This window comes from Corvus moneduloides, chromosome 1, assembly GCF_009650955.1.
Source record: "Corvus moneduloides isolate bCorMon1 chromosome 1, bCorMon1.pri, whole genome shotgun sequence".
Classification (NCBI taxonomy): Eukaryota; Metazoa; Chordata; class Aves; order Passeriformes; family Corvidae; genus Corvus; species Corvus moneduloides.
The window spans coordinates 45,929,002-46,073,180 of NC_045476.1; the positions used below are offsets into that span (position 1 = coordinate 45,929,002).

At 39.7% G+C, this 144,179-nt stretch overlaps 2 protein-coding genes across 2 annotated transcripts; one reads left to right on the forward strand and one right to left on the reverse strand.

Annotated features, from left to right (window-relative positions):
- Positions 1–3,537: 3,537 nt before the first annotated feature.
- On the reverse strand, positions 3,538–12,047 carry LOC116441749 (proline-rich protein 36-like). Its single transcript, XM_032104064.1, has 6 exons — positions 11,756–12,047; positions 10,542–10,558; positions 10,312–10,431; positions 9,574–10,224; positions 8,140–9,512; positions 3,538–6,470 (listed from the first exon to the last, which is right to left on the reverse strand). Exons 1-5 carry the CDS (start codon positions 12,045–12,047, stop codon positions 8,430–8,432), a joined length of 2,163 nt encoding a protein of 720 aa, XP_031959955.1. The 3' UTR covers positions 3,538–6,470; positions 8,140–8,429.
- A 15,384-nt stretch (positions 12,048–27,431) lies between these two features.
- SATB1 (SATB homeobox 1) lies at positions 27,432–102,295 on the forward strand. The gene is given in 14 exon segments (XM_032108435.1): positions 27,432–28,333; positions 28,426–28,495; positions 31,189–31,424; positions 35,232–35,284; positions 35,286–35,409; positions 36,215–36,341; positions 37,069–37,192; positions 55,371–55,482; positions 57,804–58,258; positions 66,702–66,914; positions 75,233–75,388; positions 97,173–97,376; positions 97,875–97,970; positions 100,571–102,295. Coding segments are annotated over 12 exon segments (2,358 nt in total). The 5' UTR covers positions 27,432–28,333; positions 28,426–28,495; positions 31,189–31,213; the 3' UTR covers positions 101,054–102,295.
- Positions 102,296–144,179: the final 41,884 nt, after the last annotated feature.

The following is a 144,179-nucleotide window of genomic DNA, read 5'->3' on the forward strand; positions in this document are numbered from 1 at the left end:
CTTTTACAGTTTTAGCTGATTATTTTAGAATTTGGTCATCATGGAGCATCCATCTATCCATGGTTTATTTTTTCTACAAATAAACTGAAAGCATGAGCATCCTGGGAAAAAAAAGCAAATGTTTTCCTAGCTTCACCTTTCACAGAAAGAAGATTTCAAGGCTTTTAAAATGTGATATTCAACAGTAATAAAAATAATTTAATATATATCTGTGATCTCAATTGTTTTGAAAAAAGCTGTCCATAGCACTGGAGAACAATACAAATTTAGCACAGCTGCTGAAAGACAGTCACTACTGAACTAATTTTCAACATATGGTGTGATTTTGCTTAGATCTACAGATTGAGGGAGTTTGATGAAAACTAAACAATCGTTCATAAATCTCAAGCCTCAGTTACCATGGTTCACAGGAAGCCATACACCTAATGCCAGTTAAGAAAACTATTTGTTTAGCAATGACTAGAACAAGATTATAGAACATGAAATGAGAAAAACTGAATTTCAGCCACCTGAAGCAGTGTTAGAAGCTCATGTCTGCTTTTGCTGATTTCTCATTCAGTATTTATGATAGGCTTTGCACAACATTGCTTTCCCTCGTATTGACCAAGACTTAAATTGATACTGGTGTAACACAAAATTTTATCCCTTCAGATTCAACAAAGAAAATTATCCTACATCACAAATGTAGTTTCCGAATTTGAAGTTTTTGAAAAAAAAATACAATACTGAGAGTTTTGTGGGTTTTTTTTAAACATGCTGCACACTGGAAGATGGGAAGGCCCTGACAGTGCAGTAAAGACTGGCCACTATAATCATGGCAAACATAAGCCTTTTTTCTAGGACAGAAACTTCAAGGTATCAAAAGAAACACATCTCCTGGGTCTTCTTTTGTCTTACTGAATCATCATAGTCAATCTAAAAAGAAAAAAAAAAAGAGTAAGGAGCCCTGCAATTCAGAAATGCTCTACATGGACTACATTTTTAGAGGGTGTAAATACATTAGAATATATCAATACATATGATGAAATTAGGGTAAAAAGGTGTGTTCTAGAGGCTTCTCAATGTGTGCACACTATTAAAATCTGTCTGAGATCTGTTTGGCGAAAGCAACAATTATATTTCATACTAAAGAATATGCAATTACAGCCCTCTTAGCACTTCCTGCTTCCTTCAGCAATGAAGACCTGTCTGCACTGAAGATTATAAAGTCCTCCACTGTTTCACTAGGTCACCAGACTAAACAGGCCAATCCACTTTCACAGCAATTTATTCCATATTTTCTCTTTTGGGCCAACTTCTTTTATAATAAAACTGGGCCTAGCTGGAGATTTACAGGACTGTCACCACAGGAGAGCTAGCCCCTGTAAAATGACATAGAATGCTGTTTAAACTTAAGCACCAAAAATCTTTTGTCAAGTCCCTAGTGTATTTATTCTCATATCTATTATCTTTAAATTCTTCATCAGACATTGAAAAATATGATCTTCAGACTTCTCACGCTTCCACAAAAGTTACCACAGCCACAGAGCTGGTGTAAAGGCTTTATATACTAAACCATTATTTTAGTTCATGGTATTTGTCTCTCATCAGAAAAACCAGAAAGTCTACAGTTCAGATTTCTCAGGATCATAAATGGTTTGATTAAACTGCAGATGTTAATTAAGACCCAAATCTGTATCTTCATGCATAGCCAGAATAACCAGCTTGTTAGCTAGGGAAAGCCCAAGATATTTAGAATATTCCATCTTGTAGGATGTAGATCACAAGTGGAAGGGTTCCAGGGCAGCTTTGTAACCTACTCTTCAGCTGTATCAAGCAGGTTTGGGGAAGAAAACACGCATGGAGCAGACTGCCTGAACTGTGCCCATACATCCTATACGTGGCAAAAGCAGTCAGTGATGCCATGGCAGAGGAAAGCGACTGCTGTCATTATCTTTTTTTGGAGGGATATATCATCCCCTGATTTCAGAAGTTTTCAAGTAGACAAAATGAAATTATTTTTGAAGAAGAAATAAGTATCTTTAAATATCATTACACTTTTCCTAGAAAAGGCCAACATTTTAGTGTTTATTTCAATTTTAATTTAGATAAATTCCATAAAAATATAATTCTAACCTTGTGTCCCACAGGACTCAAAACCAATATGAGTGTCTAGCCATGTTAGCCATTAGAGCTTCTAATGGCAACCACTTACAGTGAGAATTTTCATTATAAATAATATGCAATCCAACAGTTTCCTGTGCTGTCCTTTGTGATGCAAAATAAAAATGGACCAGAAACTGTCCTGAGAGAACAGTTCCCAGCAGACACCAAATATTGCTCTTAATATGAAATCATCTGTTAGGAATAATTAGATACTGATTTATATGGTTTAGGGCCTAATCCTATAAAGGATTCCACTGTTCCAGCCCTGAATTTTTTGTCCCATGGCTCCCGACCGGGTATCCAGAATCATGTTTTGAAAGCACAACTTTCCTCTGGAGTACAAGGAGAGACACCTGGGTGGCCTGGAAAACAGCCAGCACAGCATGTCTTGACCTCAACATAAGACAACTGGAGTTAACAAGGGGAAAAATGAGGCTTGTCCCAAATCTACAATCCTGCCTCCTTCTAAAGCCAAGGCTCTACCTGAGAGTTACCTCTAAAGTCAGGGCTCTACCCAGGGCTGTCTGAGAGATGCCTCCATCCACTCAATATCTACACCCTCATTCTTTTTATGAAAATAGGTTCCTGTGATCTTTCCTTCAAAACTTATGTTTTATTAAAACATAGCTGGAGGAGAAGCTGGCTTCCCATCTCCCTCTATATAACAACTCTGTGATTAGAGCACTAATGCAATCATGGGATTCATCTCTGCTGCCCTGAAAGGCCCCAATTTACAACTCCTCTCACCCCGGGGAGGACCCTGACCACCAGGCTGATGGTTATTTTAGAAGAAGCAGTCTCGACCCTTCTGCTGAAACAGTGCCCTTGAGCACAAAAGAATTCAAGATTCCTTAGATCATAATCTTATGTTTAGGTTATTCCCAGGGCTGGGGCACACACTGAGTTTTCCTGGGATTATTTTTGTCTTCACTACGTTAAATTGTTGTGGAATACATACAACATCCCCCTAAAAAAAAATTAAAAACAAAAACAAAAATAAGAGTAAAAATAAAAATAGTCCTGGGAATAAGTCCCACTATTACCACACTGACCCTGCTGCATTTTGTCAAGAATGCAGTCATGTCAGGGAGTCTGGGCACACTCCTGGAGTAACCAGGAGGCCAAGCTGACCAAGACACTCGAGCAGAAGAATATTGTGGGTTGAGAGGACTTGGGTGGGCATGAACAGTCCTGAATGGCCACTTAGGAGTCCCAGGTAGAAGAGGAACTAACTCTAAGGCAAACCTAGTGCTTTGAGGTTTAGGCAACTTCTTAGCAGAGGTTTTCTGAATCACAGCTGTTTGTTCACATGTTTAAATTCCACCCGATTCCCACATTTCACACCATCCAGATCCTCTTAGTGACCGAAACACAAGCATTGAAAGAGACATCTTTGTGCTCACCAAAATATCTTTTTATTTAGGAAAAAACCAGCAGCAGTTACTGAAGACAGTTAACATTGAAAGCATTGAGTGGTTACCTTCGCAGCATAATGCCTGTCATAGCTCATCTGACAGACTGATTATTCAAAGTCTGGTGCACCTACGGTTGGGAATCACATTGCAAGGCTTAGGGCTTGACACTAAAACTGCCCTGTCTGTCCACAGGAAGAATTATGCTAAATTCTGATTTCGCTTCACAATATTCCCGAGGTGAAAAGGTAATTCTGAAGAAGTAAAATGTTTATTTTGACATTGTGACTGATGTCTTCTACTCTGTGACAGAAACATTAATAAAAGGCCTCACTAACTAGATGCTGGAAACTCCAGACCAAAGACATGTTTCTCTGAAACCTCTTTATTCTGGGCACGTTCTGTTTAGGCCCTTACAAAATCTCTACATTTCTAGAAACCAAGTGTATTTTTGTCTCTAAACAGCACAGTGGTGAGGAGTTTATATTATCACCTATAGCAGGAAAAGCTTTTTCACTGGACTTACCAAGAATACAAGAAAAAAGCTGAATTTCTCCTATTTCTTCTGGGTTTGTAGACCTGTTTACTAAGATCTAGTGGCACACCTTGTAACTCCTAGTTAGGTATTCAAAATTGTAGCATGACTACAAGTTAAATATAATTTGTGAAATATATGCCATATTTGATAAAAAATGCATGTAGTCAGAATCATATGATGATTTAATTTGCATAGATGTAAAACCGGAATTTATTATACACAACCTATATTCATAAAAGTAGACAGTCACCTGGTTTCTCTTCAGTGGTTTAATCTGGCAGTCCCTCACTACAGGCAACAGAATTTTTAAAAGCAGCCAAGACAAACCAGACACCAAGTGGAAGGAGAAAAGAACAGACAATGTGCAGGAAAAGTGGTTCACACAAATATTAATATAACTCCTTCAATCCTTTAAAAAATTATACTTTTAGACTGATGGAAGATGCAGACGGCAGTCAGGCAAAAGAGAAGTGAGTCTGACATCACTGATGCACCTGCAAAAAGTTGATCTTCCTTTCCAAAAAGCAAAGTTTTACAAGGAAATCTACAGGATGCACTTTACTTTTTTAGGTCATCCAAAGATCTCCTGTAACAGAGATGCAGAGCAGAAAACAGTTACCATCTTGGAGAGAAGCCAAATGGACTGAGGTACGGTGTAGCATCAGGGCCTGGAAACATGGGCCTTCACGGAACGATTGGAGAGAACTTAAGCCAGTCTGGAGACAGACAGATGAATATGTTATTATTGACATGATGCCCAATTCAGTAAACAAATTTTCAGAAGAGACATTCAAGTAGCAAGGTGATATAGGCCTGAGCTCAAGAGATTGGTGTGTAACCAACAAGCAGTAGAATAACCAAAAGACTGCAGAAAGGCACTGAAGATACATTCAGAAAAAGTCATTTATCTTCCACAGAGCCACTAGCAAGATAAAACATCAGAAAAGGTTGGGGTACTCACATTCAAAATACACACAGAAGGCTACTTCAGCATGGTTGTATCTGTTGACTACCATTTTCATCTACAACAGATAACATTTATAACTGATTGGAAAAACACAGTTACTCAAACCAAGTCTTAACATTTCATCAAGCTGCTGAGACATCCATGTATAGACCATGCCAGTATGCAGGTGTCTTTGCTATGTTCCACAAGCAATAACATATAAATAGTTTTCAAAACGTGGGCTGGAGTTTTTGTACGTTAAGAGGAAAAAAGACCCAAATGTTATTTTCAGTTTCTGACATGCTCAGCTTAAGCAAACCATGAAGAAAGCAAGCAATTATAAGGAATGCTACGTGGCATGTAGGGGTTTTCACTGATATAGCATTATCCATACACTAAAAGCTGGTGATAAGCCATACTTGATAATGTACATATTACTTGAGAAGAACGTAAGTATCTGAGTGCTACTGAGAGTTCTGTTGCTCATCTGTAATTTCAAGCTGAAGATGGCCTTCTCTGTCAACCATGGGTCAACATAACTCTCAAGTAGGCACAGGTTTCGCAGCGTTGCTTCTTGATAATGAACATTTCACTTCAAGCCCCAGGTAATATCAGATACAGAAAAAACCCCCACATATGTATGTATTTGGTTCCTGGGTCTGTGTGGATGCTTTTAACCCCACTCTACTCCTCACTGAACTTCACTTTCCACCCCTCTGTACTCATGTCTAAACATAAAGGTATTTACATGTCTGAAAGGAACTGGAAAGCAACTGTGATAATTCCCAGAGGATTTTAAAGCTCTTCTCACGCAAAAGCAACACATCATTATGTCACAGTAGCACTTCAATAAGAGGCACCTCAGGAAGGGCCTCTGACATAGTTATGATTAGCAGATTCATCATTTTCACTACCTCACTTGTAAAAGAAAGACTGGAACAGAAATATTTTCAGTTAGTATCATCCTACCCTGGAATCAGTTATGTCTGTAGGCCTTATAGAATGTGCCATCAATAACATGATCTTTGGACAAATGTACTTTCATGCATTGTTGGAAGTCCCTAAAACTGACGGGTCTTTGAAATCGCGTGTGTATCTGTTGTTCCTTGGCAGGTTCTAAATCCACAAATTCATGAGTGGCTTATTGTGATTCATATGCCACTTTCATTTTTGGCAGGTAATGCTAATGGTATTGGAGAATGACTATTTGAATGAGATCTGCACCCACTTCCCTCAAATCAGGACTCTAAAAATGCACAGAATGGAGCTGTCAGCATAAATAATAAAAAAAAAATTTAAAAAGAATGCGAACACTTATTCTGTATAGGGTTTCAACTGCACAGTTCCAGGCATCAGGGATGAGCAGGATGAACAGGACTTTCTGTAGTTCCTGTAGAAGGTTGGGCAAGCAAACATCTGGGGGTGGACACTGAGGAAGAGGAAATATCTACGTGTCAGTAATAGGAAAGTTATATTGTACACCTGCTTTTTAGGCATGCCATCTGTGCTCAGTCATACCATATAGCTTTGATGACATGCCACAGCTAAAGGACAGGCAATATATGTCTTGCTTCAGTGACATGAATGACACAACTTGGTAAAACTCACTGCTTAATGACATAAATCATAACTCTCAAGCACAGTATATGGTTGTTCCATATGTTTTTCAGTGTTTAGACCCATATTAGGGATTTTGGCACTAAAAGCACTGAAGGAGCATTATTGTGAAAACCAATTCACACTAGGTAAGCAAGAGCACCTTTTCTATACTAATGCTGGACTTCCCATCATATTTTGTTAGTCTGTAACTATACCATAACATTCAGCTAATATTGTTTACAGTAGCCTAATATCAAGCAATTCTATTCCCATTACTGCTCACAGTCTGATATTAAATATTTGTTTCCAAAGTAAACTGCCCAGTGTAGTTGAAAAGTATTACCACACTTTTTTTTTAAGCTGGATAAATCTTATCTTTTAAAAACAAAATGTGACCTTAAAAAAAACCATGTATATTTTGACTAATACACAAAGTTGATGAAAAATAAGGTTTATGTTACATTTCTATTTTAAGGAAGGATTTTCCATAGTGCATTTGAGGATCTTTAAGAGGGAGCTTGGTCTAAATTCAGTTCCAGTTCTGGATCTGGTCTTAAATCCATGTGTAGCCTCAGGCAAATGTGTTAATTTTCCCTTTTCAGTTTCCCTGCCTTTAAAGTGGGGATAACATGACTAACCCAAATACTTTAGCTGCAATTTGTAGCAATGAGTAACTTGATTATTAGATTTCTGAGACATGAAACATGATTATTATTAGGGTTTACTGACCAGCCAGTCAAAAATGTGATACAGATAAAGGAGATGGGTCTTTGACAATAGAAGGATGTAGGTTAGTCAGTCAGTCAGTTAGAGCAGCCCTGCAAGGAGGCGACTCCAGGGAGGGGAGAGTTGGACCTATAAAAGTGAGAATGTCCCCTCCGTACTGATTTCCTATTTATTTTCCTATTTATTCCCATGGTATCAAAATACCATAAAAAGCTAAGTCCTCTCTGGGAAATGAATAGGTCCAAAGCACTACAACAAATCAGCTGCAGGCAAATAAATTTTTATCTGTGTAAGTGAGCTCAATGTTATTTTCTAGTGGAAATGTCAGAATTGATTAAAGACCTAGCATTTCTATTTAAAATGAGAGAGTAGGGGATGATACATTTTAAACAGAGAAAAAGTCAGCAGACTGATAACATGGAGATAAAGGGGTGGCTTAATTTCTAGTGTTGTTGCAGTAAATTAGTACTCAACATATTGAGTCCAAATTTGCACCACTGTACCTAGTATAAATAGTAGTGCCTTTTAATAACTGTGACAAAAATACTCTCCCCACTGGCAAGGTCAATATTATTAATTGCTATTCCTATTATTAACCTTTGGGCTTGTGTATCCTCCATGGATTAATGATTATTCAATAACTGAGCTACAAGGTTAACCTTTTAATAGCAATTAATAGAAGGACATACTGCTGGCTAACTAGCAAAAGCAATGACGTATCAACTTCTTGGCCTTGGTCTTGTTTCATGCAAAGGTGCCTATGGGAATTGTACCTGTCAGTTCCCAGAGCTGAAAGAGAAAATCTGCCTCAAAGTCGAGACAAATAAAAGACGGAGATTGGGCCGACATCCGAGGTCCCCTCTCCCATCAGTTTCCTAGGGAATAAGAAACAGCCTCAGCTTTCAGGGAAACCTGCACTCATTGCCAGGGTCATTCTCCAGGAAGTCCACTTCCAAATCCTGCATCAGTGAAGAGGGGAAAGAAGGTCTTAAAAACAAAAAAAGGAGAGAAAAGTACTTCCTCTAGGAGAAGTTTCACGAATAAAGGCGATTCTCAAACAGCGTTACGGAGGAGCACGTGGCGCCAGGTGAAACACCGGGCAGAAGCCCCAGAGTGATGCGCGGCGGGGCTCGGCCCCGCTCCCGGCCCGACGGGGCAGCAGAGCTGCCGGCGGGCCGAGGCCTCCGGGGGATGCCTGTCCGCACCCGGGAATCCCCAACCCGCGGAGGCCGCCAGCGCGGTAGCGGAGCTTCTCTCCCTCAGCCACTTCAAATCGCGGGTGGCCGTGGGGCGGCTGCCTGCCCGAAAGGGGCTGCTGCCGGTGCTCTGGGAGTAGCGGCGAGGGGTGGCCAGAGGGCGCGGGGGCAGCTGTGGAAATAAAGGAGCGGGGGAAGAAGCATGGAGAGAAGGGGGGAGAGGGGGGTAGGGGCGCGGTGCCGGGGGAAGGCAATGCGGGGACAGTGGAGGGTTTCGACCCGAGTTGCGGGGGGTAGGGGGTCGCGGCAGGGATGGACACACGCACACCACCATCCCCCGGCACTTCCACCAAGTCAGCCCCACCGCCCCGCGTGGCCGGGAGCCGCTGGAGGGAAGGAGCCGCCGCGCACACACACACAGACACACGCCACCGCTGCGCTCCAGCCGCCGCTCGGTTCTCCCCCCCTCCCACCGCCGCCGTGCAGGCAGGAGGCAGCGGGCGCGGAGCCGAGCGGGCGGCGCAGGGCTCGGAGTCCCCCGGCCCCAGTCGGACCGGCCTCCAGCGGCCGCGCTGCCCCGACGGCACCGCCGCCCCCTCCCCGGGGGCAGCGCGCACCTCCCCGCCCGGAGGAGCCGTGCGAGGCAGCGGGCGGGGGAGCGCGGGCACACACACACACTCACACACATATACACACACACACGCAGGCACACCCGCACAGACACACGCAGGCAGAGGCAGGGCTGCCCCACGCCGGTACCTTGCTGCCCTGGTGTTTTCCGTCCGGGCTCCTCCTTGCTGAGGCAGCTCGGGAGCGGAGTCGAGCGGGCGGGTGCGTGTGCGTGTGTGTGTGTGTGTATGTGCGTGCGTGCATGCGTGTGCCTGTGTGTGTGTGCGAGAGCGAGCGAGCGAGAGAGACTCTCCCCCCTCCTCCTCCTCCTCCTCGCTCTCCTTCCTTTAAACGCCCACTCCTGATGGGTGAAAAGACAACTTGAACTTCAGTGCAATTAACTTCGCCGGCGCCTCGGAAGCCGGAGGTGTCGCCGGCCTCGCCCGCCGCGCTCCCATGAGTGAGTCGGTCCCGCTCCTTCGGCGTCGCTCCTCGGGGACGTGGGGGACGGGGGGGGACGGGGCCGTGCCGGGGGCACCCGCCGCGGCGATTTACCGAGGCCGGCTGTGCCGGCCCGGGAGGGCGGGTGGGAGGGAGGCGCAGGGCGGGTGGCCGCGCTTGGCGCTGCCGCTGCCGGAGCCTCCCGGCCGGCACGGGCTCACACCTGCCGCCGCGCCGCTGCCGGTCGCCGGCCCCGCTCCGGTCCGCTCCCCTGCCCGCTGCCGCCTCACCCGCCACCGGCACGGGGGTAGTGGGGGGAGGTGGGGGTGGGGGCAGAGGGAAAAAACCCAGAAGTTTGGCAAAGTTCTTACCCAGCCCCGCGCGCCTCCCGGCAGCGGCGGGCGCGGGGCGGCGGCGCCCCCGACGGCGCGGGGCGAGGCGGCGGGCCCGGGGGGTCGCGGGCAGGGAGGGGGGGTCTCGGGGTGGCGCTTCCGCGGGGCGCGGGGGTTGCGCGGGCGGCCGAGCGGCGATGGCTGGCCCAGCCGGGGGCGCGCCCGTGGCGGTGGGTGGCACGTCCCCCCCGCCCGCCCGCGGCACGACCCGGCGCTGCCGCTGTCACAGGGAGTAGTGCCAGGAACTCGTCTCTGTGCTCCAGGATTTTATTTTTTGATTTTTCCGCTCCGTCTCCGAACCCGCCACCCGAGGTTTTGCTAAACCCTCGCCCCTTTGTCGCCGTCTCCGCCGGCTGCCGGGGGAGCGCTCCTGACAGGCACCTGCCCGACCCGGAGTTTTCCTCTGCCAGTCTCCAGCTTTCTCTGACTGCGGGAGAAACTTCACTAAAATCTAAGTTTTCTGAAACACTTTGCACCAGCTCCTGAGCTGGAATGAGTTTAAACTGAGGAAAGCTCTCCGCTGGTTTTAGTCCGTACAAATGAGCGCAGCGCTTCTGCGAAAATTCACAAATTCAGATGCAGAGACTCCAGGGCGTGTGATCTGGAGGTGCCCTTTCATTCTGGTCCGTGCTGCTTGGGTGGGAGTTAGCAGCGGCCCCTTATTTCTACTTTGTATTATTTTGGTACAGTGCATTCATATATTTGTCTGCTGTAGTCTGCTGGCAAACATTAGCATTCAAGCTTACATTTTTGACAAATGTGCAGACAGGAATAGCATGAATAGGCATCTTAAATATTAACAACCTAAGCATCTGTTGTGAAACAAATTTAATATATTTACTCTGTTTTTCTCACATTGTTAGAAAAGGTTACAATAAGTGTAAAATTTCAGCTGTAGTTAGCACAAGGAATGCTTGGATATTTCACTATCTCTTCAAGCATTTAACACAATCACCAGATAGAAATGTGTCAAATCAGGCGCACTATTCAAAAACAACTTGAAACTGTAAGCGTAGAGTGTATAGACATGAATATAGGATGTTCTTTGCAATTTCTATCTTCTAATTACTCTTCAGCGCTATTTGTAGAATTTGAGAGTGTTCTTTCCAGTCCCGTACTCCTATATGCTCTTTAATATGTTTATACATACACTCATTTTCTAATTCACTTTCTATTTGAGATTGTTATTGGTATTACCTTGCTTTTCAAATCAAAGCAATGGTTTTGCAAGGAAATGTGAAATAACATAGAGTAGGTAAAAAAATGAGCAGACAGAAAATGCAACGTGTTCACATATAAGCATGCATCAGAACAGATAGGGTACACACATAATAAGGCAATAGAAGAGAAATTAAAATCCTTGGCTAGTATGCTATGTATGCCCACTCTTCAGTACAGCTAGTAGAAAAGAAACAACTGACTCCAAGGAATTCCTCTGTCCCTGTAATAAAACTGTTCAGAGTACAACAAGAGCACAGAAGAGCGAAGCCTCCAAAAAGGCTGTAGAGTTATTTCAGGAATCAGTGCATTCCTTCCCTTTTTCCCACAAGTTCAAATATGTAATAAATAAGTCCTTTGTATGCAAAATAGTTTACTAGAACAAAAAATATTTAAATGAAATGCTTTTTGTGCATGAATTTTGAAAAACTGGCCATTTCCTTTTTATACTCTTTGTTCTTGATACTTTAAATAGCAAAGTAACTCTCGCAGTTTCCCTTCTCTTGCTATTTTAGCGACTCATGAATCCTAACCTGCTGTTGTGCTCCCGAGAAAGCAGTGTGAAGCAGAGTCAATCTGTAACTCACTGATGGGACACAGTGCTTTGGCAGTATCAGAAGCTGAGAGAGGCTGCCACGCCAGCCCCAGCTTGTACGCGAGCAGGGCACCTCTCTGGTTTGCAGCGTAGGCCCAGCAGGTCAGCGGATGAGCACCTGCCCTCTGTGGCTGCGCTTCCCAAGGCAGGGCAGGCAGTGCCAGCCCTGCCTGCACCCCTGCCAGCATCCCACAGGCACCAAGCACCACGTTCAGCTCTGCTGGGGACATGGGCACATCTACCCCTGCAGCACTAAAACCTCTTTAGAGAGGTTTCTCCCATGTTACAGGTTTGGGATAGAGAAGGGTTTACATGTATGCAACTACCTTTTAGAAGATAATCATTGAAGTCTGGTGTTCTTCTTAAAAAAAACCAAAAAACCAAACAAAAAACCCCCCACCAAATCTTTAAAATATATCAACTACTTGATTTTTTCAAAGTATTGTCACCTTTTTAATTTCATCTATTTTTTTAAATCTAAGTATTGTCAGAGGAATTTGTAGTAATTCCTTAGGTATCCAGCTGTATTTGAAAAAAAAAATTAAGGAGCTTACTTTATTAATAAAATATTTTGTAATATATAGGAAAATACATTAAAGTAGATTTCTGAATTAAAACTGGAGGAAATAGGACTTCTGAAATGTTTTAGTCATATTTCTAGGAACTATGGTATTTTAACATAGACTCTAGTGAAGCATTTTATTGCCTTCTTGTATACAACTGCCATTGCTCTCTCTAGATATATTTAATATATATCCAGTGAAGCCACAAACTTTCCTTCTACAACAGTTTAAACACATCTGGAACATTTTACTTTCTTATAATTTATGTTAATAGATGTAGAGTGTATATACAATCTTCTCAGACATCATTGCTTTTTCCAAAGGGGAATTTTTTTACTTTCAGTCAGGGAATATATTTATAAGAACAAAATAACTCAAAGTATAGGCAATTCTATATATCATTTTATTTTCTGTTATATTAGGTTGATTATATAAAGCTTTCATTTAGAGCGATGGGATGGTGAAATTACAGAGGAGTGATTGGCTTTTGTTTTTTCAAATGGCTCGAGTTGAGGGCTGCAAAAATGAATGTTTTTGGTAAAGTTCTTTGAGTACATAATATTTTTCACAGAATTCTGACAAATTAATTTGATAGAAAAGCCACAAGTCTCTTAGCCAGGTAAAATGGAAGTTCTGTTTTTGCCGTTATAGGCATCAGGCTTCAGTAATCTGCTCCTCTTGTGGAATGAACACTTTCTACTTAAAGCTATCATGCACCTACTGTTTATTTACGCTGCATTAAACTGACAGCACGGCAATCAGAGGAAAAAATATGGCTTACTTTCCTGAAGTAAACACTAGTTTATAGGTTAGTGCCTGTATTTATATTCCTGTCGCCACTAAATAATGGCTGTCTCCATTTTAATATCTACCTGTGGTGTTACCCAGGGCAGCTGGCTCTTCCTTGTTTAAAACAAGGGAAAAAGGAAGGGGAGGTTAGGAAGAGAAGAAAGTTTTTTTATCATTCCACTCTACGTGAAACTTAATAGAAAAGTGATTCGGTATTCCTTTCTGTGGCATGCCAAAGCCAGTTTTAAAGACATAGTATTCAGTTTAACTTGGTGTAATTGAATTGCATCTCAAACAGGGAAAACAGAATTCCTTAACAGTATTTGTCTATCCAAGACACTGAAATTGTATATTCAGGCAATGGCAGATTAAGGGCAGAAGCATTTTATTAATAACTGAAAGCACATATGTGTGTGTGATGAAAAATGTTCTGCAAATCTGTCACTATGCAATCAAGTGCATTTTTTAAACTTTAGTTGTCACAAAGTTGCTACTGATTCTAAAAAAAAAAAAAGAAAAAAAGCAAGAAGTAAAACAGTTTGACGGTTAAAGAGTAACTTACAGTTCTTACTGCCTGTTATACGGAAATTTTGCAACTTTATAAAGTCCATGTCAGAAAGCCCTGTTGATGGTACTTTCAATCTTGGACTAATGAGTCCAAGTAGCCAGTGTTTGAACTGAAGATAACAACAGTCAGAATAACCCACAGTTCGCAAAAAGCTTCTCTAAATTCTCTGTTGAAGGCTTCCATTAATAACCTTTACCTGAGAGGTTCATTTCTTCCTCAGCTTCTGAAAGTATTATACTTAACACTAAGTTGGCTTGTTGGTCAGTTCCCTTGGCTGTGGTATCATGAACTCTCAACAGCCCAGACCACAACTTGTAACTGTTACTTCCAACAGGATATAGTCTGATGTTCTCTTCAGAAATGCTGGTGTTTTCGAATATTTGCCATCCTGTGGCATCTGAGCTTACCACAATTATCACCAACACTTCATTTCTTAATGGGTATCCATTCTATAGCTTTGCAAATGTCAACTTTCTAATGGTTTCCGCACGGCATTGCTCTCAGTAGGTGTAAGTCTTGATAGAGATTAATTTTAAGGAGACTTGCCAGCACTGATCTTGTACATATGTTCTGATCTGGTCCTTGTGCCCTGTACCAGTTGTAATCTACTCTTAATCTGTTTTATCTGGTGCAGTGTACTAGGAATGGCATAGTAATAGTAGAGTACAGTAGTAGAGTGTAGTAACATACCTCAGGCACCGTCTGAATTCTAAATATTTCCTTTTAAACTTGCTGAGCCTGACTTTGCTCCCATGCACACTGCTGTGTCACTGCAGAGCTTAGTTTTCACTGTTCTTGTAGAAGATCAACATTAGGTGTTCAGACAGGCTGAGGGGCAAATTAACACTTAGTATTTGTGCCAAGGTCCACCTTGTAGCTATTTATTTAGAACACCAACACACAGCAGTCGCTTTGGAGATTGATTTCCTTGTGAGACCCTGTGCATTTGTGTATGCTGGGATTGGGACTGTAGGACCTGCTCTCAGCAGAGTGTAGGCTAGCTGCTGTCTCTGAGCTGTTGTAAAGCATGGCTGGTGACACCTCTGCACAGCTGTAGGTTCACAAGAGTTAGCTCTCGCCACCTTGTGCTTCGCTGTTGTGAACTGCGGGTTAGAAGAGAGGCAGAGGAGTCTGCTGGCCTGCAGATGGGCCTCAGTCACCCCAGCTGCACCTGGGTGCAGAACATCAGGATGGGCCACGTCTGTCAGCTGTGTTGGCCTTACATAACTTCCAGCCACTATCTGCTCTATCTCTTTCCCGTGGCACATTATGACATGATATGACCTGAGGAGATGAGGGAGGTGCTTTAAACCTCAAGTGCATCTCATCTTCCCAGGATCCTGCTCTGACAGGATTTATTTGGCCAGCAGCAATCGTTTGTGGGTCATTACACTTGCTGTTCACTAGACAAAGTGGTGATGTGCTCAGATCACATATACTTGGGGGACTGTCTCGTACTCTTTTCTGGTGTCTGGACTCCTGGTTCTGGTTTCAGCCCTGAAAAAAAATGTGTGATTTTGGGTTAATAACTGTCCATGCCATGTTTGCCATCCTTAATGCTGTAACCCTGATTTTGAAAATGCTCAGCACACAACTTCATATGAAAGAAAAGGAAGATGCAGCACACTATTCTTTTATAAATGTGGCCTTAATATGCTCCTGGTTTATTTACCCAGCTACAAAATTAGTAATATACGTGTTTCATAGAACACTGAAGGATTAAGTAATTCTTTATATTTGTAAATCAGTCCTAGAGTGGAAAACATTTTCAGCACAAGTGCCAAGAATCGCTGCTCTGAACTCAAACCTACATGCAAAGGTATGAGAAAGGTATTTCCTTTTCAGTAACTGCACTTAGAATGTGTGTCTGGTCATAATAGCCAGGTAATTAAAAACATTTTCAATGAAAAGGAAGAAAGTTCTAAATTTCATACACACCCCATGTTCCTACTTCTATTACATTAAAGACAGAAAAGAGAGGAGGGAAAGAGAGTGGGAGAGAGCGTGCATGCACGCAAGCTCTCAGAAAGACCAAATGCAAAAAATGGAGAGAAATTGCAGACTGAGTTTTAAAATGTTTATAATCAAAGATGAAATTAATAATTTTGTGGAAAGCAGTATTAGAAAGATTTTAAATCATTAGCGCTTTTCATCATAGGTGGGCTTCCTTGATAAATGTAAGGAGTCTCAAGAATAATTAAAGGCATCTTAAAACTTAAAAATGACAGTTCTAGCTTCTAAGGATTCATTGTAATGTAATAATACTGTATGCTTTTTGGTGTTACTTCTGCACTAGACATTTAATTACAGTCTTTGTGAGACATGTTATCTGTATAGTAACCAGTGCATAAAAAGAATGATATTTACTTTTACATACAAGCTCTTGCTTGCCAGCTTTCTTTTTAAGATTATAGATTAAGATCTTCAATCCAGAATGTTCATGACTTCAATGAAAACAACTTAATTTGACACAATTTTGGGGAGGAATGGAGCATTTATTGTAATAGTACTGCTTCTCTAGTCACACTTTTTGCAATAATATTTGACCTGCTGTTTAGCAGTAGGTTTTTTTTCTGTGCAAAAGCGCAAACTCAGCGTTTCTTTGCTTGTTCAAAGGGTAGATTTTAGAATATCAAATGAAAAAGCAGGTTTAATTTTTATATGGAGAAGTAAGATTTTAAAAAGCTTCTAAGAGTAGTTTGGTAGGTTTTTTACAGGTACATGTTATTGCTGAGAGGAAATTTGGAGCTTGCTTTTGCTATGTCAGATATTGACTATTGTCTGAAATTTACACTGGATAATATAAATTCATGGGGTACATAGCTTGGTCCACCCATCGCTGTGGAAAAGTGAGTACATTTGCAAAAAGGTGCATAAAATTAGTTTTTCTCTTGATACACTTCCAGATTCCCCTATTGTGAAAAGTGCTTCTCAACATACTGAACTTCCCACAGTTCCTAGGTTCCGCACTGCCGTCTTTGCAGGATGAGGCACAAGGGAAACCGCATCCAACAGTTTTAAAGCAGAGCTTTTCAATCGATAATATGTATCATACATCTTCTTTTGGGTCTTGCTTTTCATTTCTTATCTAGGAGTTCTGTGCAGGAACTGTACGATATAGGTTTTGAGCCCCTAGTTTCAGTGTGCTTTGTAAGAAAATCTCACAGTAAAGTCAATCAGACAAAATCAATCTCTATCCCATTGACTGTATTTTATTGACTTTCTTTTTCCTTTTTTCTTCACCTGACTCACTGAATACCTTAATCATTTTCACCGTTCCTGATGAATTTCATTATAATCTTCTTAAGGCAATTTTGCAGCATGTTTGTATTTGAAACTTGTGATTCCACTACTTTATTTGGGCTGCAAGCCCTACAAGGAACCGACTTCTGCATTGCTGCTTAAAATGACAATTAGGATACTCATAGGTGTAGTTATTGTTTTCTAAGCATTCCAGAAGAATTTTATAGATACCATGCAAGAGAATTGAACCAGTAGAATTTCTTTATATGTTTGGCAGGATGACAGATACGCCGTAAGAAGCATTATACTGTCTGATAAATTGCATTACCAAGCACTATTTCATATAGGTTCTGTCTCTTTAAAAATGCAGTCTCCTCTATTTGCCCTATTAATTGTTGATATGTTGCCATCCACGAGACAAAAATTAGAGCTGTAATTAAATAATCATGTGATGCTCCTTAGTGCCAGTGAGAGCAAACTCATTTTTCCAGGCCCTGATGGTCACTGATTATTGTATTACTACTGGCTTGCTTTATTTTTTTTTAATGGCTCTATAATGCTGGGTTACCTAACCACTGCCCTTCTTTTCAAAATTAAAGGAATTAAAGAACATTAAGTCTCTTAATTGGCCAGTGGTCTATGGGGGCGCAAAGTAGTCATACCTTCTCTGCTTTTTGGTCACTCAATTGGTTCTACTGGGAGAACTACATCAGTGGTGTGGTTGCATGCCATTTAATTTACACTGGTGTTTTGGCTGGGATGGATGCATATAGGGAATGCCAGGAGAATTACAAAAGGAGCAGGGTATTAAAATTCAGAAATGATTAAAATTGAAATAAAAGGATGCTGCTGCTTTGCCAGTACTCTGGCAGTCATAATGACACATAGAGATTAGTTTCCACCTTCATCTTTTCCTTCTTTCTCATTTCCTCTTGTTTATTGTTGACACATTTTCCTTATGTCTCTGCTTCTCAGCACTTTTTTTCACTGTTATATATTCCTACTTTTTCTCTTTCCTTAAGCATGGAGAAGCTTACTTAACCTTATTATAACAATAACAGAATAGGTTATTAATATTTAATATGCACATGATTAAAATTTCTCTCTTAAACATAGGTCAGCTCTATTATTAACTGACATGTTATTTTTCATTAAAAAATTTTTATTCTGCCCTTACGGTTTCTCAAACACCCTTTACTTTGGTGGTGATTTAACACATAATGTTTAGAAAACTGTGTTAGGCTAGTGAAAAAAAAGAACTTACCAGTCATGGATAATCAATTATGCATGAATTCAGATATAACAGATGGAAACTGGTGAGTTAAAGTTTCTCTTTAGCTTCGTGATTTTTTTGTTTTGTTTTTGTGACACCTGTCTCTTATGTATAGATAAACATCTAACATAGCATACTGCTTTTCATGCGTCTTTGTGTTTTCTGTTTTTTGGGTTTGGGGTTTTTTGGTTTTTTTTGGTTTTGTTGGTGTGGCATAAACTTATTTTCCCCTGTTTATAACTTACTATTTTTAATTTGTTTGTCTATGAGCATTTCTATACTGCCTGCCTTTTCTAGGGCTGGAGTGTCCTGTGATGAAGCCAGCATTTAACCTTCTAATAAACTACACAATGTAATTTGACCTTAAAATTGTGTCAGCATGATATTTTAAATTATAGGAGTTCATTTTTGCCTTCAGCTGCTCATGGACTATAGTGTTATGACATTAAAGCAACAGGGTAGACTGCAGCTGGGCATATGTATTCATATATGCATATACGCACATTCTTGTGATTGTGATACTTATATAGGTGTTCCCTCCAAAGGCATTAATTAAATTTCTTTCAATCATTTGACAGTGAAATAGATTGCTTTATTGCTTTTTGTTAAAAAGTTCAGTATGGACTGAGTGCAATACTTCTTTTGGTCATGGAAAGATTTTTACGGAACCAAATCAAGCAAAAAAGACAGTAACACTTTGTGATATTCCCACAGCAATGACCACTTGGTATTAAGTAAATGAAGAGCTGAATATGTTTTCTTTTTCTTTTTACACAAAAATATCTAAAATTAGAGTTTTAAGCATGGGCTTAGATGTGAGATGAGTTTATGCATAGTTCATTCATGGCAGCATATTGAGCGATTCTTGTATTTGAAGGTGTCCCGTGTTTGAAAAATATGGGGGTGAGTTGACTTGGACATTATTTTTCTATGTCTGCAATAATTTGGAGCATTTCTTCACCTGGCCCCACCCACTTTGGAAGTGGCACATTTGCAGATGCGGTGCAGAGAGATTTTCCATCTGTATACCTATAAAGGAAAAATGAGTTGACAGAATTCACTGCATCTTTCATGAGCATAATATTCCAAAACTTCTCATAAGCATCTTACCAACATTTGTGAAGGAAAAAATCTAATACAGGAAGGAGTTTTTAGTATAATCTGCCAGAAGCAAATTACAGAGAAGAGAGAGACCTTTCCCCACAAATTTTTGTATTTAACGCAGGAACTAACTTTTACACACCTGTTAAAGCATTTTCCTCAAGTGCTTTCATGAGTATAAATTACTATCATAAATATTAACCTAATTTTGCCCTAAAAATACTATATTCTAGTGAGTTTCCAACTGCTGCTCTCCGTCTCAGTTTGTTTCCATTGCAGCCACTTAGCAGGAAATCTAGAAACATAGTTGCTTCAAGCAGATAAATACATCAAATACTCGAATACATTTTTGTTACTTTTTTTTTTTTTTTTTTTTTTTTTTTTAAATCAGAACAAGTATTTTTAACATTTTTGGGGTGCGGAGTAACATTTTGAAGTTATTTGCTTTGTGTTGTTTGCATTAAACTAAGCATACTCTGACACTTACATAAATGACCTTTATCTTAGTGGCACTGCATATGTTAAATCTTTTTTACTAAGCACCTGGAAATATTAACAGGTATCTTGTTCCTTAAAAGAGCTGTGAATATTAACAGCTAATTGCTCCTGAAAAGAACTGTGAAAATCTCATTCATTTTGTCTTTGTAACTGTGAAATCATCTGAGTTTGAGATTGGAAGGAGCCTTAGAAGAAAATGCTAATTTGGCCAAAACCACCAGCTTTCAATGTTTTACACCAAAACCACACATTTTGCATGTATTTTATGTACAATGAATATTGACTCCTGTCAAGTTTGGCTGTAATTAGATGCACAGTTTTACTTAAAAGGTTTTGAACCTTAGCAAAAGTGTAGCAGAACCTGGGCAGAGTTCTGAGTTAATAATGAAACTGGAAACAGGACATTTCATGTGGTTTTGTGTTTCATAATGAAAGTTAGAACATAGTTCAATTCATCAATCAGTTCTAACCATTTCCTTCGACTAAAAACTCTTCCATGTTTTCAGTTTGTGTCAGTAGATTTTTATTTGTACTATCAGGTCAATGACAGAGATGATTCTCCTGTTGATGAAGAATTCCTATGCAAGAACTCACTGTGGTTTGAGCTCAGCAGCAGGAACATCTAAGCTCCAGATAATAATACTTGAATAACCCTCTGCAGGGCCAAGTGCAATGGTTCAGATGCTTTCTACCATAATGCACAGCTTTGCTTGGGCTGTGTGAAATCCATCCTTACCTGAATCATTAGATCAAATTTCTGCATTCCTAAAAGCATACTAACTGGGATAGAAGCACAATGGCTGGAAGTGAGGGAAAATGAGTCACAAAATGGAAAAAAGCAGAACCAGTCAAAAAATTGCAAACAACATTGCAGAACACTTTGGAGATAACTTGGTGTAACTTTCCTTTTAACAAGTAAAAATAACAGGAACTATGGCTTTATATGTCTAGGGATCATCATTTACATACTGTTAAATTAATAGAGCTTCTATTCAGACACATCCCCAAAATAACCACTTATCAACTGACTGTTTTAGGTAAGAATTATATGCCCATCTCATGCCTAGGAGTTATCTAGTGCTGTGATGATGAGGGCTTTAACAGGAACCACTCTTTTTTTCATCTCTCAGTGTCCCACATTAAACATCTTCACATGAAAGACCTAAAAATTATATGTCTGGGGAGAAAGCTGTGAAATTAGTGACCTGCTGAACATACATTTATGACATGGGAAACTTGGCTGATCCTAGGATGCCAACTTTCCTCCTTTCTTCCAGCTGCCTAATTGCATTAAATATTATTATATAAAGCTCTATTGCATTTTTTTTATTTGTTCTTTTTTGTGGAAGTAGTTGCCACATGGAAATTACGAGCATGACTCATCAAGGTCCTGGTCTAGTGTTAAGGATGGAAGAGAATATGATCTTCAAAATGCTTTTTTTAAAGCCGAAGCTTTTTATTTGAAGTGGTTCTGAAATCCACAGTCATAAAACATACTGGCTTGTATTAAATAGCATATATATAGTGTTTGTGGGAGTTGATGTCCTACTATAGATAGCAAAAAAGTGAACTCTGTCCACATAGCAGGCAAGAGGACTGTGCAAACTACAGAGTAAGATTTATGGGATTAAACATTATTATTGATTGCTGTGATCTTTTATGGGAAAGTGGGCACCTCTCTATTACAACTTTAAGAAGCTAAGATTTCTTGTGGCAACTGGGGGTGAAAGACTCGCTATTCTCATTAGTGCTCTTGTTCACCCTTCAGTACATCACGCCAAACAGATTTGTTGGATTTTACTCCATAATTTTCTTCCAGCATTTTGCCTCTCCATGACTCACCAAGGGGTGAACTGAAATAACTGTTGGGGCCACATCTGCAAAGTATGTATTTACTTCAGTTGCACAAGCATCTTAGTCAAAACAGACATACAGCTATGAAATGCCTTGCACAAAATGGTGCAGTAGTTTGACTAAAAGTAACGTGTTTTATCCAAAATCATATTTTGCATATTCTTATTCAACTCTATTTTAAAAAAAGATTCTGTGATTGAAGTACATTGCAGATAATGTTTGCAGGAGTAAACGAGCCTCGTCACAGAGGCAATCAATAGGGAGATGTCTGTTTGTATATGATTTTACATATCTGCAAGCTAGCTGAGACATCCAACTACAAAATGCTGCACCATGGGACACTGTGTAGATATCTGATACTTCCCAGGGGGCTTGGGGTCTATAAACTAATGAATGCACTACATGTAGCCATATATGTAGGTTTTTCACCTCTGACGAATATGGTAAGGATAATTTACTTCACTTAATAACCAATTAAGTGCAGTTCAATACAGCTGACTATCGTAAGTTAAATATTCATTTTACGTAACTGTTTCAGGACATGGTGTGTGAGAGAACACAAACGAGCAGAAATTGCTCATGCAAAATGTGAGAGGGGACGACAGCTTGTGTGCGATGCCTTTCAGTGCTATGAATTTCATTTCATAGCACTTTTGCTTTTTGACAGGCATCCTATCCAGGCTGGGGCAGGTTGCAGTCAAAAAAAATCTAGGTTGGTATGTAACTTTTGAGTTCAGCGTGGGGGATGTCACAGAATGCTTGTGATTCACATTGTGTGGCACTGGATTCTTGGGTCGTATGTAAACTGAGATTGCCGCAGTCAGGTTGGTTGAAGCATTTGAGCGGTGTCAGGCAACTATTGTTGTTCAGGCAAAGCGAAGGGAAAGTTAGTCTGAGGAGACTGAAAAAACAACTTCAGTCAGAGGTACAAAACGTGTAGAGCTGCAGGACCGCATTGGCACAACAGCAGTGACTGTGCGGAGGTTTGCACAGGTGAGAAAAGACTGTAGGGTGCATCCTTCCCCTTCACCCACACTTCTGTCTAACCCACGTGGCTAGTAGGCACAAAACCTCCGGGGAGTCATCCACCTTCCGGCCACAGATGTTTACCTTCAGAAAGCCACAGAATGGTATTGTCATTGCCTTGCTGTCCAGCAGTTACCATTACCCATAGATGTGCACCCATCGCACCTTGCAGTGGAGGAAATGCATTCAAATCCCCACCGAAGGGAGTTTCCCAGCAGTCCCTCTGCTGCTGCACAGCTCTGCATCACCTCCAGCACGGGCTGGTGCTTACGGGTTACCCAAAGGGCTGCAGCATTGTCAGAAGTACATATGAGTAAAAGCCAATCAGTCTGATCTCCCCAAAGAAATCTGATAAAAGAGAATACACAGCCATGCTGGTTTTGCTCTGCTGCCAGGTCATTTCTGTTTGCACTGCACAAGAGCCAAGCCTCAAGATTTGGGCCCATATTTCCTAATTTATTTTGAACAAGAAAATATTGGAATAGAGACCTTAGGAGGCACTGAGGCAGCATGCCACACTGGAGAATTTGTTTTGCTTTGCAGCTACTGAGACTGCTGCTTGAGAGTTAATTCACCATGGGGTTGAAAATATGCAGCCCAACTTTTTAAAATATTTGTCTTATTTCAACATAAGCTAGTGCAAAATGCATTTATATATCATAAAAACAGTGCAACAACTTTATTAAGGATTAATAACCTTTATTAAGCATATATTTGCCTGCTGTATGTTGACTAGAAGCTATGAAAAATGTGATGTTACTATTGCCGCATGTTTAAATGATTGCCTGCATATGTATCCATGACAATATCTATTCATCTTCTGTTCTTTATATATGTTTTTATTATAAATATCTTTATTCTAGCTGAACATTTTAATATCAAAGTTGAGTGCAAATTGGAATAGGTCAAATGAAAATCAGATATCTGTATCTTGAATTATTTCCAAGTAGTTCGGTATTGATAAGAGATATCTGATTGTTGTCTATCTGTCAAGACGTAGCAGCCTTCAGTAATTCGTGCTTTCTAGTCAAAGCAAGGGTTCCACACTCAGCTTTCCAAGTCTGTAGTAAATACTTTACCAGGCATAAGTGGTGTATGGGAGTTAGATTAATCCATGTGGTAGGGAGTTTATAAGGTTTAGTGCATATATGCAATTTCAAGAAGAGTTTCTTTTCCATAATCATTTATTCTCAAGCATAGGAAGCATATGCATGATTATATAATTAACAGAATATTTGTTTGTCAGTGTTTGGTTAGTGTGCGTAATAATATCATTATTAGGCCTTCTGTGCTCCTGTATTATCAGATTGTTATCTCCCTGCTTCTTTAATTCACCATCTCTGCTTTTTAGATTAATCACTTTGTTTTAATCCAAACGTTTTTGTTTGTTTTTTTTTTTTTTTTACCATGAACAGAATGATTTGTGAACACCAAAGCAAAAGTTATTTTAGAAGATTTAATCTTTTGTTATTGTTTTTTGGTTTTGTTATTGTCATATCTGGTAATCATTTTTTATAAGGTGGTATTTTAGTCCCACATCTTGTTCCAGATCATATTTGCTCTATTCTAATCAGCTCTGCATCTCTTAAATTATCTTCAATGTCCTTTTCCTCCATCATGCTGCAGGCAGCATACTGCCAGCTGAAACTCTCACATCCTTCATGATTTTCTTCTTTAGTGGTCAGTCTTGCTTACTGCTGAAGTTTAAGTTTACTTTATCAGGCTTTTCTGAAAAGGTTGGAACAATAATACATTGATATTTTCCGTTTTGCCCAGAAAGTTTGAATTCAACTAGTTAACACAGTTTTTCTCCAAGTATTCAAATGTATTGGAAAATATATATATATATTTAAGAGTGGACTGATTGATACTCTATCTTGTTGAAAAAAGAATAGTTTCTAAACAAACAACCTGCTAGACAGTTACCCCTTGATCATATGTTATGGAAGATGTCATCTACATCTTCCCTTGTTTTTCTTTGTGAAACATGTTTCTTTGGTTTTGGGTTTTGGTTTTTATTTTTCCTTTTCAGCTGTCTCAGTAATGATCTTAGTAACCCTTTTCAAGACACACAACATAGGTACAAATTTTCATGTTTCATACATATGCCACCTCCACTTGCTCTGCTTTGAATAATAGTATTATGTAACACTGTATTCATTTTCCAGCCTTGCATTTCTTTGCTTCTGAGATTATAATCTATTTTATGCACTGCAGAATATGATAAATATTTCATGCATTTCCACCCTATTACCATTTTCTTTTTCCTGCATGCCCCTATATGCTGTTTGTGCTTATTTTAGTAACATCAATGTGATTCCTTACCTAGTCTTGATGTATTCCTCTTCTTTAATAATATGTGCAGTGCAAAAATTTTCTCTTTACAGATTTAAAGATTTGCCCCTTTTGTGTTCAGAGGCCATGCTATTTTGTGTATTACAGAAGTGGTATTAGCCTTCTCACTGACTTACTTTTGCTGCTGCCTCATGTTTGTATTGTTTTTGTTGTCAGTTGTTTTAAAGTTACTGCCCTAAACATTTTGGTTATACCTGTCTATGCAGCAATTCATGTTTTCTTTGGTCGATGATGCAACTTTCCCTTCAGACACAGGCTATTCAAACACTGTGCATTTTATCAATAAAGAAGTTTAATTTTTCTCTTATCTCGCAGCTTGTACAAACTTGTTGCTTTCAAGTTTGGCTAGTTGGGTTACTTTTTTTCCAAGTGCATGATGGGAAAAAGCCATGTCTGTCTCGCAGTTACTTATTTTGTCAATACTTTACCACCTTTAAGCTTTCATCTTTCAGGGATGGCTTTCGGTCCCGCGCTGCGGACTCGACACAGGGACAGTTTTGTGGCGAGGGGATGTGGCATCTCGCCGTCCCGAGCCCGGAGCGATGTATCGCTCTCACCCATGGTGTGTTGCAGCTTGCTCTGGTTGGCCGCGGCGCTCACCAGAGCCACCAGAGCCGCGGTGGATGATGACCTCCGCGGAACGGAGCCGGTTTCACCCAGCCTCCGCCGCCTTTCAGAACCGTGGCTGGCGCTTTTCTTTCACCCCTGTCGGTATCGACAGCAAGGGGAGGGGAAAAGAAACTTCTTTTCCCCCACGTGGGCCGCTGGCTCCCCGGGGTGGCCCCCGCGGCGTGCCCCCACCTGCGGGGCCGCCGCCGTGCACCTGCCCGGCGCGGCCCGCGCAGGCTCCGCGCGGAGGGGCGGGGGCTGCGCTAGCGCGGCGCACCCGGCAGCGCCGGCAGGATATTGTTCAGCCTTCACCCCCGCCCCTCTTCCTCCTCCTCCTCCTCCTGCTGGTGCTGTTGCTGTGCCCCCGTGCCCGTCCCCCCGGCTCGCCCCCTCCGCCGCAGGCCCCATCTGCCGGGTGCGCGCGCGGGGGGCGCGCTGTGGCGCGGAGCGGGGCGGCGCGGAGCGGGCATTGTGCGCGGCGCAGGCAGGGCCGCCTCACCCGCACCCAGCTCGCTGCAAATTCGTGCGCGCCCGGAAGCCGCACGCCCTCTTCCCCCGCCCCCCCCGCCTCACCTACCGCCGCCGGCGGCCGCCCCCCCCCCCGGCCCGGCCCGGCCCGGCCCGGCGCCCCCTCCCCGCTCCTCGCTGCGGTCCCTCCTCTGCCACCGCAATTTCTGCCGACCCCCCTCCCCCTTCCCCGGCCTCCCCTCCCCCACGCCTCTCTCCTTCACCACTACCACCACCACCACCTCCTCCTCATCCTCCTCCTCCTCTGCCACTTTCTCTCTCTCTCCCAGGACGCGTCGGATGATCCGGGGCCGCCGGGGAAGGGCTCCGGGCAGCAGCAGGGAGGCTGCGTCCTCCTCCCGTCTCTGGCTGTGAAAAAAAAAAAAAAAAAAAAAAAAAAAAAGCCGGTGGCCTCGGTGTTATTTTGTATTAAAATGAGGAGGAGGAAAGAAGAAGCAGCGGCAGCAGCGGCAGAGCGAGCGGTAGCGGAGAGGAGGAGAGGAGGGCTGTGAGCAGGGGACGGCGGCGGCAGCAGCAGGAGGAGGAGGAGTAGTGATGAGTCAACTAATAATTTAATGGGGACAGAAACAGAGAGAGGGAGAGAGAGAGGAGGGGGGGGGGAGCAGAGCAGAGCGAGGCAGCTCCGTCCGGGGACACACACACACACATACATACACACACACACACATATATCCATGTAACATCCAGCAACAACCACCAAACCGGCCTAAATAACAACCATACCCAGCCAGCCAGGGGAAACGAGAATAAAAAAAAAAAAAAAAAAAAACAAAGACAAAATACAAAGCCTACCATTATTATTCTTTTTCAATTGTTACTGGGGTTTTTTTGCTGGCTTGGTTTTTGTTGTTGTTGGCTTTTTGCAACCTTTCTATTTAATATTTTTTACCCCTTCTTGCGAGTAACTCTTTTCGGAGTTCCCAGATTTTCTTTTTTTTTCTTTGCAGAAGCAGAACCGGTTTTTTGTCGTTGGTTTTCTTTTTTTCTTTTTTCTTTTTTTTTTTTTTTTTTTTTCCTGGTAGGATTGGGGGTTTTTTAAATTATAATTTCTTCTCCCGGTTTGGACTCGGAGGGAGTGAAACCTCGTCACTTTTTTGTAGTGGTGGTGGTGTGCCTTGTTGTGTGTTTCCTTCCTCCCCTCTGTTCTTTTTCTCTCTCCCCTCCTCTCTCGCTCCCTCTCTCCCCCCCCCCCCCCCCCCCCCCCCCCTCCACTCGCACAACAGCCCCCGGTAAATGAGAGGAGACAGGTCCTCTCTGCCTTTTTTTTTCTTTTTTTTTTTTTCCCCTCCCGGACCGCAAAGGCGAGATTAAAAGTGGCATTTTAGTGCCTTTTCCTGCAATTTTCTCTCCACTTTTTTTTTTTTTTTCTTTTTATCTCCAGTAGCGATCTCTGGGGCTGAGGTTTCCGCAGAAAGTTTGGGGGCTGTTACGGTGTGTATTTTTGCGGAGGGGGAGGGGAGCGGGCTCCTTCTGTGTGTGCTGCTCCTCTGGGTGCCTATTGGAGAATAATAGTGTAAGTGACAACCTAGAAGTAGACTTTCTGCTCTTCACACTGGATAGAAAAGCTGCCTTTTTTTTTCTTTGCCTTTTTTTTTTTTTAATAACCCCCTTTCTCACTTGATCCTTTACGCATTGGTTTTGTTTTTGAAAGGATAGCTAGACTTAAGTCACCCTCCACCTTAATTTAAACCTGCTTACTTATTTTTTTTTATTGTTATTATTATTAATTCCTCATTTTGAGCGTTACACTTTGTCTGATCATTTTGATCTGCAGCTCTGTCTTCCGTTGCTAAACCTCGAAAACTGGCTCTCTCAAAAGATATTTAATCTCTATTTTTTTGTCCATTGCCATTTTTGCTCATGGCTACTCTGTTTCTCGCTATCTGTTTTTGCCCCTCCCCGCCTAGAGGAAAATAGCAACAAGAAAAAAAAAGAAAATAAGAGAATATTAGGGGAAGTAGTCCTCAGGTCTGCTGCCCCCCCCGCCCCCCTTCAGAAAGGGGGGGACCTAAAAAACATCAGTCTTGAACTTCTTCCTCTTCAAGAGCTCGGGCTGCAAAGGAAACCTCCTTTGTTTTTGTTATTTATATGCTGTCAAGTTTTGAAGTGGTGAGTTTCGGGTCGGTTTTGCTAATTTCACTCAGAAAACTGCAGTGTTTCTGTTTCTAGATAAGTACTTTGCTTCTTTGTCTCTTTAAAAGGTCAGAGGGAAAGCTTGGCCTGGATTGTGAGAGCCATATGGAACGGATAAGTGCGGAGCCTCTCTCAAATGTGATTATGGGTTTTTATGGGGGAGGGAGGGAAGAGGAGGGGAAAGGCATGGGGAGGGGGCTGATTCAGGAGGAGAGAAAGAAATAATATAATACCGGCAGCGTTACATCGCGACAAAAGGAGATACCGCACCGACTCTCATTCAGAAATTGCGCGGTGTGCCTGTGTGTTACGCTGGCTCCAGGAAACTGTGCCTTGAAATTGTGCTCTTCTCTCACTGATCTGTGGTGAAAACTTGTAGTTGTGAAAGATGCCTATATGTGAAACCCGGGGAAACTCCTGGCCTGGAACCGGCGGAGATGATAGGTCTTTCCTTCCACCCTCTCCCTGGGCAGCCATGCTGGTTGTTGCTCATCACTATTCCAACTGAGGTTTCAGTGAACTTTAGCCTTGGGCATGGAGTTTAATGAGTAAATTAGGTGTTTTATGTGCATGTAATTTTGCTTTGTAACATAAGCTTTTTACAAGATGACTAAGCGGTGAAAGGATGCCGATGGGTGGGTGTTCTCAGGCCAAGCGAAAATGACCCATTTGATGTTTTGGTTGCAGTCAGTGTATTAACTAAGTGGCGATCTATCACTTTTATTCACTGTACATGATGTAGTGCGATTCTGACTCATGATGACTAGATACTTTTTGTAGCGAAGAACCTCCGTGCCTTAGAGTACTTCTGAAGTTGCCAAAAGTGATGAGGAATTTCTTGTTCGGGGCTTTTTTTTTTGTGTGTGTGTTTTCTTTTACTCTCTCCCCCCCCCCCCACCGCCCCCAAAGCCCCCCCTTTTTTTTCACTTTTTTTTTTGTTAATTCCTCTTTTTCTTGAGATAGACCAGTCTCAGAAAAGCAGCCCTATGGTATGTTAGCATCGTCAGAAACATCGGAAGATGTTAACAGTACGAGTCTGTAATTCTTTGCTTAGGTTACACTTTACACAGTTTAAAAATTCTTTTGAGAAGTGGCTAAAATAGGCATGTTTACTGTTAATGAGACGCATGACCTAAAACAGATGGGATAAAGATGAATGGTGAACCTTAGCCTGTCACCTAACAGCATAAGGAAAAATAACGATTGTCTGAACTTCATCTATTTTGGTTGCATTCTTGAGGTTGCTTTGTAAATGTTCGAATTAATACATTGCATCTCTCTTCACTGTATCAGGAAAAACAGCATGATGTTCAAACAAGAAAAAAATAGTTTACAAAATTGTCATTGGCATGTATACTGGTGACATAGAAGTATATATATAAAGATTCCAAGATATTTAGGCTCTAGTAACTTCGCTTTGAAATGTACAGAAAATGTATTGAATTACTAGGCAACTGAAAGAAAGTAGCAATTATCCGATTCACACCAGTCTTTCTAAATATGACTTCCCCAGTATTAGTATTTGCACTTGCTAATGTAAATACTAGTTCATAGATTAATGTCTGTTGACCTGTCCTTAGTGATTATATTATTTATATATATATATATATATATATATAATTGTCTGTGTAGTCATACCTTTCCGTGTCAGGGAAAGGTGGGTAAAATACCTAACAATCAGAACAGTATTAATTAATGAAATCATAACCAGAAAGATTCCTTTGCTCTCAGCAAGGTCTTTTAATATAGCTGGCAACACAGATTCTGATGAGTGGCAAAAATCCTTAAAACTTACTCTGTTACGTTGTAGGCTTGGGAGATTTTTAGTGATTTAGCTGTAATTGTGTATTCATGGACAGAGGTTTCAAAAGTTTATAAAAAGGGAAGTACAATCATGCTAGCATATATCTTTTCTTAATTTGCTATTGAAATTCTCTTTTTTTGGTTTCAAATAGCTGTGTCAGCATCACCCAGGTTTTAGGGGTTTTTTATATCTAAGGGCTTCAAAAGTACTGTAGAAATTGTGGAGAATTTTTCCCCAGCTTTATATTTGGTGAGAAACTATTCAGTTATTTTTCTTAGTTGAATAAACTGCTCTGTTTAACACTTAAAGCTTAACATCTGAAAAATTGCATATTTTGAACTTTGCAAAAGTTGATAAACTCTTTGTATAGTATTGGTTAGGAAACTCAAAAGCAACCATCTCCCGCCACTGCTTTCTGAAGTTAAATGTCAAATTCTTTTCTAACTTCTGTTTTTAAGGGGGAGAGGAATTGTAAATGGACAATAGCCTACATCTCTAATAAATCTGTTGCTCCTTCAACTAAAGTTTTCACAATCTCTCTATTGTTGTTCATCCATTTTATAATCAAATAGATCAAGAAATTTTCCATTAGAATCTTTCTCTCTCTCTCTACAGTAAAAACATCCGTGATTAATGCCAAACCTTTCTGTGAGATTTGTAACAATAGCTGTCTTGGAGCACACACCTTGACAATCATCATCACTTATATGAGTGTTAGACTCTCAGTTTTAGTAGAATATCTCCAAAGATTTTGTTTGTTTTTTAAAGAGGTACTCTGGTTGGCTTTTTAAAAATAATTCCACTAGATTATGATACAATCTCTCTGTAAAGTGGGGTATGAGGTAATTTTTGAAGAATAAGTTTGTTTCTTTTTAAAAAAGCATTTCTTTCTAGTTAAAATAGTTATCTACTCTTCTTTATGAGCTTATGATACGTATATATCTGTCTCTGTACATGTGCAGGCTGTGTACGTATACATATGCGCACACGTGTACAACATATATATTTTTTTTTTGAATCATGGCAGGTGATCTTTAGAGGCGGGACTGAGTATGGATCATTTGAACGAGGCAACTCAGGGGAAAGAACATTCAGAAATGTCTAACAATGTAAGCGATCCGAAGGGTCCACCAGCCAAAATTGCGCGCTTGGAACAGAATGGGAGCCCATTAGGAAGAGGAAGACTTGGAAGTACAGGAACTAAAATGCAAGGAGTGCCTTTAAAACACTCTGGACACCTGATGAAAACTAATATTAGAAAAGGTAATACTTTTGATAATTCTGCATTAGAGAAATATGATTTATAATATTTGGGGGGGAAGCATACTTTTGCAGACTCTACTTCATTTATATTTCAGGATTAAAATCTCCAGTCTAAAACACTATATATTCCCAATTCTGATATAAATCACATTTGGGAAATGTAAGGTTCATTCTTGGGTGGAGCATCTTGCTTTTCAGGGTGGAGTCTGATTTTTGTTAAGGTAAAGGCTAGCTATTCTGATTAAAGCAAATTCTTGCATTGAAATATAAGTAATTTGGTGCATTAATTCTTCGAGTAAGCGTTGGGCTAAGAAACGCAAAAATACATAACAGTAAATACTGAACCCCCCAAAACAAATTCTCACCTTTCCTTCTGATGATGGTCCTAAGATTGGAAGGGCAGCAGTGTTTCCATAGCAGTTGCAAGTTGGTTTAAAGGAGAGAGTGTAAATCTTTAGGTATCACATTGGAAAAGTCATTTATGATGTCAATCTTTGCAGTTTATTTTCTTAAGTACAATTCATTATTGAACAATGAACAACTTGGGTGTCATATTTTTCAGTGGCTGGTTTGCTGTAATTAGACGTTTACACAAGGAAAAGGCACATTTAGAATCATTGATGTTTGTATATGGATGGCTTTTGTTTGCATTGAAAATACTTTTAATGGACAATAATATACAAATTTTACTTATCAAAATGTGTAAGTCTTTTTGACCATGTCCTGCGGGCTTGCTAATTTAAATCAAAATATGCTGCATGTAATTTGGCATATGTGTTAAAAAAGCCTTTACTTTTCCTAGTATAATCAGTTATGTTTATAATCCAGATTTTTCTTGTATTTGCTAAGCGAAGTGCAAAATGTAACCAAGACTATTAAACGCACAAAGTTAGAAGGCAGAGGAATTTCGTTGTGTCTGCTGCATAACATTTATCGTACAATCATTTATTTTTTCCTCGGTTTGGCGAAAACAAAGAATATATTGATCCTGAAATGAACAGACACAGCAGTCTGTATTGTTAGATCTTTATCTATTAAAAATGGGAAAAAAAACAGCACTCAGCAATTCTTTGGCCTCTGCTCATGATTACCCTATTTATTGATTGTTTGCCAAGAATGTATGCATCTTAAGAAAGCCAGGGTAAGAGCATTAAAAATATAATTTATTACGGCGTTTCAAGCAGAGTGCATTAACATTGTACAGTGAAGCAGTGGGGCTGTATAAAAAGGACTTTCTGACGCCTGCAAACATATAAGTTCCATAAATTCCTAAATAGGAGATTTCAGCTGTCTCTGGTATTATGTGATATTTGCACAGCAAACTTTAATGCCAGGACAGTTTTAGACAAGGATTCTACAGACTTCACTGCTCCTTATGGCAGACGTGCTGTTTACACAGACTCGTAAACCTTCAGCAAAAGCTCTAACACTGCCTTCAGGTTTAAATCATGCTGTATTTTTAGCAGGGAGCACTGACCAATGCTCTCCCCTTTAATACTAGAAGGTTATGAAGTTGCTGCACTTGGAGGTCTTGCCAAGTACTAGCAGGAGTGATCAGCCAGCTGAGATTGTGCTCCCCTGTACAACATTTTTCACATTAACAGAAGGACACTAGTGACAGTTTGCTAAAAGATTTAGTGGCTTGATTTGTAGTCAGATGATACCTGTGTCGCACTACCAGGATCCACCTCTGATAATCTACGCTGTGCCTCAAAATTTGGCCAGGAGGCTCTCCTATGTTGTTTAAAGTACTGCGTTTTCCAAAATGCTGCAACTCAGGAAACCATGTACCTGGCAAAAAGCGTGCTGATAAGCAGCGAAGTACCTGTGTGTTGTGTCTGATCATAGCTTAATTTGTCAGAACTGATAAGGGGAAAAACAAATATGCTTTAGCTGGTTTTGGATGTATCTGCACTGTTTGTTAGAATGAAGCTTTGCTTGCACTTTATCTTCAGGAATTACTGGTGAAACTGCTTAAGAATTTTGAGCCCTTACTCTGAGTCAGACGGTAATAGGTGAAACATCAATTGTGAGAGCCTGAAAGGGATTAAAAAACCAAAAAACAAACCACCACCTTTTTGCAGATGAATCGTGTGTGTCCACAGCTTATTTAAAACCAGTGAAGTAAACACCACTTTGCATGTACTGCTTTTGCTTTGGTCTTCTCTCCCTTCCTGGCCAGTCTCACTCAGATTAAAAAAAAAAAAAAAAAAAAAAAAAAAAAAAGCCAAAAAGAAAAAAAAAAATAAAAGCTCCTTCCTGCACTACATAAATATTGGCAAGCTTTTGCTCTTGTCTTTCAGTCTTTCATGCTGAGCCTATTGGGCAAACTGGAATGAGTTTGTGAGCTTTTTCTTGCAAGCCTGAAGGGGTTTGTTTGCCAGAGATTGGCTCTCTGGTGAACAGATGTAGTTTAAATATACGTGCTTAAGAGGTATCTTTTCTATCATGATTTCTTACTATACGTTAGAGCACAAATCAACAGACATGGTCTTACTCTATTGTCAAGAGTACAACCTTCCTTTCAGACTACAGCATGTCTGGTGCACCTTAGCAGGTTAGGAGGTTTCTGTAAGTCTAGAGGGCAGTGGTTATAGAGGCATTAACATTGTAGGGACTAATTGGAGTTCCTGGGGTGCCCTGTTAAAATAACCCTTGTCATCATTTATGCTAAAGATGATACCCCTCTGGCAGGCTGCCATAAGACAGTTCTGTACATCTCCTTTTAACCCTTTTGCTTTCTGTCATTGAGAGATCCTAACCTGTGCTGCTGGAGAGAGTGGAACAGGATCGGAGCTTAAAATGTCAGGTCATTGTGTCATCCATGTCCGTCTGGGAGGGATTTTCATAAAGTCCAGGAATCTGATTGCTGGAGAGACTTTGTCCCTAAAAGCAGCTTGGGTCATTTGTTACTTCTTTCTTCTGTCATCAAAAGGGAGGAAAAATTAAAATAAAAATAAATTAAAAAAAAAAAGGCAAAAGGAAAGAAAAAAGGTTATTTGCTTAGTATTCTGTGCAGTGTATGGAAGAGTTTGCCATATGATGCTACAAAACTGGAAATCAGTAATTAACTTTCAGGCATGCCAAAATAGCATTGTGGGTGTCAAAGTGCAGGAAGACAACAATAACATACAACAAGAACAACAAAAATAAGCCTGAACTGCAGGTACACTTCTTAAAGTGGCATTGAAATCATGATTTGTTCCTTAAAGATGCGAGTGAAGTAGTGCTCAAGTGCACTCAGTGAATGAAGCATGAATTAGGTGTTAACTTTTGCCTTGTTTCCTTGTGTACTCTTTTCAGAGTGAATATATAACACACAAGGTGATTTGTTGTTGATGTTGAAAGCAATTAAATATTTTTGGCAGGACTAAGAAAGTTTTAATGTTAACGAACAAAATTATGTGGCTGGTACTAAAATGGCTTACAGTGAAGACATCTGCAGTATGTATTTAGGTTCTCATGCTGCCTGCTACTCACAAACAAATCAGGCAGGACAGAGAGAATCAAGTCTCTTCAGTCAACACTTGTTATTTCTGTAGAAGGTAATTCTTTTAAATCTGTATCTCGATCAAGCAAGATAAATTTGCATTTTTGCCTTTCAGGGAGATGTATGTTTTATAGAACTTTCTCTTTTTTGAGGAGGGTGAGGGGAAAGGACTCGGGGAATATGTTGATCAAATATTTGTGATGATTCTTGATGCCTCCTCTGCCTGTTCGTACAGGTTTTATTTACATAACGCTGTATAGACCCACCTACTCTACTATAACTCAAGTTTAATATGTTAAATTTAATTTTTTTAATAGGAAGTATGCTTCCAGTTTTCTGTGTAGTGGAACATTATGAAAATGCCATTGAGCTATGATTCTAAGGAGGAGCATGCAGAATTTGTGTTGGTGAGGAAGGATATGCTTTTCAACCAACTGATTGAAATGGCATTGCTATCTCTTGGATATTCTCACAGCTCTGCTGCCCAAGCAAAAGGTAAATAAGATTATGAAATTGTACAATGAATTGTGTTTGTTTGTGGGGTCTTGGGGGAGGGGCAGGACTTCTTTCAGGAATGCAATGCAGGTTTTACTTCTTAAACTTCTGGCAGATTCTGTCTCTGTATTTTGTTTTTTTTTTCTTAATGTGTTTTTATTTAGTTAGTGCACATTTTGTTCATGGGGAATGTGGAGGTAAATTCCTTTTTTTTTTTCTTTTTTTTTTTTAAAGAAGAAAAAAGACTTCAACTGAATCATTAGTATGCTTATTGACCTTAATAATCTGCTCCACTGAGGATCCACAAGGAAGTGTAAAGCATATTTGAGCAGATGGACTGTTGAGAGTCAACTTGCATTTATGACTGAATATCCAGCTCTGTTTCTTTTATTTTGTTCCTGATGGTTTTATAGACTGCAAAGTAATTTTTTTTGTGCTCAGTTCCTGCATTGCAAAATCCTTTCTAATTTATTAAGAGGAATGCTAACTATTATATCATGTCCTATTGAATTCATGGGAACTTAGGAAAATATACTTCTGTACATATTAAAAAAATCTCTACTGTAAAGCATTTGTATAATTTCATAATATAGATAAAGCCTATCCTTGGTGGTGTGTGGGTGGGGGTTTTTGGAGGGGGGGATGTTCTTTTCTTTTGCCAGATTTAAGAGGTTAGAAACAACGGTGGCTGTCTTGTTAAAATCAGATATTTCTTTTGCCCTTAGGAATAAGGTAATCACTTTCTTCAATTTTTCCTGCCCTTCTTGCCCACTCCCCCTCCCCTCCAAAAATTACAATCCTGCAGGGCTTATCCAGGTTGGGAAGTGGAATCCAGTTCCACTCTCCTATGTGACAGATGCCCCTGATGCTACAGTAGCAGACATGCTGCAAGACGTGTATCATGTGGTCACACTGAAAATCCAGTTACACAGGTAAGTCACAGACCAGTTCTGGGACGTGAACTGTTACTTGTCTGCTCTTACCTGTCAGTATTGCTTGTATTTCATTCCCACTGTGCTTTGTGCTCAAAGTACAAAGGCTTGCCTAAATTCCTTTTTAGTTACTCTAATTCTTCTTTAACTTACAGTATACTATTGCAGCAAACTTTTATAGCTCTGATACATAGATTTTCTTTGGATATCTCATTAAAACTATATTGCATTTTAGTCAATTAAATGATGCATTACAAGAAGGCATTTTACATAAAGTTTACTTAAGAGAAAAATATTTTTGCATATCATGAACAGTACCATCTGTGTGCATTTTGTAAAAGAATGACTTGCTCACACTTATTGTTGCTGTCTAGGTTCTTAAATTTCACGGCAACAAAAAAGAAAAAATGGTTAATATATTAATGCTTTTCATGATCAGTCGTGAGAAAGCATTACACCTTAAATTGTTTTACCAAGCGCATCAGAGCAGGAAGGTAGAAGTAACATGAAAAAATAGTCGCCACATGCAGCTGATGTATAATTCATGCATCAATACAGCAGATGTGTTGTATAAAGTAATTAACTAATCGGAACAATCAGGAGACCGAGAGCAATCTCCAGATGCATCTGCTTGATGCGCAAAATGAAATCTGTCTGTCTTAAAGGAATGTTCTGCAGCAGGATGCAATCTTGTAATAATCCCTTTTCTAATCTGTGTTTCAAATAGTTGCCCTAAACTAGAAGACTTGCCTCCTGAACAATGGTCTCACACAACAGTAAGAAATGCTCTGAAGGACTTACTGAAGGATATGAACCAGAGTTCATTGGCCAAGGAATGTCCCCTTTCGCAGGTACTTAGCATAACATGTAATAAATAATAAAGCACTATAGGCAACGCTGATGTGAGATTTGAGATTTCTACAGACTGTAGCAAGTAGTACCCGTGGAGTGGATCTGCCAAAAATGCAAATGCATTTGACCACTTCATGATCTTTATAAATATGCCTGATTCATTTTGAACATAGCCTTACAACGTTTCCCATGGGATGTTGTGAAAAGTTGTTTACACCACACTGAAATCATCTCACAGTAAACTGGATTTTAACTGGTTTTTGTCTTCAGTCTTTGAACTGCTTTGATGCAACTACTTTTTTCAAGCACATGTGTTCAAAATGTTAAAAGGCTCTTTACTTATTGCTGTCAAAAGTACTATTGAATCTGAATGCTTGTTAGATAACCTACAGTAGTTTTAAATGCTAATTCATAAACTGAGACAGTCTTTGGCATGCTATATGAGACGAGAATAAAGAATAAAGCTCTTTGGGTGATATGTTGTTGTTGCAAAGAACCAAAGGAAAATCAGTCATTTATTAGTTCTAATCAAAATATACCTAAACAAAAATGAAACCTCAATTTATGCATTGCTAAATATTGAACCGATGCGTTCCTCAAGCCTTAGTTGTATTGTTCTATTTTTGCCATTCTTTTTGTTCTTCTCTTGTCAAATTACTGCAAAGGCGCAACTCATTTTTCTACGCAGTATGGTGTCCAATGATGCTGTGGTGGGAACGTGGTATTTTTTTTTACCTTTTAAATTTTAAAATGTATTTCATTGTGGTGCAGTCGAGACAAATTCAGTATACAAATAAATGATACTAACTGTGGCAGGGAGGGGAAAAGAGAAATTAAGGAAGTAAAGGTATTTTTATGGGGATTTTATTTCTCTTGCTTAGAATACTGGAGTCTTTGTCTCTGAAAGACTTCAGTTAATCTACAGAAGACTACTCTCCTCCTCTGTCTATTTTTCATGAAGATAGATTAGCAGACTTGTTTCCCATCACTTTTTTTTTCACTACAATTAGATTGTTTTCAGTGATGTGGCTCCAATATAGGAAGTTTTGAAGTGGAAATAATCAAAATTATCTTCACTGGTTGCAAACCATTCCAGTAATATGTCTACAAAGTTATCTTGTATGTACCTACTGTAAAAGCATGTAAGCTTTTGCACTGGCTTATGGAGGCTGCAGATAACTTGGGATTTTTCTCCATTTTAATCTAATAGGGTTACTTTTTACTTGATACTGATGGAAAGCAAATAATTTCTGTTGAGATGGAATATCTCATTTCTATTTGGACCTTGTGTTTCACGAAGGAGTTTCTGTATATATGTATATATAAAGCAGAAAAAAACTTTTAAAAGGAATGATTTACTATAGACAGTATCATGGTACTGGAGACAATTCAATAGTTACGTTCTTCTAAAAAAATTCTTTCGAACTGTACTAAATTTTTCTGTAATAACTTTAATGGACAAAAACCCAACTTGCTTAATAGCAGCTCTTCAAGTTAATGCTTGAGATGACTAAAACTCCAGACTAGAGAACTCTGATTTGGGACTGTTTGCTTACTGGTTTACATTTCTTTACTTGTAAGGAATACACTTAAAGCTGTGAGTTTCTTACTGTTCTTTAAAGCATGCTTATTACTTTTGCCATCTCTATCTTTACCAGTGCTGCCATAGTTGGGTTGCAAGAATTCAAATAACTTCTGCTTTTCTTTTTTTCTTCAAAAATCAAGTAATATTAAGCTTAAAATACATTTCTTTAATCTTAACTTTTGGAAAATCAAGCTGTTAGAGCAGTTGATCAAGAGCCCATCAGTCAGTCTAAGTCTTCCTGTTAACCTCTGGGAGCTTGAGGGAAGATGTGTTGATCTGACAGTGTCCTTTTCACATGAGTAAATTGATCTGACACTTCCCATGTTTGTCTTACCTCTAACTCCTTGTATATCACTCCTATGGAACGGGCACTGATTTAAGAGTGTCAGTGTTTTATTAAAGGTATTAAAGTTTGTGAATTGCCTGCCGTGGTGTGCTCCTGCAGCAGAGGTGAGAAGTAAGAGCAAGGCAGAGGTCAGGAGACGGTGTTTCCTTAGGGAATCCATCAAAGTGCCAGCATAGGAGATTCTTCTGAGAGCAGGGAGGGGGTCTCTCCCGTTATGTTCTTCCATGGGTATAGGTAATGCCATATGAAGTGCTTCATCACAAATGCAAACTAATGTAGTGACACCATACCGTAACTTATTAACACTGTTATGGATATAATTTATTAACCACAGAAAAATGACTCAAAGTGGAAACGAGAGTAGTTATCGTTTCCTGTCACTGTCATTAGCAATACTCTGTTTTGTGTAGGTATGGAAGGACTTGTTTTAAAGCAATTAAGGCACTGTGCTCAATGCATGGCATCTCTGAAGCCCCATTTTCACTTAGAGTTTACTGTATTTTCTGAAGCAATCTTGCATTTTGTATATTAAAAAATTGCTCATATTTGTTCAGAATACTGGCGTTCTATGTACGGAAAAAAACTAAAAACAAACATTTTGTATTATTTTATAGTGCAGATATACTTAATAGCTTGAAAATATGTGAACAAAACGGAGAACCAGTTGCAGAGTCTTGAAAACTTAACAGCATTATTTGCTTGAGTGGGTTTTTTTTCTTTAAAATGTTTTAGCCATTTATTTTCTTGTCCAACTAAAACCTTGGGGTTTAAAGGTACGAACTTGGGATGTAAAGGTACTCACGCCTTTCTTGGTAAAATACCACTGTGATTCTTGCTCTCATTAGGAGAGTTTAATACATGGTCCTTTTTGAAGCTACTGTAATTCTCACTCTGTGACTGTGTGGCCTGAAGGCCTGAAGGTGAGGTTTATTCTCAGTATATGAGCCCACATCATGGGGAATCCCTGTAAACTTGACCTGCAGTGCTTAGGATGGACTGGAGCAAATGCACGGCTCTGAATTGCTGTGGAATTGCAGACAGCCGTCCAGAGATTTAGACTGCTTGATACCAAAAATTTGAGACAAAGTGAAAGGACACTACAAACTTTGCATGGAAAAGCCAAGCCTGTTCTGAATTATGTGCTGAAGTGCATATTTTCATGCTTTACATCGGGTTTGCAGATTTTATTGCTAGAGACTGGCAGCATGTGCAGATGCCGACTGAAAGACTTTTTGCATATGATACGCACAGCTTGCTTCATTTCTGTTTCCTCTCCAGACCTCTTTTGATGGGGAAGGTAACTTGGAATTTAATCTAGGGCTCAATTTTGGGCCGTCTTGTGCATTCCATTAGATTGGTCTATCTCGCGAGTGGCCTAGATCTCATTTCCCTCCTGTTTTGGCTCTTCAGTCTCCAAAGGGCTGTAAAGAAATTGTTCTACCATCAATTCTTATTTCCAAACCCTTGCACAGAAGCTCTACTCTACCTCAGTCTTATGGGAGCTGCTCTAAAGTGATCAGGCAGGCAGGCAGCTCTGTTGCATTTACTTATTTAATGTTAGTCCTTCAGTGTCTTGCCTTAGTCTTAGCATTTTCATACTTCATTTTCACAGTTTTGCTCTGTTTTGATTTTTAGTGAAGAAGTTTCTTCTTACTTCCACAGTTAATAACTGAAATACCACAGGCTGTATTTATTCTGATATTAATAAGGTCTTTTTTCCTCTTTTGCCCCTACTGAATTACTGCATCCTTCTCTGTTTCTGTGTGTGTATATATATATATATATATATATGAGATACATATGGTTGGATCAACTTTTATGAGGAAGAGGAGAGCAACATGGGGTATTGATCTGAGAAAAGGACGGGAAATTCTTCTGATAATTCTGGAACAAACTCACTGTGTGCTTTTGAACATTTAGATGTACCCCTTATCTTGAGTTCCTGTAACCTTTTCCACTAAAAGAAGATAACAAGTCACCTACCAAATGAAGAGATTGTAGAGATTAATTAGTATCTGGGCACTGCTTTGGAAATATGGCAGTGATCAAATGGCATTGACTTTTCTACTGGTATTATCTTGCCTGATTTTTTTTCTACAAAAAGATTTTCTGAATGATTGCTGTTAGTATTCACAAATGGGCACTTTATCAAAGCACTGCAAAAGCACTTCTGAAGGAAGGTATTCTTTTTCTTACCCCATAGTATCCTGAAATGTGAAGGTGTCTGGGGTTTTTCTTTTTCTTTTTTTTTTTTTTCACCCTTTAGCTTATCCTTTGAGACTGTTTGTATCTAGTCTGACTCTCAGGACAACCATAAGTCAGTGCATTCAAGATGAGAAATTACAGGCCTGATATATAGTAGAATTTTAAATTTCAATGGCTTTTTGTTCAATATTTTGTAGGGGACATGCAATATTTCAAAAAAAATATCCAGAGGCTATGATACTTGGGGACATAGTAATTTACAGACTATTTTAAAATTTTTGGAAGATATTTGTGTGTTCCCCCCCTTCCCCCACCTATAATGTCATTTACATAATTTTGCTCTTGGTGATAAGGGAATAGCGTTATTTCAGTCCGAAGGATATATGCTTGCATTCCATGAAATGTACGCGTACACAGAACAAGTGCTGGTACGATACCCAAGTCTGAATAGTTTTGCACTTGTGACAAATATAACTATCCTGACTGCATTTTTAACAAGCTTTCATGCTGTAGTGAGTGATTCTCTGCATCTGACATGGGCACGGTATAGATCATATACTTTCCTTTCTGTTCAGATATCCTGCCCTGAATTTGTAAGCTGTTATGTGCAGACTTTATATGATCTGGCAGAGACAACAGAAAGAAAGCTTTCTTGGAACATCAATGTTCTCAGTTCACCTGATCTGAAGGCACTTGGCGAATAGGCAGCTCACACCGCTGTTCTGATTCACCCTTCCAAAATCCTCACCAAAAAAGTTGCGTTTGCTAAAATTAAAATTTCTGTACTTAGACTATCAAGGAATGAGCTATTAAGAGTTGCCAAAATGCATACATTTTATGAGCAGTTTTCAATTCATGCTTTACTAAACCAAAAGGCATTTTTTGCCCCCTCCCCTTTTAATTTTACCTGCCTAGACCTGACATCAAGTCTTTGGATTTCTTTGTGGCTCGTAAGTCTCTTCTCTCTTCCTCCCCTCCCCCAATAATTAATAACCTGAGTAAGGAATGCAGCTCTTTTTTCTGCTTTAGAAGTTACTGTACTTTAGATTTTAAAGATGTCATTAATTATTTCAGGGAAGTAAATCCTTGAGGGCCTGGGCTCAGCTTTTGGCAGGCAGGGCTTTTCAACCCACCCCCCACTTGCTCAAGAGCATTCACTGTGACGTCTCTTCAAGCTGACATGGTATCTGGCTTCTTAAAACATTTGCAATTAACTATTAAAATTTGTGCCTATAATTTTTAGTTGTCCAGATAAAATGGGCGGTGCAGAGCCTATTGCTGATGGGATGAGTAAGATGTAATACGTGTTTTGGTAGAGCTGCATGGGGACCTTCTCCGGGTACTCAACCTTTCAATTGATTGATTGTTTGATCATTGATTTATGTTCTTTAGATGCACCTAAACACTCTGTGTTAAAGCTATGCCAGTCTGTCTGCAGCTGTTTAATCTGTGCAGCACCCTATTAAAGGCTAAAATATATAGCTATTTTTTTTCTGCCTTTTCGTTAGAATTAAGTATAACAAGGATGTAAAATCACTTTCAAAAACAGTTATGAGGCCTGAAATTATTGTGAGAGGAGGGGAAAAACATGCTTTGTTCCTCAAATAAAGGCAGTTTCTGACTTCAGGGGAGTCTGTAAGGTGTCAGCATGTCCCTTAGTATTTGTGCTGTAATGAGGTCTTGTTTCTGCTTCTGAAAAGTGGAGGAGTCCAGGAGAGGAATGGTGCTAGTGTTGAACTTGTTGTTGTTGTTGTTTGGGGTTTTTTTGTTGTTTTTACTCTCCTAAAGACAGGAGTTATAAGCACCTGTCCTCCACTAGGCTTTCTTGTGAACAAAGTACAAAACTAATGCATTTTTGGGGCTGTGCGTCCCACTTTGAGTACGAACCATTTTTGATTGTATCTCAGCAATTTTGAGAACTGTCATGTGAATGATTATCTGCATCATATGGACTTCAAGTTTTAGGGAAGTTACAGAATGAAAAAGAAACACAGCACGTTTTCTTCGGATACGTTTTCCTTCTAAACCATGTATGTTTTGTAGAACTGAGCCCTACTTGACTTCTGTTTTCACTCAGTGTTCCTGAAATGGTATATAGAAAAACTTGCGTTCTAAATATTTTTGGTGATGTTCTTCTTTTTTGTAGATACATGTATACACATAACCATGCCTTTTTTTTTCTTCTGGGCACATTTAGTGGGTTAAGAGGCAGTCAAGTAATGCACTACTACAAAATTTTGTATTCATTCATACTCGTTCATTGCATTCGTTTCTTGCATACCTCTTAATACAGTCACAGCCAAGTGCAAACCCTGATTCATTTATTTTTTTCATAACTTTATTAGAGAGTTAACAAACCACTTCTCCAGTGTTCTTTAAAGCAAGATTGCAAATAAATCTTCTTTTTTTTTCCCTCTTATTGGCAAATTTTTGGCTGTGGAGTACTGCACAAGTATAAACAACATGAGAGATCCTTTAACATAACATGAGAGAGCCTTTAGTCGCTTTGCTCCCTAGCTTTGGAACTCATTGCCAATTGAAGTAAGGAAAGCTTGGCTGTTGGGACTTTTAAATCTAGACTTAAAAGTTATTTGTTCTGTTTAGCATTTTTAAAATGATTCTATTAGGAATTGTATGTGCTTCAGTTTTAATTTTAACTCATAATGATTGTAAAGCACCCTGGGATGCTTGCATGAAGGGCGCTACAGAAACCCAAGATTGTATTGTACTGTGTTGTAATGTATTGTATTATTACATGGTACTGGAGTTGGACCACGGACAATTCATATAGAAAGCATTTGAATACTTAGCTAAAGATAAGGAGTGTGTGTGTGGGGGGGGGGTACTGTCTTTTCTTGCTTCTTTTCCCCCTTTTCTGTCAGTTATTTTATTAAACTAAATTAACATGGCAGTTATTCCCTAAGAAATGCCAGCATAATTTACTGCTGCAAAGGGGCTCAAAATGTAAACCAGATGATAAACTAAAAATAAAAAAGTCCACATTAAGATTTAATTGCACTTCCCTTTCTATATTACGTTCTTATGTAAAATACATTACAAAACAGTACATTCTTTATCACTTCCTTCACTTTTAACTGAATTTCATTAACAATAAAGAAATATATTGTCTCTATTTCAGTAATGTCACTTGACAGTTAATCCCTTAACTTGATGTACATGTCTTTAAGATTTTTATTTTTTTTTTTTTTTAATAAAGAACACGATAGCACTGACTGGAGCCAAGTATTGCACAATCATGTGATTTGCAAGTTTCCCAGCTCGCAGCTTTGCCAGTGCAGGTCAATTCACACCTGCCACACTTATGCCATTCTGGTCCTCATGTTGCTTTTCCTCCGTGATTGTCAGAGGTAGAGAGAGTTGTGCATGCGGCTCCTTCCTTCCCCCCCTCCCTCCCCACTCCAAATGTGTGGTAAACTGTGTGCATTGGAAGTGTCTCCTCAGGAATTAAATGGAGTTTAATTTCTGTCCATTAGAAAGCTGCTATCCACATCGCCAATTAAGCCTTCTATTTAAAGGGCGAGGAGATACGTATGTCTACATCTTAATCACTGCTGTGACTGGTTTGCAGAGACCTTCTCTGACTGGTTCAGTTATTACTAGCAGTGGTGGGAGGCACAGGGATCAGCGTGGTTATAAAACCTACCCAAAAGCTGAGCAAATTCTGTAGGTGCTGTAGCGTCACTGTCAGCAGATTTGAAGCTGAGGTACATCTGTGTTAGGGGACGCAGGGGTGTAGGCATAAGGATTCTCCAGGAGAAAATTACTTGAATTGGTAATAATTTTTACCTGGCAGGAGCAAAAGCAAACAGGACCCACTTGTTGAGAGGCAGTACTCAGAGACATGCAACTTTCACCTTGTCAGCCAGGACTCATTGCATGCCTTCACTCTAATCATAACTTAGAAGAAAAGAGATGAGTTTCTCAGACTGAGCAAAACTCTCAAAGCTTGCTCCCCCACCATTGCCACTTTTTTCTTTTTTAATTAGCAATTAAGTTCTTCCTTTTTATATCCAAGATCCATGGTACGAGAACCCTAAGGCAAGGTGGGCTTTGTCTCTCTTTCCTTGGACACTTCCTTAAGAACAGCACAAATGGTATCAGATTCTGCTAGTGCCTTGCAGCAGTGATCAGAGGACAAGTTTTTCAGGACAGTAGCAACCTCAGACGTGCCTCACTCGAAGCCATGGAATAAACTGCTCAAAAGCGAAAAGGTCTGTTCCTCAGAGGTGGGAACACATGAAACGTCCTCATCTACACCTATCTCATTTATTTTTATTTTGTTTTTTAAGTACTAAGATTTCCTACACTCAGAACTGCAGTTCTTCTGTAAGCTTGTGCCATAAGAGGGGGAAAGTGTGCCTGGCTGTCCCAAGGGATTTGATAATTTACAGTAAACTGTGAGGGAGAAGGATGGGTTTTGTAATGATGGAAATCTAAGACACATACAAAAGACGTTGGTATCAATGGCCTCTCTAGAGCCAGAGAGGAGATTTCAGCTCTGTAAGTTTACTTGTTTGTATTTGAATCAGTATATTGGGACTCTCTTAGAATTTTAAGTGTTGTGTTGATGCCTTTTCCTGGTCTTAAAATCAAGAGTCATACACGGTTAGAAGGGGAAAAGGGATTTTACCTTGGTATTTATTTTAAGGATCTTTAGGTGCACACATTCAGGTCATATGCATTGAGATGCGCCCTGCTGAGCGTGTCCCCAAAGATCAGGTATAACATTATAGGTGTTACTAATTAGCATACCTATCAAAGATTCCCCAATGAGAGGCTCGAGTGAGCCCCCCTCCCCAAGGAACCTTCCCCTGGATGGTTCTATCTTAGTTTACAGAATGTGTTCTGGAGAGGACCTTGGGGTCTGGGGCACACTGATCCCTAGCTATGAAGCTTCTAAAATGTTTAGTCTCTTAGCTTGACAAACAAGTCCAAGAATGTAGGCAAAAAGCACTAGGAATACGGAAGTTGTAAACAGGTATAACAGGGGTATAAAAGAAAAGGCAAAAATCTTCATGGCATCAGTGTGTGTATTTATATATTTACGTATATATATCACAATAAAATCCCACCAAAAAAGATGTGCCAGCTAGCACACCCCCGAGCTCCTAAAGGTGTGTTCCTTACTCTGCACTTCTTGTAAGGAGGATCTTTGTGCGCTAAACCTAATTCAGCTATTTTTTTTTCTTTAATTTATATATTTTAATACTTAAGAAAAGTTTAGTAAATAGAACCTTAAAGTGCACATACATATTCCTCATGGAAAACTAGCTGGAACATTTCTCTTTTGAGATACCTTCATTGAATCTTGGATCTTTTTATGAATTCTTCAGAGCATTTATACTTTTCACAAACTCTTGCTAGTGAAAGATAGCAACACAGAGGCAAAACTAGTATCTTGGCTAACATAGCTGCTTCATACTATAAATTAATTATCTCTTGACAAATCTTTATGTTTTTCTCAGTATGGAAAGAAGTTTGTTCATGTGCTTTTAGCAGCATATCCCTCATAGAATTTGGGTCTGTATGATTAAGAATAACCAGATATACATGTGGCTCATAAAGAAGCACATGACCTAAAACAGTAAAACTGAGACTTAACCATTTAAACAAAGGATAGATAAGGGATGTTACATTTGGCACTAGAGGGGTATTTAAGCAAGCAATCAGAGGCATGAGAAATGCACTCACTAGGAGCAGAAATCAATGAAGTTCAAACTAAAAGCTAGTCATACATTTAAAAAAAAAAAGAAAGAAAAAAAGTACATAAAAGATACATTTAGAAGTTACAGAAAGATATTACAATGGATGAACTGAAATATCCAGACCGGGAAGTCTTCAGATAAATACTAGATGATTTCTCTAGCTCGGCCACTGGTAACTTGGCTGAACTCGGGAATTGCTAGATGAAGTTCTAGGATCTCCTTTTCTGTAGATTCCAAAATGGATGCTCAAAATGGCCTCTTTTGACATTAAAAGTCTGCAAAAACTTATGTATAAAATGGAAAAGAGATCAAAGGAAAGGCTTATCCTTAACACCAAAAGAAATTCAGCAAGACAACTGTTAGTGCTACTGCGTCTGATGACTTCTTGTCTGGACATTGTGCCTTAGGGCTCAACTTCATGCCAGACATCTGATGCTTTGCTTAGCAGAACAGTGGAATCCGAGAAGAGACTTGCTGAAAATCATGTCCTATTTCCCAGCAAGGAAATCTTCCTTAACATGGTGGACAATATTAAGCAAAAGCTGTAGTGAAAACAAACATCGTGGCTGGGTGAAGATAGAGCAATATCAACATCTCTATCAGGAGAATGTATATACTGCAGATTTGTAGAAAATTTTAGCGTACACAAAGCTGACTTGAATGCATTAATAGGTCTAAAATGTCTTGTATCACACAAAGCATTTGCATTAGGTTACTATTTGAAAGCACATTCATTAGGACAAACATTCCAGATAGGAAACAAGGCATAAGCACTCTGACCTGGCTGGAACAGAGTGGTTGGAAAGAAAAGCAATCCACCAGAAAGGAATGCTGAAGTTGTCTCAGATTTTCACCAAATCAGTCTGTGTGATTTCCAAGACCCCACCTACCTCTTTATTCCCACACAAGAAATGCTGGTTGGTATCTGGGGTTATTCAGATTGTCCTCTTGGTTCTCGTTTCCTCTAGTCCCATTCATTGCATCCCAAGACGCAACTGCAGGTGCACAGGCTTCATGTAGTACATTGCCTAATGTAGGAACAGCAGCCTCATGGAGACACTGAGGCTGTCACCACATGGAATTGATAAGGAGGGATGGAACTTAGCCTAGAGTGGCCTAAATCAGGTCTTGTGGACTTGAAGTCCAGCCCAGGCTGGAGCATGGCTTCTGGGTTTGTCTTCATCCAGCAGAAATTCTGCCTGTACACCCCAAGATAGTGTTGTGGTGGGCACCAGTGGGGAGAGCCCCTGAAACATGCATTCCTAGTTCAAGCTGAAAGAGCAGTTTAAAGCAATCTAGTCATTTCATAACAACCCTTTCAAATGGATTCCTGGCTGAAATGGATAGCGCTTTTCTTACGCATGCAGCTCTCAAATTTCAGAGCTCTGCTGGCAAAGGCACTCGCATAATCAAAATCTTAGGATGTAATAACTCACCCCTCAATTTCATTTTCATTCTGTGAAGTACACCAAGAATTAACTTATTAAATACTGGTTATTTTGCAATGTATATTTTATCCAGGTTGTTTCTAGGAAGGGTTTAGCCAGGACTTTTACTACTGTCTGCCATTTACAAGTCATGTGCAGTAAAATCAGGATTCTTAAAAAGATTTGTGTTGGACATCTGACAATGAAGACAAAAATGCGTTATATCTCCTTATCTTTTATAGGTTGAGGTTGTGACTTCATTTTCTTTCTTTCTTTCTTTTTTTTTTTTTTTAGTCTAAGGCACTGTGCCATGAAGCTTGTAACGCAGTTATGAAGTTCTTCAAATCTGAATTAACATTTCCCACCTACCTATCTTTCTCTCTTTTAAGCTTTTAACCTTTGTAGATATAAGAGTAGTATCTTGGGAAGCAGCTTTTTATTTGAGCTTTATTTATATCCATCAGTGGGAGATGCTCGGAAAACATCGGGAGAATGCTGCTCTGTCATGCAGCAACTGGGAATTTACATTACAGAATGGTAAAAATAGTGCAAGGATCAGTTCCTTCAGATGCTGAATCCTCATTTCTGATTTTCAAAATCTTCCCGTGTGTGGGTATATTTCTATACATATATAAATATATGCCTATATATGTATATATAATTTGGGTTTAGTTTTATATCTTCCCTCATTATATCAAAGTAGCTTTATGTTTACATTAATACATACATTTATAATGCTTAAAGACAACATAAGGCAGAAAAGGAGGAGGAGATAAATTAAGTTTTTCAAGGATAGGAGAAAGGAGGAAAGACATGCTAATGTATTGTAAGAAAAGCTTGTGCCATCATGGTAAATCTGCCTTTTCTTCAGTTTTAACTTATATGACTAGCATTTGCCATGCAGATCCTTACTTTCCTGACCCTGGCAACAGTATGGAGGTCAGATAGCCATCCAAGTGCAATGCCAAAGGCACAAACAAAAGTTTTTTTCTTCTCTGTCCATCTGTGGGTTTTTCCCTGATCCTACATGTTTATAGGGCATATGACAACAAATTCAGTGGCGTTATTTGCTATAGTTCAAGCTAATGGACCAAGGAATTTAACATAATTCTTCATATGCAGTTAAACTGTCCGTGTCAGGATTTCTTGCCCAAAAAACAGCTAGTGGCTGGATATATTTGGCCTGCTTTTATTCAGAATGGCAGGTATTTCTCTGCCATGACAGAACACTAGGAACAGCATTTTGCCCTGGTTGGGTTTTTGCAGTACGTGGGCTGGTGTAGGCTCAGGCAGGCTAAAATCTTTTGATTTGAGGATAGTCTTGTGTTATCCAGTTGGGGCTTGAATGTTCCCTTCCCGTTTGAAAAATGTTAACGTGGAGCCTCCTGAGAAATAAGCACTCATAAGAGTTCAGCTTGTGTTGGAGCTGATGCTTGCTATTTCCATGCAAACAAAAGCCACTGATAGTGGCTAGAGTAGAGGAAACAAAGTTCCTCTGTCCTTTATGAAAAGATCCTCCCCTCCATATGCCCCCAAATCTTTAAGTTCTGTTCTGCAACTTTATCACTATTCAAACTAGGTCTAGGGACAAAGGCTCGTAGCTTTTCTCTTTTACTTTTTTTAAAGAGCCATGTTAAGTTTGCAGCATTGGAACATGCTCCCCTGCTGGTGTCTAGGAATGTAAAGCAGAGGAATTATGGAAGACAAAATAGAATAGAGCCTTAAAAGTTTGGCTTTAAAAAATGGAGCCAATGGTTTGATAGATTGTTCAGTAAATGTTCATTTTATTGAGAATTATAAAAAAGGTGCTTAGCACCTCTGTACCATTAATATAATACATTAAAAGGGTACTGTCAAGATTAGTGTTTCAGCTCTGAAAATTGACTGTAGGGTTTATGGGCAGCACTGTTCATACTCTGCGTGTAAGATGAGGTATCTTCTACTTATCACTTCACAAAACCATTATGTTGTTACAAGGCTTTATACTGAAAAGCTTGATAAACAGTAAAACGTAAATAAAATCTCATTTGAAAAGTGAGAGAATAGTTGCTGCCTGTCTTATAGCCAGATTTAGCAGATGCGGGTTTGAATGTAAAACAGTTGTGAAAATAGCCAGTGTCAAACTAGTGCAAAATTAAACTTGTGGGGTGTTCTGTTTTCAGTGTCTGTCATTGTTGAAGTACTCCATCTCAAAAGCATGCATTCCTTTCTACAGAAAAAAAAAATCAGATTCCTTGGTTGAAATTAATTAGCATTCAGAAACCAGATAGCATGTTTTTGGGTATTCATGAGATCTCTGTTTGAAAAAATGTTTTTAACTTGTAGAAATGTGTTGCAACACACAGATGGGAAGAAAAAGAAAAAAAATCTCTTTAGCAAGCACTGTGTGTAAAAGGAATATTACATTTTGCACGCTCCTGATTACCCTGTGTAAACAGTTTTTGACATCTGTCTTTATAGTTTTCGAGGAGAGGAAGACTTTGTTAAAAGAACCATTTTTATACAGCAGTCACCATTTCAGTCTTGCTTTACCTGTATTATGAAAGCAGATGGTCTGCATGTCTTTTGAATATTTATAACTATCAAAAACAATCTCTTGCTATTCACCCTTAGGCTTATGAGATGTCAGGACTGTTCTGGTTGAAAAAAAATCATCTTGGGTGTTTACAGAAAGGGGATTACATTAAGCTGAAATGACTATACATTTTCCAGTTTAATATTTGTCCATCAGCTGTTTAATCGTATTTAGATAGTTGTGTAAATAAGTTGTTGCAGCCCTTGCCCCTTCCACTGAGCAGGCTTGAAGCTTTAAACACCAATGAATGAGTTGTGAAAAAGCTCAGCTTTTTTTTTTCCTAGTTAAACAACCTGGAAGGCCTAAATAAGTTTTGGTTACAGTGCTCCTTTTGAGAAAAATGTTTAATTTGCAAAGGAATCCCCGATATCTAATTCAGTCGAGTTGTTCTAGGAAGCTGCTGTGTCTGTTACTCCCTGCTAAGTCTGTTAGCATGTGTTTGCTCTGTGTAAATACTGCAGCCCAAGTATCCCTTCATGAGGCATGAAAACAGCCTTATTCTGCCCATATAAAAATAATTTTAAGGTTATTTAGGGGAAGTTTTGGGACTGTGGGGGTTAAAAGCTTTTTTGACTGGAAGCTGAGCAATCACTGATAACAGATTTTGCTGTGGTTGGTTGATTTGGCAGAAAAGCATGAACAGTTTTGGTTTAGATGATTGAATTAACCTGATTAACATTGTTTTTGTTGTTTTGCAAAAAGGACAACAGTATACTTTTAGCAATGATCGAGCAACACTTCACCTGGTTGAAGAGCAGTGTTAGAGGCAATGACTCAGAAATGCCTCCCTTGAAGCACCTGCAGCAGTGGCTGCAGTGACGAGCCAGCATGAAAGGCTCAGGTCCCTCCCGTGTCTTGCAGGATGCACCTTGCGTTAGATTCTGGCACAAAACAAAAGGTGTCTGATGCTACCACTTTATTGGGTTTTGTTTGATGGGCGTATGAAACGATTCCTGCTTGAGATTTATGGTATTTCTCCAGGGAGTTCCCCAACTTCTTTGAGAAAAATATGGTTTCTAGTTTTCAAATCTCTGGTATTTAATCTTCCAGAGAATATGGGATTTGGTTTAATCTATGCTGGGTGAACCTCAGCTGAACTTCAGAGCAAATTCTACCCCTACCTTCACACAGTTGTTGGATGCCCAATTATAATTAACTTATTTGGCTAAAAAAAGAGCACTTGGGCTGCAGCAGATGGTATCATTCCAGAATAGTGGGATTTCTGTGAAGGTGGCACCATTTCAGATGAGATCTCCTGATTCTCAAACACGACTGCAAGTGATGTGGTTGGGGGGAGGGAGGTATGGGAAAGGGGAAAGAGGGAAATTTGAGATCTTGAAGGCTCACAACTTACTTTCAGGGATAAACTACTAGGAGATAAGTTAAGACTGCATATCTGTGACCAGTTTTTGCTTTCTCTTAATTTTCCTCACAAATATGAAAAAAATCTGTTTATGAGTGATGCATGTGATGCATTTGAATATTTGTATGGTATATTTATAATCGTCATCCTTGTATGTGGAAGGCATCTGCCTCTGTGCCTCACTGATAAAGAGGATATGTACAGTAGTACCAGGATGCTATGTGCTTCAAATACAATAATTTTGATTTTGATTATTGATAATTCAAGACATGGGGAACTCCTCAAGTGTAATGACCCAGGTAATATGAAAAGCATCAATATGCCTTCAGTCTAGATAGTGAATCTCTGAAGATCACTATCTCATGGGGTTAATCTTAAGTTTTAGGCCATAAGCATACCAGACATTTATATATGTAGATTGGCATTAAAATGTACAGGAATTCTATAGCAATAGGAAATTTCTGTAGCCAAGTGCATCTCTCTGCACTGATGTGACTGCATGTTTGATGACAATAAATAAAGCATAGAAACAATGAAATTCAGTGATGTCAAGTTATTTTCTGAGTTAACAAGGTAGTAATATTTTATCTGGCTTGTAAAATTTTGCCTTCAGTGAATTAGTAAATAAATCATTGATTCTTCCTGATGAGGATTCTTAGCGTAGGTAATATCACTTGAATGTTTGCATGAAGTGTTCTCGAAGAAAATGCAGGATAATTTTCATTTTTAAATGTGTTTATAATGTCTGTCTTTTTTTTTTTTTTTAAATCTACTTTGAAGAGCAGGAGTAACATCCCAGTGTTAGCCATCAAAGCTTGAAATTCACATTGTGTCAGTGAAGCTAAAATTCCCAGCAGTGCTTCTTAAACAGACCAGTCCCCTATTTGGTTGTAAAGTAACTGCATTAAATTTATTCCTGAAGAAGCAGGGGATGTTGCAAACTGCCATGTCATTTGTGTATCATTGTTGTAAAATGACATGGAAGGGAGCACTAGGAAATCTTAGACAAACGTCTTCAATAATAGGTAATTTACTAAAATTAATATACATGTTTTCATACTTAAAGTTAGTTGGGCAGGAGAAGACATCTGAAAGGGGCAAAGTAAAATGAGCGAAACCCACCTTGAAGTCTAAATGACATCCGAAAAATACACGAGTTGGTGTGGGATGGTGGCCTCTGACAGGTGCAGTTCCCCATTTTGCATGCACAGATTTGCCATTTTTGCATGTAGTCTGTGCAGTCACATAATTTACCAGTTCAGATTCACAGGACTTTTAAAATCACAACTTATGTAGCACGTGCCCGTGTTTAAGATGGTTCAATCTATAAAACAGCTTAAAAGATAATTTTGTACATATTAGACATTAATTATACTGCTATTATACTGGAAGTTGAAATTGGGTTCAGCTGAGCTTGGTTCTGGTTCATTCAGGCTAGACTTTTGGTAGTCTATTAAAATTTCAGTCTCCTTTTATACCACTGACAAAAGGCTTCTAGCTAGTTTCAGAAATGCCAGAGTAGTATCAAGAAATGACAAGAATTTTGATGATTCGGAGAAACATTAAAATACCTGCCTGGTAAGTAGAGGGTATCCACATTTGGCATAAATAATGCTGCCTCACTCTAGGAGTTCTGCGCCTCCACGAATAGCTTGTTACTGAGTAATACCCTAGAAAATGGTTCTAATGAACTTCACTAAGATCAATAATGAAGGTACTTTTAGTCAGAAACTGAACTAGCCTTTTAAAAGAAGACTTACAGTAACATTTATTGCATTTTTGCTCCAGAGTCTTTCTTCCAGTGGCTATTGTAGTTGGTGTAACAAAGGGTTGATGTTCTAAATGATTTTTAAGACAGCACAAATATATCTAAATGTTACATGCTGAATAGTGAAGAAATGTAATAATCAAGGCTTTGTCTTCTTGACTGTCATCGTTTTTTTGATACACTGGACAATTCTTGTAGTTAAGCCAAAAGTAACTACTTTCCACATAGAAATTTAAAGGGTGGCAAAGTTCAGTCTGTTAAAATTATATTTGCTAATTTTGTTGTTCATACATCATATACTGAGTATAATTTTCAAGTTGGAGCATTATCTCATTTTGCAAGGCTTAGTCTTAATTGATTTTGTAAAAGAATGTACTGGAACTCAAAGTTTTATGCATTGTAAATTCCACTATTTTAAAATTGGTCAAAACTGAGCAGAAGGTAAATTTCTCACTGTAGCTATCTGATATCTCGAGAACCTTTGAGAAAAAAATCATCTTGATCTTCCTTTGGTCTATTTTACAGCTAATATTCAGTTACAGAATTAGACATGACAATAAGTTTTTCATAAGCCTGTTTTTGCAAATCGCTTAAAATACCCTGTTTAGGAAAAACAAGGCTGGGTTCATTTTGGGTTATTAGATACATATTTTATTATAATTTAAACCCTATATTTTATCCTATTAATAGGTCATTCAGATAAAGTTTTATCCTATGATTTTCTGGAGTCTGCTCTGTGATAAGTGGCACAGAGTAACTGGACACGGGTAACTTGGGTCACTGTGTGCACTTGTAAAGGCAGTGTAGGAATTGCATGCCTGTAAACTTGTGTGGGTATGTGAAGGGTCAATCAAATTTAAAAGCAGAAATAGGATGAACAAAATTCACTTTCAAGATTAGCATCTTCTGTCCAGAGCCCATCCCAATGCATGATGTTTCTTGGTCGATAACTTTGTTCTTCCCTTAGTACATCTGCTATTTTTTGCTTCCATTTACAATATACCTTGGTTTGTTTTCATGCTCAATTAATGAGTTTTTTAAAAGCCTTTGGATGATAGGATTTAAAATGCAATATGGTTCTCAAACTTTAAAAATATAATGGTTCAACAATAAAATAATTTGTGCTTTGACTTGTACTGCTCTGTATTACAGATTTTTTTTTCTTCTCCCCTTTTCACACAGAGTATGATTTCTTCCATTGTGAACAGCACTTACTATGCAAATGTCTCAGCAGCAAAATGTCAGGAATTTGGAAGGTGGTATAAACATTTCAAGAAGGCAAAAGATATGATGGGTAAGCAAAAAAAAAAATTGCCTTGATGGTGGTTACATACCATTATGTGTCACATTGAGGTCTGTCACAGTCATAAAAGAAGCCAGTTCCCGTCACGATAAGTTTAGGATGCTTTTGATGAGTAGATGTAGAAAGTACATATATAGTGAAAGAATTCATTTAAATAAATATTTGCTATTGAAACAGCCAAGCTGACTTGGGTTGCCAGAGATGTAAAGCTGTCACTCCGTAAATCTAGAGATCTACCACCCAGAATAATTGTTTAGAAAACCTGTTCCTGGAACTGTGACGAACTGATTTTTTAATGTATGTATTTTTTTTCTCGCTCTGGCTAATGTATATTTAAAGAAACAGGTTTCTACAGCTATCACTGCCTTCCAGCAAGAATGCTCTAATTTTGTAAATTCATATTTTTATCTAACCTTGGGACCCTAATTTCAGTTAATTCTAACAAATAGTTGTTGTGACAATTGTTTGCTTGTCGTAGTAAGCACAAGTAAATTATTGGAGAAAAAAATCTATCAATTCTGTGATACCTTTTATCTTTTTTAAACCTGTTCACATAATTTTGAACACTTAATGTCAGAAAATTTCTACGTAAATTTCAACAGAATGGAGAAATGGCACCTCAGTTTGGATTGAATTTCGAGCTTGACTTAGCTTTCAGTATTTGAAGCAAAATCATTCATCTACCAAAACGGGTTCCTTGCCTTTTATAGCTTAAGGCTGTAATGAAGACAATGCATCACTTTTGTGATAATTGCTTGAATTACTGTTCCGAGTGAATGGCCCACTTGGGTTGATCTTTACTTTCCCTGAGTGAAAAAAGGCAGCTTCTTTCCTTAATCTACTTTGTACCTTCTGTGTAACACAGAACCCTTCTTCTGAGACCACCAAATTTAGTGGTAAGACTTCACTTGGTTTCAGGTGGTCTATGTGTGAGGCAGCAGAGTGTCCATAGGAGAGAGCGACCTTTCCACCACAGCCTCTCCCACATCTTTTGCAGCAGTGCTCCTGAATGGGGCAACCCCTGCAAAATTTTACTAACATGGCTTGCTAAGACATGTTCTCCATCCATTCATTTGGGGTCAGTGAAGACAGCAAATAGAAGATGTGTGCTTATGTATTCCTGTGTAACCTAATGCTGGCAGAAGAGGCAACATTGCCCCCAAATTCACCTGCGTGAGGAGTAGCAGGGCCTCTGCTTGGGTACTGATCCAGGATATGGACACCAGAACTCTCTGCAGAACAGCTGGCTTGTTTTTTATTTATCAAATTTCTGCCTGTGATAGGACAGAGGAGGAAAACGGGGATGCAGCTGGGAATCCAAGTGGCGATTTCTTCATCCAGCTCCAATCCTTGTGGAGGAAAGGGTGGCTTTTCACTGATGACTGTTAGTGAAGATCATAATTACTGTGAAAAACTCAGACACAGCCTTTTAAAAAAAAAAAGCTTTACTAGTATAAGAAAAAAAAAGCGCTACAACATTTTTCTGAAAATACTGAACTTCTGGACTTTTGGTTTTTAAATAAAGCTTATTTTCTTAAGGCTATTTCCAGACCAGATCTGCTAAAGCTCTAGAATAAAAAAAGTGACATATGCTGATAAAAAGGAGGCTCCTTTATATCAACCTAGAGTTATTTTATATTGTTTAATCATGCACAAGAGGGGAACTGGAAGAACTCTTGTAGTTTAAAAAACTGTGCTGTTAATTAAAAAGGAGGGTGTGTCAAAGGCAGATGAGTTAATATAAGAAAAAAATTCAACCATGTTGCAAGTCACTGAAAAAAACCATGCATACATGGTTGCAAGATAAAGCAGCCCATCTGTGTAATTTACATAAATTATACTAGTTCCTAGCAGTCCCATACAATTGATGCAGCATCTAGAAATTAGCAGAGCATTGGGAGGTCTGCACCTCACCCTGCTTGTTACAGATTTCCAGTGACTGGGAACTGCCGATGTCATGGCAGGGACCTCACGGGAGGAGCAAAACCAGTCACCGGGGGCTTCCCTCTCTCTGGCTGGGGCATGTTTTCCCCCAACAGCCCTCCTTACCCTTTACACAGATGCACTTGCTGTTTCATCTGCAGCACAGACTGGGTTTTTGTCTCTTGTCTTTGCCCCATCTCTAGTTGGTCTAATTGGTTTGTCTGAAGTCCTCTGCATCTGTCACTGTGGGATGCAGCAACCCGCTCGTGGTTGGGTTGCATTGCACCCTTTTATATTTGTTTATTTTTATTAGCATGTCTTGTAAGGACAGTCAAGTTTGTGATTTTCAGTCTGATGTTGGCCTTTTCAATGTTTCTTTTCCGCTGTAGTTGAGATGGATAGCCTTTCTGAACTATCCCAGCAAGGTGCCAACCATGTCAACTTCGGTCAGCAGCCAGTCCCAGGGAACACAGCCGAACAGCCTCCATCTCCTGTTCAGCTTTCTCATGGTAGTCAACCATCAGTTCGGACCCCGCTTCCAAACCTGCACCCTGGACTTGTATCTACTCCCATTAGCCCTCAGCTGGTAAATCAGCAGCTGGTAATGGCCCAGTTGCTGAACCAGCAGTATGCAGTGAACAGACTTCTAGCCCAGCAGTCCTTAAACCAACAGTACTTGAACCACCCTCCTCCTGTCAGTAGATCCATGAACAAGCCGTTGGAGCAGCAGGTCTCAACGAACACAGAGGTGTCTTCCGAAATCTACCAGTGGGTCCGTGATGAATTGAAACGAGCAGGAATCTCACAGGCAGTATTTGCACGTGTGGCTTTTAACCGAACTCAGGTCAGTCATCTTTTTTCTTTTCTTTTTTTTAAGTCTAAGATTCTCTTCTTTCTCTCTCTAATTAGTAATTTCCATCTTCTGTCTTCTCATTTCTACCTTGTCACTTAGCTCCTCTGAAGGAACCACACATCCTTGCAGGACCACTGTCCATGTCGATACAGTACTGGAATCCTCAGGGATTGGTTTGTGGAAATTCCTGCTGTTCTTACAGGAAGCGTGGTTCCTCTCCAGTTGTGATGGTTTATGAATAGCTGAATTTCCCAGTAAAAGAAATTAACAGCTCTATGCAGAACCATTCACAAAGTCACCCAAGAGATTGTTTTTTGTGTTGCAGAGTTGTACCCACACTGACCACCTGCACACACTGAACAACCAGTCTTCTTTCGCAGGTGTACTAGAGATGGTCTTTTATCCATATTTGCATTTATTTTTATTATTTTCTAGTGAAAGTCTTAATAACATCTTTTCAGGCTTCTGAAAAGATTAAAAATTAGAAGCTTTATCTCTAGATTATCTACTCTTTTCATGTATTTTTGTACTGTTTTGCAAAAACAGTAGTTGCTGAGCTTGCTGGTGTCCACGTCAGAACATATACTTCAGCTCTTCAATGCAGAAAAAGCTATCCCTAGCAAAGCTGATAAGTAACACTAAAATGTGTTATTTTTTACACCTGTTTTAGAAGCTAACCCTGTTATAATTTATTCTGCTCTATGAATTTAACTTAATGCCATGTTGCATGGAATTTAATCAAGCAGAATTTATGGAAGAAATGTCAGTATATCGAATGCAAATAATAAGATCTCAAAATTTTAGAAGTATGTTTTAACAGAAAATAAAATATTTTTAATAGGACTTTTTAAAATGGGAAATATTTTTAAAAGGCATAGGTAAATTTGCTTCGGGTTCCACATTTTCAAATGAAAACACATACTTAGGGAACAATTTGCCCATTGTAGATTATAGTATAACAAAAAAGATCATCATTTGATCTTCTCTTGAAACGTTTTTGTTTCTCCCTTAGAGAATTCTTAGCTTAGAGAATAAAAATTCTGTTTCAAATGCTCTGGTACCAGGTTTGAATCAGCATGTCATTTGTAATTGTTCTGAATTACTATTGCATTACAATATTTTACATCCTCCTTTAGCTAAAAGAAAGTAGAGTCATTGTGTGAATTCTCTGTAGGGCTCTGTGTGCGTGTGTCTTTCCTCTTTACAGCAGAGGAGGTTTTCAAGATCTGGGCCTTTCATACCAAATTTCATGGGTTACATAAACTCATGCAGGGATTGCTTACATTAACTTAGGTCCAGGCAGTGTCAGTTGTTATATTTACAAATAAGTGACATTGAGTCTTTTTTAATACAATGTTTAAAAGTTTAATTATTGATACTCTAAAGTATTAAAGCAATAATAGGAGCTTCACGTTACAGCGGTTTGCAGGTGCCATCTTACCTGGACAAAAAGCCAAGCAAGTAATTCAGAAAATAAAGCTTATTTTATATATTTACTTCTTTCTCAGGTTTTCCTAAAAGCCCACTGTTTTATCTTAACTTTTCCCCCTCTGAAGTGATCAGTTTTTTCAGCTAGTTTTGCGTACAGCTTTTGGCATGTCCTTTGTCCATGAGAAGTATTTGTTACCTGAAGTACAAGGATAATTGGTTCTAACTGGACATTGAATTTATGTGAGAGAGTAGGAGAAAATGCTCTTTTGATGTGAGGAATGCAACTGTAGAACCAGATTTCTAGTGCAAATACTGATTCTTTAATATTAGTATTATTATTACACTAAATATATATTAAAATATGTATTGCTATGTAATTTTCTTACTACAAATGTTATTAAATATTTGTTTAAAGTTCAGTTCTTCCCCAGACTTTGTGGCTAACCAGCTTGGTAAAATATGTTCACAGTGACCCAAAACTGGGAAGAAACCCCAAAATGAACCTTGAAAACAATTCCCCTAAAGAGATAGGAAATAGATCTACATAGATCGGCAATTTTCAACCAAATCTATTTGAAAAAACACAGAGTAGTATCCCTATATCCTACAAATTGGTTTTGCTAATCAAGTTAGTATTTGCAGTTATCTAGGTAAGATTTTCAGTGTTTGTTATGTTTTTGGCAAACTACAGGGAGCAAAAAGGAAACATACCAGGAGCCTAGAGAGTGTCGGCCTCAGTTTTGCGAAGAAATATCTCAGCATACTTTTCATATGAAGCAAAGCCCCACTGAAATACAGAGAAGTTTATTGTGGGTGCATTTCACCTTTGCAAACCTGGAAATTGTTAATTTTACCCACAGTGAGAGCTAATGTTCCAAGGTAGACACAGGTACCAGCAATTCTTACAGAAAAACTTTTTAAATTTGTTCTGCTTGCTGTACTTCTGAATTCCTCACAGCTTATTCAAGGACACATCACATTTAGCTAAAATTAGTATAGTACTTTAATAACTGATGCTATTTAGGAGGTATTTTCTAATAGTGATTTTCTAATATCCTAAGTCTTTTTTTTGTTGTTGTTTGGCTAGAGAAAGTGCAAATGCTTGTTTAAATTTGTGTACTATTTTCTGAGATAGAAACCTAACTCAGGCTTACCACTGACAGTTTTGAAACTGTCATAAGTATATTTGAGCTGTGTCCAGGGACCATATCATGCCATCAGTTTCTAAAGGCATAAGAACTCCCTGAAATAGGTTAGGAGTTCTGTGCAAGAAAACCCTGGTGTCAAGATACAGTCTCAGATGAGGGGAGAGATTTGCTTTTAGTGTAAAAGGTAAGGAAGGAAGTGATCTAAAAATTAAGAGTGATTTAGCATAATGTTGAGGCAATAAAATGGACTTCGAAATTGGCTGAAGATGCTCTTGTTTTTCAGACTTATGCTCTACATAGTGGTGGTTTTGGGTGGGAAGTTTCTACCAGCATAGCATGGTAGTTCAACACCTGATCCTGATTTTCAGGATTTTTTAATTTGGCAGCAGAAATGTCAACTAGAAATATTTCTATCTTTCCACAATCCAAGGAAAGAATTTGGTAAAAATACTTCTTAAAACTAGAGTGTCTTTTTTTACTATTACTAATTATCTGTAAAGAAGAAAAAGACCCTTGAGCCACACCTTAGAAGTGTATCCTTAAGAAAGAAATGGTGTGAGTTTAATGTGTTCTTGAATAATTTCCCCCCTACCCTTAAGTTCCAAATGGTAATTTGAAAACAGTTCTCAGGAATGTGCCTTGTAAACTTTAATCAAAGTCCAGATAGCTATAACTTGAATGAAAATTCACATCTCTACAGGCACAATAGGACAACTGTTGCAGGGAGCAGAAGCAGTTTTGGTGGTAGCAATTTCTCTGTGGTCCTTCTAGGAAGTCTTCAGAGTGCAGTCAGATCTGAAGTTTTGCTTGTCCTTCAGCAGTTGTGATTCCACCTCACGGATGCAAAGAAACAGGTTGAATCCTGTTAGCACCTCCTTTCAGTGCACCATAGAAAACTTTGTTGAGTTAGTACTTGTGCTGGCAGATTTGAGTTTCACCTCAAGCAAGGTGTCCAAAGGTGACTACCAGTCTCTCTGTTTGCCAGGTTAATTTTGGTAAATTGAGATTCTTATGTTTCAGTTGCCAGTTCATCAAATTATTAAACATAATATTTTTTTTCCAGCTGATGTCAGTGCACTGTGCAGATACCTCTGCTGTCTTTTAAGAGCAAGTTCAGTATTTTCTTGTGCTTTGCAGGCTAGAAAATGGCATTTTTGATCAGTTTCCTACCCTAGGTAGCCCCAAGCAGCCATGGGATGACAGTGATGATGCAATGGGGCAGCCCCCAAAGTGTGGTGCCACAGCCCTCCATCAGCAGAGAGGCTCTGCCTGCTGTTTCAAATGTTAGGCTAAACTGGGAGATCCTCTATTCTGTTTTGTTCTTAGAGCTGGATGCAGCAGCAACATTTTTTGGGCTGAACTGCCCTCGGAGCCCTAAACAAATAAATAAACTGCTCTCCCATTTCTGTTGTGTGTTTTTAAATGTAAGCATGAGTCAGGAAGTGAAAGGCTGGGGTTCCCACAGCCAGCCTGACATTTGACTCGAAGGTGTAGCTCAGCTTGGTGCATGGCTGGGTGACTAGTCTGCAGTGTGAGAGCAGGGAATTGTGTTAGTCATGGTTGTGGTTGGAACTGGAACTGAGGGCTGCCTGTCTCTGTTTGTGTATACTTTCAGCTGTAAGGTTTGCTGCAGGAACTTGGGTGCTGTTGTATGGAGGCAACCTTGTGGCTCTGTCTTCATGAAAGAAGGAAGAGTGCTTTTTGCTGCTTTTCCATGTCTGACTTTTGTTATTCTTCTTTTTCCCACCAGTGACAATGTTTGATCTGAAGGTCTTTGAATATTTCTCAGTGTTTCTCACTTTTCTCTCTCCCTCCTTTCTACTTGAGCTCCATGCTTGTTTAAAATATTAGCTGGCAGGACGTACTACCTTTCATTCATGTATAATGCCTTTTCTCATATGTGAAAACTTCTGTGTATTTAGGACTGTGCTCATGCTAATTCTGCTGTGCTCATGCTGCTATTTTGAAGGAGAATGCTTGTATGCAGTAAACGGCTCTGTGTAATTGTAAAACAAAATCTAAGTTTACACAAACCACCTTCTCAGGCACTACTTTTTTTTTCCTTCCACTTTGTCTTTGGCACACTTTATTTTCCAGTAAAATGAAAAATGAAGATGGATTATTCAAAATTGATAACAGTAATGGACCATCATGTAATGTTTTATTGAATTTGAGTTCTGTAAATTATGTGGTAGAAAGAAATTTGCCTGCTTAAGTATAACAGAAATTGCCACTGTATTCATATAATTCTTCGTAGTGTAATTTAAGAAAAAGTACACTATCCATATCACTATTGAATAAAAGGTAAAAAGGTGCTATTACACTATCATGACAGCTCTCCTCTTGCTACTAAGCGACATAGATAAATGTGTCTGCTTATAACTTACTTGGCTGGGATCCAGGCTTGGGGGTGGAGCCTGGGAATAATCTTCCACCTGGACATGGGATAGGAGCACCCTGCAACCAAGAGGGAGAGCGTTCAGGGATGTTCTGCATGTTTTGGGAAGGTTTGGGCAAATTGCATGTTTCTTCTGGGAGCTTTGAAGTTCTATCACACTGATAAAATCTATTTGAATCAGTGATTATGTTCAAAGAGGAGACAAACTGGGGGCCAGACAGGCAGTGTTTTTGTTCATATTGGCAGACACTTTATCTCCATTTTAAAAGAATTTGTAATGAGCTTTTGAAAGCCCTGATAATATTTATTGAACATTTTTTGTGCCATTAGTAATGAATTATACTTGTGATGACATGTAAACTTTTTTTTTTTCCAATGGAACCTGGGAACATTTTAAAAAAATACATTTCCAGTGCAAAAAAAATACAAGGGAGGGACAGTGAGTAGAGTTCTGAGCCTAACAGTGTTTTTAATCTCTTTGCAAAACAAGCTTAGTTTTTGTGCAACCTGAGGTGCAATTGAGGTACAATATCAGGAGATCACACCAAGACTAGTATCTTGGAAAACCAGTTCAAGCCTGGTAAAATGAGCAGCTAATCTGTGCACATCAGCACAGGGCAGAATGTGAGAGCTGCTGTTTTCTTTCTAGGATTTTTCCCATTGTACATCTTGTCTAACAACTTTAGCTGAAGTTTTGTGCTCAGAAATTGAAGCAGTAGCAATGAAGTAATATATGAAGCAGGCAAACTGTGTTCTAAGAATTTGCCTGCACCTGGTTACTACATCTTAATTTTCATGGTTTTTCCTCACATATTCTGACTTTTACGTTTAGAGCCTAGAAGCAAACTCCTCCTTGCCTTCTCCCTGCTCTGTCATCTCCCGTCCTCTCTCTGCATCGCTCTCCTCTGCTCTGCTCCCAGCTCAGGCCAAGACTCATGACAGTGATGGGGGAAGAGAGGAGAATGAATACTTAGTGGCATTTCTAATCACCAAGAGGTGTCCCACAGCAATGGAAATGCAGGCAAAAGTTAAAAAAAAACCAGAACAACCAAAAAAACACCAACATTTTCTTTATTTACTTATTTCACTGAAGAGGGAAAAGTTATACAAGAAAAGCACCCTTTTCTACCTTTTTTAGCTGGCCACTATGTGGCTAAGGCTTTTACAAGCAAATCTTTTCTATTACGGGCTAAAGTATTTTTTAAGGACATTTCCTGTGTCTGACAGTGGGCTGGCTATTTGTAAGGAGTCTTTTCTCCTGACAATGATCAGTCCACTTGAGTTTAGTTTTTCTTGCTCCTTTTTTCATGGAGAGTTGTCTCCAGCACAGAAACAGTCAGAAATTGCATATGTTTACAACTACCTAGAAGGAGGTTGTAGCGATGTGGGCATTGGTCTCTTCTTCGAAGCAACAAGCAACAGGGCGAGAGAGAATGATCTCAGGTTATGTCAGGGGATGTTTAGATTGGATGTTAGTAAAAATTTCTTCTCCAAAAATGTTGTCCAGCACTGGAACAGGCAGACAGGGAAGTGGTGGAATCACCATCCCGGGAGGTATTTAAAAGACACATAAATGTGGCACTTGGGGACATGTTTTAGTGGTGGGCTTAGCAGTGCGTGGTTAATGGATGGACACAATGATCTTAAAGGTCCTGTCCAACCTAAATTGTTCTATTCTGTTCTCTACATCCTGTGCTCTGCAGGCAGCTTTGCCTTGTCTCCAGTAGAATAAAATCATTTTGTACCTCCTCTTGTGGTGGATTGTGTAAGCCTACCACTAACAAACATTGGTAGCTGTGGGTTTGAGTACTTAAAAGTGGAAAAAAATGATAGACACAAATTTATTTTCCATCTTTGTTAATAAGTAAATTTATTATTAGACTGACCATTAAGAAAAAAACTTAAAACTTCACCCAAGTGCCACTTTTGTCAGTAACTCATTTGTTCACCTTCTGAGTAATTTCTACCTGGATACCAGAAAACAAGAGGGATCAAGAAAAGTGGTAAGAAAGTATCCCCCAAGATTATTATTTTTTTAATCCTCCTCCAAAATATTTTTCATGCTTAGTGCTGGAAAGACTGTTTTTTTCCATGCCATTTCCTTGTTATGTGTGCAGGCACAGACAGGGCCATGAGGACCACACCGGCTGAGGTGTAGTGGTTGGCACCTCTGTTCTCATCGCCGAGCACAGAAGTGCAGAGCTCACACTGAGTGGGCCCTGGTCCTGCTTAAGCACAGCTGCTTGAGAGCAGTGACTTTGCAGCAGCACCTCCCTAACAGTCTTTTGCCTGGTAGGATAATACCTTTGAGAGAGGTGACAACTTCCACAGGTGCTGTGAGCATCAGACTTCCCAAAAAGATACGTTTTGGCCATATTCTGTTGTACCCCCTTAGGAATAAATATATGCAGTCAGTATTACCTATCTTAGTTTTGGCTTTTTTATTGTCTGTTTCTCTCTCCATTTACCCTCCATTATCCTGAATAACTTACAAGAGTTCTTTAGGAAAAGAAACATTGGGTTGTGTTATTTCTTTAAATTCACATGTGTGTTCCCTTGTTACCCTATTAAGTAAAAGCCTCCCATACCAATCCTCTCTCTTTCCCAGCATGGCAACAGCATTTATTCTAAACAGTAGTAAACATCTGCTTTTCTAAAAGTTACCTTTCTTATCACGATCTTGTTACTCCAAGACAGTAGAGCATTTTGAATGCCCAACATATTTAAAAGGAGAATCTGGCAGGGGGAGGAGATGTCAAGAACCTGTTGACATTAAATATAAATATCACAGGTGATGGACTGTTTGAGGATTAGGGTTGTCCTGATGAAGAGAGAGGAAGGTGCAAGAAGGAGGAACATGAGGGCCTCCAACAGCGAGTTTCCTCACTCGTTAAACTCCAATATGCAACTCTTAGAAAGAAATACTGACTTATAAAAAATATGGCCCTGAGTCAGTGAAGCAGTATTTTTGGAACATTGCAAGTTTATAGTCTCAGATTTGTTGTGAAATATCACTTCCTTTCAAAGATCTGTTTAAGTTGCTAGAAATGTGGAAAGCCTTTTTTTAAGGTTGCGTATGCATTTTGCCTGCAAAGCCTGAGAAGCCCCCAGTGTATCTCACTTATCCTTAACATCTCATGATTGTCTGTGGACTGTGAAAGATTTCATGGCAAGTTAAGCCAGTAAAAGGAGGAAGACGTATTAGTCAGGTTCAGTTTATGCTGTATTTAAAAGAGGTGCTTAATAAAATTAAGGGTACAACTGAGGCTCTCTTCTCTGCTACCTAAAATACCATTAATATAATCCTATGTGGAGCAAATAGTGCATTTGCTGTTTTCATTCCAAGCCCAGCGGTAAGAAGAATGAGGACTGATAAGCAGTGGCTTCGCAGAGCACAGTTTTACAGACACTCACCTAGGCTAACTCTCCAGCCTATTTTTTTCTTCCTTCCCTACAGGGCTTGCTCTCAGAAATCCTCCGAAAAGAAGAGGATCCCAAGACTGCCTCGCAGTCCTTGCTGGTAAACCTTCGGGCTATGCAGAACTTCTTGCAGCTGCCAGAAGCAGAACGAGATCGAATTTACCAGGACGAGAGGGAAAGGAGCTTGAACGCAGCCTCTGCGATGGGCCCGGCGCCGCTCATAAGCACACCGCCCAGCCGGCCTCCACAAGTAAACTGCTCTCTCTGCCTTTGGGATTTGCTCGTTGTGTTCTCTCACTGTCCCGCTGGGTGAGACCTTTCTGAAAAAGAAGAAGCCTTTTGCTGTCGCATTTTTGAAACACTCGTAGAATCATTCCTTGCGGCGCATATCGCAAATTAATTTTAAGAAATATAATAGATGATAGTAGCTGTTTATTACTACCTATTTCCTGATTTTGACATAAATTCTATCCATTATGGTTCCTACAGAATTTTTTGCTCATTTTATTGAGGTACAAGCTTTACTGGGCAAGGAAAGATGATGGCTTTTAGCTGTCATCTTTTCTTACAATTCTTAGGTTTTTAATGTTACAGCTTCAGAAAGGGATTTTGGAGGATTTGGACCACTAAACTGAGAGGGAATGAAAGCAGAAGTGTGAGTACCTTGTAGTGCCTTAAAAGTTATTTTTCCACAAAGCAAACAGGTAAAGCTAAAATGATGGAGCAAAGAAGATCCCATCCTAAAATGCTGGGCATGCTTTCACCAGCTTGAGCTACTGACAGCTGGGTAACATAACAGGCTTGCTATATCCATTGTTCTGAATGATTTGGATATGTTCGTTAAAGCTTCATTTAGTATTTTTTAAAATGAAACTCCTATTGATTTCTCTAAAATTTATTTGATTTAATTCTCCAAAAATTACAAATTTGATAGAGTGGGATCAAGAGGTTCAATGGTGCAGTCCTTGTGTCGATCAAGGAAACTCTGATGCTTGTTTTAAGGTACATCAGAAATGCACGTGAGCCATAGGAATGCACAGGATTTCCACAAAGAAGAAATGTGGTTGTGAGTGAAACTCTCCAAAACCTGTATATTTTCAGAAATACTCTGCACTGCTGTGGCTCAAGGTTGTATGTATGCAAGGAAAAATCAAACTGATCTGCAGATATGTGGGAATCATGCTGTATACACAGTCCAGTTTTGCTAAACAAAGCAAGGCTTTGGGATTGTGGGAATTTTGTGATGGCTGAGTTTTTGACAAAAACAGCAGGTTTTTGTTAACCAGTCATAGGCTTGTGACTATGACTATGTTCCATACCCGTTCGGAATGCTATAAATTCCTCTTGAGATTATTTTTCTAATTTTCCTTCAGCTAATGGATACTAAGGACCAGACTAGAGTAACAACAAAACTGTACGAGGGAGGACAGAAGATCACCTTGACTTGCTGCAGTACTTTTCAAAAGAGAAGAAATTTTTAGCAGAAAAAACAGACTGAACTAACGGTGTAGTTTTGTTATCGTTGAGTTTAGTCTGTAAAATCCACTATATATATTCTTCAAGATAAAGGACAAGAATCTATTTACATAGTAACGCTTTAGTGGGAAATAGTTAAATAGAGATAACTGTGTTTAAAATAACATTTGAGTTTGTTTTAATATCTGTACGTGCTCCCACAGCCCAGGTAATTCAGAGCCAAGGCTAACCCTCCTTCTTAACTTATCTCTTTCTGCCAAGGTAATGTCTCACTCTGTCTCAAGTGGTCTTGGGCAATTTCACAGCTAAAGAACAGAGTTAATTACAGGACCTTCCAGAAGGATGTCAAGTCAGAGGTAGTCCTTGTACTGGTTTTAATTCACACTTTAAACTGTAAAAATCCCTTGCAGCCAGAAAGAAAGTGAGACTAAGGGGTTTTCTTAACTGACAAAACATACTGTAAGTCCAAATTTGGTGGGAAAGGGGGGAGAAATCTATCTGTCTCTACTGTGCTCTTGTTCATAATTACATTTTTTTCTTTTTAGTGTGAGTCAGGAGTATAGTTAACCTAATTGCGATAGTTCAAAGTGGAAACAGCATACATTTTTGTTTTAATCCTTTTCAAAAGGAAAGCAAGTTTACAAGGAAACCTTATAGACTAATATTGAGGTCTACAGAACAAAGCACTTATTTTTCCAGTTGTTGTGCTGTTCTATGTCATTCAACAAAACACACACACTTTCCCTAGTGAATAAACTGAGAATGTAGAAACCTCTGAGTTGCGATTCTCTGTGACCTTCTTACATGTTTCCAGAATTACCCACCTATAAACATCTGAAGCACTTTTCAGCTGCTGCTGAGTGTTCAGAGTCCTAAGTTTGAAAATTGAAATATCTGTGTTGGTAAGATAACTACAATACTAGATGCTAGAAATAATCTTGAAATTATCTTAGTTGTAACACTGTCAAGTATAACTTTACAAATCACAGCAGAAATAAATTATAGTCAGGATACTGCAAAATTATCAATGCAAACTGCTACTGTGATACCTCCCCCAAAATGTCCGCAGTTTATTGACTATTTGATACTAAGGAAATAAAACTACTAGCATCCTTACTACTAAATTTATTATAAGCAATTATTTAAAGTTCACTATGGAGGAATACAGCAGAATATTTTTCCAGCTTGGCTGTGAGCTTCTCGGATAACCATTGAAAGAGAAAACAGACCGTTTATCCTGACAACAGAATTTACACAAGAGCCAACATATTTAATATTAAATCTTTAGACCAGTGTAACATTTGAAACAATTAAACTATGAAACCATGAAAAATGGGAGCTAATATGCCACACATGAAGGTTTATTTTGCAATTGCAAGTTATCAGTTTCGGAAGGATGTGAAAATAAACATCCTGAAAAGGATCTATTTTGCATTTTTGTGTTGCCAACTGGTGGCCAGACAGTAGAGCAGACTTAACCATTTAGCAGCTGAGCTTGTTCTGTGTAAATTTTGCATTCTGTTGTATGGAAAAACAGAAAGCGTGACCTTGGAGGTCTGATTGGATAGTAGGAATTCACCAAGCATAAACCCTGGTGCCTGAGTTAGAAGGAACAGTGTTGAATTTATCTCATTTTTACAGCATTCTTACTAGTTGCTACTTGAGCTTATGTATCTGGATTGTTTCCAATTCTTTTTTGAAATCCTTTAAGAAGCTCTTTGTCCCCCTTACTTCTCCCTTTCTCTTTGACTTAAACAAAATGCAAAATCTTACTTTTTTTTTTTTTAATTGAAATCATTAGCCTCTAATGCATGAGCTTTTGGGATGTGTGTATAGCCTTCTAAGCTGGTCAAGTTGTAAAAGTCTGCTACTATCTTCCACATTGGTGGACTGAGCACAAGGAGACGGCGTACACAAGGATTTTTCCCTTGGAAATTGTTCGAGTTGCCCCCCCGGGGCAGAAGCCTGTCTGTCAGGCTCTTTCCTGGGGCACTGGAGTTTATAAGTATTAGCATCTCCATCAGGTAGGTACTGCATGGAGACGTCATTTAACCTCTGCAATCTAGAAGGAAGGAAAAAGGTCCTTTCATGTTCTATTTCTTTTTTTAATTTCCCCCCACACTTCAACACCTTTGTCTTGCAGATCACCCCACAGAGGCTCTTTTGGGGTATTCCTCGGGCAAGTTCAGAGAATGAGTCTATTGCAGTTATGTGGAAATGAGGGATCTGGGGATACTTTAAAGGATCCTGAGGTGCTAGGGATGGCCTTTATGTCTCATTAGGACAGTTTGGGAAGTGGGGGGAAGATGACTCCCTTCTCCTTTATACTTGTGGAGGAGAATGGAGACAGGTGGCCAAGTTACAGATTTTCTTTTTCAAAATATTCTGGTTAAGGCTTTTTAGCCACCCTGCAGTTATGAACACTTCCTTCTCAGGACAAGTAATCTCCATTTCAGCAGAGCCGAGGAAGAAATCTTTCTTGCCACCCATATTCCCCAAAGAAAATTTGTGTTAACCCTTGGGGGCCATCATCATCCTGTGTAAAAACAGAGTATGTGTAACATCAAGAGCAGAATATTATTTTAACAAGGCAGTGTTTCAAGAAGTATCCACAAATCTTGCATGAGTCATGGTTCTGGGTACTCATTGACCAAAACCTTCATCTCATAAATACAATCCTGGTCTCTCTCTGACTACAGATAAATTCCTTCATGTTAAAGCAATCATAGGTTGGGTCTCAGAGATAGGATGTTACTCTTGAAAGACTGGTGTCTAGGAGGATGTTGCTTTGTTGGTGTTTGAGGACCAGTGAATCTCCATTGCAAGGAGTCTGGATAACACCAGCTTCCATGAAACTTTATAGTGGAATCCTGGAGTTTAAATACATGCATGTGCCATATATCACCACCAGCAAAGTTTTTATATTTAAGCTGGCAAAATTTGAGATTTAGGTTGATAATCTTTGTGCCAAGTTGCATTTTAACAAAAGTAAAAATGAACAAAATAATAAATGCAATCCTCTCCTCCCACCCCTGCAAAAAACCACCATGGAGGAGAGTTAATGGAAACCCTGACACTTAACTATAACTGCACTTCCAGGCGCCACTGTAATAATGGAGTAGTAAACCTTGTCCTGATAAAAGCTGTTCTGAAAGCAACAGCATTTATTGTACCTCCTCTGCTATTTGCAGACCAGAACTGAAAAGTAGTTTGTTTTGCCTGGAATGAACTACTTTATGAATTTTAATGTACAATGTAATATTAAAAGCTAAACCAGGATTAAAGAAGATTTTTGTTCCCAAGCTAAAACAGTACTTATGAGAATGTGTTATATAAGATTTTTTTTGTTTCAGTTTCGATGGGGAAGGAATGAGCTTCCATGTTTGTGAAAACCTCTTCATACTGGTTATTCCTTCTATGACAACTTAGCCTTTTTTTAGGAAAATTGAATAAATTCAGAACTTCTTGCTACTGTAATCAATCTTATTTGATGAGAAGATATATCTGGGTAGGCCAGGAGGAGATGGATGCGCTATTTTTTTTTTCAAGTATTCTTAGAAGACTAGATTGATTGGTGATAGGAAGATGGCCAAATGAATTTCTGATTCTGTGTGTTACATTTGTAAAATAATGCTCCCCTCTTCAGTTAGTATTTGCAAAATTTGGTTACTGTCAAAAAAAAAAAAAAATAGCTGATCTATGGTTTCTTTCCTAAACAGAAAATGTGGCTGTAAGTGTGGGTGGGGTGGGAGGTTGTGCTTAAGTGTGGATGAGATGAGAGATTATGTTTTGTTTTGTTTTTCTCTCCAAAATGAATACTTTTTCCACCTCCTCTCCCAAGTCCTGAAGTTGCACCGTTGAGAGCTTTTTTGTTTTCTGTTGGGTTTTTTTGAGGAGGAGGGTGTTTTTTCAACCCAGCTTCAAACAGCCTCTGTCTTAAACTAAATTCTAATTTCAACACAACAGCCTAGATGCTTGCTTATGTGTAAATTATGAAACAGTTTTATGTATGGATATTCTCCAAGAGGTTAATTGGCATTATTGCATGGAATTCATCAGAGCAGAGCAGACCAATAGTCCATCTAGACCAGCCAGAGTCTACACCTGATCTTTGAAGAGAAATTATTAAGAGGCAGGAGAATTTTTGTACTTGGGCAGTGAAGTGAATTGGAGAGGGAGAAGGTATGACTGCAAACCACAACTCTTGGTAATCCCCAAAACCCATCATTTTATAACTTTAAGACTTTTATTCCCCTGAAGATCTTTGGGCTAATACTGCTTTTTGATGCAGATATTAGTGTTTTCTGAATTCAATTAGTGTTCCCTAATTAAATCAACAGAAGGCAATAGGAATTTGTTTGCTGGTTTTAACTTCGGTGACCTACTAGATGCTGTTGAATTTATTGTACCTGTATAAAGATAGATGTGATTTGCAAACCAGAATGAGGATTTTCAGTAATTCCCTTGGGTTAAATGCATATCTGTATTAAATTGGACATTGAAAAGTGTGGACCAGGTTGCATGGTTTAAATTATGTCTACAGCATGGTGTGTGATGGTTTTTGATGATCTGGGTGTTCACAGCTCAGTTAAGTGATCTATGAAGTACTGCTATAATGTGAAGCTATCTTTTGAAGCTCAGCAGCAATCAGAAAGGCAGCGTGCTTACAGAGAAGACACATTTTGATCAAGATCACAAGAGCAAAGTGTTTCCTTCCCAAAAGACTTGTGTATGCTAGCTGAATACCTTCATCTTCTCATCTTCCCCTTGGGTCATTCAAGGATTAGTTACAAGTTAAAATTATTCTTGGGGGGAAGGACTGAAATTTGTTTCCCAAAATTTAAACCCAAGGTTCAAGAAGGCATGTTGACAAAGCCATCTCTTTTTCATTCTCTAATTTAGCCTAGGCTGATTTTTACATGCATGCAGTTAAGTCTGTCTCCAGTTTATGTATGTTTAACATCCCCACCGGTGGTCAGTTATCTTCTGGCAAGTCCTTCTCATTTGGAGGTTATAGAATTGATTTTGTATTTTTAAATGATTTCACTGTATGATGTTCAGGAGATGCACCTGTTCTTGCAGCCCTGTACTGATATGCCCAGTGTCAGGCATACCTTTTCCTGCTCTGCAGTGAGAAGGAGAGAGTTTTGTGGTGCTGCTCCTCACATTGCCTGCTGCCAGGCACCTCAAATATTTCTGAACAGCCTTTGATATAGGCTTGGCCATCCTCTGCTGCAATGTCACTGGTAAAATGTCACACTGCAGAAAAGGGCATGGCTGCAAAGTACTAATTGTTTTCAGATGGAAAAAAACCCACATGATTAACTGTATGCCACATTCTGGGATTTTTCTTCATTTCCCTTTTTACTTAGGGCCCTTGTTTTCAGACACCAGAAAGTGCTAATGCCTGCCGGAATGCGGGCAAGGGGAAGTGCTTGTGGATCCCTTGCTCTCGCTGGAGTTTTGCCCCTTGTAGTTAATGGGAGTGTGTTAGTACAGTTCCTGAAAAGCCTGATAGACAAATCAGGCTCAGCAAAAGTGGCATGCACTCCCAGTTTCGGGGCTAGATTATTTTATCTTAAAAGCACTGTGGATGATAGCTAAAACAAATTGAGCATGGCATTTCTAGGAAAAAATGGGCTGCTGATTTGCCTAAGTACATATCTCATCCAAAGCCTTCGGCTCTCCTATCGTGAGACCTGTGACATATGAAAGCTCATAGAGAGTGAGATAAGAAGATGAATTATCACATTGTCATGATTTCCTTTTGAACCTCAAGGGACTTCAGAGCACAGGAAGATGCTGACTTGCACTGGATCAAACTGATAGTGAAACTGTGGGTTTAGACATGTACTTAAGGGTAGGCTGAATCACCTTCTGGAAGTGCCAAGCTCTGTCCATTAGACTTAGAATTAGGCTGAATGACTATCTTAAACTAGATGTGTAACTTCTGAATAACTAAATTAATTCAGCTCTCAATAACCTCAGTATGAATCAGTAGGTTTGAATTGAAATCTTAAGGTTTGATTTTGTTTGTTTCATCACCTTGTGGGTTCTTGGCAGAAATCCAGTTTTTCCTTTCCTCTGATCCACTTTAGGATTAGTGGCCCATTAGGTCTACTAATCTTGAGCAAGCCTTGCAAGAGTAACTGCTAAAGACAGACGTTATCCTTAACTACTGAGAATATTGTAGGATAAGCTGAGTATCTGCTGATTTTTTGTACCTCTCAACTGATATTGCAGAAACTGCAGTCTAACCCTGGTGGGATGATGCTTGGTGTTGAAACATCACTTCCATCATTTCCAGAGGATGAAGGAAAGGATAGTCTCCTGCACATCATGTTGCTACTGATGTATTTTTTTGTTGTTGTTTTCCTTAATGCTGCAGATGCAGCATAAAGGTGGTACTGTAATCATTCTGTCTTGTTTACATGTTTGGTGTTTATTTAATCTGGACTGCAAGAAGAATAAATATTTGATGTATGGAAGTGAAATACAACTAGAATCAGTAGCTTTAAGAAAGTTCTATCTTGGTTTCATGGAGTGGTTAAAGTATGCATTATTCTGAACTGTCTCTTATAAACTGCTTAAGAACTAAACTGATAAGATAAATTTTTAAAAATTCAATCTAAAGCCACAACTTTTCAACATTATCATGCATTTGAGTGTACTGGGCATGAGACATGAATCAAGATATATCGGTCAGATTTCTATTTCATTAGAGATTCTTTTATGTTGCACTTACAATTTTTATTTAATTTGTGTGGGGCAAAGAAATCATGTAAGGATTTATAAGTCTCTACAAGACTGTTTGACAGGTTTCCACCTAATTTATTTTGTGACATTGAAATTTGCAGTGGTCTGTTATTGGTAACTCGTATTTCAGATGCACTCACCTGTTACAATGCACTGAGTTTTCCTGTTTCCCAGTTGCTTGAACCATAGATAATGTATAATGTTAATTCTCTGAAAAGCTGAAAGAATATCAGAGAAAGATTGGATAAAAGGAGTAAAATGCAACGGGGAACTACTTAGGGAGGGAAAGAGAGGAAAATAACTTTTTCATAATGAAAAATGTTTCATATTTTCTAGGTCAAAACTGCTACTATTGCTACAGAGAGGAATGGAAAACCAGAAAACAATTCCATGAACATTAATGCTTCCATTTATGATGAGATTCAGCAGGAAATGAAGAGAGCTAAGGTGTCCCAAGCACTGTTTGCGAAGGTTGCGGCAACCAAAAGCCAGGTAAAACTCCCAGGGTGCAAAGAGCTCCCTGTCCTGTGCAATTGTTCCCCCAGATCAGTTTCTATGTGAGTTAAAATGGGTGGCTGGGTCAGTGTATCAGCCCAGTACAACAACTCAGAGCTCCTTGCTGAGTCTGGAGGTAACCTCTAGTTCCCCTGGACCAGGCAGGGTAGAGAAGTGACTTCATGAGACCTCTCACTCCCTTTTCTGTACCAGCCAGAACCTTCCCTGTGTGCCCATGGGTCTTGGTGTGGCTGAGAAGGCATCAGGTTCATCAGTTCTTAGGTGGTGTGGATGTGGCAAAAGCTGTGGGCAAACTCTGGGTATTGCTGCCAAATTAATCACGAGGCTTTGGTGTTTTGCAATTACGTGTGCTGCAACAAGGAGCAATGGAGTGCTGGTTTTTTTGCATAAAAATATTTATTCAGACCCACTGGTGAGACTGTGTGTGAGAGGTGGATGGCACTGTCAAAAAAAACCAAATCAAACCAAAAAAAAAGACCTCAAAAGATTACATTTATACGAGTTATAGTTGAGAAAAAACATGCGCTCTTTGTGGAACACGATGTCTGCTTGGTTACCTGCGTGTGTGCATACGTATATGTTGCATATTCAGTTTTAAGCCTTTTTTGTGTGGTTTCCTATTCTGTTTTCTTCAACTGAAGATTTTCTGTCAAGTTTAGTGGCAAGAGGGAAATCAGCAGGCACTTGTTGGGTGTGATTATCATAAGTGACATGTCTTCTGAGAAAGATCAGTGGAGTGTGTGAAAGCATTGATTTAAGTGAGAATGTACTCAAGAAGTAAAGGAAAAACATATAGAAAAATGGGAAATACTAGAACTGTGGTTATACAAATGCTTGAAAGAAATGGCAAAGGCGCCAATGGTTGCAATGTTGAATTTTCACGTTAGTTTAAATGCTAAATCCACTTAATCACTACTCCTTTTCTAAAATTGCTTCATATAAAAATTCAGCATCTTCCAAGGAAAGTTAATGAAGCTCAGTTAGACCGATGTTTCTTGGGCTGTCAGCATTTTAGTGCTGGTTTTCTTTTTAGCAAGTCTTTAACTTTTGACTTCTGTGTTGTTCACATTTTGGAGTTCACTTTATTGTATGGAAAAGATGTTGTCTCTTAAGTTATACGGTGTAAGGAGCATTTAAAGGGATATTTTGGAAATGTTGTATCAAAATGATTAAACTCAAGCTGTGGACTGTAAAAATTATAGCTTTATAGGCCACATGCCTGTCTACCCTTCAATCACTGTCAAAGTGATAATTTCAACAATAATATGTTTCTTTTATTGTGGGATTCTAAACACCAAGTGCTGTTTAAACATTAAACTGAATTGTTTATGTTAGTGCTGTACTCAGTGTGTCATACATCAGGCCACTATAATCTCCCATGGAATGTAAAAATTCTGTCATGAATCATGGCTTGTATATCGGAAATTACTGTAATTTTGATTGGAAATTACAGAGCTCTTGAAATGTTTCTAATTATGATAGAATGTTACAGCAGCTTCCAACCTGTGTGTTCCTCAGATGTCTTTATTTACATGTCACAACTTGGGGTTAAAGAACTGTCCGTTTTCTGCACCTTCCCCTTTCCACTGCAGTCTTCTGCAAAGCTAAGGTATGAAGCCAGTCTACCAGCCCACATAATTACGTTCTGATCTGATTTGTGTGATAGTATATTTATTTAAGTGCAAAGCCTTAAAATTTCTAGGTGAATCAGTTCTTCCAGTGCTGACTTGCAAAGGGACAGGTAATCAAAATGAAGCCCAAAAGTTTCCAGAGGATGCAGTGCAGGTTTATTTGAGCATTGGTATAAAATTTAGATTCTTGTACAAAATTTGCTACCAAGTACAGAAAACAACACTAAACACATAGTTCGTTTCCATTTTACTCTTACGATTATACCTGTATTCCCAGGGGTTATTTTTATCCCCAATTTCAGGAATGCAATGTTAACCTATGTGTCTAGCAAGCTTTCAGGTCTGTGGTTAGATAAAGTGTCATTTGTACTAGAAAACTGCTTCGCAGAAGTGACCTCCTAGGTAGACTGGATGTGTTGGGTCTTCTGGAACTAGCTGACTACTAGTCACCCAGTTAATAACCTTTAAATACATAGCAATGCCACATACATTAAGGAGGTACATGTATTGTAAAAGTTTCTGCATTGGAGCTCTTCAGAGGTACAAGTAAACTTTTCCTGGGGCACAAAAGTCTCCTTTGTGCAAAAAAAAAAGGCTTGTTCAAACATATTCTCTAAGAGAACCTCTCTTGAGAGAGATCTATTACTGGTATTTTTTTAATTTGGAGACATTGGTTCCATATTCAGAACTGGAAATCCTGAGATAACCCAGGTTTTAGTGAAAAATTGGAAGGACAATGATGTGTTGATTAACAGTTTTGTTTTTTAAAATCACTAAAATTGAACATTATTGGTTTTATCTTATTTTGGATATAAAAACTTGATTAATGTCTGAGTGCAGTCTGGAGTTGTGGTATAAAACCGTATGTGACCTAAACTAGCTCTGAGGGGACAAAGGTAGTTGTTTGGTGGAAGGCCTTTTCATTTTATTCGTTTTTTTCTTAATAAACTGATTTGGGTCAACAGTAGATTGGATGTCTAAGCAGCCAGCATCTGCAAGGTGGCTGGGCTTGCCTGAGCCAGGAGACTGCAGGTAATGTTCTGCTGACTAGAGCACTTTGTACAGAATTGCTATTAAATGATGCGCTACAGGAGCTTCTATTTGGGTAGCGCCAAGGTAAAAAACGAGCATCTTCCCTTGCTCTGTGTTAGTGCCTTTGGCAAGAGTGCAACTGGAAATCCTGGAATAATCACTTCATTACAGTGAAAAGTCAGGAGGAAACATATTAGAAAATAATGTGTTGATTAACAGTTTTGTTTGTAAATCCTCCTTAGTGGCGGAGGACCAACCACATGTGGACCTGATGCTCAGCAAAGCAGCTGGGTGCTGGGGCCTGGTGTGGCAGAGGTCATGGGATCAGGCAGAGGTTGCAGGGCTGTTAGAGAGATCATGTGCTGGCTTAGGTGAGGGATGATTTGCCTGCTTGTAGTTTCACAGTGCACTTTGCTGGCAGCTTGTTGGCTTTTCCAAAGAAAAGGGCCTATCTGGCACATGGGTTTGAACAGGTTTGGGGACACAGCTAGGACTGTGTCCCCAAATTCCTTCAAATGCTGAATTCTTTTCCCGTATAGGAATGCATACATTCTGTACATCTTTTAAGTTTCTATGTTTTTAAGGATCGATATATTATGTACAGAATAAATTACAAATCTGTTAAATTCAAAATATATACTTTAGAAGTTAATATGATTATACTGAGGAGCTAAGGAAGATACTGTAATTCAAATTCCTGAAATACATCATATCTTTGGGGAGTTTTAGAACTTTAATTGGCAAAGCACCTAATGTCACTATTTAAAATCTTGAGGTTTTATTGTAGGTTGTCTGTCTAATAGGCCTGCATGGTTTTTTTGTGAGATTATATTGAAAAGAGGGCTTTGCAGAAATGCACGCAAAAGGAAGACAGAAAGGTTTACCTAGTGTTTTGTCTCTTCTCCCAGGTTGTTGGTTCTTAATGGTAGAACGACAATGCCAACAGTATTATTTGCTAAAATGTAATCAGTACACCTGAATAACTCTAAATATAACTCTAAATAAATGATATTATATATATAGTATTTATATATAATAGATATATATATTATATGTAATGTAAATAATAACCCTAAATTAAAAGGATCCACACATAAAATTGTGTGGCATACATTACTTTTACAATTTCATCATATTGGGTTTTTATTAAATTTATAACCTGAAAGTATGATTCAAGTAATTATGGAAGCACAGTCTTAATTTCGTTATTTAAAAAAAAAAAGTTGATTTGCGTAGTGATCATTAAGGTATCATGGTTCAGTAACTGTGCAGTGGTTACAATGTTCTCATGTGGGAGCCAGGGATGAGTTTTTCTTGATGGTGACAGATGCTGAAATCTAATTTTATTCCATAAAAACAGACAAACAAGCAAACAAAACCCCCAAATCTAAGAGCCCTGAGAGATAAGGCAGGTAGAGATTTGTAGTGTTTCTGTATGTTTGCTGCGTTTTGAGAAGTTAGATTTATGTTATGGCTTATCCTGAAAAGCCGTGGCTTGCATGTGCTAGTATGAAGCAGGGAAGAAAGCAAAATTTTGCTGAAAATCACCTTAAATTGCTAAAGCTTTCTTAAATTTAGGAAATTACAGTTTGCAAAAACTGAAGTAATATAAAGCTCCGTATCTCTGAGAGTCCCATGCACTACAGTTAAGGCCAATAGCCTGCATTATTTACCTAAAGAAGTTTTATTTGTAGTAAAATAAGTGGGTGAAATCGATACTTCTCTGCAGCGTCAGTCCTGCCGATGCCTGTTTATGGCCCCATCCATGCCAAATGCCTTCCCTTCTCACTGAATGAAAATGCCTGTATGTGGAAGGTGAGACACTTGGTTCTCACAGAATCATGCTTTGATTTTTAATTTTAAAATAAATCTAATGGAGTACTATGCATACCTCCAGAAGCCTCAACTAATGACGTAGAGTTCTGACCTGTTACTTCTGAGCTGTTGCATTGTGTTGCTCCGTTTCTTGTCCTTCCGTCCCTGTCTTTCACTTTGGTTAATAGTAGCTTCATATACAAAGTGTGGAGGTAAAATCATGGGTTTCAGACCATGCTAGAGACTCCATCCTGAGCCATGAGGCAAGTATTTTGTGTAGTGCTATTTAAGTAGAAATATTTGACTTTTTGCCTTTGTACGCACCCAGAGTGTACTCCTCCAGGAGGCTGTGTGAGGAGATCCAAGGGGTAGGCACTAGGCAGAGCATCTAGCACTCATGAGTAAATGAGAAGGAGTTAAATGGGGAGGGAATGCTAAACATTGGCACTAAAAATGCTTTTGGCATGCAAATACCATGCTTTTCCTGACATAAATATTTTCAGAATAGGCCATTAGAGTTCAGGTATATAAAACCCTGCTTTTACTGGAAATTTTAATGTTGTAGTAAATCCAGAGATTTATAGTGAAAAATTGATGTCTGTTATCTCACTTTTATCTTTTTAACCAGCAGTTTTATAAATGCTATATCTTTGATCTGGCTTTTTCCATCTAGAGACTAAGCTATATACTCTAACAGGAAAGTCATTTTTAAACAGCTTCCCACACTGAACAAGCACGGTATTGTGGATCTGGCACAGAGATGTAACATGCCATTACCGCAGATATAGAACAATCTATTCAACTATTTTCCAGCGGGAGGAAAAGAAACCTTTTTATCACCAAGAGTAACCCTCTGGTAACAATGTGGCTTTCGGAGGGGATCTTGAAATTTATTTCCAAAGCTGTTTCCTCAGGGCACTGCACCTCAGGCTGCCCAGAGGGGTGAAACCTGCAGGGCAGGAGGGGACTCAGTCCTTCGACCATCACCCTGCTCTCTGTCAAGTTCTCTCCTGCCTTTGTCTCCCTCAGAGCAGCTGAGTCACTTCCTGGGTTTAAATCTTGGCTTAAAAACCTTCTTCCCCCCCCACCACCCACCCCCCCCCCCCCCCCCGAACCTCAGTGTACAATGGATTCTCTGTGGAGCAGGGAGGGATGCTGCACAGGGAGACGCGAGGTGGAAACACAATGTACTCCGAGGTCTGCCATTTCACAGGCCCACCTGGAAATAAACCCCTCGCCCTGGTGCGAAGGCAAGATACAGTAGTTAGAAAACATTAGCTGCAGAAACACACAACAGCATCTATTTTTTATTATTTTTTAATGTTATCTTCCTCCCCCCCTCATTGCCTCGGGGTGATTGCTCTGGCAGTTGAAGAGGTGCCATGAGCAGCAGGAGTCGGGGTGGGATCGGGTGTCAGCAGGGATGGAAGAGGAAGAGTGTGAACTGAGAAAGCAAGATGGGCTTTTGCATGCAATCAAGAATTGCCCCATGAAGCAGCATGTCATTCAGTGAAACTGTGAAACTTGGCAGATAGAGCTGATTTGTTTCTTTCACAAAATATCGAGTTACACAGTCATAGTGTGTTCTGTCTTGCCCAGGTCGGAGGGAAAAAGATTTTCAGGTTTCTAGTGGGGGGAAAAAATGGATGCTCCATGTCCTTCCTCTGCCCCATGTCCTAGTCTCTTTTACAACATCTTCTCTCAGAAATAAAGGTTAAAAGCTCAGGAAATTTCTTTAGCTTTTTTTAAAATATTACTTCTCTGAAAGAGGGTAGAAAAATTGAGTTTAGTTGACTCTCTTATCTCTTGATCATGGTAGACCATATCCCACATTATTGGTATGACTTCGGTGGAGTGGCTTGACGTCAGTGAGCCTCGGGTTCCTGCTAGTAAAGAATAGACAGCAACTCCATGAATCAATAAAGATGCACTGAAGAGAAACCACCTTAAAATTTTCAAGGTAGTTCACATTAGCATGCAATTGCCCTTGTAAATCTACATAGAGGAGGGGGAAAAAGGCATTAAAACCTGAAATAGTTCAAGCCAAAGAAACAGGTACAGAATGGAAAATTTTTAACTGGTAAGAGGATTATATTGACCTCTTCAAACAGCTCCTTGGAGCCAGGTAGCCCTTTCAACACGTAAGGCAGAGGCTGGATTTTTTTGACACGCTGATGAAAAAGTGTGCTTCCTGAGCATGCTTTACACATGAGGTCAAATCGGCTGAGGCTGGAGGTTCCCAGCCAGGCGGGTGGCAGCAGGAGCTGTTCAAATGCTGCCGTTTAAAGGACTGGTAACAGCTTCAGGAAACTGAGCGTATTTGAGCCCTGAGGAGAGCTTCCCTGGAGGGATACGGTGCACACCTGCCCTGCGCTGGTTGGGAGTTAATGCTTAACGCTCTCGCAGCCACAGCCTGTGGCGCATCCCTGGGAGGTGCTGGGACCACTGAGTGCCTGGCAGGATGCGGCCTGCAGGTGTCCAGAAACAGCAGAGGGGGGGCGTCTTGGTTGGATGTTTTTTCTCTGGTGGTAAGAGCATAAATGAGTGAGAGAAGCTAGGACAAGTACAAGTTTAAGTCATTAAATGTACAAATGAAAAAAGAGAGCCAAGAAGAGAGAGCTCTTTACAAAATATAAAATTATGTTAAAGCAGCAAGACGGCACAACATAAGGAATGTTTGGTACATGTTATTGAAACTGAAAAATCAGAGTATGGAATGAATTATAATTTAGCATAATCCATAATTTTACAGTTTTCATTTTGAATTATTTATCTTATATGATTTGATTAAAGATAAAACTGGCTGACAAGATCTCTAACATCTCTGCATGTCTTAATGACAAATGAAAAAACTCCACATTATAACTTTACCATTTAAAAATTTTTATTTGTATTGTTTCTTTATAGCTCCCTTTTATTTTTAAAGCATATTTCAGCTACACATTGTGTACATGCGATTCCATAACCCATCAGGCTTCAGTGTTGCCTCAGTACCTCTGATTCAGTAAATCAGATCATAGGCAGCATGCTGTCATATAATAAGGTGTCTGATCCTTATTACCAGTTTGTTGATGCACAGACTCCTTCAAATTGACCATTGCAACACATGGTTTCCCCTGAAACTAGCTGTGATAATTAGCGTGGCTCTAATGAGACAGAATGTCACTGATCTTGTGCTGAACTGTCGAGTATCGACGCTACGGATGGGAACTGTCAAAGCTTGCCATCTGTGACAGAGCTTGGCATATTCCATTTGCAAGGTAGAGCATGCTCAATAGACTGTTTTTAAACAAATGGTCCATTTCTTGATTAGGGCTCTGTGTTCTGTTACTGTGGAAGACTTTAGATCATAGCTAAACTTTTTGCTTTTTTTCCCCCTTCTTCTTCTGGTGGGGTAAGCTCATTAGGAAATGAAAACATTACTGATTCTCAAACCAGTCCTTCAGTCTCCTGTTAGACTTTTGGGGAGAGGTGGGGAGGAGCTGATCATGTATTTATTCTTCTTCCTTCCCCCAGTTATCTTAATGGGTTTCTTCTAGGGCTTGCACTCCCACAAGTCTTCTACCTGATTTTTTTAAGCACTGAGGGGTAGAGATGGCATAGTTTTGAAGTATAGAGGAAAAAAAATTAAAAAGTCTCAGGTAATGTGCAGCAGGAGCATGTGCACCTGGGATGAAAGATTGAACTGGTCAGGAGAGCCAGGCACCCAGGCTCCTGGGACTGGCCCTGCAAAATGCCGTGCAAAAAGTCCAGCGCTGCTTATCATTCCAAAATATGCTTTGTTGCTTTTTATTTCCTCCTTCTCTGGCAGACCACACAGGGCTTGTTCTGAAGAACATTTTCACTAATCTGATCAGGCAGCCAAATACGCCGGGAAAACTGCTTTAATGATCCCACTAATTACCTCAAGTCAATATGAACTGTATTATTAGACTGAGGGAAAATATTCCATTAGGTCTCCCCCTTGGGAGTTTCTCCGCTTTGTGATGTCACTGAAGCCTTCGCCCTCTCGCTTGTAATTAATTTTATTTACACACGCAGGCACGCACAAGGTCACACCTGCACAACCGGAGCTGGCCAGGGAGCTAGTGGCACTCAGGCTTAATCAGATCTGTCATAATTACCATTCTGCATGTTTCTGACACACGCTGTGAAATATTTCAATTTAACTGCCGCTACCAGCACAACCAGATGTAGTGTGAGTGTGGCTGCATTGGAAATATTATTCCTCAGGATAAACTCTCTCCTCCTCCTTTTTCCTCCCACCCCCTCTCTCTTTTACAGCTAATGTGGCACAGAAGCTGATGTATCCTGTAAATCTTGAATGCAGTGCTAGATTGATAACAGCAGATTAGACAGTTTAACCACAAACAGCTTGTTCATTTTTCACAAATGAAAACCACATGTGGTGTAACTAAAATTTCAGGCTTTTTTTTTTTTTTTCCCCTCCTCTTTGGTTGTTGTTTCCTTTTGTGTGTGCGTGTGTGTGTTAAGGTCTGCCTTAACTGTAAAGGGGTGTAAAAGAGTAAACATACAGGGGAAAGAGACACTGTTGTCTTTGGAGATTATTTCTCCCTGACCTTTATTAAAAACCTTTCTTGTTTTGGCAAAGAAATCAGATGCTGCACAGGGGTTTGTCACTGACTCTGAGACTTTCTAATCTCTGGGGTTTGTGCCCATTTATTAAAGAAGTCAACCTACTGTGCTTGTTATCAAAATAACATGCCAGCAAACACCTTGCTTTAAGAAGAGCTTCTAACCAAAAAATGTAGTCTTCACTGCTAGCTAAATTTAGTAGAAGTAAAATTTTCTGCCAAAGTTTTTCACCATGGATTTTGTCTCCTTGCTAAATCTTCCCTGTACCTCTTCCTTTGGGGGAAAGATTCTTTTTAAAAAAGAGTCCTCAAAGTGTTTAGAAATTTTGACAAATGGAAAATTGATTGGTTTTTTTATTAAAATATTCTCATATTTCCTCTGAAAACAGATTATGAAAAATTAAATATTTTCTTATGAAACCACTTTTTAGGAAACCAAAAATTTCTTTAAATTGTTTTGCTTTTTTTTTCATAAATCCATTTTTTCAGGTAAATTGTTCAGCTTTCCCTAATTAAACAGCCTTCAGTACTTGGTAAGGTGTTTTTTTAAACCATCTACTCTTTAGTTGATCACAGTAGGCTACTTTTCCTACACAGAGAAAAAATTAATGCAATTTTAATAGAAAGTTTTAATTATAAGACTCTAAAACAATTTTTGCAGCAAGGAAAACAATGTAATGTGCAGAATGCAACTGAGCAGATTCTCCGAAAGCTGTTCCAGGTACTGTCAGGCGGGAGGAGTGGTGCAGTGCATTGGATAGAAATTCATCAAATCTATTCTGTAATAAGGCTTCCAGGGGAGGTTTAAAAAAAAAGTAGCTTTAGTAAGAGGTTGTTTTATCCGTTGGCAGTGATTTGTGATGCAGTGGCAGTACTGAAAGTGCAAGAGTCAGGGAGCTAAGACTCAGTGTTCAAAGTCAGTCAGAAGGTGAACAGGACAGGTTTGGAAAGCCACTTGAAGGTAAAGTTTGCAGCAGAAAATTTGGCTGCGTAGATGGCCCCCCAGGCTGCTGCAGACAAGGTTAAGGACCCATGCTCATACCAGTTGGCCAGCAGCTACTGACTGCATTAGTAGTTCCCCAGAGCTGTGTAGGTCAGTGCAGGTGTGCCATCAGTGTCCCTCACTGCATGGCAGTGCCTTCTCCATTAGTGACTCCCCTAGGACCTGTGCAGGCCCCGAATAAAGGGAAAATCTCATTCTGGAGGTGCCGCCAAAGCACTGGAAGTGCTGTGGCTGCAGCTATCTCAAAAATAAGTCTGAAGTAAGATGAAGAGGAGGGCAGGAACGGCTCATGTTGGACGAGGTAATGATGAAATGAACTGTCAAGACTCTTGCAAGGATCTGGAAATACAGCTCTCATTTCTCTGGAAAGCTATTCGAAAAATATCATGTGGTTGGGAAGCACTGGATTGCCAAAAGAAGAAAGTATGGCACCTTCTCCCACCTCCTTTGAGTCTTTTATTTTTAGTTTTTCTTTCTTAGGTAGAGGTGTTCTGGTTCCTACACTCCAGATGTGTGAATCAGCTCTTCCCCAGGCAGCACCTGCTGTCTGCCTGACAAGAGGTGCTGTTTCTGGCAGGATGGATTTTCTTAATCTTTCTTCCTGCTTTCTATACCCTCACCTTCTGTTTTGTTCTTCTCTCACCACCTTCTCTTATTCCTCCCAGTATGGCTCTTCTCTTAGTTCTCCTTGGACTTTTTCTCACCCCTTCTTGTGCCTTATACACCCTCGCCATCCATTCTTGTTCCATCTGCCTCTTTATCCCATCCTACTCCTGTCCCCTGCCTGCTGGAATCCCACCCCAGGCACATCCCCATGCACATCATGATTTTGTACACGTATTCCTTTGTGTGCGGGGCACAGTGTGGGCACTCCATGCCCTTGGCCTTTGCTGGACTGGTCACCAGCAATACTGGCTTTGTGGGTCCTTTCTCTGAGTGATGACATGGATTTAGCTAGGAAAAGAGCCATACTCTTGATTTCTCAGTTTGCTTGTGCCTTCTGTGAGCAGATCACTGATTCAGGAAGCTTTTGAAGATTGAGTATGTCAGTGTTTTAACTATTAATGAAAAGGGGAAAAGTTTGAGTGGGCTGTATGAGAGTTAACTAGGAGCATAAATGAAAACACAGCTGTGGTGGCAGAGGCGAGGAGGAGGCTGAGGAGTTAGCAAGCAGCCTGTGGTTCCTGGCTGTGGGGGAAGCAGGGTACCAAGTAAACAGCGCAGAAAACAAAAGCGAGCTCAACCCGTAACTAAACAGGAAATGACAGGGTAAAATTCCTGCTGAAAAACCGAGAGCTGCTAAATATGTAACTGCAAAGAATAAAGGCGTCTTGTGCAAACACAAATATACAGTAACAGTCCGAGAAGCAATTTGTTAGAGGAGTGACCAATTACAAACCAGGTGAAGGGCTGCTGGGCGGCAAAGGCAGGAGTAAGAAATAATAGATGTGTGTTTTCTCCCTTAATGTTGAACTAGGTAATTTAAAACACATAACACCTGAATTAATGTTGCAAGATTTCTAGGTGCAAGGTGAGAAAGGAGATGATGTTTTGTTCCAGATAATTTTTTATTTTGCTGTTCCTAATAATTCCTCATTGCATCAATTTCTTTACTTTCTTCAAATTTAATCTCTAAGTCAAACTTCAGATTTTTGTTTATGCATTACCCTAAATTGTTGGCATCTATTGAATAGGCTAGAGCAGGCATGCAGCTAGCTAAGTGGGGAAAAATTCCAATTTGCAAATATTTATCTAATTTCAAATCTGCCAGATTCTATCTGAAAGCACATTGTTATTCGGGGGGCATCTCATTCTTATTCCTGTGCAGTGTCATGTTCCCTTACTTCAGAATGGCATTTGAGAAGCATATAAATATGGTTTTCAGGATCTTTGTAAAGCAAGGATGTTTGGACTGAGTGGTCCTTAGCAGAATTCCCTGAAGTTTTAGACCCCAACTAAGCAAGATTTGCACACATACCAGTTAACGTCTGTGGGTTTACTCAGGTGACTGGTTATTTTGCTGAGCCTGGTGCTTAGCATCTCTAGTACCTATAGCATGCAACAGAAAGCTCTACTGATACACAAACTTTCCACTGTTTATGTAAGAACAGTTATTAAAAAAAAAGCCATGAAAGGCTTAAATTAGTTTCTTTTTATTTTTTGCTTTAAGGCAGCCAGTTTGCTTCACCTCTGATAAATCATTTGCTACTCTTATTTTCTATAAGGATGGAGTCTGAAAGGATTGATCTTTTTGACCTGAGGAACAGGATGGGAGGGATCAGGGCAGGAAGAAGCATGCTGCTCCATGCAGCCCCTGACTTAAGGGCAGCAGAAGGTACTGCCTAAACTGCTGTCTGGAAATAGAGTTGGGGCTGGGACTCAGCTGGGCTGGCACTCCTCTTGGCCAGTGAGAAAAACACTAAGAACTGATCTCTCTAGGAACTTTTCCCTTGTGGCTGTTCTTGACCTCTTCCTGACAGCAAACTACCTGGAAACACTCTTGTGTTGGTTCCCACCCAGGAGAGAGAAATCTGATCTCTCCAGCTTTCCTTTTGATCCAGCTTTCCTATTGTTTTAAGTTTTTGCCGCAAGCAATTGTGCTACAAGTAAGGGTATTTTAGCTTTCTGAGGATTTCACTGCCTTTCTTTTTCCATGGGTGAAGTACATGTTTCTGGCTGCTCCCTTCTCATTTGCTGGGAGGCATCGAACTCGCACAGGTGTGGATTTTAAAGATTTTTTTTTTTTTTAACTGCTTTGAGATAATGAACGTTATTAATTTTCTGACTGTTTCTGTGGCTAACAAAATCTGGAGGAAAGTCAGAGAAAAGTTTCTTTTCAATTTCCTTAAGACTCCCCTCACCCTTGGCATTATCAGGGCATTAAATGTTCTTCACTGTGAAACTGAGAGCCACAGAATCCAGCTTAACTGCAAGAGACAAGACATTTTCTCAGAATATTTAAATGTCTAATTCAAATCTATATGAAAGCTTTTAGTTAGGCTGTGAAAATTTGAAGGGATGTCTGAGACCGGATTTGAGCTGTGTGTTTCGGAATGATGTCACTTGTTCGAATATCTTGTCAGCTGAACTGAATTTACAATGAAGTCCAAATATCTGTGAGCCTGTGATTCCTCAGTGTGTGGTAGATCTTCCCCTGATCCAAAATGAATCCTGGAAAGAAAAAAACATGTGACAAGAAGCCATGAAATTAAATTGCTCCATCTGGGAAATTATAATATTTTGTTAAAAATATAAAACAGGACGGGCAAACATATAAGTAATTACAAAAGTGACACTTTGGCCCAATGGCTCTTTTACTGGAGGTCTTTTCCCCCAAAGCTAATGTTAAATCTCTGTAAGCAATGTAATAATAAACATTTGCTGTTCACTGTAAATTGATAGTAGTAAAAAAGATTTTCAAAATTGCCAGCCTCTTTCTATTAAAGACTCTTCTCTAACTAAACTGCAGATATAGCTGCCGTACAAAATTGATTGCATGTTTAAGAATAAATAAATGCGGGCTGTTAAGGGTTGTGGTTGAATTTAGGGTTGTATTTACTTTCAAGGGACACATTGATATTGCAGTGAAATCAGTACTTCTTTCTGCTTAAATAAAAGATAAAGGGCTATATATTACCAGTCACCCTCTGTGAAACCCACTGACCCATTTTATACGACCATACTATAAAAAGTAATGTACCAGACTAAGACTGGCTTATTTAATAATTAGCAGGTGTTTTTTCTTTCTTTTTCAGGTCTTTTGATTATTGTTAAGTCTATTTTTGTCAGATGCTCTCTCACGGTTACAATGCTGATTGAATTAGGTGTGTGAAAGAGGAAGGATCTGGAATAGAGGAAGACAGAGTAAAGCTTCACTTTTTTTTTTTTTTTTGCATCTATTACTTTTTTCTCTTTTTGTTTATGAGTATAGCTGCATTTTATGTAAGATTTTCAAAGGCATATACACTGTGGTTTTGATGAGGGTTTGTGCCTACCTGTCATTGCCAGGCAATTGAAGGCAATACTGTAAAAAAGATATATTTGAACAGGGGAAAGAAAAGGTGAAGGAAGCTGAGAGCAGAGAAACCAAGCTTGGGAGAAGCCCTTCATTTAGATTATTGAATTTCCTCCATACTCAACTAAAAAGTAATAATACTTATGTTTTCACTCAGGTTTAGAGTTACCGGTTAGGTTTTTTTCTGTCCATGAGCTGGTGGTGTCTGCAGTGCTCATACACAGGGGACACACAGACGAGTTTCGATACAGCCTCAGACCTTAACCCAGCTTATCTTTTTCCAAGCACTGGCTTTTGGCCACTTTTTGGCCACCATGGCTCTGCGTAGAGACAGAGGTCTGGTACGACAGACAAGACTGTGGGAGCAGGACAACAGCTCTCCATGTCATTTTGCTTCTGTACTTGTTGGATGCTCGTCATTGAATTTCAGAGGCTGCTTTAGCAAGTTTTCTTTCCCTATTTATTTGTTTGGATGTATACAAGAAAAGATGTATTTAACTTTGAAATGCTGCAGCCAGGGAGAGGAAAAGGCAGAGGGATGACGACACATTAGGAATCCTTTCCTCCTAAAATGTCACCAAAAATTTGTGGTGAAATGCTATCAGTATCACTGCTAGCTGTCTGGTAATTTGTTTTTCACCACACAGAGAAAAGGCAGAGGTACCATCCCAACAGATGGTGTAGGTGAATAATAGGTTGGATAAGAAAGTTAAGGAAATGGCATAATTTGTCTCAGTATTCTTCAAAGGAAGTTTTTCCTGCCAGTGAAGTTTACTTTTCTTCTGAAAAGCCCTATGAGGTTACGGGGTTTTCAGTTTGTTTTGCTAAATCTCATCTATGATGATGGTAGATAGAGATTTACTTAAAATCCACATCTGGCTACCCTTTTCAACGTTCTAGTAATGAAAGCCAGTGAAATAGATGAGCCAGGAATATCTGGAGATAAAGGACAGATTCAGGTTTCAAACTTTCTCTGATTTAGGAGAATGCTCAAAGGGAAAGCCTGAAACTTAAGGCTGATTAGTGTAAATAAAATACTAAGGCAACCATTGTTCTGGGGACATATATTATCACTTTAGGCCACATATCAAAAAGAGAATTCATATTCTGGTACCTCTAATTATCTTCTGGAACCAGCTGAAAATGAGCTTTTTCTTCCTAAGTTCAAGAAAAATAGGGAAATCCCAAAGTATTGAATATTCACTGGAGTTTTTAAAATTAGTCAAAAGTAGTTTTGCCTCACAGAAGGAAGTCAGTGCTTAAAATTTCTTGAAAATATAAGCTAAAATGAACTCTAACAAATGTGTTGGTCAGTATCAAAAATTGCTAAATCTGGTAGATTATTAGTTTTCCCAAATTTTTATATAAATACCTAGTGGCCTTTCTTTTAATAGACTTCAGTTCTTCTCTGAAGCATTTAGGTCTATTCAGCTTTGCATAGAGGCTAGCCAGGACACTTTATGTATTTTAGGAAAGATAAACCTGCAGTCAGAATAAATTTTCCTGCAGCAGGAAATTCTGGAATAACATCTAAGGGTAAAAAGGACTGCTCTTGTCATCTAGGCTTGTTCCCATCTCTAAACCCACAGGTATTTCACACAGAAAGAAGTCAGATTTAAGTGATCTCAGCATGAAAATGAATTTTGAATTAAATGCTCTGTTCTTCCCCTGCAGTGGGTGTTCCCTGTTCTATTTTTTCAGGTAATTCAAATGTAACACAAACAACATTCCCCAGAGAAATTAAAGCAGTGTCCATTGTTACTTATTGGTCATATTTGTTTGTGCTGAACTAACATTTGCTTATTTTTGCTTCTCAATGCCATATGCATGAGTTTACTGATTCAGAACTCCCTGAATTTTTGATCCTGTTGAACACTGTGAGAAATCTCAGTTGAAGGGTTTAATGCATTTTCCAATCAATGTGTAGGGGAAATTTGGCCTTATCAATTTAAATGCTGGAGATCCTTTCATTGCATTATAGAAGAATCTTCTCTAAGCAGAGATTATTCTTAAGAACTTCATAACATTTAAAGGTTAATATGTTAGGTAAAGAACAATATCTTAAGACAAACATTTTTATTACAGGACATGAAGGGATAGTTCTGATTAAATTACACGATTATTTGAATGGGAAAGAAGACAAAGTGCATCATTTCTTGCCCTCAACTTTAATGCCTTTAATCAAATAATGACCTTCTGGAAATAGTTAATTTTAAGCATTTGGAAAGATCAATACCACTTTGCCACCAAAAAATGGCCCAGATGATGAAATTTGATGTATTTAAAGTACCATTTCACCCTTTTAACCTAGTAAATAATTTAAAATGCTTTCAGTACTCCTTTGCTACCATTATGTATCTCGCTCAAAGTATTATGACTTTTCCAAAAGCAACCTTTCTGTGCAACGTGCAGCCTACAAGTTTAAAACTAAAGACTAATACTATATGCATATATGGTAGTGGTTGTGTCGGCCCTTTTTCTTCCCTTGCATATGTGGAATCTATTTTGTAAAGAAATAGAAGTATCTAAGATGAGCGCAGCCATTTGGAACAATAATGAGATTATAAAGCAAGTTGGATGGCTTTTGAAGGGGAAAAAGTCAATATTTAAAGTTTAGTCCATGAGCTCTTTTCCTTTGTTTTGTCTGTAAGCTTTCCTGTTAAAGGTGAAGGATTTGGATTGCTCTGACAATTAAGAGCCCATTTTACCAAGTGTAATTTCATATCTGCGTTCTATAAACTGGAGTGCCTTCAGCATTGTAAATAAAAAAAAATTGCCCTCTATTAGCATGTTTGTGGGCAGATTAAAAACAGTCTTCATTAGCATAAGTAACACTTACAGATTCTTTTAAAAGTAGAAAATTATTTGTTGAATGATAAATTGCTAGCTTTCTAGTTAGTTGCTGAAAATGTGCTCATTCAAAATGCCTACTTTAGTTTAGTCTACAACACTCATTTTTTTTTAGTTAGAAGTACTGTTTAATGGATTATGTACTTAGTCTTTGTTCACAGTAGATGCTGAAATGCAATTCACACTTTCTGCTAAAATGTTTGTATCAAACACCTCCCTATTCAGATTGATTTCTTCTAACACCATGTATTTTTATTATACTATATGCCCCAGAGAATGATACAAAATAATCTTAAATACACCAGACCAAAGAAAAACTGATCGTGTCTTAGCATTGATACTCTAAAATGTTTTCCCTTCTTAAATTTAAGCTACAGCCTTTCTAAAAAATGCTGAAGTCTTTGTCATTCTGTAAGAAATATTCATAATTTGGCATATTATTATCACTGTAACAAATTGACCAAATGAGTTCAATTGCTTCACCTTGTAGCCTTCTCTTCCCAGACTAAATGTGTTTGTTGCTGATTTGAAAAGCTTTGGCCAGAGAACATTTTTCATGATTGTAATGTTATCCTCTTTGATGTAATTAGGGTAGGTATTTACACCTTACGTGTAGATTTTTCTTTTCTTTCAATGAGAAAGATACCAGAATGGAAGAATATTTTATTAGAAACTCTATGTGAAGAGCAGAAGATTTTATTTAAGTACAGCACGGGTCTGACTGAATACAATAGCATTTGGATATATAGATAAAATGCATAGATGCTTTCTTTAAAATAAGCATGCTCATGGGTATTGCAGAGCCTAAGTTTTGGCAGTTATCCTCTTTGCGCTTTTCCTGCAATAGTTTGGCAGTTCGGCTTTCACAGGTTTTTTTCCTCTAATGTCTTGTGTTTCTTTTCTAAATCCCTATCAGAAAACCAGACAGAAGACTCTTATTTATTTTAAATATCTTAGGTTTAGCATCTTTTTTTTTTTTCACCATTTTCTTGCTTACTGTAGCAAGACCTTTGCAGATGGTACTTGGTTACTTGAAAGTGCATAACAGTATTTTCTTTGTAGCAGATGGATTTAAGACTTTTAGTTCCCAATAAATGTAGGTTTACAATACATAACTTTACAGGATTTGTGTTGTATATAACAGGTTTGAACATATTATCTCAGAATTCATCTGCATGGCATTTTCAGCTTATCCAGGGCCCATGCCAGTATTTTAAGTAATAGGGAGAGCACAGTGATTGATAGCAGCTAAAGGCGTGATTTTGAATAGAAACAAAGGTTTTAGAACAGAAGGTGTCAAATTAAACTTTGTCAGTTTGAAAAGTAGTAACATCCTGAAAGTTCTCCAAACATATTTACATGTGGCTAATGTTTATATTTTGCTTTGTACTCTCTTTATATTCAGTGTAATGTTGCCTGGCAAATTTGCGCTGTTTTAAAATCAAGGTTGTTCCCAATGTCATTGAAGAGTTTTTGGGGGGTTTGCCTTTCTGCATAAATGTATCAACTTCTTTATTTTAACACTGGTTTTTTTAACAATGTACTCTATATGCTGTATAAACCGGTTGTGATCTAATCTGACTTATAAATATTTCCTTATTATTTTGTGGTCATTTCCACTTCCTGTAAGACTATAAAGACAAGGGGGAAAAAAGGAAACTAGGCAGAAATTGCTCTAGACTTAAAAAGGCTTGAAAGGAGAAAAACCAGCCCTGTTACATTCACTTGTAAATTCAACTGCATTATCTGCATCAGTTCATACTTTTTTAGATCAAATGGAAACAAAACTCATAAATTTTACGGAACTTAAAATTAACCATTAGAAAAGTCTGGATGATTACTTTGCCTAAATTTTATAAAAACATTTCATACTTGCTCATGTAGGTGACTTTTATGAATGAGCTTTATTTCATGTACAGAATTCTGAACCTGAAGCTGAATTAAAAACCTCTATTTTTATTTGTCTTGAACCAAAAGAAAGCATATTGGTATAAAGTTCTTACTCTCTTGTCAAAGTAAGCCCCTACAGCCTCTCTTGCTGTTCATCCACTATCTCTTCTGAGAACATTGATGAGATCAACTTTCATAAATATGTTCAGAAATAAACAATGAAGACCAACAAATTGTTTCTATCCATGTAATTGTAAAAGAATTCAGTTGGTCATTTCCATGTTTTCCACCGAATGTTTCATCAGAGTGTATCTACTTCTTTAAAAATGTTCCAAGTTGAATAGAGATATTTTGGTAGAATAGCAATCTTTTCTGTGTACCCTGTCAGAGGTATCTGTCTTCATTATCTCAAAATCCCTGAAAGGCTAGCAGAGACATGTTTCAGGTTAAAATTCATCAAATAATTTTAGATAAGGAATTAGAAGTGTTATTTCAGTGCAAAAATTGAGAGAAAAATATTAGAAATACAATGTTAGCTATCAGTAGTTATTAAAAATAAGGCCTGACCCAGTAAATACAGAAACTTTCTCCCCTTACTGTCTTTTCTGTATTTCTTAGTTAACAAAAACCATTGTGAAATATGTTTAATCAGCAAAAAATGTTATTGCCTAGGAATTATATTTTCTATTGGACATTTTTTAATGATAAAGACATTTTATAATTATAATTTTTAAATTATACTGTCTTTTTAAGAAAAAACAAACCCTGTGAATCATGTGGTCAGCAGACAAAATATGTGCAGCTTCTAAATGCAACTTCTTTTCCAACCTGTGCATATGCCTTAGAGAGGTGTCACAGGGGGGGACAGGTTGTCTTGTCTTTTTTTTTTTACTTTCACCAAACTGTCATGATAGCTCTGCTCTTTTTTTCACCACCATTAGAAAGAGGGCCAGCAGTTTCAGTGTGAAGCAGTGCAGATTCCAGACAACCAAAGAACAATTTTTACGCTTTGGCATGGGATGGTTTGTGGCTTTGGGCTTTTTTAACTAACAATTTTATAACTGCTTTTCAGTTAAAAGATCTAGATTGGTTTCTTTTCATCATCTTCTCTCTTCCATCCCCAACAAGCTACCTCTACTTTCTGAGTGCACCACTTACAACTTACTGCAGTAAATACTGCTGTTGAGCATAATCCAGCACTCAGTATCCCCATGGATGCAAGGTGAACCACAAGCAACATGTTGTTTTTGTTAGGGGCAGGGAGGGCTCGCACATTACGCTGCTAATACATTCCAGTGAGGTTCCACAGACCCTTGCCACTGTCTTGAATACATGCCATACAATTCCAGCTGGGACAGGCTGAGTGTTGTGTGCTCTATGTGAAGGCATTTGGCCACATTTCCCAGTCATCTTGCTAAGCCCTGGGCCAATACCCAGCATCCTGCTTAGTGGATGGTCAAGGAATGGGGTGTGCTCCATCCCTAGGGTGTAGGGAAGCCCTTCTGCTGCCCCTGCTCTCCCCTCCCTCTGCTCCATCCCTAGCACACCTTGCAAGCACCTGGCAGATTTTGGCCCCATTTAAATTTTTGCTTTTTCAGCTCTGCTACCACCATCTCTATAACAGTTGTCATTTTGACTGTTTCTTGGGGGCATTTTCTTCTGTGTCATTTGTTCAGTTTTCCACTTATATCCAAGCAAATATACTTCAAATTTTTATACACACCTCACTAAATATTTTCATATACAATATGAATACATTAACATCATTTGTTTACTTTTACTCTTCCTGTTGTGGCAATATTTTTACACTGCATTTATTAACTGTTAGCTAAAGATATGAGTATCTTCAAGAAAATACATATCTGTATCATATCTATGTGTCTATTGTATCTGTTAGTAAACCAGTCTGGATAAACCATTAATCCACTACTGGTACATATAAAAAGGATCTAAAAGCTTCCGTACATTTATATTATTTGTTGATTCAATAAAATGTCACATTATCTTTCCTACAGCATTAAGAAATAAAATTGCATGGACCTATTTTTGAAAACAGATCCTTGAAGCTAAAATAAAGGAAATATGCATGTTTTATACATGAAATATTTTTTTCCTAAATTTTAATATATCAGAAAATTTCTGCTGATGTACACTGTCCTAGCTAGAGGGTTTACACTCCTCTTTTAGAACTACCAGTGCACAGTTTAGAAAAAAATCCTCAATTAAATTTTAAGAAGACATAAGGAAACATTAAATTTTCTAGATTAACTCATGTCTCTTTCAGAAGCAAATTAGCAACTGCTTCAGTTGCAGGGGATTCTGTAGCCGACTTCATATTATGTATCCCAAAAATTCCTAGGCACCTTGCTGTCCTTGATGTGGAAATGGTGTAAAGGGTGTGTCAGATTCTAGAGCACATCTTCCTTCCCCCCAACCCCTAATAATCCTAATATGTAAAACTGAGAGACTGTTTTTCTCTGTATCTATGAGGACAACCTGTAAACAGTTATGTATCACTTGAAATAAGTTCACCTGCAGGGAAACCTCTTCTTGTAGCAGAAATTAAGTTATTGCTTGGCTGCATCTAGTCATAGGATTCCTGTCTTTTGAAAGGATGTTAGGGAGCTCCTTTGCGGCTGTGATTTACATTAGGCAGTCCTACAGTCACGCAAACAAACAGCAGCACTGTGATGTGGGACGAAGGGGAAGGTGCTTTCCAAAATGCCTGTGGTTGGTAAGGGTCTGTGAAATGGCTGGGCAGCCTCTCAGTGTGTTGGTGTGTGCTTTAAGCCCAGCCTGTGCAGTGAAAGCCTTTTCGATCAGGTGAGAGCATGAGAGAATGCAGCACCTCTAAAGTACACATTTCACCCTCCTTTTGCCCCTTGCAAAGGGATGAAAAAACTAACGTTTTTCTGGTTTTATCTTCAAGGGGTGGCTCTGTGAGCTGTTACGTTGGAAAGAAGATCCTTCGCCAGAGAACAGGACCCTCTGGGAGAATCTCTCCATGATCCGAAGGTTCCTCAGTCTTCCTCAGCCTGAACGCGATGCCATTTATGAACAAGAAAGCAATGCAGTTCATCACCATGGTGACAGGCCTTCCCACATTATCCATGTGCCAGCAGAACAGATTCAGGTTAGTTTACCTTGGCCAATCCCGCAGAGCGCTAAGTAAATAAAGCTTTAAACTGAGCAAAGGAAATTAGTGTTTCTTCCCTCCTGGTCCGGCTAAATGCAGGTCTCCTGGTACAAGATAAGAGTGCGCTGCCGTCCACCACCGGAGTTCAAAGGAGACCGTGTGACCACCCACGGTTCTTGTTTCGGTTCGGTGGTTGTTTGCAGACGTGCGTGGTGGTAGTGCAGGGGCAGCTGTGTGCGGGGCAGAGCGAGCCCCGTGCTGGCTGTGCCTGGCTGGACAGGCACCAGGACCAAAAGGCAGGGGCGTGTGGCACCGGTGGCAAAGGTCTTCCCAACAGAGCATGAGGACCTTGTTCTGCTGCTGTTTGAAAACTAAGCAAGAACCAGCAGCAGTGGTGGCTCATCCTGGGTAGGAGTGAAGGAAAGGGGATTCCTCATCCCACTTTAACCCCAGTTGAGACTGGGGTGAGTCAATATTTGTTTGTTTTTCCTTCAGAGCCCCTCTCCCACCACCCTTGGGAAAGGAGAGCATAGAGGCGCTTTCCTACCAGGCCTGCTGACCACTGGACCTTGGCTGGGTGCTGCTCCGCAGGTGAGCCGGCACAAGGGCACCATGTCAGGGAGAGAGAGGAGGGGATGCAAGACCCACATCATGAAGCTTGGAAACAGCTGCCCTCTGCTTCAGGGCAGCCCCATCAGGGCCTCAACCAGGAGCTGCACGCACCCTTTTTGCGCTGGCGCTGCCAGCCAGGAGCCGAGCTGGCTATCATGCTAAGCTGTGTAGGCCAGGTTGTCAGTGGGAACTGCTGTCTCTCTGAGCTGGGGACTCTTTAATCGCTTCTCACAAAAGGCCCGAGGTCAGCCTTGTGACTGCTCCTTCTTAAAGGGCAGATAGTACCCCATGCTTTCCCAACCTCAGCTGAGACCCTGTGTCACTTGTATTACCTATACAGAAAAATATTTACAAAGCTAGGAAGGATAGAGTTATCTTGCAGCCAGAAACAACACGAGTGTATATTAAAGATAAAGCAAACTGAATAAGACAATCCCTTAGGATATCAAGTACTAAAATAATTGTGAAAGCCTGGAAACTTGCTGTTTGATTTAGCAAAAAGAGAGAGAAAGATCTATATTAAGTAATAAAACAGCACTTGTTTGAAAATGTACATTGTTTTTAATAAAATCGCTTCTTAAGGGGATAAAAGGAGAAGCTTATGCACAGTATAAACATTCAACCACTATGCCACTTACTTAGATTTTCTTGCCTTGTTGATAAAAGTTGTGTGTTTGATCTTGTAAATATTATTCACATAAGCAGTTGCATTGTAATCTCTTAATAGGACTTGTAAGAGTAAGGATGGGGAGATTGGGCCTGAGTTTTGTCTCCACTGTTCTACATGGTAATTGTTGTAGATGCATAAATGTGTAGCTCAGATACAAGTTTTCAAACTGTATATACAAAGCCTTCAGTCTTGTAAGAATTTAATGTGCTGGGAGTAGTCTTGAATCTCTTCAGGACTGGAGCCTTGAATGGAACTGCTCACAGACCATAAAACATGAAAGGACCTGAATAGGGATGAGGAAGGAGCCCTAATTCCAGGGCATTTATGTCAGATCTTAGAATACGAAGATCACTTAAAGCAGTGGACCATAAAACATGAAAGGGCCTGAATAGGGATGAGGAAGGAGCCCTAATTCCAGGGCATTTGTGTCAGATCTTAGAATACGAAGATCACTTAAAGCAGTGGCTTCTAAACCGGTTGTGGAGATCTATGCGAAGTCTCCACAACCACAAGAGTCCCTATGAAGTGGACAGAATTATAATGCCTCCGGTATTTATACCATTTGTACAGCATTTTGTGCTTCTTAGGGCCTCAAAGAACTGCAACTGGAAGCCTGGAAACCACTACCAAAACACAAAAAATTGTTGAGGGGAGACTCACAAGGGGAAATAAAATGCAGTGATAGCAACTGCTTGTTTTGCTGTGGTTGTTTTTTAATAAGAACTGGTGGTTTGTACCATATGACAAGAAATTTGCTGATCCAAAATATCTTACTAACCAGTGCTTCCTGTGCTGTGCAGCAAAAGAATTGTCAACACAAACAGTAGCTGATAAATTTACTTTTGATTTTAAACATGATCTTATAGTGTACTGTATTCTGGTGGTAGATGAGAAAAACATTTCTGTCCCTAGGGCCCAGTGCCTCACCTTTTAAGAATGTTTCTGAATCCATGCTTGCAAAACTTCATTTTAAGCTCTTGTTAATTATTTACATCATGATTTTCTTTATCTTATTCTTCTGATGTGCATATTGGCTCATTTTTATTGCCTGAGTTTTTGGAATGCAGCATGTTCCCTTCTAATAATAATAGTGCAACTTATTTAGAGCTTTGCATCTTAGTGCTTTATAAATATTAACTAAATAATCCCCAGCACAAACACAGAGGCAGGTAAATAGGTCTGCTGTTTATTTGTTGGGATACAGGCAGTGCAGGCCTGCTCAGAGACCACAGGTAAGAGAGGTCAGAGCCAGAAGGGGAAATACAGGTTTCCTACCTCCAGATCCCTTTGTCCTTGCTGAGGCTGGGTTTGACAGCATCACGTTAGGCGCTTCCAGCCAGCACATTCTGTCGTAATGTTTGCAAGTTTGACGAGACCTCAGTGCATGCTGAGGTCAGATCAGCAGTGAGATATTTCTGTACTTACAGAGCTAAAATGCTCTCCTTCCCCGACCCCGCAGTCCCTTCGTCTAGCTATTGCTAGAGATTTGCAGCCCTTGTTTTTGGGCAGCAGCTGCCGTTGCTGGCAGAGCTCCGGCACGTTTGCCCTCATCTGGCACTTTTCTCACTTTGCCCTTGCTACAGTTTTGGCTAAGCTGGTCAAGTTAATCCTATACTGTGTCACCTACTTAGCATTTTGTCTTGTCTGCACTTGACTCATGGAGCATGTTCATTAAAATTTGTCAGCTAAGCTACACCAATGTTGTATCATCGGTGCTTTCGGTCCGACAAACCTACAGTGTTCTTTTTGTTCTTTCTTTCTTTTTTTCTTCCTTTTTGTTCTTTAAATTTACTAAGCCTTTGTTTGTAGCTCTGCAATTTCTTCCCCCCGCTCCCTCCCCAGGATTTTCTCAGTAACAATATATGAGCAAGAATACATGTACAAAAAAATGCTGTTCTTTGTCTTGCAGCAGCAGCAGCAGCAACAGCAACAACAGCAGCAGCAACAGCAACAACAGCCAGGTCCCAGACTACCCCCAAGGCAACCGACAGTAGCATCACCAGCTGAATCTGAGGATGAAAATCGTCAGAAACCCCGACCGCGAACAAAGATTTCTGTTGAGGCCCTAGGGATCCTACAGAGTTTCATACAAGATGTAGGCCTGTATCCAGATGAAGAAGCAATCCAGACTCTCTCTGCTCAGCTTGACCTGCCCAAGTACACCATTATCAAGTTCTTTCAGAACCAGCGATATTATCTCAAGCACCATGGGAAGCTGAAGGACAATTCTGGTTTGGAGGTGGATGTTGCGGAATACAAGGAAGAAGAGCTGCTCAAGGATTTAGAAGACAGCATCCAAGACAAAAATGCAAACACGCTTTTTTCAGTTAAACTAGAAGAAGAGTTATCAGTAGAAGGGAACACAGAGATTAATGCTGAATTGAAAGACTGATCTAAAAGTATTATTTTCTTTCAACAGTGCCGCTGGTATTTACTAATGAAATGAAAATTCCATCTTGCGTTCTGTCAAAACCCTTATTATTCATTGTTTGGCCAATGAATCTTCCAAAACTTGCACAAAAGTTGAAAAAAAGGATAATGCAGACTGCACTAGATGTTTTACTCTGTTTTACAAACTGCTTCGCAGCAACAGATGAAGCGTTGAGGATTGTTTGATATTAATTTGTGTTCACTGGATACACTGTGAGTGTACCCAATAAGCATGATACCAGTGATTTTGATTCTGGAGCCTTCAGACAAGCATTACAACTTTTGTGATTTACTGTTTTTTTGTTTCTGTTTTGTTCTTGTTTTTTAATTATTACTGTAGCACTCCACACTTGATCTTTGGAAACTCACATTTATTTAAAAAAATAAAATAAAAAGAGTTTGTTACTCTTGTTCTATTGTATGTTACAAAAGAACTATAGACTGTGGAATGCAGTTTAAAGATAACATATGCCAACAAATGCCTTGTATTATATGGCACTGCCGTAATTCAGATTTGTTTTCTTTTGGAAATAAAGATCACTGTATTTTTTTTTTCCATTTTCATTGTTACATGGTTTTAGAGAAAATGAAAAAAGAAAATGTGAAACACAATTTAGTCCTCATTATTTATTTGTAGATCCTGCAGCATCATGTTGTAATTAATTTTTTTGGAAGTTTCCGTTAAATGTAATATTGCTTCTCTTGTTACCATACTGATTTTTTTTTTCTATTTATAAATGTATTTTGATGGGCAGTAAAACAAAGTGTCTTAAAAGTTTTAAATAGAGAAAATGTGCTTTACACAGTTGCCTATAAAAAGTGCTCTATGTTATCCAAGCAATTCATACTATAAGCTTCACTCTTATTGTTGTATGCAATTTTTACTATCATGCAAATAAGCTTAGGTAAATAAAACTAATAGATCACCTTAGAAACTTATGCAATTAATGTGAAAATAATTGATGTTTGCAATGTGTCTTCCTTTGGTTTACAATCAATTTTAAAGCTACAGCTGTATAAATTTTCTGTATAAAGGTGTATTTCTTTTTTATGAGTTTATTGCTATGAAAACACCAGTTATTTTGTTACAGCTGGCTGTTTTTATAAGTGTATCACAATTTTCTTTATGCAGAAATGTTCTGACTAGGAGTGGTTATTGACTGTAACTACACAATTAAAATTGTTTGTATGGTATGATATGGCAGGGTTTGTCTGCGTATGTGTGTATCTGGGAGGAATAACTTGTTCTTAGTGCACACCATACCTTCTTGCCACCACTTTGTTCTCCTTTAAAATCACAGGCAGATTTTTTTAATGACCCGCTTAAAATTTGAATTTAGATAACATACTTCAAAAAGAAACCCAGTTTGGTTATGAAAATCATAACCTGTCTTTTCTTGGTTTAAAAACTTGCCTGCCCAACAGAGATAGGAGGATATTATTGAGTCAGAAGGCTATCAGGCATAAACATATTTACAGTTCCTGGCAGTAATGCACTTATAATGGATACAGCTGGTTTTATTTTACACTAGAATTATGCTAACACTGTTCCTTGCACTAATGTATAAACATTAAAAAAAACCATTAATAGTCATAAAGTAAATAGGAAAGATGGGCTTTGCCCATAGCAGTCCCCTCCCAAGCAAGATTATTTTTAATGATCACTAATAAGGTTCTTGATAAAGCCATAACAGTTGGTGACCTCTGAATTTATGCAAGGCTCATGTCTAGGCTAAAGAGCAGCTAAAAGTTATGGAGTACACACTATTGTTCTCCTAGGAGAGAAATAGCTCACACTCTGTGTGACTCGGGATGGGGATTCAGCTCGGTTCTTCCGAAATGACCAAGAGTTTGCAAAACTGAACATGAGTTTCAAAGGCACAATTGACTCTTAGCAAATTTCTTCGTTTAGTTCCATTAAGGTCATTAGGAAGACACATATTAGGCAACAAGGTGTCATTCTACACATTTAGAACTGCTGCAGGTTGTCCTTTGTCTCAACGCCCTTGTGGGTCCATTGAGCAGCTCTCAGCTGCGGCACCGCTTGGCTGCTCCCAGGACTGTGTTGGGGCTGCACCATGGTTTGGGCTTGGGATCCAGTCCAGTTAAAAGAAAAAGCCTTAGTACCACTCTGGGAGGGAAATAAGCCTTAGGAGGGACACATATATGTAATTTGGCATTGCATTCCAATAAAAAGGCAGTAAAACTATGTTCTCGCTTACTTGTAATAGCTAGAAAGTTATTGATAGCCCAAAGCTATGCTGGTCACAAAAGGGCAAAATTAAGCCTAGTCCAGGGAAGTCACTGTGATCATCATTGGATTTCTTCCTTATTTCAAATGGCATTGTTGCTTTGTACAGCCATGCAGACGGAGCTAGGACTGATCCCTGTTCGCAGCCGAGGGGCAGGATACGTAGCCCAGGCAATGCAAGCTGATTTGATGGGCAGGACAATGCAGCTGGCACCCTTGGGTACACTCTATAACTAACAATGTGCGCATATCCAAGGCAGAAGGGGAAGTGAAGGAAAGACTTTCCTGGAATATAGCTCTCTCCACACTAAACGCTAATACACACAGCCCTCTGAATACCAGAAACAGGGCAACCCTACAAAAGCATAAGAAGAAATGTTTATAAAGTAGTCTTTGATATTTTGCAAGCAATTTCATTTTAAGTTTTATGGGTGCTGAAGTAGAGGCCATGTGTGCTTGCAGATGGTTATTATAGCTGTTTCTTTTCCATTATCTTCGTTGTTCTTCCTCCTACTATAGCTGAGGTTATCTTCCAAGTAGTTCAGCCTCTGTAGTCACACATTACCTGCACAGGAGTTTGAATCATTGCCTTTTTGTGTCCCAGTGGGTGGGCTGCAAGTAGAGCCTTTTAACTTGGCCTCAGTGACCAAAAGCGTTTCTGTTAAATTTTTAGCAGTGTTTTCAAAGGTGATATGGGTATTAAGGATTCCAGCTTTCTGTGAATGCAAGAGATTTGTACTGTGAGGAGTTAAGCTACAACAAGCATATGCCACCTTGACTCATGGACCAGTCAGACTACCTAGAAAATTACTTTATGTCCTTTTCTGTTCCTTAAGTTCCTTTTTCTCACCGTCTGGTGGAAGCATACAAAAAAACCCAAAAAACAAACAAACAAACAAACACACCTTTCCACTTCTGCAAAGATTAAGAAATCAGACTCGAATTCTGCAATGAAGCACAAAAATTGAGACATAAAAACAGTATTAGTTGTGAAGTTGTTAGTAAAAGTCACTGAGTAGGACTTCTCTGAGTGTATGAAATGAGTATTTCATACATACTTCGGGAAGAATGGGAAAGGAATATTACTAGAAATAGAATTTAAGCTGCAAAGAAAGCCAAATGCCTAAAAAAGAGGTAACTCAGAGCTGGGAGGGGATGACAGGACTTAGTTTTTGCTATAAAACGGAAGTATTTACCATGTTTTATGGTGTTTACCATAAAAAGTGGAGTATTTTTACTCCCTGATGATTCCCATTATTCTATATTTAACTGACAAGATTTATGTATACTAGAGTCCCCCGTGTTTGTTTTTCCAGCCCTAAAGAAACCCAATTAGGCCCCACATTCCAAGAGGTCCGTGGCCTGGGGACAGTCTCAAACCCAAGTCACATCCTCAAGTCACTTATAGTTATAAAGACCCTATGATGCAGGGGTTTAGATTTGTGTTTTGTATAACTACTTTAAACTGGTAAGATGACCCAGCAAAAACTGTCCATGTATAGAAGTAAATTATTTCACTTACTTTTTTCTTTTCGTTGGGAAGGTGCAGCAAATGGAGAAAGGAGAAGGTTTCTCCAAACCAGTGATTTTGTTGCAATGATTCACAAAGTCAGTGCTTTGATTGTGTGCTGGGAAAGCACCAAATATTACTAAGTTCATTTGCCAAAGCAAATGCTTCATATGTTAAGAGCAGTATAAATTAGATATTATAGGGGCTCTACTAGAACATCAAGTGTTACCAATTCTGATTAACTTATTGAACTTGTGCTTTGAAGTCAGGTACATTGCAGAGACCAAAGGTATTTTGATTTTTACATAATGATTTATATTGTGCTTTGAATAACAGTCCCATAGCAAAGCAGGGATATAAATATACTCCCAGGCCTTTTTTTGCATGCAGAGGTAATTTAGGTTGGTCTCCTCACAGTGCCTTGCGTCCACACAGTCTTTTACTACAACAAATGAGCTAATAATTCAAACTGCAATAAGTGATCCTCCTTGGAGCAGGAGTAGTGCTACTTGGCAGTGAGTTTGTTTGCTTTCAGGTTCATATGGGAGCCTTCCCACCCACTCTGCTGCTGGCAGCCCTCCCACTATCTCACGCTGTATTGTTTCGTTTTGGCCTGACCCGGGCACTCTTCCTGCTCCAGGTCATCTTGGTCAAATGTCACCTCTCCTGGTTGTATGCCAACACTCAGGTATTTGTGCCACAGTTCAATATAAGGCAGCAAGGACTGTATGTGTCTGATGTCACCTACCCTTTGTCATAACCATTCACGCTGTGAGCCCTGCAGAGCTGCTTGAATAAGCCACTTGCACTGGAAAGAGAGTGACAACTGGAGCAAACCCACCAGGTGACAGGTTTCTTCTGAGCTGGTGGAGTAGAGGGGGCAAGGGGATGTGCATTCCAGAGGGGAGAAAGAAGGAAGGTGCCAGAGAAGGAAGAAAGAGTCAGAAAGGTCACCATAGCTACCCTTGCATAGGGGATCGAGCCTTTTTGCAAGGCGTGCTATGGCAATACTCAAAGTTCTACAGAGTACTGCCAAGACTCCATGGAAAATGCACAATTGTCTCCAGCTGTGGGATTTGCCCTGTCAGGCAGTATCTAGTTTAACACAAAAACCTCCTCAGCTGTCCATGGCAGGAGAGGTCCCCTATCAGTTTGTCCTCTGGTACTGTCCCTGTGCGTAAGATATGCAGGATTCTTTTTGTCAGCTGCTGACGTGTTACCATGGCAGATGCAGCTGGGACTCTCTTTCTAGGTTACTTGCTTACCCATACAATGTGCTCAAGTAGTATCTAGGCTGTAAACCCTCTCATTTTCTTCCAGGATCACATCCAAAGATAAGCAGTATGTCTGCAGCCTCAAACCTACTTTTTGGAGCTGTCTCCTACAGTGCTCCTTCTCCTTGGACCAGATGTGCCACAGCAAATGTGTTGTATAGCTCAGATATTTATCAAAGTGCAAGAGAACAGAAAAACACGACCTTTATGGGTGCAGAGATGTGTAAAGCACACACAGTTCAGAAGTTTTGGAGCAAGTAAGATGCCCCAAGAGGCTTCAGAGAGAGATTTGATACTGCTGTAGTCATCCCAAAACATCAGTTGCAATGATTGGAAATTGTTGGGGCCAGAAAAGTTCATGTATAATCCTACTATATTTGCAGAGGACCTTCTCCCAGAACAGAATTTGGAAAAAACGGGCACTCTGTTTTGTTATTTGCATTACAAAATAAACCTTATTGCTCTTCCACATTTACATTAAAGCAGGATCCTGTCCTCATAACGAGCAGCACTGCCTCAGCTTATGTGTCCCACATATGCACCCCATCTCCAGGGGGTTCCCCTGAATGTGGCATGCCCCAAAACAGCTTAACTCTTCTTCACTCTTCCATCATCAACCTAAACATGGCCTTTCATCTGCAGTCAACATTTTCACCAGGGGAAAGCAATTTAGAAAACAACTTACCTTAGAGCAAACCAGGGCAGGGCAAGGTAAACTAGGCTGTCTTTTCACAAGTGAAGGAAAAGTGATTCTTTATCATTAACAGCATGGCAGCTTACACTGTGAAATAAGTAAGAGGTGTTGTTGTTGGCTTGCCTTAGTAGGAAAAATGCTATATCCCCAACCTAATAAGGATTTAATATCAGCTGAGAGAGTGAAGGAGACCAAAAAGGAGGAAAAGTGAGTGAGAAGAAATATCTAGATAAAATCTTATTGAGGGCAGTAATGCCTAGAGATGGCTGGAGAATTACAAGACTAGTTTAAATTAAAGGAAATCTAAGTTGGCCACAAGGAAAAACTAAGTGAGGACTACTTTGTGGTTCACATACTGAATATCCTGTGAAAACGCAGAAAGAATGAACACAGTAACAGGGCTGTTTCAGAGAAAAGATTAAGTAGAAAAGGCTTGTAAAAAGGTAGCTCAGCTTGTTTCTTTAATACCTGCACAACCATAAGTGATGCGTGGAAGGTGAATACAGAAAGAAAATTCAAATCTTCTCATAACACCTCTAGAGGCAAAGCTTGAAATTATCAACTAACTGGATTAAAAATCAGTAAAAGGGAGCATTTTTCTGCCCATCTAACAGCTGAAGTCACTGCTATACACACCCCTTCATATCAAAAAGAACAAATGGCTTTTAAAAAGTGCAAAGAAATCGTGGAAACAAAGGATTGATCTGACCTTCTTTTGAAGAGGCCAAGGACTGTTTTCCACTCTTGTACTGGACAGCTGGCAACCCAGTGATGGCATCCACATAGACAGTGTCCAGCATCCAGCCAGTTGCTTTGAGTCCTCCATAGTCACAAGTGTGACAAATATGAGTGGGCTGAAATTTGCTGTCTTCTTGGTCAGGTATGCTAAATGCAGTTTGTGTACTTTATTCTCCATATTGTCCATAACCAGATTTAAAAAAAACCCGATTTGAATAATTTCATTGAGGAGTAGGTCACCTCATATTTACAAAATGCTCCCTCTTATGCATGCCAGCATAAAAATTCATACCCAAATCATTTTGGTCATTGCCATGGTACCGGTACAGTTGCTGTTCACAACTGTGCTCCAACTGCAGCAAGAGTAAAGCAGGGCTCCTTTGACCCCATTTGCCTACAAAACTCGGCCATTTTTTATCACTTGTTACCACCTTTCTTTCAGCCTTCCCCGTGCACATCCCACTTTCGTTCAGGTTTAGCTGACCTGTTCCTTTCTCTTCTTCAAAAGCCCCAAGTAAAGGTTCATAGAGGATTTAAAAAAAAAAAAAAAGAAAAATGTATATATTTACATCATCAGATCATAAGACATCGCTCCCAAGCTTTTTAAGGATGCGCTATAGGATGGCCGGGACAAGAACCACAGGAATGTACTGGTTTGATTCCAGGTCTCCTCCAGTTCTCATTGGGCTTTCTGGAACACACTCTGGGTGATGGGATGGTCACTGCTGAGGGTCCCTCCCCAGGGCACCATGCAGCCCATGAGCCTGACACCGCTTGCAAACGCTGTTGGACAAAACGTGCACCATAGGAAAGCAGACCAAAGCAATGTGATTGCAATTCACGTTTGATGCAGCTCATTCCTGAAGCCAGGGTGATTGCCTAATCCAATGTATCATTTCTGTGCAGGCAGACCCTTGGGCTGGCATCATGTCCCATGGAGCACTGCTCCAGTGTGCAGCATCTGCCACCATCTGCCCTAGGGCTTGGCTTCAGATCGCCCTCCTCCTTTCTGCCTCCTTTTGGGAGATGATTTGCACAAACTTTGAGGGCCAAAACTCAGGCTGTTTCAGGACCTTCAGGACATTTATTCCCTTCCCACTTCCTCCATTACTTGATCTTTGATCCACACTCCCGGCCTTCAAACACTCGAAGGGGCATATTTCCAGTGATTTAGCTTCAATTTCGCTTGCTATTATTTTTGGAAAAATAAGTCTATCTGTTTACCCGTTGTCCCTCCTGTTTAATCAATATGTCAGCTGTTGATCACAACCCCTGCCAGCCAGCCAGTAGATGGGACAATTATTCTCACAAGGACTTTCAAGTCCAGACTTTTAACCCACAGGGTCTAACACGGAGCAGCTGCAAGAGCTCTGAGTAGCAGCTGGCTCTTTTCTACTGCAGCTGCTGAGCTGCTCTCCTGATGGTCTCTGGCTACTTTGCTAGGGCAAGGGGAAAACTACTTTATTTTCTAGACATCATAGTATAAAAGTTTAGTTCACTGCTGCTGTAACAAAGGAGGTGAAACGCCACGGTCATCTCCCATTCAGCATGGCTGTGATGCAGATTAGTCTGGGGTAGTTCTTTCTACCTTGTACCCAGCCAGCAAACGAGTGAGAGGCACAAGACACAACAGGAAAGCTCTTCCTGGCCTTATATTCACAGAGCACTGAGACTGGGGATAAAAATATTTAATTTAAGGCCGTATTACCCCACACCTCCTTGGTTTTTCGTTAAGCACTGGTCATCAGTATCAAACCATCTGTACTGCCAGAGTTGAGAGAGATAAAGCTATAGCTGCAAAGTGTTACTGCTGCTAGTAAGAAGTTATGTGCCACATGAGAGTCAAGCAGCTATAACTGCAGTTTTCTGCCTGGACATGTGGTCTTTTATCCACTTCTTCAGCTCTGGCGTCTGGCAGGGTAGGCAGGAGGGCATTCCTGACTTCAAGGAAATTCCCTCCTTCTGCTGATTTCTCCTTCCTGGGTTCTGCCAGAGCCTGGTTCACGTGATTCATTAAGGGAAAGCAAGACACAAAGTGAATTCATATCCACATGCCCAGTCCTTTCACAATACCTCAAAGCAAGTTGTATGGTTGCCTGTAGGGTCAGGAAATTGTTTCAAAGAATTTGTGCTGACTTTTTTCAAATGTTCTATCCAGCTGTGTAATCAGCTGTTACATCAAGGCCCCACAGAGGTGTCCCTTCCAGCAGGCAGATGAGAGGGTCCTTCAGCACAGAGCAATGATCCAGTCTGCTGGGTCTGTGTAACAGCATGTTAATGGCCCACCACTGAAAGTGCCCTAAGAGAACAGCATCAGAGGCAAGTGGGGAACAGCACAGGGGACAAAACATGTGAGTGGGAAGGATTGCCTTGATACTGAAAAAACGGAAGAAACAATAAAAAGAGGAGGGGAAAAAAAGAAATAATAGATGACAGAAATACACACTACCAGTAAAATGTCTCACCCCTCATCTATACTAATTTTATTTCAGTATTTCCTCTCATGTCTTACACAGACTTGCCAGTTTTACACTCAGACAGAAAAAAAGAAGCAAATTGAAGCTATTTCTTCCCCAGTGAAGGGAGTGTTTTAAACTTTGATGAACTTGGATGCTTCTAAGTTCTTTTTTATTATTATTCTTTCTTTGGGGTCCATACTCATGATGTTTATCTCATCCACGTATGGGAAGAGGGGGAGGAATGGGTAGGCTTGACTTGTGCTAACTGTTGACAACAGTTGTTTAATTTTTTGCAACATGTACTCAAGTATCATGAGACTGTGTAAAATATAAATAAATATGGCCTTTGGAAACTCCATATATCTTTATGGCCTACAATACCTTCAAATCATGGAAAAACACATGTTTATTTGTTTGTTTGTTTTAAAAAAGATTTTGGTGGCAATGCTACCTCCCATTGCTGTAAACAAGGTCAGGAGGCCAAAATTAGTCTGTCCTATTTTGCACAAAATAGTCAACAACTTAAGATGGTTTTGCAATAATCAGAAAATTATTGACCGGTGTCAACACCCCCTTTCTGATAAACTGTTGAAATGTTAATATTCTTGGCAAAATTGTTTTTGCTCTAATTACTGTATCCATCTGCTCTATAAGATTGATTATACTGTGAAAATGTTTGTTCTCTTGTCTCCTGCAATGATGGGCCTCTCCTTGGCGCAGAAATAGTCCTGCCTCATCTTTACACAGAGACAAACATGCAGCAGAAATCAAACCAGCACTCAGCTCCTATGGAGTTGAGTAATAGTTCCTTGAAGGAGTTAATACATAATACAGCAACTGCCTCTTGGATGGACCAGCCCTTGGAAAAGTATTGCCCTGGCCCAGGTGAAAACAGCTGGCTTTCAACCAGCATGGGTATCAGTGACCAGGAAGGCCACCAAAAACCCGGGAGCCCACAAATGCTGGCATATCTGCAGCATTACTGCTTCAGCTGAGGAGAAGTTTGGCTACCTGGCAATGCCAGGCCCCCTCTGCAACAGCTCCTTGGCAATGAGCAGCTGAGTTGTCCGAGGAGCAAAGCGTTTCCTGTCCTATCTTCCATCAGCACCTGCAAAGGCTAATGTTACCTGGATTGGATTGGTTATTTCTGGAGCCAATGTGTAATACACATGCTAACTGTGGCACATGCCAATAAAGACCCAGTAAAAGTAATGGCAAGTATTAATCATTATTAAATTTGATTAAAACAGAACAAATAACAACAAAACCACCATATGTTTTCTTAGGAAAAAAACCCAAAAGGTAAAGCCAGTGGAAAAATAATTACTTTATTAGAGAAATCTGCTTTCCCATGGCAAGTATGGGAGAAATTAAAAATTGCATTGATTTTGTACTAGTATTTCAAAATACATGCACAAGAAAAGTCATGAAAACTCAAACAAATTATTTTCTTTGAGCATTATTACACAGAACCTGAACATTTTCATTGGAAGGTGATTCTTTTCTCACACATAAAATAAAATTCAGCAAAAGCATTTCTTTCAGAAATATAATTTTCAGTAAAAAAAATTAAAAAGCAGCTATTATTTTCCAGATAGTGAACAGTATAGCCATGTCTAAAGCATTTAAAAGCCACTGATACTCGGGCTGAGATTGATTTCAGGTTTTTCATTTTAAAAAAGATTTAGGGTCTTTGTAAAAATCTTCCAAGTTCTTGACTCCATAGGGTGTACTCAATGCACATGATTATCCTTGCAGAAAGAAGCTTGAGGGCTAGGAACTTCCCAAAAGGAAGAAGGACTTTCTAGATATTGGAGGGGTGGCTTTTTCACAGTTTTAAATTCACGATGTACGAGTACATATAACTTTTCTGGAACTGGAACTGTAACACAGCCTGAAGAGAATCTGCATTCATTTGCACCTTTGTGTTAATCCTTCATTTGTGCCAGCAGGGAGGATTAAGTTGTACTCAACTAATACAGGCTGCTTCCAGTGTCTCAGCTACTGTACCATGCAGGAACACTTTCAGAAGAGTTCAAGATGGAAGGTGGAAAAGACTAGCAAAACAAATTGTTACTAGATTTATTGGACATAGTATGGGAGAATGAGGTTTTTAAGTGAAATTCCTCCTCAGAAAAAGATGTTGTATGCCCACTTCCTTAATGTGCTGTTACAACGCTTAGCAATTATATTTTTTACACCTGGGAAATATTTCAGTGGCGATAGGGTGACTGCAGTCCAGCCTTTACATAACACCTCTCCTGTCTTCTTCTGGGCTTACCTTCTCTTCCCAGGTCTCACAGCAATTTCCAGCCTGAAAAGACAGCACAATGTCTTATCATTCCTTCCATCGCACGAGCAGGAGAAACGTAGTAGAAATTTCTGCAGATTTCTTGCTTCAAATAGGGTTTCTCAGGCCTGGCATCAAGCACCAAGACTTCTACTCTGCCAGCACTCTCTCATGTCTTTGTGTCTGGTGACCACCATTCAAAGAACTTCCCACCTGGAAAAGACAGGTTTTGGCTATTGCAAAACCCGAGGAGTAAGATGATTCCTTTCAAAATGAGCAAAGCTGTAGTTAGGTACCTGGCAGATGTAAGCCAGGTAGCTCATACTGAAATCAGAAGGGATTTCTAATCAAAATCTGAGCTGACAGATGCTTTTAAATTACGTTTTTAAAAAACTCTTCCGAGGTGTTTTTCATCATACATTTGTTTAAGCCCCAAAAAGGACAGATATGATTCTAGAAAACACCATGGCAAACATATCACAGAAAGTTTTGACATGAAAATCTCTAAATCTCAGAAAGGAGACGGATTGAAACTTACAGTCCTGACCTAGAACAAATACAAATACCTCAGAAAAGGATACCAGCAGCAGCGAAGACCACACACTCCACAAAGAGCTACTGGGAAATCCAGAAGTTCAGAGATAAATTAGGGGTTTTCTAAGCACTAGCTACTACAGTTACTCTTTGTGCAGGGACCTGAGCACTTTCTCATCATTCCCTGCACAAAATACATGGAGAATTGCAGCGACTGAATTAGGCTTGATAATTTCCTGTCTGCCTGCAGACTCAGACTGACATCCTGACGCTGTCCTACACTGGAGGACTATTTTAAAAGCTGCCTTTACAGGCACACTGGATGCAATGCAGCCTTATTTCTAAATGAAATCTTTGATTATGGAGAACAAACCCATGGCTAGGGAAGCATGCTACAGAACCACAGTCTGTGGGGGACCATGCTTATCACAGCAAAATCGCCTTCTCAGTGTTCAGCATTGCTGCCGTGTCATGTTACAGTAATAACTGCAGATGAAGAGCTTTTAATTCATTGATAAAAGCAGAAGGCTGGAGTAGCTGGCTAGCTGTAATGAAGCTTATTATTCTGCAGCTAATTTGCCGATTATGCTAGAGTTTTATTTCTGAGCACTTGTACCAGAAGACAGCATTATCAACATAACATCTAAACATAGAAGGTCCTGGGAAGAATGTTAATGAGCTGTCACCTACCTCAGCAAAGGTCCCCATTATTAATAGAGTATCCTAAGTATAGATCAGAAACTCTCCCTGAAGAGTGTGCAACCTGTGTGAAATATGATTGCTCATTTGGAACATAACCAGAAAGTAAAGGCAAAGTCATGTCTCATTTAAAAAATTGTGGTTTCTTTAATGATGGTAAGTGGATGAGGGCTCAGATGAAGCACCCTGGTCTGGCAGCAGGATTTCCACATACCCCAGCAGCCCCAGCCGGAGACTTATCCTGGGAAAAAAGCTGCTCATAAAGGACAACTCTGTTGTTCCCTATCTTCTACTTTCTTTAACTCTTCTGTTTCCTTTTTTTTTACTCTCTGGAGGCCAGGAGCCCTTGAAGACTACTGAAACACAGGGACTCATCCTTCCTCTCACTTCTACCACTGAGATCCTCCAAAAGCCTGAAAGAGAATAATAGCACATCTATTTTTGTGCCAGGGAACAAAAGCAATGTCATGACAGATGCACAGGTAAAGGATATGGCATCTGGGGACCCTCCCATCACCAAGATCCAAGCAGACCTTTAGTCAACCACATACAATCATGGCATCTTCCCAGGAATGCTGAGACAGCTTTTTGTTATCCTAAAATTCCTTCAAAATCTCACTAGGAAAAGGAATTCTTTCATGTCCTCTTGCTTTGCTATGGATGGTCTCCCACCATTTCCAGACACACAGGTCCAGCTTCTTCTGTGTGCTCAGCAGAACGTAACATCATATTAAAACAGCATCTCCTTGAACCACCCCCTTCCAGGAAAAAACATCACCACTGAGCTTCCTTGTGCCTTAGGAGTGAGGAAGAGCAAGATGTGCTTTAGTTGTTTGGAAATTTTGTAAATATGTCTACTTGTTGCTAAGCTGATGAGAAAGTCATATATTGAGTTAGACCTTGGCAGGTTCAAGCTAGACCAAAGCACAGCAGAGATTGCTGTAGGATATACTTCGTGTCTGTATGTAACAACACTGTAGTTCAGAGAGGTTATTTATCCTAATCCACAGAAACCCAAAATTGCTTTGCAAGCTCACTGCCTGTTCAAGGGAATTACAGGCCTGAGAGTTTCTCACCTGTGTTGTGTCCAGCCAGAAAAATTGATCTTCTACCTCTAAGGGGGAAAAAAAAAAAGAAAAGACAAAACGCAAAACCCCTCTCATTTTCTTTAAAACACAATACTCAGCAGCAGGTACAGTCTCTTTCTCTTTCCTATTCATTTAAATATTGCTGTCAAAAAACTTGCTGTCATTTCCCAGTGGCAGTGTGCTCTGGTTGCTAAAATCAGTTTAAAATTGTACTTCATGACTGATTTCTAAAAGCATCAATTGCTGGAAATATTAATGTCAAACTGATAGAGCTGACATCAGATAATCATCCTCTGTCCCCACAGATGAAGCTGTGGCAGGCCAAGGGGTGAGCATGGTTGATCCCATGGGCTTGCCAGCCCACTGGCTATCCCAGAGGAGGGTGACATTGCCATGGGGCTGGATGACATGGGCATCCACACCTGATATTGCCCTTCCTTTTGGGCAGCTGGCCTTTGCTGTACTAGGGGCCACCTGAAGCCAGGAGAAAGACAAAGGAGAGCTACCTCAGTCGTGAGATTTACTTAAATCTGACCCTTGTTTTTTTCAAAAAAGGGACATTTGGGGGTCAATTCCACTCTAAACTGTGCTGCCTGTGCTCCAGCACATGGTGATTAGCCATGAAACACCAGGCTGCCAAGCAGAGCAGGCAAGCTGCATGCCAAGCAGCTTTCCAGGGCAATGCCTGAGCTCCATGACCCCAATCCCATGCCTGGGTGCCAAGTTCCTGCATCCCAGAACAGGACAGTGTCCACACACCCACAAAGGGGAGAGATTTACCACTGTGAGTGGTGGGGGTCTGATACACGGGATCCACAGCCTTCTCAGAAGGGAAAGAAATGGTTTGCAAAACAGCTGAGGAGATGGACAGCGCTGGCAAATTCCCCTTTCCAAGCAAATGTCAATGAACCAGCGCGACCTCCTGTGCATATAAGATATTTTGTCTATTAGAGACCAATCCACATAGCTACAGGCAATCTAGACTCCTTAGGGAAACAGAAGGTTGCCTACTTAGACTTATTAGGATGGGAAATGGCTGAGCAGCTGGATGAACAGGCAAAAATAAACTACCTGATATTCTTCCAAGTGCTATACAGACAGCATCACCATTTCTCTTCAGTCCACTTGGCTTTGCAAAGCCAAAGGGATTTAGATGCTTAACATTCAGGAGTTAGAAACCCAAATCATCGAAATGTAAACAGGCAGCTTTGAAAATCTGTCTTAGGAGACAGTACCACTGATTTTCCATTAGATTTTCAAAAACAGATGTGCTTGGGTCTGGCAAGGGCACATGTAATTGCCAAGACATTTTGAAGATGTTTACATTCACAATGGCTTGGCATGTGGACAGCAACGCAGAATATAGGACTGACCCCCAAAAACCTGCTAAGATCCAGTTAGATCACAAAACCCTCCCTAATAAGATCTACTCAGTAAGGAAAAGATCTCTACTGTTTACATCACAGAAATCTAGACAGAACATTAGACATCACATTGTAGCTAACGGAAGAGTCATCATTGTGTCCTGTGCCACTCAACCATGATAAAATTTTAAGGAATTATAGGACCAGTTCGCATCACTGTATAGTTAATTTTTTATATGGTTTTTTTCATAAAAACATTTTTTCAACAAACCACTCTTTGGTATTGATGGCTTTGTGCAGAGCTTTTTTCCTAGAACAGTTATAAATGTTTTGTAACAAATGAGTATGTATGAATACTTCAAATAGTTCATTCTTGTAACTGTGCATTACCTTGAACTCATGTTCTATAAACTCAGTGCAACCAGTGTATTGATTTCCTTTTCAATCTTTTCAATGATTCCTGTTTTTTTCCTTGAAAGAAAGAAATACACTGTAGCGTACTGTGCATCTTTATATTGGTGGGAGGCTGAGAAAAACTCTATTTAATGGTCAGTCCATCTCTAAAGTCTCTTATTCTGTAGTCCTTGGGCACGGAGGCCAACATTTTCCAACAGACTGTGTAATGTTAGGCATTTGAATCCATATCTATACACGTAAATAAAGTTAGCCCTGCTTTTCAGAGAACTCTCAGATCCCATCAGTGGGAGTTTTTATGGACAGAGGACTGAATAAGCATTGCAGGATTTAATTAGTACTATTACCCAAAGGAGCGCTTTAAAGATGGCTATATCAGAGGACGCTGATACAGTTCAGCAGATAACTGTTCTTCTTTTTTTCTGTGTATAAGCTTTCAGTGATACTTAAGAGAGGAGAATATTGTTCCTTAAAAATTAAGTTCAGCTATGTACTGCTTGAAGTACTATTTATTTGATTAACATGTCATGCATTGAGGATGTCAATAGCCAGAAAAAGGGAAGCATAGAAAACTAGACTCAGAGTAAGAAAACTGTTTCTTCAGAGCTATGCTTAACTGCTGACTTAGTAGAAGAACAATCAAGGACAGTTAGAAACACCTTTAGGAGCAACACATAACACAAACTCACACAGCTTCTCAAAAGGAATAGCACTCATCACGCATATCCTTGAAAAAGGAGGAAGTCCAAAGTCAAAAACCACCATAAAATTTATGACCATCTTCATCTGGTGCCTCAGCTGGTGTAAATCAGTGTAGGTCTGCTTGTTTGGAGGGAGTGACACTGATTTACACTAGCTGTATTGGACTGCTGTGCCAATGTGCTTCTTACATACCTAAAGAAAGAAAAAAAAAAAAAGTGAAAGATATGGAGGGGGGGAAGGTTTCTAAATCTATAGTAGAAAATAAGCCAGGAAATCTGTACCTATGTTTCCTATAGGAAGACAGGTATTTTACTGCTTAACAGCCCCATAAAAAAATAAAAGTTTCAATTTAGAATGTATCACAATGAAAATTTAAAATATACATGTAACAGCATTAAAATGCACACACATATATTGCTATGATGGTTTGGCATATCTGTTTTTATGGAACCAATGAGTTCAGCTGGACATTATGAACTCAGCTTGCACTCTTGATTTTGCTACATCCTTAGCTTTTACTGTATTATATATTTACTTGTAGTGAGGCTATGAAGCCTGAGGTCTGGATGTCTGTCTTTGAATAGGTCAGGAATTATATGGCTCATAAACTGAATAAAATAAATATACTGAACAGATCAGCCCTAACAAATAGTAGGACAGCTTTATCCCGGCTTTATATACAGTAAGGTTTGGTGCAGTAAGTTTTCTTTTCTCAGGAAAAAAGACAAAGATAAGACATGTATAATAGGCATTTTAAAAAAATTCATGTAAGGGTAAAGAACAAAAAGGGAATGACTGTGTGTAATTTCATGCTCAAGAAAAGAAAGTTGAACTTAAAAAAATTAGGAAGATATTACAAAAAGGAATCTTCTAGTGTCACAAAAGGACATCACTCAAAATCCAAAGGCCTGTCAGGAGAAATGCAAGAAGAACAACTGAATTAATTTAGCATTGAATTAGTTATTTTTGTCCTGACCATATTAAAGAGACCTATACTCGGGAAATATTCTGCAAAGTGTACAGCTTATTTATTTAGACAAGTATTTCTTCATTAAAGGCTACACTGGGAAAAAAGAGTGCAGCAAAAGTCTTTGGAGGGGGCACTTGAGGTCTTTGTGGTGATTCCATTGGAATGGGCTCTTGCAGGGGGCAGTGGCAGAGCAGGGCAATGAGCCTCTGCTGGGGTGAGGCAGGGACAGAGGACGGGGAAGGTAGGAGCTGCCCACAGAGGAGCTGCTCTTCCGACAGTCCAGGGCATCTGTCCCACACCAAAATCTCTCCAGTGAACTTCAAAGACCAGGTACGGTCTGAGGACCCCCAGAGCTGCTTCCCTATGAGACCTCCAGCCTCACTCAGAGAGGGCCTCAGCTGGTCTAAAGGCAGTCTTTCTCTAGTTCTGCTAAATCTTACACCTTGCAGATAGCTGAGCCAGAGGGATCATTTCTCAGTTCCTACAGATTTAGTCATTTAGTCATATTCATTTCACCCACCTCTCCCATTACAGCCCTGCTTTTCATCAGGTCTGATGATGTACAAGCCCCTCCCCATGCACTGAGTTCATAATAGAGAAGTAAAGAAAAACAGACAACAGAAGAATATGCAGAGGTTTATGCTGAAAATTTCAATCAGTTCTACTAACATTTTCAACTTTTTCTAAGGTTTTGGGAATTGGACTAGACTGAAGTGCCTCACATGTGGTAAAGTATGGAAGGCAAGGAGAGTCTGGTTAAGAATGAGGTAACCAATTTGAGTAGAAAGTGGTTGAATGGGGACTAAGATGAAAAACATCCTTCTGACTCCAGCATAAACATCTGTTTGGCATGGTGGGGAAAACTTCTGCAAAAGTGAGTAAGTATTGCAGCCATAAGTAGTGACTGCAGTGGGTGTGCACATGTGCAAGAGACAGATGAATGATTTAGTAGATAAATGGCAAAACAGGTGACACGACTTCTGATTCTGACTTATGGAAATTGATACCTCTGCTGAAGTACAACCTGTTCTCCAAATCCTGACATTAAGACGAATACCAGCCTAAAGGCAACCCCAGCATTTGATATTTGTGAGAGCTCAAATATTGATTGCACTACTTATTAATGAGTTTCATTCATAATAAATACATGGTATGTTTGCACAGAGGAGGTGTTTTCTAGGGGAGGCATTACATGCTGTATTAAACAATGAATAATTTCTTAATCTTAAATGTGAGTAAACAGCAGGATAGTAAGTGTCATGGTTATAGGCAATTTCAGAAAGGTGCACGTGTAGCAGGTGCTCCAGCACACCTGATGAGGCATCTCTCACTCCAAATGAAGACTTCTTTGATATCAATCACTATGTGAGGTGCTGTGTGCTAGAAATCACTGTCCTAAGTTATAACAGATAAAGGGTTGCCTTTTTAAGTACTAAATTCCATGTTGTTTTATTACCGTATTTATTATGTCAATTTTCTATGTTGCCCTTTTAGAGCTTCTCCTACCTTAATTATAATTACTTCTACAATCAGTCAGACCATATCTGGTCTTGGCCAAACACCCATTTTTTCATTCTCCATGTAGATCTATTTCAAAGAAAATGTTTCCTTTATAGAACAGATGACACATTTAAAATCCAGAGAAAACAATGTATCATAAAACCTACACAGAATGGACTTTTTAAAAATGGATGTTCGACATTGCCTTTCATAATGGTTGTATTCCCCAAGTTGCTGGTCAAGTTGCCATTTACTGTAATGAAACAGAAGATGAGGTCTTACGTCTAGGAACTGAAACTCCAGAGCCGTCAGCATTCACTATTTCTTTTTCCCTACATATTTTTCACTACTGTTCCTTGGTGTTAAATTTCTATGATCAGCTTTTGATATAAGAGGGAAAATATGTGAGTACAGATAAGCAGAACATCCGACCAACAGTAAAAATTATCACTGTTTTATACTAAATGTGCAGTTTTTCTTGCACAAATATTCTCTCAGAATACAGATAATTATAACTGGGCTACTTGAAAAATGTAACGTAAAACTACTGCAGAATATTTCCTTTCCTTCACAGCTAATACCCACAAGCCTCTGTTTGCATAGGTCTCCAGGAGTCCATTGCAAGATTCCCTGAAGGAAAAGGAAACTCAGTGAACATGGATATACCTACACTGTCCTGCCAGCTCAGTGCTCCAGCTCAGATTCTCCACTGGCCCAGCCTACCTAAATCCTTGGCTGAGACAAGCCACCCTTGTACCTGGGGAAACCCCACCCCTGGAGAGGACAGAATGCTGGGCTTAGCTGCCACATGAGCCATGGTCATGCAGTGAGCAGGTACAGCTCTTTTAGACCACACTGAGAATCACCTCCTGTCTGCAGACAGGCACAGCTAAGAGTACAGAGCTCAGCAGAGCTGATCCACTCTGTGCTGCTGCAGGAGGAAGACTTATATATGAACATTAGTATATAAGGGAACAGGTAAAACTCTTCCAAGGTTTGATACTCACAGAACAAACAGCAGACTGGTAAAGTATTTGCAGAATGCCTGTAATAATGTTTCAGCATTTACCATCACCGTAGGCACCAAATTTCCCATTGAATACCAGCAAGCAAGACTGTTCTCAAGAGGAACAGGCAGCAACTCTCACACTTGTGCTTGGAGCACTGTCTAGATCTCAGACACACAAACATTGGGCTGTATCTGTGAAGTGGCATCTTCAAATTTACATCATTGGCTCCAATGCAGATCCGCTGAGACCCCAAACTCTTTTATTAGCTTCTTGACAGTGGTGGCAGCCTCTTGGATAGGAGAAGCATCACTTATTTTTGAGAAACAACATATGGTACTTAGAATCCAGTGGTTGCCAGCTTGTGATGTAATTAGCCATGATCTCTGAACATCTGCACTCATCAGTTAGCCTTTAAGTTGGTGATCTACTGTTGTACATCAGAATTGAGATTACTCTTTCTTTGGGCATGCTTCGTTCAAGAATGTTTAATATATTTAGTTAAAGTTCTTAGCTTCAAAACCCTGTGAATACTCTGTAGGCAGAAATCCTATTACAGATTATCACCTCGTCACTCTTTAAAAGTTCTCCTGAGACTGGAAAAAGGGGACTGCTTAAAAGGCACTGTAGGACAGTGAAGGACCACAATACATGATGGTATTGTCAAAACAGAAATGCTCTCCTTAGAATAAATGTTTACTGAATCATATTTGTAACCTGATACTGTCAGACTTACTGTCATGCATATGCATGAGGTAGGTCCAGTAGATTTGTAATAGGAAAACCGGAGTTTAAAGATACTGGTCAGAAGAGCCAAGAAGATGAAAATATTTCAAAATTTTGCTAGCGCTTTTCAGTAGAATTAGAATTTTCATTAGACTTTTTAAAGTCAAAGAGTGACAGCCTTAAAAGGTAAGCAAAGAAGAACAATTCATGTAATGTTTGTTTCTTTCTTTTTGAATTGCAAAAGCAAATTAACCTAGTATTTGTGACCAGTTATAACCTTGGATTACCAGATGGATTGAAAGAGACAGTAAGGCAAGAGAGAGAAACTATTAGTTAAACAAGTAATCTCATTGAAGCCATATGGGCTGTTTAGGCAATTAGGATTATTCATAGAAGAAGGGACTTAAGGAGTCTTTCAGAAAGTCCATTATCTTTGATAGCAAGGTTACACTGGGCAATGTGAACTATCTGGAAAAGAAATGATGATGGAAGAAAATTGAAAAGAAAGGAAAAAGATTGAAAAGAAGGGAAAAAGACCTGGAAATAACAATTACATCAAAAATAGCAAGATCAAACGATAAACGAATATAGTTTCCCTAGATGTCTAGAAAATACTGTTAATTAGTCCTGGGGCAGCAGAAGGAGAAAGGAAAATGTTACTGTCATGAATGCTGGGCATTCAGCAATAAATCACTCTTTTTTTCTAGCTCTGTATTAGTAATACTCATACATAACTGTAGGACTTCTAACACAGGTCAAGGACATTGTTAATTGAGATTGTCAAGCTTAGTGCAAATAACAGTCCAGCTTCTCAGTAAATAGAAGGCTACCATGTGGCCTACACTGAATTTTCTTAATGCAAGTTGAAGAGTTCCTGTCACACTACATTCCCTGTCAGAGTTTCCCTGCAGCTTCTGCATACATTGAATTTTGCACGGAAGTTTTACTCCCTGGCTAAACACACCACTTAAGTGTTCCCCTAAAGTTATGCACTGGACAATGTACCTGGAAGATAAACAGATACATTCAAAACAGCCCAAACACACACTGGTGCAGACTGAGCTGGCTGAACTTTTAGCACAGTCAATCCTGCTGGCTTGTCCAACAGTCATTAGGTCTTTCTAGGGAATTCCAAGAAAGATTATCTCTCATCACCACATTACACCACCCCTAACAGGTTTAAAGTCTCATCCTGATTCACAGTGGAAGCTCATTATGAAGCATGAATCCTGCATACTGTCTAGTACCACGATTAAGTCCTTCCATATGTGAGGGATGAAAAATTCTTCCTTTCTGAGAAGTTTTTCCTGGAGCTGGCAAGTTCCTTCAGGTGAAGAAATAGTTGAGCCATGTAATGAGGCCCTGCAAAATGTCATTCAGCTGAAATCAGGTTAAGATAACCTCAAATTACAAGCAAGAAGAGAATGTTTATTTTCCCTGATTTGCAGTGGCTTTGCTATACTTGGCTGCGACACAAAGAATTGAGCTCTGATGAGCATTGCAAGAAGAGAAGATGATTGTTTTACCAGCTTGAAAGGGAAGGGAATCTGGGGAATTCATTCTTATTTATATTATTGCAAATATCTTTTGTTTTTTGGTCCGAGAAAAAAAAGACCAAAGGATATTTAAAACCTGCACTTTTTTCTGTAGCATTTTCATCAGCTGACACAAAGCTGGCCAATTTATTGCTCTGACTGACAGCAGCTGATCAAGTGTTCCCACAGCCACTATCACAGTGTGAAACATTGGATTCAAAATGGTGATGGGTTCATTTGCTGTAATTCTAAATGGGACAGAGCCCAAAACCAGGATCCCAGCTCCCTTGAACTCGAGCTGTTCAAAATTCAGATCCATATCAAAATCTTACTGTTCAGGCGCATCACTACTTAATTTACCAAGGCTGTTACTGGCACAGCACTTCATTCTGGCTGTCTTCACTATCCCTCACGTGGCAGCCACAATAAATTATGCAGCTGGGAATGCAATAGCATGTGAAGTGATTGACCTGTGCAAGGATAGTGATCGCTCTCACATGGCTTTGCTGCAGCCCCATGCTGGGCAGAGCAGCACTGCCCTCTGCCAAGGGGACCAGGGATGCATCCCCTACTCTCTTGCATGCAAGTAAATCTGGCCTATTCAGCAAATGCTGCCTTGCCCCTGTTAGGTAGCAGTAGCACTGGGTAACATGACCAGAGAAGATTTCCCTTAAGCAGGACTGCTTCCATCTTTCTTAAGAACCCTGTTAGTGAGCAATGCTATAGCCCATAGGAGGACTTCCCATATAGGGACTTAGCTGCCTTTAATGAAGCCTTCACTTTAGTCTGCTTGTACACTTGCTGGAGAACTGGGTGCAGGTTCAATAGCTAATGGGATTAGTACTCCTACCTCTAAAGCCAGTAGCGTGGTGAAATGTGTCTGTGACTACCTGAACCTAAAGCCCAAAGGACGGCTCATTTGGCTGAGGCTCAGAAGATGCATGACAAATACAGCAAAAGTGGGTTAGAAATAGGAGCCAAAGGAGCCAGCAAAGTGCACCTCATGGCTCTTAGTAAAGAGTATGCAGCAGTAAGGACCTGTCCCTAAGCACTGAGCAGCCCCAAACTGTTTCTTCATCCTGGCTTTTATGAGAGAGGATCCCACTGCAATGATCCATGAGCACTCTGTGCTCCATGCACTGCAGTCTGAGGTCCTCAGGAGATGAAGGCAGTGCAAGATCTCCCTACCCTGGGGCTAACCTGAGTTTTCTTCCAAGGGTGGCACTGCACAACTTCAACTGCAATCACACACAGCTCCTGGTAGTGTTTCCAGCTGACAAAGCACTCCACAGATGGGGTCTCCTCTTCCCTCCTCACCACAGCCCTGCAACTAAGTGCTCTCAAGCCACTGTTCCTACTTCCCCAAGCATAAAAACCTCCCAAAGGAGCAGAGAGGGGCAAACTACAAATCCCTGGCTTAGCTCCAGAGCCTACATAGAGCTGCTGGCTTGCAGATCACAAAATGACTTCTGCGGAGGGAGAATGGGGGCAGCTGTGTTCCCTACGAGAGAGCTTTCCTTCCTTCAGAAAAAGGTGCTTCACAGCCTGCCCTTACCTCCGTGCAGGCATTCCCAAGGGACAGACACGGAGCAGCGTGGCCTATGGTAATGCTAGTAGCTAGTTTACACCTTGACTTCTGTCTGAAGCATCAAGTATTCACCACGAGTGCTGAGCTACATATGGCGCAAGGTATACATTATTCCACTGGCAGCCGTTATATGACACTGTAAGTAAAATAAAGTAACAGGTAGATATATTTTTCTTGTTAATCACAAACCTAATTTTCTATTAAAATGTATGAGATGACAAAATCTCAACAAACTCTTTAAAGCTATTACTAGAGGATAAAGTATTCCACCAAAGTATTAATATTAACATCATTAAAAGAGTTTTATCAAGTGTGCCTTTATCTCCAGATTGCAAACAATAGCAGCCTGAAGGAGAGATATGCCCTTGAGTATTGTGGTATGAAAACCAACAGCAGTTTTAGAGCCACATAAAGTCTTCTTGTGGCTTCAAAATTAGGGGAAAAAAATTCTTGGAGCCACAATTATAAGAAGTAATAGAGTAAATGAATCTATTTTTCATCACCTTGGGCTCTGAAAAGAAAACATTTGAGAATTATATTGATAAGAGAAAGAGCTGAGATATTCAAATGCATTTAATGTTGTTTTAATTGATTAAACTAGATCAGGAGCATTTCAAAATGCATAAAGGAGCAGTTTCTGCATAAATATTCAAAATATATCAGGTTCAGAAGATAGGTGATGCTTTGTACATGTAAGTGATACAAGATATCTATCTTCCATAAATCCAGTAATGTCTTAGAGTCCAGAAGATTAAGAGTCTTACATTTTTAGGGTGCATTTTTCTCCCAGTCATTTGTTCATATCACAGAACTCTTTCTCCCTCCCTGTGGGGAGGGAGTGCTTCTGGCAGTCCGGAACTTTACAAAAGGGATTTTAGAGATGGGAAGACAAGGAAAGATTTTGGTTCTACTGTGACAACCCACGCTAGATTTGTCCAAGTGTGGTGGTGTCAGTGAGTTACAGATAAAAGCACTTGAAAGTCTGGACAAATCCCCCAGTCACTACTTGGAAAAATATATCTACTTCCTGGCAGCTGATTTCTAAGAGAGATCAACACGATTTCACCTCTGAGGATAAGAGCATTGACTCATGGCTATCAAGATAAACCATTGACTCATGGATATCAAGAGCACCCCATTTGGTCTCCCCAGCTCTCAGACCCCACAAAACAAGTTTAGTGGAGCCTGCGATGTCCACTGCTCCTGCCCAGGTCCTGGCAGTCCCGTTTTAATGGCCCAGAAGCAATTCTTCTTCCTTTCGCCAAGATCAGGGCTTTTTATGAATCCTGACATTGGATTACTTCAACAGATTTACCAAATGGGTCTTCTGGGCAAGAAGGGATGGTCTAGGGGAAAGGACAGAGGTAACCAAAAGCCAGTTCACTGGAGGGCCTGTACCAATATCAAAATTCCCAATCTTGACAAGGTCCCTTTAAAATGTTTCTTTGTTTCATGATCATAAACTCAAAATAGTCCCCTTTGCCACATCACTATAACACTGCTCTGAGATGAGGAAAATAGAAGAATATTGTACTGTAGATGTCTGTCTCCCAGCTGCATTGAGTGATGAGGCTCTCTCTTCCCTGTATGTTCATAAGAGGTAATTTCTTCTAGAGTCTCTCCATAAAAAACTCCTTACAGGGAGCCCACCATTAATCTTGAGCACAGTAAGTATTAGCCAACATGGTAAAAAGAACATTAAAAAAAATCTTGTCCCTAAGCTGTGGAAGCCTAAATAATGACAGTAATAGCATAATCTCACTCTCACACACAAAGTTGTTAACTGACAAAAATAGAGTTCATGCAAAGCAGAGCACACAATCAGGGCAGAAAAGCACAAGCAATTCTTCACTAATTCCCAAATAAATAATACCAAATATATTGCTTTTAAGCGCTTCATTTATTTTAAAGAAATACATCTAAAAGCGTTCCAATGACAGACCATGAAGAGCACTTTGTAAAAGATTAATTATATCCTGAAAGTTACAAGTGTCATAGAGTAAGAGGACTGCTGTATAAAACACCAATATACCATCCTACTCAACCACCCATTCGAGGTAGGCCTGATCCTGAATTTCCAGCTGAGAACTGGAATTATTTAGCAATTATTTAGCTGAACATAAATATTTAGAGACAGTTTCTGCTAACAAATCTTGCCTCTAGGAGCCAGGCCCATAACAATATTCTTGGCACTAGTTTTCCACATATAAATCACCCCCCTAACGTCACACCTTCCTTATTTCATTTTTACAATATTGTAGAATACCCAGTCTAGTTTATTTATGTGATGCTGTATCTCGGAGTCTCTATACGAACACTGTTATTAGATCTAATTCTGGCTACATTGTCACCATTAAAAGCAGCACTACGGTATTAAAACAAGAGACAAGGGAAATAGGATTCTAAGAAGCAGTGGTTGGAAAAAAAATTCAAATGGTTTTCTAACTGAGGAAAGCACAGACAGACAAAATATCCTCCTTCTCCCAGAGTTCTGCCACAAACCTCTGCATCGCTTCCCTCTGTTATATAGATAGAAACCAACCAATCAACTGGTTCCCCTTGGGGGACCAGTGAAGCGTATGGCAGAAAAAATCTGGTAATTTAGGTGCTTGTCAAGCACGTGGCCAGGGAAGGCTTGACTCTGGCTGGAGCAAGCACAAAGCAGCTGGTCCCCAGTGGCTACCCCTGCCCTCTGAGATTTGTCTTTTCCAAAAGAAAGCCCAATTAAAACAGCTCAACATTTGCAGCTCCATACGAACTGTGTTACAAGGAAACCAGTAACTAAAGAGGTCTCTTAAGCCAGGACAAAGGTTTACTGCCCAAGTGGCCCAAGAGGATCTGCTGGAGGTGAGGCTGAAGAGCTGGCAATCGTCTGCCATGGACCTATATAAACCACCTTCCCTCCCTCCACCACCGACACGGGTGTACTGGAGCAAAATTATAGTAATTCAGCTGAGAGATGAAAATATTCCCCACTACTAAGGCTCATTTTAAATGCATCGTTGCTGGCACAACTCTCTCTCTATTAAGCTACACAGAAATTCAGGGCATCCTGCAAGTTATTCCTTGCATCTGTTGCAACCTGGCCATTTTTTTCTTCTGTGAAAAAGCACCTTTTTTGACAGCAAGCCCATAGTGCTCCAATAAAATTGGCTATTTGCCTTGCTTTGTTTGTTTTGCACCTTTTAGACACAAATGGAGCGTGTCACAAGTTCACTGCTTCAGTTTCCTAGAGCAGAGCATGAAGCCTTACAAGAGGAAACAAGCTTTGAGGATGAGTTGTTTAACTGCAAGGGGGGGAGGTGTTGAGCAGGCAGGGAGAGCAGTGGCCACAAGCAACAGCCCTTGGATACAGGTGATCTTCCTGTTCCTGTTGTGGGAACAGCACCACCTTCCTCACCACAAAAGCAAGTCACAGTTAAAAAAATGACTCTTTAGGCCTTCCCAAGGCTAGACAATGTATTAGGGAGAGAAAAAATCAAAAAGCCCCTAAGCCAACCTCTGCTGCATGTGTTTGCTCAAACAACTGTTTCACACTGCTGCAGCTTGAACCTTGCAGTTCCAGCACACTTTAATTCATGGAAACGTGCCCCAACAAAGAGCTTATCAGTTTTCAACTCTAAATGCAGAGGGAAAAGTAGCAATAGCAGCAGCACCACAGCTGAGTTCTCTATAGATGGTAAATAAATCATGGGAACAACAATCCCCAATTTCACATTAATTGTTTGGAAATCTCTACAACATCAAACATTTTGTTAAAAATCTAGAAAAAAATCGGCACGGCTCTTTTGTTTTTTGTGTTGTTGTTTTGCTTTAAAATGATTTGTTCTAAATACAGCTTAACATGCAGATGACTGGTTTGAGAGTAGTGTATTTTTTCAAGTCAGAAAAAAACCCCACAGTAATGGCTTGATATGGGGATATCAGCAGAGAGGCTGTTTAATAACAGAGACACCTGGAAGAGCACTCAACTCTTGCACAAGGATGAGGACAGCCAGGCCTTGGGTCGGTCCAATGAATTTGCCTCTATTTGACTTAATTTAGGAAAGAGCACTTTTCAAATCAGAGTGAATAGTCCCTCATTGATTATGAGGCATTGGAGGACAACAGAAAAGAAATTTGAAGTTCCTCACAAAAGAATGAAAGAAGTTAATGACTTGCTAGGTTTTTGGGTTTTTTTTACTTTGCTAGTGTGACACTCAGAAAGAAAGAGTCAACTCAGTTTTTTTAAGAACCACTGTCTCTGCTCATGTTGCACTTTGACATATACAGCCTGATCTTGCCCTTGTCCTTTTTCATTTGTTTATTTGTTTGGCTGATTTATTTGCAATTCAAACCCATATCTAATTACTGCCCAGTAACAACATTTCCTTTTTTACAGAGCAATTGCTTTCCATATTTTGGCTTTCCATTGAATTTCAGTGTTCTGGATCACTTGCCTCCATTGTTCTATCTGAGCTACTGTTTTTCCCCACACTGAATCCCTTTATGCTGTTTTTTGCCGATGACTCTAGCCTCTCTGTAGCCTATTGTAATTTTTCTATCTTCACTCAGATTTGCAACTTCTTTTGACTTTGTATCATCTGACCATGAATTACATTAGCATAACTATTTCTTTCCTCTTCCAAATTTGATGCCTAACGACCAGCTCCTTGTGTTGAAAACAAAGTAGTAGTTAAAATATAATTCTCCAATGTGTTGATAAAAGCTGTCACAGGATTTCCCTAATTTATTCCCAGCAACTACCTGGCCTATATTAATAGATTCACCTACAAGGTAGGCTTTTCTATCCCAGTCCTTCCTCAATGGTTAGCAAAACAAGGAAACAAAAAAAAAAAATCATTAAATTTCTTTATAGATTTCACTTTGCCCTGATTCATGCCATGTTCCTCATTTTAACCTTTCTGGCTAAATTCTTAATGGTGAAGTGGAAATAAAAAGAAAGCAAATTGAACTAAAGTCTATAGTGCTGATTCACTGCTCTCCTCCCACTCCTTTCAGCTGTGTCTGTTACAGATAGATGGCTTCAAACTCAGCCTCTGGGGGTTGGTAGTGATGGGAGATGTGGCAATGGGACATAGGGACAGGATAGGTAGTAAAGACCTTTTTTGGGTGGTGAGGGAGGTTTTCTCTAGTTATTAAAGATTCTAAAATAACCTGAATATTCTTTTTAAGTGAAGAATTCTGGCCAAATTTTCTTGCAATATGTAGCATTTTAGGTATATAGTAAGATGAGAATGGATTGTGAGTTACTTAAATCCCAGAAGAAAAATGCTGAGAACAAAGTGGCTACATCTGGGAAAGACTTTTTCAGAGGAACGGAGCATAAAACAAATGATTTACTAGTGATCCTTAGCTTAAGTTGCTTTTAGTGCAAGCAGCCATACTGTATTAAGGGAGCTTTTGGTATGACTGTAAGATGTGAGTTTATAACTGTGCTGAAATTGAACTGCATTTTAAATCTTTATGAGATAGTATTAAAGATTCACTGATATCAGAATATCTGCCATCTGGGCTATTCTCTGGTAGTTGGGAAATGGCTATTTCTTGGAGCCTCCAGGTCTATTTTAACCTGCCATTGGCTGTAACACCTGTTCCCCAGACCATTTTGTGGGCACTAATGTTTTTTCCTATTCTCATGGTGTTGCACAGGCAGAAATGAATGAAATTCAGACATCATGTTCTCCTGGAGGTTTCACATGGTCCTCGAACTTCCTTCTACTCTAGCAGCAAATCCTCAAGTTAATGCAGCCAACGCTGCAATACCAACCTTTGTTTCAGAACGTGTCCCAGCAAAAGGTGTTTAGGAAAAATACTTCTGATTAATAAAATTTTTTCCTTCACTACCCGTCAGCCTGTAAACTAGTTGGTGACATGAGCCAACTGTGTCTTGGCTGCCCGTTGCATCCAGTAATGTATGGCCCCAGTGTGGATAGGGGACCGTAATTCACTTGCAGGACTCTCCTGATGTCAGACAGCGCCTGAGCAGTTTATGAACAGCCACAGAGCCTTGAGAATGAGTTACGACCCTGCATTCACTCCTAGGACATCTGTTGTTGTTCAATATAGAGTATACTTTATGTAAATTAAAAAAAAAGCAAATCAAACAGCAACAACTGCACTACTTCTTCACCCACTCCTCAGTCTCCAAAGTATCTTTTTTTCCCCTTTTATTTGAAACCAAGCAGATTCACTAGAAAGCCTGAGGTTTGCTATGCTATTTTCTGCTAGAGTTGCAGGGCCGTCATTCAAGACTATGGTAGCTCTGTAGCACAGGTAAAAGGATGATTTCCCTTTCACGCTTGTGCATGCATAACCATTGACTCTACAAAGCCAAATTCCAGCTAAATCAGTTTAAAGCCACTGTTATTTGAGAATTATCAATTCCCACCAAATTTCTTATCTTTAGTCTGATCTGAATGTAAAAGCTCCTTTCCATGTCACTTTAATTCTATTTCCATAGTAGGTTCAGTTGGACTGGGGCAAATCTGAAGTAATCTGGTGCATTTTGTTTCTTTGCCAGTACAAGTGACTCAAATCCTTGGAGTTATTCCAGTTTTTCAGATTTTGGCCCAGAGAAGCTAGTTACAGCATGTGACATCAAAGAGGCGTTTGTGAAAAACTTTGTTAAATGGTCTATTTATGAACATTTCTGGCCATGTGTCATGTTTTCTGTAGGTTTCCCCCCTCCTCCTATTTTATTACTAGGGACATTTGCCTGAAAACAGACTATTTGTTACTTAGCAAGTTCATTTGCTCCTGCTGCTTATTCCTCACTTGAAGTCACTCCTGTGATTGTGGCATCATAATTAGTTGCTCTGGAGATGATTATGATGTCACAGAGGACTGTGTGTTATATGGCTGCAAGTGATGAATAAGCAGCAGGAGCAGATGATCTCTCAAGCAATAAAGACCATGTCTTTATGAAAATATCCCTGGAAACAGAAAGGCTGAAATTCTATATTAAAACAATGGAATAGTTTCTAGTATGTCAACACTTTCCACAAAATAGCAGTTTAAGGGGGGAATGGTGTTGGAGGGGAGGGGTTATGCCCTTCCTATCAGCTATGTGCATCACTTTACAATGACTTTCGAAATATTTGGCTTTCACTTGTCCCTAGTGAATTACAGAGAGATGGAACGAGTTACACCTATCAATAAAAAGATGATGTATCCTACACAAAATAGAACATTCATTTCTGATGGTCAATGACCCCCCTTTACTGCCTCTCAGTCATCACAGAAAATAGTAAATTAAGTTGGCATTGACACACAACCTAAATCCCACCACTGTCCTGCTCCAGCCAGAGGGGTCTTTGCCGCAGGGGTGTCCTGCAGGCCAGGGTAGGCAGGATCCACACACACCCTGCCCTGTACCTGCAGCAGAGGCTCCTTGCACAGGACACTTCCTCGCACAGAAAAATGTCTCCCAACCAGGCACTTCTTGGCATGTCAATCTTCTCCTGAAATCTTTCTGCTGGCACAGTGCCCTCAGCTTTGGAGCTCTTCTTGGGTCTGGTCTGGGTCAAGGAAATAGTTCATCTCACCCCTTTTCTTTTTCACACTCTTTTATTCTCACCTCTACCGTCTTCCCAGCTGACTGTAATGGACAGGAGGCAGGAAGACTGACTGCAGGTTGCTTACATAACAATAACTTACATAATACCTAAAAAAGAGACATTTCTACCAGACACAGTTGAAGGTAGCATGCCACCTTGTTTGCTTTCTGTTCACTTGGGTTTGACCCACCTGCATACTAGAGCTGCCCTCTCTAATCCTCTAAACCCCATAGGTATAATTCCCAGATAAGACGTTATCTCCACCACAGCATTTCAGTCTTTCCAAATGTCAAAGCTAATGAATTAAGCATTCCTAAAAAAGTAGGCTTTAATTTATTGTTTAATACATTTGGTGTTGCTCATTTTATCTGATTGGTAAATGTAACTTAATCTAGTGGGACAAAAAAAATCTGCTTGGCGCCACAAAATACAAGGGAATGCTTTTCCTACTCTGACTACAAAGCTTGCTGTTTAATTGTACAAATATTTGTGGGTTTGGCTAAGGTGAGCACTAATTTGTTATTTTAGCAAAAAGCTTCAAATAATTTAGAACACGCTAAGAAAATATTCACTGCCTTTCTGCAAACAGTGACATATTAAATGTTTAAGAGCAACTACCATGCTACTGAAAGGACTTTGCAAGTAGACGCTTGCAAAAAAAACCCCAAAATTTTCAGTGGTTATTTTCTGGAATGTTGAAAAATACAGCTTGCAGGAACCTGCCTTGTGGGCAGACAGTCTCACTGTGTCCCTAGTTATTTATTTTAATTAGTGTTTTGGGCTTTTTTAACCTCTGACATGGGTTTTTGTTTCAGAGGGCTTTACCCTTCTAGTCTTCAAGAAGAAAAGTGTCTGCTGCTGCAAACATAAGAAAGGCAGTGATTCAGCATCTGCACAGTCCTGTCGCCAGGCAAATGGGGACCCACTGAATTCAGATAAATACCCCTGGCTCTTGAGGAGGGGAACTTCAATAAATCTCAGCTTCATCCTGATTACAAACCATGCTGTAAGTGATCGTTTTACAGCAACACTTGGTGAGATCAATAGCCACATGCCAGGAGAGTTTCTCTGGGAGCGCTTCCCTCTCCGGGCAGGGCGAGCCAGCAGCACAGTGGCTGCTGCTGAAGGGCAGTGTGAGTGCTGGGAGGCGGCAGGGCCGTGACACGTCGTGCAGCTTTCTCCTCCCACTCCTTGCATCAAGTCGTGGAGTGGCAACCCATCTGCCAGGATGCTTTTTGGCAGCCGTGAGGGGCCTCTAGGGAATTCTTCCTGAAATGTTTAAACCCTGGCACAAACTCCAAGATCAGAAATCTCAGAAAACCCATGGCTTTGGGTGCACATGGAACACTCTTTTTTTCCCCCTTACATGCCATGAGCTCAGTGCATGGATTTAAACGGCAGAGCATCTACTGAAAAAGGGAGAAAGGAACAAAAGAAGAAGAAAAAGATGAACATATTAGTAATGGCTAACTACCAGCCTCCAGAACATTTTGGCCACAGTCCAAGCCTTCTCTCAGCAAGGATGAGTGACAGCATTGGTGACAAGTTGCTGTTTTCCTCCTCCAGCCATTACCCTCACGGAGGTGCAGCATTTCCCCTAAGGTGACGCAGCCTTCTGGGTGTCAGGCTGCATCACCTTAGCCAAGAAACCACTAGTCCCAATCCCAGTACTCCCCTCCACTACTGCTGCTCACTTTACTTGCTACCTGTTGCTCTCACCACCGGGTCTGCCACACAACTCTTTGGGAGCCCTGTGCTGCCAGCATGCTCTCCACCAGGCCTTTGTCATGTTGAAGTGATTCTTCACAACACTGCTTTAACTCCCTCAAGCAGGACTTCAGGGCTTCCTTTGCGTCCCTGCTCCTCGAGACTGCCAACATGTGGCATCAGGCTGTGGTGGCATCTCCTCTAGGAGTCTCAAGGGGAGTGAAGGTGTCCAAACTTTTCATAGAGTCCCCCCTTACCTCTACTGTGAGCTTTAATAGAAATAACCTGTCTGGAAATTAAACCCATTGTCCTTTCCTTTTCAAGTCTCCAAGAAGCAGTGAAAGAGCTCTCCCACCCCTGGGGCATCGTGGCTTTTTCTGAAGCTCTTTGTCAGAAACTGCTGCTGTACTGTGGCCTTGGGCCCCACCTTTCCACTGTAGCTCTTTGGTCGGTTGCTTGTTTTTGCCAAAAGCGGATAAAACACATCAATTTCTTTCTTGAGGGAAAAAAGCAAAGAGATTATCAGAAATCCACCATGGCTCATGTCAGCCATATTCAGAAGGAGACATGAGGTTAAGTCTTTGGCTGGCTGGAAGAAGTTGCTGAAAACCTGAGTATGAAGGAGACATTTCTAATACCTCTCTCTGTGGTGCTGGATGGAAAAGCAGAGTCTGTGCACTGCTTTCTGGGCTTTCTGCTCAGATCAGCAGCAAGGTCTCAGGTGAAGCAATTGCTGGTTGATTGAATATGATTGAAGCATATAAACTTCACCCAGCTAAAAAGGACATTGAGAGAAAGAGCTGGTAGTTAAAGGAAGGGGGGACATGTTGGGAATGACAACCTTCATCACGAGGCGGACAAAGTCACAGGTCAAACCATCTCAGGCATTCAAACATCCCCTTGACCAATCCCATTTAGAAAATGCCTACCTTTAAACTGGGTTATCTCTCACATAGTACTAAAAGAACAGGGCCATCAGCCTCACGCCTAGAAGAGCTTTGTCTTTGCTCAGCTCTGGGTCATACCTATGTGCCTTGTGACTTGCTGTCCTCTACAGACCTGTGGGTGCACCTGGAAATCCTGACCTGGGACCACACCAGAGATGATTGCTGCCCTTCATGCAGCAACCTGCACAGATGCCCAGATGGTTTTGAAAACTGTCTATTCACTAACTAGTGTTTGTCTCAGTGCATGGCAAGATGTACAGTCTTACACAAATGCCCTCTCCTCAAGAAAAGTTGGGGGGGTTTGTTGCTTCAAGTTAAACAGCATAAAACAAGGATAATGTGGGTCCTGTCAATTCCCCCAACTGATATTTTTTACCTCCTGGAGGACACAGTAACTGCTGAGACTGCGGAAGTATTATTTTGCTTTCAGAGAGCTCTCTGATGAGGAATTCAGCGCTGTAGCTGTGGCACGGCACAAGACACGTGGTTGGGATGTAAAAAAGTGAAAAATAGGGCCCAAAGAGCTAGAATGTCTGTGATGAAGCTCCTCCTTCAGCAAAATGGGAAGTGTTAAAGCTCTGAATATCAATCAGCACTTCCCACAGGCAGTGGGATTCACTGGCAGGATCTGCCAGTGTCTCTGAGACACTGAATCCTTTCCTTAAATTAAAATTGTGACCAACTAGAGGCAAAGCAAATTACTAAGGTAATCAAAAATGAGTGACATTCCTCTTGTAAAAGAAATCTACAAAGTGAAATTCACTGTAGGATGCATGAAAACTCCATCAGTTCTTCATTTTATGTAAATGAACCCCCAAACACTTGCAAATCACAGAAAATTGTAAAAATGCACCACAGAGTTCAAGTTTACAATTCAATAATAATAGTGTAGACTATAATAATAATAATGTAATAGCAATAATAATAAACATCCACTGTTTTATTATAACTACAGATTGTGTCTGATTGAAAGTCATTAAAAACGTATGTAAAAATATGGAATAAAAAAAGCAAGTAGTTTTTGCTGTAGCTGTTTATGTATGTATGTATAGTACACTTAGCTTCTCTAAAGCAAATCAGTGGAGAGAGGGGAGGAACAACAGGAAAACCCAAAATAATAAACGAACCACTTTTAAGACATGTTATAAAACTCCTGAGATTCAATTGTAAGGGCACTTTCTCCTAGAAGATGACAGCAATTATCTTCCTGTAAAGAACAAGAGAAAAACAGGTACACTCTCCTACAGTTTAAAATACTAGCTGTAATTTTCAATCTTTGTTTTTCTCTGTCTGAAACTCAGATAAAGGAAGTGGCATGCACTACCAGGTATCACCAGAGGAAAAGGTACACAAATTATCCTGTCTTGGTTAATACTAGTGGCACAGACCAAAGCCCCGTGGTCATTGAAAGGACATTCCACATAATGGTTTTGCCCATGCTTCACCTGTTCACACTCTGGGGCAGATCAGAGCCCGCAAGATCCTGAGTTCTTTTAAGGGATGATTGCAGATGCTGTGGGAAGACCTCAGGGGAGTTCAATCAGTGGATTGCAGTTTACTGGTGGGCTTGGCTCTGGGATTGGTGCTCAGCAAAAGGAGGCATTGAAGCACATAACCAAGCAATACCATGGTCTTGCTCCTGCAAGTTCTCGCTCCCTGTAGCTAATGCAGCTGGAAGGGTTTCTGCTCATGCCTGTGTTGCTGGCTGAGCAAGACAATAGGTGGCATGCCAGAATGCAGCCTTTTTCACAGCCAAATGGGTGGTGGCTTCACTCTGACCAGCCTTTCTGTAGTAGCAGTAGGGGACTCATTCCTATCGTCCTCCTGTTCCTCCTCTTGAATTTTTTTTCCATTTTCAGATAATCCCAAAAGTTAGATTTAGGAGATACTTGTTTGTGCATCCTGACCACCTTCCTGGAAAGTTTGCTCCTTGTAATGTAGTGCCCAGCAGAGCTTGTGTTTTCCTTAAACAACGTGTTAGAAACTCCGAAGGGAAAAGAGCTGAGCAATTGTCATTGAAGCAGTAACAACAGCAGAAAGGATGCATGAAAAAACAAATTATTCTGGACTTCAAGCACATGAACAACTCTTAAACCTCAGTCCCATTATCTCATATTTCTGATTTAAACAAGGCACAAGTGAAAACCAGAGGATACCAACAGACATGGTTCATCTGGAATTTAAAATGAGAAGCATGTTTTGAAAGCTAAGAAATTTATAAGATATATTTCCCAATTTATAGTCCATCACTTTTTTATATATGCAAAACAATAAACATTTCTCTTGGGCAACAATTCTACAGACTAATACAGACAGAAAGAACTTTTTCAAATATTCAGCCTTGGTTTTCCATTTCCTATAATTATCCCAGGATTCTTAGCTATACCCTAATTATACCCTAGGTATATAATTAATACCCTAGGTACTAGCCTAAAATAATCCTCTCTATCCTTGCTGTCTGCACCCATCTAATTCTCCTGGGAAGAAAAGATGTCAATAAAATAGATGAACTATTGTCATTTCTTCCCCCAAAGCTTTAATAGAAAAGAGAGGACAGCTGAAGGGCAAATGGAGATTCTTACTAATTCCAGAATCTTTTTACACAACTCTTACCTTTTTCTTCAAACTTTCGTAAGACATAGGCCTTTTCTCCAGTTTCTACTGCCCACAATATGAGTGTTATTGAACTTAGTCTGGTGTTCATATTTTACTATTATAATGAAAAATAGCATTTACCCAGTGGACAATATTACAGCAGAGATGCTACTCAGTAGCTAGAGAGGTGCCATATGAACCATTCATTTCTGTCCTCTGGATCTGAAGGGAGTGTGAATGGATAGTTTCTTTCTGAATGTGCTATGGTCCAATATGTAGAGTAACTTTTCTACAGGAGAAAGCCTTTTGTACCTCTCTAGTCAGCCAGGTGTTATCTGCAGCTGTAAATAGGGAGAAGTGTGGAGTACAGGCTGAAATAGTGTCCCACTAAAGTAGACAGATGAAAACCTTCCTTGTTCTTCTTCTTTTTTTTTGCTTGATCAATCAGATCTGCAAGATATTACATTAACACATTGATCAGTTTCCAGAACAGAGTGTGAAACAATCATTTACTTTTGTCCAGTCTCAATTATATCTTATCTACACTAGGCCACATAGTCTATCAAACCTATAACTTAAAATAATGGCAATGGTAATTTGGAACTGGCAAATGCAATGTTATGAAAGGTTAAATTTAAATTTCCCTGGGGTCAAAGGTATTTGAGGATAATCTAGGCACTGGTTTGAAATACAGCATAGTTAGCTACCACATGAAAATGATTTTTCTTGCAGCAATTACCATGGGAGTCCCAGAAGGAGTTTGTTATGTTAAAACAGTACTGAGACTCCAGAACTGTTCACAGGCAGGTTTTTAGGCTGCTTTGGAGGGCCTGCTGTTTGCTTTTGTTGGCAAGCGTGACCTGTATGTTTATTTTATTCCTTCTTTACTTCACATGGTGAATTCTGTTCTCTGCGTGTATGAGAGGATTACAAGCAATAGATGTGAAAGTTTCTGTTTACCTACAAGGCATGTACAAACAGAGGGCCTGATCCAAACCCCATTATCATTAGTGGAAAGTTGAGACTCATCTCTGAAAGTCTAGCCGCCTTTTTCAAGGTACCAGATACAAATATATGTTCTTCAAGCACCATTGTTGAAAATTTGGAAGATATTCTTTATGGGGAAAAAAAGATGAAACTATCTTTTTTTAAATTTCCCCCTAGTTGGTGGGTACTTTTTTCTAAGGGCAACCTTCTGTTTGACTGAATTCAAGTTTTAAAGTTATATATCATCAAAGGGTATACCACAGCTGTGGCTGGAGACCAGTTATCCCTGGAAGGATTTATGAAGCTCTTTTTTTCAGTGACTCCTAGCAATGTGTAATTCTCTGACCCACTCACCCCCATGGTGAGTGTACTGCTCATAATCTGTATTTTTTGGTAAACATAAAGAATGCAAAACAATGTCAGCATCTCATTTGCCAAGAAAAGAAGCAAGAGAAACCCATAGAACAAGGGGGTCAGCCCAACAGCAAGGGTGGAAAAGAAGCACACTATATCATACATGCTATACAGCATGGAAATAAGTCTTCACACAGTGCATAGGAGACCTCATCACACTCCTCTCCAGGGAGTCAGCAGGAGGTAAAAAGTGAAACAGCCTTTGTGTAACACATGAGCACAGCCTGTAAAGAGCATATATAGATGGTGAATCTCTCTAAAAACTGATACTTAGCATGCTAAGCAAACAAACAAGCAGCTGAATACATGTAAATTAGATGAATGGCTTGGGTATAGGAGACAGGAACCTCATAAGTCAAATGATTCCCAGCTTCCAGAAGGATTTGCATATAGCATAAGGAGGGACCTTCTGCAGATGCAGGTTTGCTAGGAGGGTGAGTGCCTGGGGAGCTACGCCTTTGTGGAAGTGGCTGATTGGAAGAACAAATTAATAGACTGGGAAAAAAAATCCACTTTTAAAACTTTAAAATGCAAGAGCCTGGATGCAATGGTTCATTTTCTTGCCCTGTGTGTTAGTAGATTCTACTTTTCTGGTTGAAGCACCTTGCTTTCCTGCTCAGATATCATAAGGCAGCAATCAAACAGTATTTCCTACCAGATGGAGTTATGAGAAAGAGAGAATTCATGTGGTTGGGCACTAGAATGGGATGCAGTCCCTCAATTATTGCTTGCCTCTGTTGCTCTGTTGCATTTATTAAACAAAAAAAACAATTCCAATTTGTAAGGTCTTCAGAGTAAGAATTGCCCCTAATGTTTATCAGCACAAGGCCTACCACACTAGATGACGTGCCAGCTATGTGACTCTGCTCTGCAGACAGAAATAATAACCTTCAGGAGGAGGCCTCTCTCACTGTACTTTTCTTTTCACAGAATACTGAGTTGTACTCTGTTGATGCTGAGTCAAAAACATGCACTTTTCTTCCATATTCATTACTGTGCTATTTGGAAGGCTCAAGGACGTGAAGCGAACTTTAAGCTGAGAAGATGTTAACAGAATGTAGACAGGAAAATCAGTGTTTCTGCCTCCATCTGTTTCTTGGGTCTCAAAAAACACAAGTGCCTCTGTAGCACAGTCAGTACAGTGACAACTTCTGGGCCCAGTGGGCAGACATTTTTCACATCATTTTTTTCAGAGAGACTGCCAATACTAAAACCTTGTCACTGCCATTTGTAGTGCACTTTTAATTTAACACATCAAGATAAAATTGTTTCAGCCCACTGCCCAGCACTTGCCACCACGACTACTGATCTGAAGCAATGCTCTCAAGCCTGCAGAAAACTGGGAGAGCCCCTGCAAAACGAAAACAAACATCCCCCCCAAAAACCAAAAACAAAATAATACAAAAACAAAACCAAACAAACAAAAAACAACAACAAAAAAGAAACAACAAAAATCAGAGCAGATTAAATGAGAGTTCTAACACAACTTACTGAGCTAGACACTATGACCCCAGTCTTTTGGTCTTTCACGTGTTCATTTGATAACCAGGATAGATATTATAGCTCCAGTATTGATGGAAAAAGAGTGAGGGAAGATTGAGAAGGTGGATGTACAGCTGTTAGGGAGCCATGGTATCATGTCAATCACCTAGGAACATCAAATCTCCATCCTTGAATAGCTCAGTGCCTGTTACAAAGAAATGTCCATATCTGAAAACTAATGTAGTGCTGTCCAGCTTTTTTGTGGGATGTTCTCTGCAGGCTTGGAAGCAATCCTGCTGAACTAAGTGACTTCCACCTTACTCCTCTATCTGAGCTGGTTTGCACTGTTGAGAAGTCCTTCAGATACTTGAGTACACAGTCTCATAATCATGCTGAGATGTTGTCCATTTGGGCTATCTTCTGGCATTGTGCCACCTCCACCATGCAGAAGGCCTAATGAAAGTGAGAAATTGAGTTTGGTTATAGAGAAGGCTCTGGGGTTTTTTTCCAGACCTGAAAACATCACAATTTAGGTCAGCCTGAAACTTGCTCTATATTGTCATAAAAACCATCTGGGACTGAAACTGTAGAGTCAAGTTAGCAGTGATTTCACTACTGCTCACCTCTACTCTGCTGAGGTATCATCACAGGACGGACAGAGGATCCAGAGTGGACATGCAATTTATTACCAGACAAGACAGATGAAGAACAGTTTGTAACTTATCAAGTGGGTTCTGCACAATCCTTTGATCTGTGTTACCCACTCTATTGTTAACACCTGTGCAATGCTCAATAAAATACTCCCACAAGCCCTTTTTGGTATCTCCAACGTGCAGTCTGTTATATTTCCCATCGATGATGCAGTGCATAACTCATTTAGAGGGGCATGTGAAGTGTTCATGAATGACAAATTAAGATTTAGTTCAAAGATCCCTGATGGGGTCTTGGTGCATTTACCAGGTTTATAGATCTGTTTCCTGGGAATGTACCTTATAAAGTTACATTTGTGGGTTGTTTATTCAATGAACAAAGTGATCCATTATGTTTTTGTCACTGTTTTAGACATGAATGGAAGGTAGGGAAATGAGTGCTGTAAATATCTCTTCTTCCCAATTTTCACAAGAGTGAAAGTTGAAGTACAACAAATGGAATAATTTGTTCAGGATGGCAAACTGAAGCAGAAGAACACATAGTCAAGTGCATTTAATTGTGTCCTACTTCTTCCATCTTCGGAATTTGGAGAAACAAAATATTTCTAAAAATCTTTGGTTGATAAAATACGTATGGGAAAATAGAACACAAAATTTTGAATGGAGAAAAATTTGTTTTAGTTTTAGTTATTTCAGAGGTAGTGAATGGTGATGGGAAGAAAAGATTATCCCTCCACCCCTTCTTTGAGGAATTCTCTGGAATTCTGTTGCCGTCCAGTGTGGAATGTGCTATAGTGTTTCCAGACCAGAGGGCAAAAAGAAGTGTCAGTCTCATAAAAGCATCCCATTTTGATAAAATTCTATTACTATTTTGAAGACCGAGTAGGTTTTGATAATGTGCCTCTGGCTTCTGTAAGCATCAAAAAATTCTGATTTTTCTCTATTGCTAGCTAGATTTTTGCTAGTACTGAACATCAGAGTTACTAAACAGTACAGTGGGGAACTGGATTTGGTTTGCAATATCAGTGTGAATTTTTGGGGTTTTTTTAACCAGAATGTTATGCACCTCTGCTAGAGACCACCAACCACAACTCTTATGATTTCACTCACAGGCTACCTATCAGATCATTCTCTAAACTAGAACAAAGAAACTATATACTGAAAGTTCTCAGCCCCAGAGAGGCCAATGGACACAAGCAGGATGAAAAATGAAGTAGTGGCTTTAATTCTGTGTGGACAAGCAAGACACTTTGTGGAAGTCCAGAAGAAGCTGAGGGCAGATCAAATTTCTTTCACCATTTCTGTGTACCACATTTCTAAAGAAAATTTCTGTATTTGGATCAATTTTCCATGGCTGGCCTCAAGAACTTCAAAATCTTCTACAAAGCCATTTCCTTTGGAAAAATAAAGACAAAACTTTCCAGGCCCCTTCTTGCCCCACTGAAGGGTAAACACTTACTCTTGAGTGCTGTGGGAATAAATGTGCGTATGTATGCACACAGCACAGGCTGCAATAGCCCTGGGATTGCTCTGATGGTTGTGTATTTCACATACACTCTGCACTTCAGGCTTGGCAAGATTCAATCCTTTTCCCTACTTCTCTTTCCAGTACAGACACAAAATATTCATTGATGTGGGTAAAGATGTGTCAGGAGGCAATGTGTTCATTCCCTCTGCCACAGGGAGTTGTTCTGCGAAGTTGTTCGTCTCTGGTAGCTTAGCTGATTCCTTTCCCTGTGTGTTGCACGATCATCCAGAAAAGCTTACAAGATACTTAGGGTAAAACCCTTTCCATTTGCAGCATAATCATGTCTGGCTCAGGCAAATTCAGTGGATTTAATGTGGTAAAAAAGAAACTTCCTTTTATGAGCTCTCACTCACTCTCAAAACAGATTGATCAATAGAGCAACACAGTAAGAGCGAAGACCTGTTTTCAAAGAGGAAAATATCTTGTGAATAAGCCACTGGCCTGAAACTCAAGAAAATGTCTTTGCTTATCACATGTTTGCTGACAGAGAATCCTTGCAAAATGCTGGATTTCCAAGAACAGATTGCTGAACTCCTACTTTCATCTCAGGAAAACTGCAGCCAATAAATCATAAAACCAGAATTACAGAGACTTTGTTTTGGGGTAAAATCAAAACTAGAATTAAACATTCCACTTTCAGAATATAAACCTATAATCCTGGACTATTGGGCCAATGAGCCATAGCCAATAAATAAATTTCACTACAAAATAAAGGGCAAATTATTTGGCCCCAATGAGCTGTCAGATTTTTTCCCTTTTATGCATTGTTCCTGTAGAGACCCATATCCAGAAGCGGCTCTGGTCAGATTGTTCTCATATTCGGTTTATTCTCCTCCGAGCTCCTGACAGTTTAGGGCATCATCAGGATGAATGCTTAAGAGCAAAACTTTACTCTTTGCTACTGATGAAATTCAAGAGTCAGGTAACACCAGTCTCATTCCAGAAAATACAGGAATGAAGAATGTTGAAATACTGTGTGCTTGAAACCCTTTCTGCTTCTTGCTAAAAGAAAGGTGATGGACAATAACACTAAGAAGACAAAGGACATAAAAGCCTGTATTTACATAATTTACATAACTTGGAATTTGAATTTGGTCTGCAGTCAGGAAGGACTTTTTTCTGTATGTAAGATTGTTACAGAACTGGGAGGAATTTTGTTTTCCTGGTAGTAAGATATAGCTTTTTCCAGAAGTATGTTTTTTAAGAAATGCACTCACAGCTGGCTAGTGTACTGGTGATATCCCTGTCCTCTCCTGATCTCCCTTTGTGACACATTATAATTTTGTGGATTCTGCCTTTAAATAAGTGTAGAGGGTATAGAATATAGGGAAAGACTTTGCAGGTTGTGAAACACAAAATGGGTGTTCTGTGACCATTCGCCAGACAAAATGTCTCCCAGAGGTTCCTGTGACTATGGGGAAATTTCGTCCAACATTCCTACGCAGCCTTTAAAGAGAAATTTTGAAATTTAAATATTACTTTGTTTTCCATAATTGCAGCAAACAGCTGTGATCAACATTCAAGTAGACCAAAGAAAAAGATCTTTCAGTCTTAACATTTTTCCTAACAAGTTAACTATCCGTGACAAATTTCAGATATGTGCTACTCCAGTCCTTTCTATTAGAATTCATTCCATGCTGTGGATTTTAAACTTATGCCATCAAATTTAGCCATACTGTATTTTAGAAGAGATTTGGTGCTTGTTTGCTTCATTCTTCTAACTCAGGCTCATTCACTCTTGGAGGTAGCCTCTTCCATCAAAAAAGGGAAGGAGTGTGAACTTTTTGTAGTAAGGGTCTCTTAGGCATCACTTTAAAGACAGATGCAGCAAGAAATTTAAAGTTACATAGGAAAAGAAACAGAATCTTTGATGATT

Coding starts and splice junctions, on each gene's coding strand:
- LOC116441749 (XM_032104064.1), bottom strand. CDS start 12,047: ATGTCCCCAGCAGAGCTGAACGTGGTGCTTGGTGCCTGTGGGATGCTG. Junction 10,225..10,311: donor AGGGTTTAGCAAAACCTCGG/GTGGCGGGTTCG, acceptor TCCCTGTGACAG/CGGCAGCGCCGGGTCGTGCC. Junction 9,513..9,573: donor GCTTCCGAGGCGCCGGCGAA/GTTAATTGCACT, acceptor GTTTAAAGGAAG/GAGAGCGAGGAGGAGGAGGA.